The 113,172-nt window shown below is 52.6% G+C and overlaps 2 protein-coding genes and 1 long non-coding RNA gene across 5 annotated transcripts; all 3 read right to left on the reverse strand.

Moving 5' to 3' along the window:
• Positions 1-221: 221 nt before the first annotated feature.
• On the reverse strand, positions 222-70,972 carry LOC132245689 (NACHT, LRR and PYD domains-containing protein 12-like). 3 transcript variants are annotated; one of them, XM_059718362.1, is made up of 12 exons: positions 70,874-70,972; positions 70,279-70,479; positions 58,643-58,930; positions 51,412-51,450; positions 48,187-49,921; positions 41,481-41,558; positions 29,858-30,031; positions 28,129-28,302; positions 25,620-25,793; positions 17,761-17,934; positions 7,007-7,180; positions 222-5,935 (listed from the first exon to the last, which is right to left on the reverse strand). In XM_059718362.1, the coding sequence occupies exons 3-12, from the start codon at positions 58,908-58,910 to the stop codon at positions 5,836-5,838; spliced, it is 3,090 nt and encodes a 1,029-aa protein (XP_059574345.1). In that variant the 5' UTR covers positions 58,911-58,930; positions 70,279-70,479; positions 70,874-70,972; the 3' UTR covers positions 222-5,835. The 3 variants fall into 3 exon arrangements, with proteins under 3 accessions (XP_059574345.1, XP_059574344.1, XP_059574346.1); XM_059718361.1 differs by having other exon boundaries at positions 70,279-70,970; XM_059718363.1 differs by lacking the exons at positions 70,279-70,479; positions 70,874-70,972 and adding an exon at positions 69,694-69,784.
• A 661-nt stretch (positions 70,973-71,633) lies between these two features.
• LOC109283473 (uncharacterized) lies at positions 71,634-74,488 on the reverse strand. Its single transcript, XR_009457547.1, has 3 exons — positions 73,702-74,488; positions 72,255-72,346; positions 71,634-71,835 (listed from the first exon to the last, which is right to left on the reverse strand). It is a non-coding gene; the product is annotated as an uncharacterized LOC109283473 (long non-coding RNA).
• Positions 74,489-94,617: 20,129 nt separating this feature from the next.
• Positions 94,618-102,267, reverse strand: LOC102576790 (Fc receptor-like B). Its single transcript, XM_059719113.1, has 3 exons — positions 102,231-102,267; positions 100,887-101,297; positions 94,618-100,225 (listed from the first exon to the last, which is right to left on the reverse strand). The coding sequence occupies exons 1-3, from the start codon at positions 102,265-102,267 to the stop codon at positions 99,942-99,944; spliced, it is 732 nt and encodes a 243-aa protein (XP_059575096.1). The 3' UTR covers positions 94,618-99,941.
• Between the last annotated feature and the right edge of the window lie 10,905 nt (positions 102,268-113,172).

Raw genomic sequence — 113,172 nt, forward strand, 5'->3', positions numbered from 1 at the left:
ACTGGACTAGGAGCTGGAAGTACTAGGGGCGGGAGCCCTGCCAGCCCCCCCACACTCCCAGACCCCCCATCGATTCCCCTGCCTACCCCAGTTCCCAGCATTTAAAGAAAAAGCCCCAGTGCTCACTGGGGGCTGCCAGGTGGTGGGGGGGGTGATCCCCGGTGACCCCACTGCCCCAAGCTGGATGGTGGGGCTGATTTAAATATAAATATAATATATAATTAGATAATTATTAGTAAATGTTTAGGATTGTGAATCGAAGAAAGCTGACAAAGCCAGTATGGAAATACATAGCGCCCGAGCGAGGGACGGACAGTAGAAGGATGGGGGTGCGGAGGGGAACGCAGCTAGGTTACAGGCAATACAATGTGAGCCAACTAAGCCCGGGGGGAGGGGAAGGGGGGAAGGGGAAAGGGGAGGGGAGGGGAGGGTGTTCGTGACGCTGAGTGAGAAAGAAGATAGATACACACAAACCCGTTACAATGGTCCGCAATGGTGGAACAAGCGGTCCGAAGAAGAAGTGTCTCCATCCATACAGAGTCTCGTCGCGGGTGTCCTCTTCGGGTGGAGCGGGGTCGTCCATTGCTGAAGAACCCTCTCGAAGTGAAGGTCCATGTGGTGCGGAGGGGGCTCAGGCGGTCCCCTCTGGGTCCGGTCCGGCGGCGGTTCGTCTGGTGGGGTCGGTGTACTGGTTCCACGTAGATGTCACGGGACCAGCGGATGGTGTTCAACACCATGAGGCAGCGTATCAGCTTGGCGTGGCAGGAGGGAGACGCGGCAGGACGCAGGACGCTCCCGTTGCTGGGCTCCCAGGCTCCGAGCGTTCCCACAATGACTGCGTCGACCGTCACGTCATAGCCACGGCCCCTCAGGGTGTCGGCCTTGGGGCGTACTCCTCCCACTTGCGAGCCCAGGCGTCGGTGAAGGCTTGGCGCCGGTTCTCGAAGGGGATGGTAACGTCCACGACCATGACCTTCTTGGCCTCCTCGTTGGTGACGATGATATTGGGACACTGTGGCAGAAATGTCACCATCTGTGTCCCTCTCCAGAGACCTGTCTCTGCCTGCGTGCAAGGCTTGTGTTGAATCCCTCAGGGCAGGGATCTCCCTCCCTTGTCTACATGACAAAAGCCTGGGGCCTGGGAGGTGGATGCTCTGCTCACCTGGGGCCAGGGGAAGCCCCGCTCACAGGCCCAGGTAGCCAGTGATGCTTTTTTAGATTGGTCGGCTTGTGGCCAGCACTGGCAGCTTCGATTAGACCGGGCTGCTGAGGTCAGAGACGTTATTTAAAGGCCCGGGCCAGGAAGAAGGCAGCCATTAGCCATGCGGTCATCCAGGTGAATCTGAACCCGGCTCTCTCCTCATCACCGCATGCTCCAAGAGTGCCCTGCCTCCAGAGGAAACAACAACCACCTCTGGACGATGCATGTGAGTAAGCTATCTAGTATCAGGCTAGATATTTAGCTTCAGTAACTCAGATGCATGTTTAAAAGGCTACCATCAGCCACACGGGTTTGCTCTATGGGATTCCTCTGATATTCCTCTGATACTGCTCTACCTTTTACCCTGTTTCCGCCCTACCCCTGTAATCAATAACGTTCTCCTTTGTGATCGGTGTGGGAGACTCATTGAGGGTGGGTCTAAATTATGCCGAGGAGGCCCCTTAGGTCTGTGGACTAAGGGAGACTTTCCTATTAATCCCATGACTTGAGAAAGTGCCCCAAGTGCCTGTATTGGGTCTAGGACCCGTTGGATGATCAGGCCTGTGTTCTCCAAGGTGCGCAGAGCCAGGATTGAGTCCAGAGCCTTGGATGGTGGCAGCGGGAACCCCAGGCTAGCGGGTGTGCCCTAGGGAAGGGGTTGGCTGGACGGGAGGCACCCCTGGGAGGCACTCAGAGCCTGGAAGATGGTCGGGCGCAGGGAGGTGGGCGGCTCAAAGCAAGAGCGCCCCCTACTGGCCCACCACAGACGCATTTGGCTCTCGCAGCCCGGGACAGCACCTCTTGTCCCGGTGGCTGAAGCGGACGGCCCCGTTCAGAGGCGGGCGCGGTGGAGGAAGCGCCAGTCTGTGAATCACGTGAAGCTCCCGCTGGGCATGAAGTGGTTGCTGGAGTCCCACTTCAAGGCCACGTCGAAGACCTGGTCTAGTTTGGCTCCCAGGTCGCCGGCATACTTGTTGCAGACGGCGTGCTTCAGGAACCTCTCCAGGAAGGTCCTCGTGCGGGGGCGTCACTGTCCCAGGGTCGGCGTGCGGGGCTGGTTGCAAGGAGACTCCCAGCTCATGGCGCTTCTTGGTCCAGGTCCAAGCGCAGCTGATGCATTTCCCAAGGTGGCGCATGGCGTTGCGGGCTCGGCTCCACAGCGAGGCAAAGTCCCTGCTTTCTCTGCTGAGCTCGCCCTCCAGCGAGCTGCTGAGGAAGGTGGCCAAGTCACGTCCGGTTGGCTGCCTCCTGATCCTCTTGCGGGTGGTCTCCTTGAGGGTGCTGGCGACGATGGTATTTACTGTGGCATCTGGGCATGTCAGGAGGTGGAAGGCGTGGGTGACCACCGCGATGTCGCAGAGGTCTCCCCTGCGGGGTACGTTGGCACCACCCTGCCAGGAGGGGATGTGCAGCACCTCGTTGCTGGCCCTTAGCGGCAGGTGCAGCCGCTTCTTGAGTAGCCGCTGGTTCTCGGCGTCCGCCTTCTTGAGGCGGGTCTAGGGGACCGCCGAGCCGCTCAGAACAAACACGACGCGGGGGATGAGGAAGGTGTTCACCGCGGCTATCTTGTGCCAGGGGGCCAGCAGGGACGAGGTATAAATTTATACCTTAGCCAATGTTGTATTAAATTTCATATTAATCTGATTCATTTTTAAAAAGTAAAAGCTACTTATAAATAAATTTAAAAATCAGATGTAAATAAGAAAACCATTTTTTAATTAAAAAAAAATAATTCGCATTTTTCTATGCGCCCTGTCTTGTGCACAGGGGAGTGACTGCTCCTGACAGGAGGCGAGAGCTCCCACGGGTGATCAGTCTACTCCCAGAGCAGCACATGAAGCTCCTCTGAGGCCACACTGGGCACTGACTTGAGCCCAGCCTGTGCCCAGCCTTGTGGGTGTCACAGTGGGTGTCACAAGCGGGACCCGGGAGCCCTAAAGTGGGTTCTGGGGACGGTGCAGAACTGCTGCGCCCGGGGAGATAGGGCAGGGCAGAGAAGAGTGGACAGCACTGGAGACATGTCTCATCAGTTAGGATCCAGGTTTTCCATCTGCCATAGAAATGTGAAGTAAAACCTACATTTCCTAATTTTAAGGAGAATACTTCATATTTTCTCCTTTTAGGGAGAAAAACAGGAAAGACAGGATTCCTCTTGCAAGCTAGCAGAGTTCCAGCCTGCAAGTGGCTGTGGGGAGCAGGGATTAGGCAGGGGTGTCGTGCATGTGCGTGTGCACACGTGTACATGTCAGCCAGGCAGCATGAGAGCAGCCCCTGCAGGTAATCGTGGCCGGGGCCGGGGTCTGTGCCACTTGCAGGACAAAGGGGGACAATCTCCCAGCTCCTGGCCTGGTTTGGAGGGAGCCCCAGTGGGAGCAGGTGGGGGGCAGTGCCCAGCTGGAGCACCACGGGGCCCTTGCTGCAGAGCCACGGGGAGGAGGGGCTGGGAAAGGCAAGGAGGAAGGAGCTCACACCTGAGGCCATTGCTTGTTGGGGCCCTCTGTCCCATTATCGGTCTGTCTGGTCCTTGTTCCCCATCCCGTGCTGTAGCTGCTAGACCCCACTTCCCTCCCCGAGCGGGAGGCAGAGCCCAGCAGTGCTGGGGGTTGCCCCGTGTCTGTCCCAGGCAGTTGCCGTCTGTTGCTACAGGAGGGGGAAACACACTGATGTCCTGAAGGCCAGGGCAGGACGGGCCCGCTGTGACCACTCTGCTTTCCTAAATCCTGTTTGTTCCTCGCTGGTTTTTTTTCACTTTTTCTTCCTGGAGGAGAGAGCGGGGCAATTCTCTGTGGTGCAGGGACCCTAGGCCTGGGGTAGGGACTATTTCCCATGGTGGAAGGATTTGCACTCCCAGCCTGGCAGCACTGTGTGTGATGTCACAGCGGTGGCAGCCGTGTAAGTGTGACGTCAGGCAGGAGGCAGGGCAGGTGGCCCCTGGCGCCCAGCTGGATGAGCTGTAGGAGGCAACAACACGCTCTGCGGTGCCTGGTGCCTTTGGGACGGTGAGGGTCCAGGTGGGCGCACAGCCCTGGTGAGCTGCTGCGGGGCTGGGGACTTTGGGCTGTTCCTTTCCAGCCCCATGACCCCAGTTGGGCACAAGGCAACCCATGGGGTCTGAGTCTGTGGGGCAGCCTCTGGTCCCAGTTGCAGTCCATGGGCAGCTCCCTCTGTGCTGGGACAGCATCACGACACGCACGCGCCTTTCCCCTCCTGGCTGGCTCGGGGTGGGGACAGGGATGGGCGGAGAGGATTTTTCCTTCCTTCTGGTGGGGCAGCTCACGCCCTCTGTAGCTGTAAGGCCCCCTCTCCACGGCTCCTGCCTGAGCTGGGCTGAGGTTTCCTCCATGGCACTGAGCTGCTTGGGAGCAGCTGCGTTTCCATCGCGCTGAACCACCTGGAAGCAGCTGCTGCACGTGGGGGTGAGATGCAGGACCCCCCAGGCTCCAGGCCAGCACCGTCCCCTGAGGAGCCTGGGCACAATGTGGGTCTGGGCCCTGTTTGGGCAGTGGGGCTGACTGCCTGGGGTGGAGGAGCTGCCGTGGCAGGAGGGGACCCCAGCTTTGTCTGGACAGGCTGCAGCTCATGGTAGGATCTACCCCAACCTGCTCTGACACCGTCCCCGTGGGGCGGAGTGGGATGGTGCACCTGGTTGGCCATCCCATCTGTCCCCTCACGGCTCAGTGACCCTGGAGGCCTCGCTGCAATATTGATCAATGTATATGCTGCTCACACAAAGGCTTTGCTAAAGCACTGGACAGAGTCAGCCTGATCAGTCAAACTCCTGATGCATTAACTCTTGACAGAAGCAAACTTGGGATCAAGGTGTGGGGCAGCCCAGTACCAGGATGACAAGGCTGGAAAGGGAACGGCCAGATCAGGAGGTTAAAACAAGCCCTTGGACAGCTTCAGATGTTCACAGTACTGGATATGCTTTGACATCTTCCCATCGTAAGAATTACTAACAGGTGGCAGGCTGCTAGGGGGCCTTGCCACAGCCTGAGGCTAAGTTATACACAGCGTTGGATCCTCACGATGATTACAGATGGGCACTGCAGCAGAGGATGTGGGAGGAACCCAGCTCAGAGCACGGGGCCCCTTTTATCCCTCTCCTGCAGCAAAGGCGGACATCCGTACTGGATGCAAACTCTGACAAATACAGGAACTAGCAGATGCCACGATGTCATTCTCTGAGTCAAGATGGTCCAGTCCCATGGCTCACAACAGCCTCACTCCAGGGTGACCCTTCACTACAGCTATAGACACCAGCATGAACAGCACGTCGGAGCAGATTGTCACAGGACAGCGCCTGCCTCGGTCCGTGCTGCTCTGTCCAGGTCCTGGTGCGCTGGGTACTTGCAGGGCCCATCCCCACAGCTGCTCACAGCCTCCGCTGGGCCTGACCCCCAGCCCTGGAGCAGGCAGGAAGAGGAGAGGCTGAGGGTGAGAACAAACGAAACGATCCTGCCGGCTGAAGGGGAGTGGAGCGCACACCCATTGAGTTTGCAGCCTTGGTTTCACGTCTGCTCCACCCCACAGCATGGAGAAGCCGATTCCTGGTGTTACTGCAGGAGGCACCGCTGTGCTTTCACTGCCAGATATGACCAGACAGACCAAGGAGCTGAAGGAGCATCTTCCTCCTAGTCCACCTCCAATACCTCTATGACCAAACCAGGCTTCATTCCTTTCACGTCCTCCAGCTCTTGCTTTGTTTCTGCATTTCGTTTACAGAGGCTCAATCTTTGGGGGAAAATGAGCAAAAAAAGAAAGAAGAAAAGAAAAAGGCATTCATTCTCTCTGTGGGCATCTGTAGAAGCCATGGACCCCAGCGCACCGCACACCAGGGGGTCTTTGGTAGCACAGGCCTTGTCCCGCACCAGCTCCTCAGAGCCCGAGCATGGAGCAAGGCCCCCCGTCGCAGGCCCTGCACAGGGAGAACAAAAGTGTGGCCCTTGCTAATAAGAGCCCCAACCCCGGGGCCTCCTGAAGCCCGCAGCGTCTCTGTCATTCCCACCCCTGCTGCTGCTCCCACCACCACCAGCTGCTTTGCACTGAGAGGAACGGGGAGGACAAAGACTGGGTTTTGGTCTGGAGCCTTTTCCTTCTCCCCACCCCACTGCCATGGGCAGCTCTGTTCAGGGCACAGCACATGCAGGTGGGACTGGGCAGCCCTTCCCCGGGGCTCAGCCCTTCCCCACACAGGCTGTTCTGCTGCTTTCTCTGGGGCTGCTCCGTGTGCAGAGGGGGTGGGAGATGCGGTCTCACTAATCATCTCTGCCTGGAAGCAATATCACCTAAACTCTTCTTGCCGTGTCCTACAGCCCCTCCTCTCAGGCTGCAGTAGCACCTTCCCCTACAGCCTGGTTTGGCCGCTCTAAGGAGAGGGTCTCAGCAGCGTAACACACCCTCCAAGGGAGGCTTCCTTGTTCCCCACCACGCAGGAATGTTTCCGATTCATGGAAGTGCTGTATTTATTCCGGTCCAAGACAAGGTTGTTTTCCCCGTGCATCGTGGGAAAAAAAGTCCCTTGTCTTAGATTCAAGTAGTGGGAGTGGGGCAGGTTGGGGTGTAGGAAGGGGCTGCTGCAGCTCTGGCTTTGGACCCATGCTGGATGTCCTTAATTGCATCCAAAAATTTCACTAAAAACTGTGTGGTCACCACACCCAACAGAGACCCACAAGCACAGCCCCAGGTGTCTCCAATCAGCCACCCAATTCCACTGTCCAAACACAAGGACGAAGACACCTCGCCGTGTTGAGCGTTCCCAGAGAGACCCTAGCGAGTGCCCGCAGGAAGCGCCAGGCCCCTTACCGCAGTGTCTGCAACTTGCAGCTGGGATGTCTCAGTCCCTCGCACAGCAGCCGCACGCCGCCAGCCCCCAGACCAGAGTTATCACGCATGTCCAGCTCCTTCAGGCTTGGGCTGGTGCTGAGAGCAGCAGCGAGATCCCCACAGCAGGCAGCTGTGAGACGGCACCACCCCATCCTGGAGGAGAGAGAAGCACGGAGCAGAGTGAGCAGGGCACGAACGAGGCCATGGCAGAAGCTGTGACAGGCAGCCCCTGCCACTCGCTTCTCCTGAAGGTATTGAACATGAAGGACCAGACAGGAAGGTCCACGGTTCACCTTTGAAACTTGGACCTTTCAAAGCACGGTTTGTGTGTGTGTGTGTGTGTGTGTGTGTGTGTGTGTGGGTGACTGAGAGAGAGAGAGGGAGAGAGGAGGCACATGGTGTGTGTGTGTGCATGAGGCGGCACATGGATGTGTCTTGGTGAGCGAGCAGGCACTGGGAGTGTGTGCATGCATGCATGTATATGTGTGTGCATGAAGAGGCATAGAAATGCGTGTGTGTGTGAGGAGGCACATGGGGATGTGTGAGTGTTAGAGGGCGCAGGGGGAGTGTACATGCATGTGTGTGTGTATGAAGAGTGGTGTGTTTAGATGCGTGTGAGAGAGAGAGTAGGCAAACAGGTGAGTCATGCGTGTGTGTTTGGGAGTAGGCACCGGGCTTTTTCTTTGGTATGTGAGGAGGCACAGGGTAAGTGTGTGTTTATGTGAGAGGAGAAACATGAGGGGGGGTAAGGAGGGACACAGGTTTGTGTGTGTGAGTGTGAGGAGGCACAGGGGATGTGTGCATTCATGTATGAGTGTATATAAAGTAGCACAGAGGGGTGCATGTGTGTGTGTGTGAGGTGACACAGTTATGTGTGTGTGAGGAGGCACAATGGGTGTGTACGTGCATGCATGTGTGTGTATAAAGAGGGGTGTGTGTGGATGTGTATGTGTGAGAAAGAGATAGGTGGCACTGGGGGGTGTATAAGGAGGCACATGGGTATGTGTATGTGTGTACGTGGAGGCTCAGGGGGTGTGAGAGGAGGCACGGGTGTGTGCATGTGTGTGTGTTTGTGGGCAGAAGCACAGAGGGATGTGTGTACGCGAGATAAGGCATATGGTTATATGTGTGTGAGCAGGTACAGGGGTGTGAAGGCACAGGGATGTATACGTGCATGTATGTGTGTGTGTATGAAGAGGGGTGTGTCTGGATGTGTCTGTGTGTGAGACACAAGAGAGAGAGGAGGCACTGGCATGTGTAGTGTGTATGTGTGTATGTGAGGAGGCACAGGAGTGGGGTGTGTTTACGTGCATGTGTGGAGGCACACAGGTGTGTGTGTGTGTAAGTACGAGCAGGAACGGGGGGTGCATGCATGTATGTGTGTGTGTGTGTGTGAACAGGCACAGAAGTCTGTGCACTGCGTGAATGTGTGTGAGCATGAGATGCAGCACTGGGGTGTGACTGTGTGTGAAAGAGGAGGCACTGGGCTGTGTGCACGTGTATTTGTGGAGGTAATGAGTGTTTGTGGGATGGGATGTGTGAGGAGGCATAGGTGAGTGTGTGTGTGTATGTGAGGACACAAATAGTTGTGTGTGTAGTGAGTCACTCAGATGTGTGTGTGTGTGCAAGTGTGAGCAGACACAGGTGTGTGCCTTTATATATGTGTGTTTACCAAAAGGCAGATGTGTGTGTGCACACATATGGAGGCACCGGGCTGTGTGCGGGTGTGTGTGAGGAGGCACAGGGGATGAGTGTGTGTCTGTGTGTGAGTACATGCACGAGATAAGGTACTGGGGTGTGTCTGTGTGTGACAGAGGAGGCACCAGGCTGTGTGCATGTGTATGTGAGGAGGCAGAGAGTGTCTGTGTGTGTGTGTGCACGTGCGGAGGCACAGGAGTGTGTGCTTGTGTGAGGAGGTACAGGGTTGTATGTGTGTGAAGAGGCACAGGGGTGTGTGTGTGTGTGTGTGTTAGAAAAGAACAGGGTTGCATCCGTGTGTGTGTCAAGAGGCATACGGGGGTGGGGGGGCGGTGAGAGAGAGAGAGAGAGAGAAAGAGAGGCACGAGGATGTTTCGTGTGTGTTTGTCAGGAGGCAATGGGCTCTGTGTGTGTGTGAGATGAGCACTGATGTGTTTCTGTGTATGTGAGGAGGCACATGGTGTGTGTTTGTATGTAAGAGTGTGTTTGTGTGTGTGTGTGAGGAGGCAGAAGGGTAGATTTGCATGCATGTATGGGTGTGTGTGTGTAAAAAGGCAAAGAGGGGTGTGTGTGTGAGAAGGCATAGGGTGTGTGTGTTTTTCTGTATGTATTTGTGTGAGAGGAGGCACTCGGGTGTTTTTTGTGTGAAAAGGCACCTGGATTTGTGTGTTTGAGTGTGAGTAGGCAAAGGATGTGTGTGCATTCATGTATGTGTGTGTATGAAGAGGGGTGTATGTGGATGTGTGTGTGCCTGTCTGTCTGTGAGAGAGAGAGGGGGGAGGCACAGGGGTGTGTCATGTGTGTATGTAGGCAGCGGGCTCTGTGTGTGTGTGTGTGTGTGTGTGAGAGGAGACACAAGGTTGTGTGCATGTGTGTAGGCATATGGCGGGGTGTGTGAGAGTATGAGCAGGGACAGGGTGTGTGTGTGTGCATGTTTGTGCGTGTGCTTGAAAAAGCAGAGACGTGTCTGTGTGTGCGTGTGATCATAAAACACAGCACTGGGGTGTGTCTGTGTCTGTCACACAGGAAGCATTCACACACGTGGGCTATGTACACGTGTATTCAAGGAGGCACAGGGTGGGTGTTGTGGCGGGCCAGCAGGGGACGCTCCTGTGTTGAGCCGCCCACCTCCCTGCGCCCGACCACACGTGGTGGCAGTGGTGGGATGGCGAGGCAGGGATCAAGGAACTCCGCCTGCCGGACCATCTGCCCTCCCAGGACAAGGACCAGCTGCTCGCAGCGCTCAAGGACTTTGAGACTGTGTTCTCTAATAAACCAGGTAGAATGGACCTGGCGGTACACTTGATAGAGATGGGCAGCCATCGCCCTATATACTCCCGACATTACCCAGTCAATGAGAAGGTGAGGCAAGAAATAAAGAGGGAGATCGCAGAGATGGAGGAGTTGGGGGTAATCCGGCCTTCAATGAGTCCCTGGGCCAGTCCGGTGGTACTCGTCCGGGAGCAGGATGGGACCATCCGGTTCTGTGTGGACTACCAGAAGCTGAATGCCATTACCACCCCTGATGCGTACCCTATGCCCAGGATGGACACTTTGCTGGATCGCCTGGGCCCAGCCAAGGTCATCTCTACTCTCGATCTGTCTAAAGGATTTTGGCAGATGGCCCTGGACCCGGATGCCATAGCCAATGGGGCTATGGGGCTATACGAGTTCACAGTTTTACCTTTTGGTTTGCGCAACTCTCCTGCCTCTTTCCAGAGACTGATCAATAATCTGCTGCAAGGATGTGAGCAGTTTGCCATGGCTTACATCGATGACATCGCCATCTTCAGTCCGGATTTCGAATCGCACCTGACTCACCTGACCACCGTGCTAGGTAAGATCAAGCAAGCTGGTCTTACGGTGAAAGCCAAAAAGTGCCAGTGGGCACTATCGGAGGTAGTGTACTTGGGTCATCATGTGGGTGGAGGTCATATTGCTCCCTTGTGGGACAAGATCGAGGCCATTAAAGACTGGCCACCTCCACAGACCAAGAAGCAAGTTAGAGCCTTGTTTGGCCTGGCGGGTTACTACCGAAGATTTGTCCTGGGGTTTGGAGCAACCGCAGCCCCGCTGCACGAGCTGACCAAGAAGGGCAGCCCGGAGTCTGGAAGCAGGGGTGCCAGGAAGCATTTGACACCCTCAAGGCTGCCCTGGTCAAACAACCGATCCTGAAGGCACCGCTCCAGGATAAACCCTTCTACGTGGCAACGGATGCCTCCGACGTAGGACTGGGAGCTGTGCTCTTACAGGAGCACCAGGAGACACGGCACCCCATGGCGTACCTCAGCCGGAAGCTGATCCCTCAGGAGCGGAGCCTGTCCTCCATCGAGAAGGAGTGCTTGGCCATCGTCTGGGCCCTGAACAAGCTGAAGCCCTACTTGTGGGGACAGCAGTTCACCGTCCTGTCGGACCATGCCCCACTGCAGCGGTTGCAAACCATGCACAACACCAATGCCAAGCTGCAACGTTGGTCTTGGCAGCTGCAGGAATTTAATTTTACTATTGAACACATAAAAGGAAGCCAGAATGTGATAGCGGATGCTTTGTCACGAAAGGACTCTGGGTAGCGGGTCCTTGGGACTCAGGACTAGTGAGGAGATCACTAGTGTAAGACTGCCATAAAGTTCTATGGTTTCCGTGTGTTATTTTCTTAACTTGTTTCATGTTCCAGGTTTTTCCCTTTTCCTTCTTCTGGCATCCCGTGGGAACTCCCTGACCCGACACGCCCGGACCCACGGCCCTGAGAGGCCCCGTGTCCAAGCTTATAAAGGGAGGGGGGGAAGTGTGGCAGAAATGCCACCGTCGGTGCCCCTCTCCAGATATCTGTCCCGGCCAGCCTGAGAGGCTGGTGTTGATCCCTCAGGGCAGGGATCTCCCTCCTTGTCTGCATGACAAAAGCCTGGTGCCTGGGAGGCGAGGCTCTGGTCACATGGGCGGGGGGGCAGGGGGAAAGCCCAGCCCTGCCCACGGGCCCAGGTAGCCAGGGATGCTTGGCAGATTGACCGGTTTGTAGCCAGTATTGGCAGCTTCGATTGGACCGGGCTGCTAAGGTCAGAGAGGTTATTTAAGGGCCCGGTCCAGGAAGAAGGCAGCCATTAGCCATGCATTCATCCAGGTGAATCTGAACCTGGCTCTCTCCTCATCACCGCATGCCCCAAGAGTGCCCTGCCTCCAGAGGAAACAACAACCACCTCTGGACGATGCATGTGAGTAAGCTATCTAGTATCAGGCTAGATATTTAGCTTCAGTAACTCAGATGCATGTTTAAAAGGCTACCATCAGCCACACGGGTTTGCTCTATGGGATTCCTCTGATATTCCTCTGATACTGCTCTACCTTTTACCCTGTTTCCGCCCGACCCCCTGTAATCAATAAAGTTCTCCTTGTGACCGGTGTGGGAGACTTATTGAGGGGTGGGTCTAAATTATGCCGAGGAGGCCCCTTAGGTCGGTGGACTAAGGGAGACTTCCCTAATAAGCCCCTGACTTGGGGAAGTGCCCCAAGTGCCTGTATTGGGTCTAGCACCCATTGGACGATCAGGCCTGTGTTCTCCAAGGCCTGCAGAGCCAGGATTGAGTCCAGAGCCTTGGGTGGTGGCAGCGGGAACCCCAGGCTAGCGGGTGTGCTCCAGGGAAGGGGTCGGCCGGACGGGAGGCACCCCAGGGAGGCACTCGGAGCTGGAAGGTGGGCGGGCGCAGGGAGGTGGGCGGCTCAACACATGTGTGTAGTTGTGTTTGGCTGTGTGGGTGGGTACGTGTGGAGTTATGTGTGGGTGATTAGGCACATGGGGTGTGTGAGTGTTAGCAGGCACAGGGGGAGTGTACATGCATGCATGTGTGTGTGTATGAAGAGGGGTGTGTAGATGTGTGAGAGAGACGGGAGGCAACCAAGTGAGTCATGTGTGTGTGTTTGTGAGTAGGCACCGGGCTTTTTCATGTGTATGTGAGGAGGCACAAGGTAAGTGTGTGTGTATTTGTGTGAGAGGAGGGATACGGGGGGGTGAGAAGGCACATGGGTTTGTGTGTGTGAGTGTGAGAAGGCACAGGGGGTGTGTGCATGCATGTATTTGTGTGTGTATAAAGAGGCAAAGAGGGGGGTGTGTGTGTGTGTGTATGTGTCTGCGCAAGTTTGAGGAGGCACACGGGTGTGTATGTGAGTACGAACAGGCACGGGGGGGTGCATGCATATATGTGTGTGTATGAAGAGGCACAGTACTGTGAGTGTGTGTGTGTGCATGTGTGCGCAAGATGCAGGACTGGGGTGTGTCTGTGCGTGTGTGTGTGAGTGAGGAGGCACTGGGTTGTGTGCATGTATATTCAAGGAGGCACAGTGGGCGTGTGGGTGTGAGGAGGCACAGGTGAGTGCATGTGTATGTGTGTAAGGATGCACATGGGTTTGTGTGTATGAGTATAAGGAGGCACAGAGTGTGTGTATGTATGTGTGTGTGTGTGCAGACACAGGGTTGTGTGCGTGCATGAATGTTTGTATGAAGAGGCACGGGGGGGAGTATTTGTGTGTGTGAAGAAGACCATGGTGGGTGTGTGTGTGTGTGTGTGTGTGAGGAGGTGCAGGGTTGCATCCACGTGTGTGTCAAGAGTGTGTGTGTGAGAGAGAGAGAGAGAGGCACAAGGATGTGTTGTGTGTGTTTGTCAGGCGGCACTGGGCTGTGGGCATGTGTGTGTGTGAGAGACGAGCACTGGTGTTTCTCTGTATGTGAGGAGGCACAGAGGGGGTGTCTCTGAGTGTGTGTGTATATGTGTGTGCATGTGTGTGTGCAAGGAAGCACAGCGGTGTGTCTGCGTGCATCTACGTGTGTGTGTGTATAAACAGGCACACAGGTGTATGTGAGGAGGCACAGGGGTGTGTCCGTGTGTGTCTGTGAGGAGGCATAGGGGGTGCGTGTGTTTTTGTATGTTTGTGGTTGTGTGAGAGGAGGCACATGGGTGTGTTTCTGTGTGATGAGGCACATGGGTTAATGTGTGTGTGACTGTGAGGAGGCACAGGGTGTGTGTGCATTCATGTATGTGTGTGTATGAAGAGGGGTGTATGTGAATGTGTGTGTGTCTCTGTGTCTGAGAGAGAAAGAGGGAGAGTGGAGGCACTGGAGTGTTGTGTGTGTGAGTAGGCAGCGGGTTGTGTGTGTGTGTGAGAGGAAGCACATGGGTGTGTGCATGTGTGTAGATATGTGAGTGTGTGTGTGTATGAGCAGGGAGAAGGGATGTGTGCATTCATGTATGTGTGTGTTCTTGAAAAGGCACAGACGTGTGTCTCTGTGTGTGTGTGTGAGCATGAAACGCAGCACTGGGGTGTCTGTGTGCATGGCACAGGAGGCACTCACACACGTGGGCTGTGTGCACGTGTATTCAAGGAGGCACAGGGTATGTGTGTGTGTTTCCTGTGCGGGTGGGCACGTGAGGTAACACAGATAAGTGTGTGTGCCTGTGTGTGTGTGAGGATGCCCATGGTTGTGTATTTGTAAGGAGGCATACAGGTGTGTGTGTGTGCAAGGATGAGCAGGCACAGCGGTGTGTGCATGCATGTATGTGTGTGTGTATAAAGAGGCACAGAGGTAGCACTCGTGTGTGAGTGAAGAGGCATGGGGGGGTGTGCGCGTGTGTATGCATGCATGTGTGTGCACGTGCATAGTGCACCCCATCCTGGATTTCCTTAACTGCATCCTGGATTTCACTACTAATTGTATGCTCCCCACACCCAGCAGAGACCCACAAGCACAGCCCCAGGCGTCTCCAGCCAGCTGCCCTATTCCACTGTCCCAACACCAGGACGAAGACACCTCGCCGTGTTGAACGTTCCCAGAGAGACCCTAGCGAGTGCCCGCAGGAAGCGCCATGCTCCTTAAATTTCATAGATTTCATAGACATTAGGGCTGGAAGGGACCTCGGAAGATCATCGAGTCCAGCCCCCTGCCCAAAGGGCAGGAAGTCAGCTGGGGTCATAGGAATCCAGCAAGAGAAGCATCCAGTTTGCTCTTGAAGGTGTTCAATGTAGGCGCTTGAACCACCTCCGGTGGCAGGCTGTTCCAGACCTTGGGGGCTCGGACAGTAAAGAAATTCTTCCTTATGTCCAGCCTGAAATGGTCTTGTAGTAGTTTATGACCGTTCGACCGAGTTGTCATCCCTTGGGGCGCTCTGGTGAACAAACTTTGCCCCAGATCCTGGTGTTCACCGCTGATAAACTTATAGGTGGCCATCAAATCACCCCTGAGCCTGCGCTCTTCCAGGCTAAAGAGCCCCAGGGCTCTCAGCCTGTCATCGTAGGGTCTGCTTCCCTGACCTCTGATCATGCGCGTGGCTCTTCTCTGGACTCTCTCAAGCTTCTCCACATCCTTTTTGAATTGTGGAGCCCAAAACTGGACGCAGTACTCCAGCTGCGGCCTCACTAAGGCCGAGTACAGGGGGAGAATGACGTTCCGGGATTTGCTCGAGAAGCATCTATGGATGCAAGGCAGCGTTTTGGTCGCTTTACTAGCCGCAGCATCGCATTGCAGGCTCATGTTCATCTTGTGGTCAATGATGACCCCCAAGTCTCTTTCTTGCATAGTGCTAGCCAACATAGCACTGCCGAGCCTATAAGGATGCTGAGGGTTTTTCTTCCCAAGGTGGAGAACCTTGCATTTACCGGCGTTGAAAACCATCAGTTTCTCGTCCGCCCACTTACTGAGCCTGTCCAGGTCAGCCTGGATCACTCGCCTGTCTTCTGGTGTGCATGCTTTCCCCCAGAGTTTGGTGTCATCTGTGAACTTGGCCAGTCCGCTTCTGACTCCAGTGTCCACATCATTAATGAAGATGTTGAACAGTATGGGTCCAAGGACAGAGCCTTGGGGGACCCCACTGGTCACAGGACACCACAATGAGTGACTTCCATCAATTACTACCCTCTGGGTCTGACCACGGAGCCAATTTTCCAGCCAGTGGATCGTGGTGGACCCAAGGCAACAATTGGCCAGTTTCACCAAGACGTGATCATGGGATACCAGATCGAAGGCTTTTTTGAAGTCAAGATATATGACATCAATCTCTTCTCCCTTGTCCAGGTGATAGGTCACTTGGTCACAGAAGGAAATGAGATAGGTCAAGCAAGACCTACCCGCAACAAACCCATGCTGGCTATCCCTTAAGATGTTGGCGTCAGCCTGTCCATTAAGGATGGCCTCCTTAATAAACTTTTCTAAGATCTTCCCCGGGATAGAAGTCAGGCTGATGGGCCTAGAGTTAGCCGGATCCACTTTCCTCCCTTTCTTGAAGATAGGCACCACATTGGCCTTCTTCCAGTCTTCGGGCACTACACCAGAGCGCCAAGAGTTTTCAAAGATCCGCGCTAGAGGCTGGGCTATGATGCTCGCCAGCTCCTTGAGTACCCTGGGGTGAAGATTGTCAGGGCCGGCTGACTTGAAGGTATCCAGCTTCTCAAGATGTTCCTTCACGAGGTCAGCATTAATGGAGGGCAGGGGATCAACTTCAACCGGACCTCCCTGTCCCGTAGCGGGCATGGGCGTCCCATGGGACTGATGAAAGACCGACGGAAAGTACCCATTTAATAGGTTGGCTTTTTCCTGGGCGTCAGTTGTCAGTTGTCCCATCTGGTTCAGCAGGGGTCCAATGTTGCCCTTGCTTTTCCTCCAGCTCCCCACATATCTGAAAAAGGACTTTTTATTGTCCTTGATGCTCGAAGCTAGTTGGAGTTCAGTTGCAGACTTGGCTTTCCTGGTATGCTCCCTGCAAGACCGGACTAGTGCAGAATAATCCTCCTTGGAGGTGACTCCCATCCTCCATCCTTTGGAGGCCTTTCTTTTTAGCCTCAGGAGGTCTGCAAGGTCCCTGGAGAGCCAGGGGGGCTGCTGTGCCCTCTTGCTGCCTTTCCTCCGACATGGAATAGCCTTAGCTTGTGCATTGAGGATCGCTTCCATGAGGAGCAACCACTCTTCTTGAACTCCACTCTCCTTGGGGTTGTGGTCCCTTAGGGCCTCCCTGACAAGCCTCCTGAGTCTGTCAAAGTCAGCTTTCCTGAAGTCAAGGACTTCCGTGTTGCTGACTGACTTGCCAGCTTTTCGGCGGATGGTGAAGGTGATCAGCTCGTGGTCACTGTCACCCAGCTTCCCATCGATCACTAGGTCGCCGACTAGGTCATCCCCAGTAGCCAGTACCATGTCGAGCAGCGCTTTGCCTCTCGTTGGCCCATAGACTTCTTGAGTCAGGTAGAGGTCATCCACGCACGAGAGGAAGCTTTGCGACCGCTCAGATTTTGCTGAACGATCCTCCCACGAGATGTCCGGGTAACTGAAGTCACGCATGACAACCATGGTCCTGGAGCAAGCGGCCTCAGCCAGTTCCTGGGCAAACTCCTGGTCAAGCTCAGGACTTTGGGTGGGAGGTCTGTAGTGGACTCCCACCGTTGTGTCCCCTGTGCCGTGTTCCCCACGGATTTTAACCCAGAGGGTCTCCAGCCGTCCACCCTGGTCGCCAATATCGGCTTGCAGGGACGTATAGCTTTCCTTAACATAGAGAGCTACACCCCCGCCCCTTTTCTCTACACGATCACTCCTGTACAGGGTATAGCCATCTATCCCCGTGGTCCAGTCATGGGTGGAGTCCCACCAGGTCTCTGTTATCTCTATGACATCATAATTATTTGCATTGAGCAGGAGGATGAGCTCCTCCTGCTTATTGCCCAAGCTCCTGGCATTAGTGTACAGGCAGGCAAGTGCCCCCTGGGGGGCTGCTTCCTTGCCCACAGATTTTACCAGGGCTGGGGCAGGGGTGGGCTCCCTTAAGTGCCTTGACCCGCTGGCTTTGCAAGGGTTGCTCAGCGGGCCAGCAGTGGCGGTAGTCCCCCCGTCCCCCAACAGGCTTAGTTTAAAGCCCAGTGGAGCAGGTCAGCCAGTCTGGCTGAGAAGATCCTCCTCCCTAGGGGAGAGAGGTGGAGACCATCTCTTCCCAGCAGCTCGCTGCCTCTCTCGCCAAAGAGCAGGCTGTGGTCATGAAAGCCAAAGCCTTCCCGACGACACCACTTACCGCAGTGTCTGCAACTTGCAGCTGGGATGTCTCAGTCCCTTGCACAGCAACCGCACGCCGCCAGCCCCCAGATCACGGTTACCACCCAGGTGCAGCTCCGTCAGGCTGGGGCTGGTGCTGAGAGCAGCGGCGAGATCCCCACAGCAGGCGGGTGTGAGATTGCAACGCTGCAACCTGGAGGAGAGAGAAGCACGGAGCAGAGTGAGCAGGGCACGAACGAGGCCATGGCAGAAGCTGTGCCAGGCAGCCCCCGCACCTGCCTCTCCTGAAGGACATGAACATGAAGGACCAGGCAGAAAGGTCCACGATTCACCTTTGAAACTTGGACCTTTCAAAGGGCTCTGTGTGTGTGTGTGTGTGTGTGTGTGTGAGAGAGAGAAGGCACACGGGGTGTGTGTGTGTGTGTGTGTGTGCATGAGGCGGCACATGGATGTGTCTGTGTGAGTCTGAGCAAGCACAGGGAGTGTGTGCATGCATGCATGTGTCTGTGTATGAAGAGGGGTGTGTGTAGATGCGTGTGTGAGAGAGAGAGAGAGAGAGAGGAGGCAAACAGGTGTGTCGTGTGTGTGTGTTTGGGAGTAGGCACCGGGCTTTTTTGTGTGTATGTGAGGAGGCACAGGGTATGTGTGTGTTTTTGTGAGAGGAGGAACATGGGGGGGGGGGTGAGGAGGCACATGGGTTTGTGTGTGTGAGAAGGCACAGGGTGTGTGTGCAAGGATTTATTTGTGTGTGTATGAAGAGGCAAAGAAGTGTGTGTATCTGTGTGTCTGCGCAAGTTTGAGGAGGCACACGGGTGTGTATGTGAGTATGAGGAGGCACAGGGGGAGGGTTCATGCATAAATGTGTGTGTATGAAGAGGCACAGAAGTGTGCACATGTGTGTGCATGTGTGTGTGTGTTCACAAGATGCAGGACTGTGGTGTGTCTGTGCATGTGTGTGTGAGGGAGGGGCACTGGGCTGTGTGCACGTGTTTTCGAGGAGGCACACTGGGTGTGTGGGTTTGTGTGTGCGAGTGTAAGGAGACACAGGTGGTGTATGCATGCATGTATGTGAGTGTGAGGAGGCAGAGGGTGTGTGTGCATTCATTTATGTGTGTGTATGAAGAGGGGTATGTGTGGATGCGTGTTTGTGTGTCTGGGAGAGAGAGAGGGGAGGTACTGGGGTGTGTGGTGTGTCTGTCTAGGCACCGGGCTGTGTGCTCTGTGTGTGTGTGTTTCTGTGGAGGCACAAGGGTGTGTGCATGTGTGTGTGTGTGTGACAGAGGAGGCACTACAGTGTGTTGTGTGTGTATGTTTGTGTGTACGAGATGAGGCACTTGGGTGTGTCTGTGTGAGAGAGGAGGCACCAAGTGTGTGCATATGTGTGCGTGTCTGTGAGTGTATGTGAGGAGCACAGGGCTGTGTGTGTGTATGTGAGTATGAGCAGGCACAGCAGAGGTGTGTGCATGTATGTGTGTGTATGTGTGCACGTGTGTGTGCATGTGAGCATGAGTCACAGCACTGGAGCCTGATTGTGCGTGTATGTGTGTGTAATGGAGGAGGCATATGTATTCGAGGATGCACAGGGTATGTGTGGGTGTGAGGAGGCCCAGGTGAGTGTGTGTGTGTGTGTGTGTGTGTGTGTGTGTGTGAAGAGACACACAGGTGTGTGTGTCTGAGTGCGTGTAAGCAGTCACAGGGGGTGTGCATGCATGCATGCATATATGAAGAGGCAAAGAGGTGTGTGTTTGTGTGTGTGTGTGCAGGTGTGTGAGGAAGTTTGGGGAGAGGTGAGGAGGCACAGGTCTGCATCCATGTGTGTGTGTCAAGAGCCACACAAGGGTGGTGCTTCTGTGTGCGTGAGAGAGAGGAGGGAGAAGGGTGTGTTATGTGTGTGTGTTTGTGAGGAGGCAAGGGGCTGTGTGTGTTTTTGTGTGCGCGAGACCAGCACTGGCATGGTTCTGTGTGTGTGGGAAGGCACTGGGCTCTGTGTGTGTGTATGTGAGGAAGTATGGGGCGGGTGGAGGGTCTGCGAGTGTGTGTTTGTGGAGGCACAGGGGGTGTTTGTGTGTATGTTTGTGTGAGAGGAGGAACATGGGGTGTGTAAGGAGGCACATGGGTTTGCGTGTGAGTGTGAGGGCACAGGGAGTGTGTGCGTGCATGTATTTGTGTGTGTATGAGGAGGCACAGAAGTGTGTGTGTGCACGTGTGTGCAAGATGCAGGACTGGGATGTGTCTGTGCATGTGTGTGTGTTAGGGAGGAGGCACTGGGTTGTGTGCACATGTATACAAGGAGTCACAGTGGAGGTGAATGTGTGAGGAAGCAAAGGTGAGTGTGTGTGTATGTGTCTGAGGATGCACATGGTTGTGTATGTCTGTGATGACACACATGGGTTTGTGTGTGTGTGTGAGGAGGCACAGGGAATGTATGCATTCATGTATGAGTGTATATAAAGAGGCACAGAGGGGTGCATGTGTGTGTGAGGTGGCACATAGTTATGTGTGTGTGAGGAGACACAAGGGGTGTGTATGTGCATGCATGTGTGTGTATGAAGAGGGGGGTGTGTGTGGATGTGTGGGTGAGAGAGAGGAGGCACTGGGGGGTGTGTGTGTATAAGGAGGCACACAGGTACATGTGTGTGTGCGTGTGTGTGAGAGGACGCACGGGTGTGTGTGAAAGGAGGCACAGAGGTGCATGCATATGTGTGAGTGCTTGTGGGCAGAGGCACAGAGGGATGTGTGTACGCGAGATGAAGGAGGCATATGGCTATACGTGTGTGAGGAGGCACAGGGCTGTGTGAGTGTAAGCAGTCACCGTGCAGGTGTGATTGCATGTGTGTGTGTATGAAGAGGTACAGAGTTGTGTGTATCTGTGTGTGTGTGTAGGCACAAGGGTGCATGCATGTGTATGTGAGAAAGGAGGAACTATGGTGTGTTGTGTGTGTATACTTGTGTGTGCAAGATGAAGCACTGGGGTGTGTCTGTGTGAGAGAGGAGGCAGCAGGCTGTCTCTGCAAGTGTATGTGAGGAGACACATGGTGTATGTGTGTCTGTGTGTACATGAGGGGGCACAGGGTTGTATGCGTGCATGTATGTGTGTGTGTGTGTGTGAGGAGGGGTGTGTCTGGATGTGTGTGTGTGAGACAGAGAGAGAGAGAGGGAGAGAGAGAGAGAGGAGGCACTGTGGTGTGTAGTGTGTTTGTGTGTATGTGAGGAGGCACAGGAGCGGGTGTGTTTATGTGTGTGTGTGTGAGGGGGCACACAGGTGTGTGTGTATAAGTACGAGCAGGAACAGCGGGGGGTGCATGCATGTATGTGTGTGTGTATGAACAGGCACAGAAGTCTGTGCTTTGTGTGAATATGTGTGAGCACGAGATGCGGCACCGGGGTGTGACTGTGTGTGAGAGAGGAGGCATTGGGCTGTGTGCATGTGTATTCTTGGAGGTGATGGGTGTTTGTGGGATGGGGTAAGTGAGGAGGCACAGGTGAGTGTGTGTGTGTATGTGAGGACACAAATAGTTGTGTGTGTGTGGTGAGGCACACGGGGGGTGTGCAAGTGTAAGCAGACACAGATGTGTGCCTATATGTATGTGTGTATATATATGGATGAGTGTGTGACTGTGCGTGTGTACAAGCATGAGATGAGGTACTGGGGTGTGTCTGCATGTGTCTGTGTGTGTGAAAGAGGAGGCACCAGGCTGTGTGCGTGTGTATGTGAGGAGGCACAGGGTGTGTGTGTGTGAGGAGGCACAGGGATGTGTGTATGTATGTTAGGAGGCACAGGGATGTGTGTGTGTGTGTGTGTTAGGAGGCACAGGTTTACATCTGTGTGTGTGTCAAGAGGCACACGGGGTGGGGGGGTGAGAGAGAGAGCGAGAGAGAGAGGCACAAGGATGTTGCGTGTGTGTGTTTGTCAGGAGGCAACGGGCTGTGTGTGTGTGTGTAAGATGAGCACTGGTCTGTTTCTTTATATGTGAAGAGGCACATGGTGTGTGTTTGTAGGTAAGTGTGTGTGTGTGTGTGTGTGGAGGCACAGGGTGTGTGTGTGTGAGGAGGCACAGGGATGTGTGTATGTATGTTAGGAGGCACAGGGATGTGTGTGTGTGTGTGTTAGGAGGCACAGGTTTACATCTGTGTGTGTGTCAAGAGGCACACGGGGTGGGGGGGTGAGAGAGAGAGCGAGAGAGAGAGGCACAAGGATGTTGCATGTGTGTGTTTGTCAGGAGGCAACGGGCTGTGTGTGTGTGTGTAAGATGAGCACTGGTCTGTTTCTTTATATGTGAAGAGGCACATGGTGTGTGTGTGTGTGTGTGTGTGTGTGTGTGTGTGAGGAGGCACAAGGGTGTATCTGCATGCATGTATGTGTGCGTGTAAACAGGCAAAGAGGGGTGTGTGTGTGTGTGTGTGTGTGTGTGTGTGTGGAGGTATAGGGTGTGTGTGTTTTTCTGTATGTTTGTATTTGTGTGAGGAGACACAGGGGTGTTTTTGTGTGTGTTGAGGCACAGGGTGTCTGTGCATTCATGTATGTGTGTGTATGAAGAGGGGTGTGTGTGGATGTGTGTGTGTCTGTGAGAGAGAGAGAGGGGAGGCAGAGGGGTGTGTCGTGTGTGTGTGTAGGCAGCGGGCTGTATGTGTGTGTGTGTAGGCATATGGAGGTATGTGTGTGAGTATGAGCAGGGACAGGGTGTGTGTGTGTGCACGTGTATGTGTGTGCTAGAAGAGGCAGAGATGTGTGTCTCTGTGTATGCGTGTGAACGCAAAAAGCAGCATTAGGATGTATCTGTGTGTGTCACACAGGAGGCACTCCTACATGTGGCCTGTGTGCATGTGTATTCAAGGAGGCACAGGATGTGTTTGTGGGTGTGTTTGCTTGTGTGGGTGGGTAAGTGAGGAGTTATGTGTGGGTGAGGAGGCACATGGGTGTGTGTGAGTGTTAGAAGGCACAGGGGGAGTGTACATGCATGCATGTGTGTGTGTGTGGCAGAAATGCCAGCATCGGTGCCCCTCTCCAGAGACCTGTCTCTGCCAGCGTGAGAGGCTGGTGTTGAATCCCTCAGGGCGGGGATCTCAGCACTGGTCACCTGGGCAGGGGGGAAAAGCCCGGCCCTGCCCGGGCCCAGATAGCCAGGGATGCTTGGGAGATCGGTTGGCTTGTGGCCAGTATTGGCAGCTTCGATTGGACCGGGCTGCTGAGGTCAGAGAGGTTATTTAAGGGCCCAGGCCAGGAAGCAGTCATTAGCCATGTGGTCATCCAGGTGAATCTGAACCTGGCTCTCTCCTCATCACCGCATGCTCCAAGAGTGCCCTGCCTCCAGAGGGAACTCCAACCACCTCTGGACGATGCATGTGAGTAAGCTATCTAGTATCAGGCTAGATATTTAGCTTCAGTAACTCAGATGCATGTTTAAAAGGCTACCATCAGCCACACGGGTTTGCTCTATGGGATTCCTCTGATATTCCTCTGATACTGCTCTACCTTTTACCCTGTTTCCGCCCTACCCCTGTAATCAATAAAGTTCTCCTTGTGACCGGTGTGGGAGGCTTATTGAGGGGTGGGTCTAAATTATGCCAAGGAGGCCCCTTAGGTCTGTGGACTAAGGGAGACTTTTTCTAATCAGCCCCTGACTTGGGAAGTGCCCCAAGTGCCTGTATTGGGTCTAGGACCCATTGGACAATCAGGCCTGTGTTCTCCAAGGCGCGCAGAGCCAGGATTGAGTCCAGAGCCTTGGATGGCGGCAGCAGGAACCCCAGGCTAGCGGGTGTGCTCCAGGGAAGGGGTCGGCCGGACGGGAGGCACCCCAGGGAGGCACTCAGAGCCTGGAAGGTGGTCGGGGCAGGGAGGTGGGCGGCTTGACACAGGAGCACCCTCTACTGGCCCGCCACAGTGTGTATGAAGAGGGGTGTGTGTAGATATGTGTGAGAGAGAGAGGAGGCAAACAGGTGAGTCGTGTGTATGTGAGGAGGCACAGGGTAAGTGTGTGTGTGTATTTGTGTGAGAGGAGGAACATGGGGTGAGGAGGCACATGGGTTTGTATGTGTGAGTGTAAGAAGGCACAGGGTATGTGTGCATGCATTTATTTGTGTGTGTATGAAGAGGCAAAGAAGTGTGTGTGTGTGTGTGTGTGTCTGTGCAAGTTTGTGGAGGCACACGGGTGTGTATGTGAGTACAAGCAGGCAAAGGGGGAGGGTGCATGCATATATGTGTGTGTATGAAGAGGAAAGATGTGTGTGTGCATGTGTGTGTGCACAAGATGCAGGGCAGGTGTTTCTGTGCATGTGTGTATGAGGGAGGAGGCACTGGGCTGTTTGCACGTGTATAGAAGGAGGCTCAGTGAGTGTGGGTGTGAGGAGGCACAGGTGAGGCTGTGTGTATGTGTGTAAAGATGCACATGGTTGTGCATGTGTGTGTGAGGATGCACATGGGTTTGTGTGTGTGAGTGTAAGGAGGCACAAGGGGGTGCATGTATGTATGAGTGTGTGTGTGTGTGTGTGCAGGCACAGAGGTGTGTGCGTGCATGAATGTGTGTGTTTATAAAGAGGCATGAAGAGGTGTGTGTGTATGTGTATGTGTGAGGAAAACCAGGGTGTGTGAGGAGGCACAGGGTTGCATCCATGTGTTTGTGCCAAGATTCATGTGTGTGTGTGAGAGAGAGAGAAGCACAAGGATGTGTTGTGTGTGTATGTGTTGTCAGGAGTGTAAGCAGGTGTGCATAGCTGTGTGTCACAGATGAGCACTGGCATGTTTCTGTGTATGTGAGGAGGCACGGGGGGTCTGTGAGTGTGTGTGTGTGTGTGTGTGTGTGTGTGTGTGAGGAAGCACAAGGGTGTGTCTGTGTGCATGTATGTGTGTGTGTGCATATAAACAGGCACACAGGTGTGTGTGAGGTGGCACAGGGGTGTATCCGTGTGTGTCTGTGTGGAGGCAGAGGGTGTGCATGTGTTTCTGTAAGTTTGTGTTTGTATGAAAGGAGGCACACGGGTGTGTTTGTGTGTGAAGAGGCACATGGGTTTGTGTGTGTGAGTGTGAGGAGGCACGGGGTGTGTGTGCATTCATGAATGTGTGTGTATGAAGAGGGGTGTATGTGGATGTGTGTGTGTCTGTGTCTGAGAGAGAGAGAGAGAGAGCAGAGGCACTGGGGTGTGTTGTGTGTGTGTAGGCAGCAGGCGTGTGTGCATGTGAGAGAGGAGGCATATGGGTGTGTGCGTTTGTGTAGGCACATGGGGGTGTGTGTGTGTGAGTATAAGCAGGGAGAGGGGGTGTGTGCGTCCATTTATGTGTGTGTTCTTGAAAAGGCAGAGACGTGTGTCTGTGTGTGGGTGTGAGTACGAAACGCAGCAGTGGGGTGTGTCTATGTGTGTGAAACAGGAGGGACTGGGCTGTGTGCACTTGTATTCAAGGAGGAATGGTGGGGGCGGGGTGTTTGCCTTTGTGGGTGGATACGTGATGAACACGAATAAGGGTGTGTGCTTGTGTGTGTGTGAGGATGCCCATGGTTGTGTATGTGTGAGGAGGCATACAGGTGTGTGAGTGTGAGCAGACACAGGGGTGTGTGCATGCATGTATGTGTTTGCATATAAAGAGGCACAGAGGTAGCATTCACGTGTGTGTGTGAAAAGGCACAGGGCTGTGTGCGCGCACATGTGTGTGTGTGCATGCATGTGCATAGTGCACCCCATCCTGGATTTCCTCAACTGCGTCCTGGATTTCACTAAAACTTGTATGCTCCCCACACCCAGCAGAGACCCACAGGCACAGCCCCAGGCGTCTCCAGCCAGCAGCCCTATTCCACTGTCCCTACATCAGGACGAAGACACCTCACCGTGTTGAGCGTTCCCAGAGAGACCCTAGCGAGTGCCCGCAGGAAGCGCCATGCTCCTTACCACAGTGTCTGCACCTTGCAGCTGGGATGTCTCAGTCCCTCGCACAGCAGCCGCACGCCGCCAGCCCCCAGACCAGAGTTATCACGCATGTCCAGCTCCGTCAGGCTGGGGCTGGTGCTGAGAGCAGCGGCGAGATCCCCACAGCAGGCGGGTGTGAGATTGCAATGCTGAAACCTGGAGGAGAGAGAAGCACGGAGCAGAGTGAGCAGGGCATGAACAAGGCCATGGCAGAAGCTGTGCCAGGCAGCCCCCGCACCTGCCTCTCCTGAAGGACATGAACATGAAGGACCAGGCAGAGAGGTCCACAGTTCACCTTTGAAACCGTGTGTGTGTGTGTGTGTGTGTGTGTGTGTGTGTGTGTGAGAGAGAGAGAGAGAGGAGGCACACAGGATGTGTGAGCACAAGAGGCGGCATGTGATTGTGTCTGTATGAGTGAGCAGGGACAAAGTGTGTGCATGCATGTATATGTCTGTGTAAGAAGAGGCACAGAGGTGTGTGTGTCTGTTTGAGGTGGCACATAATTATGTGTGTGTGAGGAGGCACATGGGGTGTGTAAGTGTTAAAAGGCACAGGGGGAGTGTACTTGCATGCATGTGTGTGTGTATGAAGAGGGGTGTGTGCAGATGTGTGTGTGTGTGTGAGAGAGAGAGAGGAGGCAAACAGGTGTGTCATGTGTGTGTTTGGGAGTAGGCACCAAGCTTTTTCATGTGTATGTGAGGAGGCACAGGGTATATATGTATTTGTGTGTGTGTGTGTGTTTGTGTGAGAGGAGGAACATGGGGGGGTGAGGAGACACATGGATTTGTGTGTGTGAAAGTGAGAAGGCACAGGGTGTGTGTGCATGCATTTATTTGTGTGTGTATGAAGAGGCAAAGAAGTGTGTGTTTCTGTGTGTGTGTATGTGTGTCTGCGCAAGTTCCAGGAGGCACACTGGTGTGTGTATATGTGTACGAGTAGACACAGGGGAGTGTCCATACATATATATTTGTGTATGAAGAGGCACAGTACTGCAAGTATGTGAGTGTCTGTGCATGTGTGAACAAGATGCAGGACTGAGGTGTGTCTTTGCATGTGTGTGTGAGGGAGGAGGCACTGGGCTGTGTGCACAGGTACTCAAGGAGGCACAGTGGGTGTGTGGCTGTAAGGAGGCACAGTTGAGTGTGTGTGTAAGTGTGTGAGGATGCACATGGGTGTCCGTGTGTGTGAGGATGCACATGGTTGTGCCTGTATGAGTGTGAGCAGGGACAGGGAGTGTGTGCATGCATTATATGTCTGTGTAAGAAGAGGCACAGAGGTGTGTGTGTCTGTTTGAGGTGGCACATAGTTATGTGTGTGTGAGGAGGCACATGGGGTGTGTGAGTGTTAAAAGGCACAGGAGGAGTGTACTTGCATGCATGTGTGTTTGTACGAAGAGGGGTGTGTGCAGATGTGTGTGTGTGTGAGAGAGAGAGAGAGGAGGCAAACAGGTGTGTCGTGTGTGTGTTTGGGACTAGGCACCAGGCTTTCTCATGTGTATGTGAGGAGGAACAGGGTATATGTGTATATGTGTGTGTGTGTTTGTGTGAGAAGAGGAACATGGAGGGGTGAGGAGACACATGGGTTTGTGTGTGTGAGTGTGAGAAGGCACAGGGTGTGTGAACATGCATTTATTTGTGTGTGTATAAAGAGGCAAAGAAGTGTGTGTTTGTGTGTGTGTATGTGTGTCTGCGCAAGTTCCAGGAGGCACACTGGTGTGTGTATATGTGTATGAGTAGGCACAGGGGAGTGTCCATGTATATACGTTTGTGTATGAAGAGGCACAGTACTGCAAGTATGTGAGTGTGTGTGCATGTGTGCACAAGATGCAGGACTGGGGTGTGTCTTTGCATGTGTGTGTGAGGGAGGAGGCACTGGGCTGTGTGCACAGGTACTCAAGGAGGCACAGTGGGTGTTTGGCTGTGAGGAGGCACAGTTGTGACACAGGAGGCACTCACATGCATCAGCTGTGTGCATGTGTATTCAAGGAGGAACGGCGGGGGGGGTGTTGCCTGTGTGGGTAGGTACATGAGGAGGCACGGATAAGTGTGTGTGCTTGTGTGTGTGTGGGAATGCCCCTAGTTGCGTATGTGTGAGGAAACACACAGTTGTGTGTGTGTGAGAGTGAGCAGGCACAGGGATGTGTGCACACAAGTATGTGTGTGCGTATAAAGAGGCCCAGAGGTGTGTGTGTGTGCAGAGGACCAGGGTTGTGTGTGAGGAGACACAGGGTAGCATTCATGTGTGGGTGTGAAGAGGCACGGGGGTGTGTGTGCATAGTGCACCCCATGCTGGATTTCCTTAACTGCGTCCTGGATCTCACTACTAATTGTATGCTCCCCACACCCAGCAGAGACCCACAAGCACAGCCCCAGGCGTCTTCAGTCAGCCGCCCTATTCCACTGTCCAAACACCAGGACGAAGACACCTCGCCGTGTTGAACGTTCCCAGAGAGACCCTAGCGAGTGCCCGCAGGAAGCGCCATGCTCCTTACCGCAGTGTCTGCAACTTGCAGCTGGGATGTCTCAGTCCCTTGCACAGCAGCCGCACGCTGCCAGCCCCCAGCCCCTCATTACCACCCAGGTCCAGCTCAGTCAGGCTGGGACTGGTGCTGAGAGCAGCGGCGAGATCCCCACAGCAGGCGGGTGTGAGATGGCAACGCCACAACCTGGAGGAGAGAAAAGCACGGAGCAGAGTGAGCAGGGCATGAACGAGGCCATGGCAGAAGCTGTGCCAGGCAGCCCCCGCACCCGCCTCTCCTGAAGGACATGAACATGAAGGACCAGGCAGAAAGGTCCACGGTTCACCTTTGAAACCTGGACCTTTCGAAGGGGTGTGTGTGTGTGTGTGTGTGTGTGTGTGTGAGAGAGAGAGAGAGAAGGCATATGGGGGTGTGCATGAAGCGGCACACAGATGTGTTTGAGCGTGAGCAGGCACAGGGAGTGTGTGCATGCATAGATGTGTGTGTGTATAAAGAGGCACAGAGGGGGGTGTGTGTGCGTGTGTGTGTGAGGTGGCACATAGGGGTGTGTGAGTGTTAGAAGGCACGGGGGTATACAGCATGTGTGTATGTGTGTATGAAGAGGGGTTGTGTGTAGATGTGTGTGGGGGCAAACAGGTGTGTCGTCTGTGTGTTTGGGAGTAGGCACTGGGCTTTTTCTTTGGTATGTGAGGAGGCACAGGGTATGTGTGTGTTTGCGTGAGTGTGTTTGTGTGAGAGGAGGAACATGGTGGGGTGAGGAGGAACATGGGTTTGTGTGTGTGAGAAGGCACAGGATGTGTGTGCATGCATTTATTTTTGTGCATATGAAGAGGTAAAGAAGTGTGTGCATCTGTGTGTGTATGTGTGTGTGAGCCATGTTTGACGAAGCACACTGTTGTGTATGTGAGTACGAGCAGGCACAGGGGGAGGGTGCACGCATGCATGTATGTGTATGAAGAGGCACAGTAGTGTGAGTGTGTATGTGTGTGCAAGATGCAGGACTGGTTGTGTCTGTGTGTGTGTGAGGGAGGAGGCACTGTGGTGTGTGCACGCATATTCAAGGAGACACAGTGGGTGTGTGGGTGTGAGGAGGCACAGGTGAGTATGAATGTTTGTGAGGATGCACATAGGTTTGTGTGTGTGAGTGTAAGGATGCACATGGTGTGCGCACATTCATGTATGTGTGTGTATGAAGAGGGGTGTATGTGGATGTGTGTGTGAGAGAGGGAGGGCGGAGGCACTGGGGTGTGTCGTGTTTGTGTGTAGGCAGCAGGCTGTGTGTGTGTGTGTGTTTGTGTGTGTGAGAGGCACAAGGGTGTGTGCGTGTATGTAGGCACATGTGGGTATGTGTGTAAGTATGAGCAGGGACAGTGGGGTGTGTGCATGTATGTATGTGTGTGGGTATAAAGAGGCACAAGAGGTGGGTGTGTGTGCGGAGAACCAGAGGTGTGTGTGAGGAGACACAGGGTAGCATTCATGTGTGTGTGAAGAAGCACGGGGGGTGTGTGCGTGTGTGCATGTGCATAGTGCACCCCATCCTGGATTTCCTCAACTGCGTCCTGGATTTCACTACTAATTGTACGCTCCCCACACCCAGCAGAGACCCACAAGCACAGCCCCAGGCGTCTCCAGTCAGCCGCCCTATTCCACTGTCCCAACACCAGGACGAAGACACCTCGCCGTGTTGAACGTTCCCAGAGAGACCCTAGCGAGTGCCCGCAGGAAGCGCCAGGCTCCTTACCCCAGTGTCTGCAGCTTGCAGCTGGGATGTCTCAGTCCCTCGCACAGCAGCCGCACGCCGCCAGCCCCCAGATCCTCGTTACCACTCAAGTCCAGCTCCGTCAGGCTGGGGCTGGTGCGGAGAGCAGCGGCGAGATCCCCACAGCAAGTGGGTGTGAGACGGCAACGCCACAACCTGGAGGAGAGAGAAGCACGGAGCAGAGTGAGCAGGGCATGAACAAGGCCATGGCAGAAGCTGTGCCAGGCAGCCCCCGCACCCGCCTCTCCTGAAGGACATGATCATGAAGGACCAGGCAGGAAGGTCCATGGTTCACCCTTGAAACATGGACCTTTCAAAGGGTGCGTGTGTGAGTGTGTGAGAGAAGAGGCACATGGTGTGTGTGTGCATGAGGCAGCACATGGATGTGTCACCTTTGAAACTTGGACCTTTCAAAGGGGTGTGTGTGTGTGTGTGTGTGTGTGTGTGTGTGAGAGAGAGAGAGAGAGAGAGATAAGGCACATGGGGTGTGCATGAGGCGGCACATGGATGTGTCTGTATGAATGTAAGGAGGCACAGGGAGTGTGTGCATGCATGTATGTGTGTGTGTATGAAGAGGCACAGAGGTGTGTGTGTGTGAGGTGGCACATAGTTATGTGTGTGTGATGAGGCACATAGCTCTGTGTGTGTTAGAAGGCACAGTGGGCATGTACATGGATGTGTGTGTGTATGAAGAGGGGTGTGTGTAGATGTGTGTGTGTGAGAGAGAGAGAGAGAGAGAGAGTAGGCAAACAGATGTGTTATGTGCGTGTGTTTGGGAGTAGGCACCGGGCTTTTTTGTGTGTATGTGAGGAGTCACAGGGGGTGTGTGTGTGTGTGTGTGTGTGTGTGTGTGTGTGTGGTGTCTTTGCAAATTTTAGGATGCACACAGGGATGTGTATGTGAGTACTAGCAGGGACAGGGGGAGTGTGCTTGCATGTATGTGTGTGGAGGAGGAGGCACAGTAGTGTGTGTGTGTGCATGTGCATGTGTGTGTGCACATGTGTGCAAGATGCAGGACTCAGGTGTATCTATGTGTGTGTGTAAGGGAGGAGTCACTGGGCTGTGCGCACTTGTATTCAAGGAGGCACAGTGGGCATGAGAGAGAAGGCACACGCACGTGTGTGTCTGAGTGAGAGGCGGCACAGTGGGGGTGTGTGCAGGGGAGGAACAGGTGTGTGTGTGTGAGGTGGGACATGGTTATGTGTGTGAGGCGGCACATAGATTGTGTGTGTGTGTGTGTGTGTGTCAGTAGGTACAGGGGTGTGTACGTGCATGTATGTGTGTGTGTATAAAGAGGCATCATCTGTGAGTGTGTGAGAAGAGGTAGAGGATTGTGTTTGCATGTGAGGAGGCACATGGGGGCTTGAGAGAAGAGGCACATGCATGTATGCACGTGTATTCAAAGAGGAACAGTGGGTGTGAGGAGGCACATGTGAGTGTGTGTATATGTGTGTGAGGATGCACATAGTTGTGCATGTGTGTGTGAGAATGCACATGGGTTTGTGTGTGTGAGTGTGAGGAGGCACAGGGGATGTGTGCGTGTATGCATGTGTGTGTGTGAGGAGGCAACACAGGTGTGTGTGAGTGTGAGCAGGTACAGGGGTGTATGCATGCATGTGTGTGTGTATAAAGAGGCATGATCTGTGAGTGTGTATGTGTGTGTTAGGAGCCACAGGATTGTGTGTGTGTGTGAGGAGGCACATTGGGGTGTGAGAGAGGAGGCACATGCATGTGTGTGTATGAGTGAGAGGCGGCACAGTGGATGCATGTGTGCAGGGGAGGAACAGTGTGTGTGTGTGTGTGTGTGTGAGGTGGCACATGGTTGTGTGTGTGAGGAGGAACGGGGGTGCGTTTGAGTGTAAGAAGTCACAGGGTGTGTCACTGCGCCATGCCCAAAACCACGCTCTGGGAGTTGCCCTTGGGGAGCCCGTGTCCAGCTGCCCCGCTTCCTGGAGACCTCCCACCAGCCTGGGGTAATGCTGCCACCACCCAGGCACTGGTCTCTGTTGGGGCTCTGTGCAGCCGGGGTACACACACACACCCAGCCAGCCTTGCGGGTGTTTTGCCCACTAGTAGTAGCTCTGGTCACTCCTTATAGCCTGGAGGTCCCTAAATAAACCTCAGCTAGGACTGAATTAGTCAACAATCATCCGAGCGCTGCTAGGAGCAAAGCACATCTCTGACCCCTCTGCCCTCAGGCACTCACAGCTGGGCGCGCTGAGCCAGACAGCCTTTTATTGATCAGAAAGAGAGAGAAGCAGGGGTGGGCAGAGGGATTTCATAGAAATCACCTTGAACAGTACAGAATATTTTGAGCCTTTCATCATATATTGAGTTCAGTGATGCTTTGGATATACGTCTAAATTATTTTGATCTAACTTTCTAGCTTGTCTTCAGGCATACTCCCTGATTCATGCAAACGGCAGCCTAAGTTCCTGCCTGAGCCTCTTCCAAGACGCTTGTTGGAGGAAGAGAGACTCCCCAGACCAGATGGCCTGACCCTTAAATAACACTGTTGACCTGATCATTTGGTTCCAGCCACAAACTGGCATTATTTGAACCCTGCGGATGCAGACCAAGCATTTCAACAGTGGTCAGCAACCCCGACGAAGTGGCCAGAGTCCCCAGACTGGTTCCACAGGCTCCTGGGAGGGAAACTTAAAACCAAGGGTGTGGACACAATAAGGGGGGTGGGAGGTGGTCCTCTCCAGTCCCAGAAGAAGCAAAATATAGAGCACAGACAAGATACAAGCAACATAAATCCAGAAACACTTGACCAGGCACAACCCCAAGTGTGTGTGCGTGGTACATTTCCCCCCACCCCGAAATGTCCCAATCCAGGGACAGACACAGGGAGATTTCTTCACACGCTCTGTGCCATCTTCCACGTCGTTGATGACAACACTGAACAAAGCTGGCTGCAGGACCGACCCCTGGGGCACTTCACTTGCTACTGGCTGCCAACTAGACACTGAGCCATCGATTACTCCCCTCTGAGCCTGATGGTCCAGCCAGTTTTCTATCCACCTTACAGTCCATTCATCCAGCCCGGACTTCCTTGCCTTGCTGGAATCAAGGCACACCACATCCACTAGTCTCCCCGCATCCACAGAGCCAGTCACCTCGTCACAGAAGGCAATCAGGTTGGTCAGGCATGACTTGCCCCGCGTGAACCCACACCGACTGTTCCTAATCACCTTTTTCTGCTCCAAGTGCTTAGCAATGGATTCCTTGGGGATGTGCTCCATGATTTCTCCAGGGACTGAGGTGAGGCTGTAGTTCCCTGGATCCTCCTTTTCCCCTTTCTTAAATATGGCCCTATGTTTCCCATTTTCCAAACATCCGGGACCTCTCCTGATCACCGCGAGTTTTCAAGGATGCAGGCCAGTGGCTCTGCAATCACATCAGCCAATTCTCTCTGCATCCTTGGGTGTATCCTGTCCGGCCCGATGGACTCGTACATGTCCAGCTTTTCTAAGTATTCCCTAACCTGTTTTCTCACCGCTGTGGGCTGCTCATCTTCTCTCCAACTGTGCTGCCCAGTGCAGTAGCCTGGGAGCTGACCTGGCCTGTGAAGACTGAGGCAAAAAAGGTATTGAGCATTTCAGCCTTTTCTGCATCCTCTGTCACAAGGCTGCCTCCTCCATTCAGTAAGGGACCTACACTTTCCCTGATCCTCAACTTCCTACCAACATGCTTGTAGAAACCGTGCCCTGGGCAGGAGGAATGCAGGGGTCAAACGACCCTGGCTAGGTGATCATCTAGCCTCCTTTTGAAGACCCCCAGGGTAGGAGTGAGCACCATTTCCCATGGAAGTTGGTTCCAGATCCTGGCTGCCCTGACTGAGAAGTAGTGCCTCCTGATGTCTAGCCTGAACCTACTCTCAGTCAGCTTGTGGCCATTATTCCTAGTTACGCCTGGCAGTGCTCGGGGGAACAGGGACCCTCCCATTCCCCGCTGGTCTCCCTTAGCTAGTTTTTAGACAGCCACCAGATCCCCTCTCAGCCTTGTCTTGTGGAGGCTGAACAGGTCCAGGTCCTGTAGCCTCTCCTCGTAGGGCCTGCCCTGCTGCCCCCTGATCATGCGGGTGGCCCTCCTCCGGACCCTCTCCATGCTGTCCACATCCCTCCTGAAGTGTGGTGCCCAGAACAGGACACAGTACCCCAACTGCAGCCTGACCAGTGTCATATAGGGGGGGAGGATCAGCTCCTTGGACCTGCTCGAGGTGCATCTGTGGATGCATGACAAGGTGCGGTTAGCCTTGCTGACCACGTCCCCGCACTGTCGGCCCATGTTCACCTTGGAATCAATAATGACTCCAAGATCCTTTTCTGCCTCTGCACTGATGAGAAGGGCGTTCCCCAGCCTGTAGGTATGCTGCTGGTTTTTTCTCCCTAGGTGTAGTACCTTGCACTTGTCAGTATTTAATCCCATCCTATTCTTGTCCACCCACCCCTGTAACCTGTCCAGATCTAGTTGTTGCCTGTCCCTCCCTTCTAGTGTGCCCACCTCTCCCCACATCTTAGTGTCATCTGTGAACATGAACAAGGTGCTTTTCACCCACTCGTCCAAGTCACTGATGAAGGTGTTAAACAGTGCGAGGCCGAGGACCGAGCCCTGGGGGACCCCACTGCCCACATCCCTCCAGGTTGAAAAAGACCCGTCCACCACCACTCTGTGGGTGCAGTCCCCCAGCGAATTTGCAACCCATTTTGTTACTCTTCACACCCCTTGCTAGCTGCAACTTCAGTTGGCCTTCTTGATTTTATCCCTGCATGTCCGAGCAATGCTCTTATATTCTCTCAGCCACACATGCAGAGCCTGGAGCCATGGTCCTTGAGCCCTACCCAAGTCTGAATGTCTCCCCAAGCACTACACATGTCCTGAAGCAGGGTCCTGCCCTCGTATGGAGCTCTCTGGAGTGCAAGGGTGAGGCTGCCCCACTAGAGAAACCACCTGCCGGACACACCTCTTCCATGACCTCCCCATATATGTTCTGCATGCCCTTCTCAACTGCTCATTGTATTTTAAATGTACCCTAAAATGAACATCGCTTTACAAGAAACAAAGAGAAGCAAGCAAAGGCCAGAGGTTCGCTTGTGAGGGGGAGTGAGAAGTCCCAGGCAATACAGAAGGTGTGGAGCCCCCAGTGTTGGTGTGAGTTAGGCAGAGCAGAGCTCCAAAGGGGAAAAAGTCTAAGGTTACCAGGATAGGAAGGCTCCCAGGATGTGTTTGCGGTGGGATTGGGGGAACATGACACCCGAAGGGAATGCAGGAGAGAAGCCTGAGGGCTTTTTGAGATCATCGTAGTCAGTGGTATAAGGACAGACCACTCTGCAAGGTGACAATCTGAAAAGAATATGTTTTTCCCCTCAGCACTGCTTTGATGTCTGACATGAGGGCAATGTGGAGGGACAAGGTCCCATATTGGTTTGGAGAAAGACAAAGCCTCAGGGGAGAGGAGAGAAAGTGGGGAGAAGAGAAGATCCAGGGAGTGGGAAGCTGATGGGGAGAGAATCAGTGGGGAAGGGGCAGCAGGGAAGGAGAAGCAGGAAGATAAACCACAAGATTTCAGATAGGCATCACAGTATCAAAAAAAGATCTGAAACTGCCTGTGGCCTTTCTGGGCTGTTTGCAAGAGAATTAGTATACAGTTCTTTCTGTAGTACAAAACCATAAATGAAAGCTAAAAGCTGGCATTTTCTGAGGGTGTCCTGAATCTCATTGTGGGGGGCTTGCGTCTAAGAAGACTGAGAACCACTGACCTACTGATGGGTGTACAACAAGCCACAAAGAGCAAGGTGCCAATAGGAAAAATAGAAACATTCAGTTAGGGAAGGGGCCATGTATTTTTAAAGCAGGAATTGGTTAATTAATTCTTGGTCCACCTGTTGTAGAAGTCTCACTAATCAAGAGGAAGAACAGAACGTGCCGGCAGAGGGGAAATTCTGACAGGACGGGCATTACTAGCAAGATCCCAAGTTCCTCTGGTTGGACAGCTGAAGATACCGGTGACAGCTTATTTAGGAAGCACTGAGGGCCTAAAAGTGGAATTGAACATTAAATATCATGAAGCAGAAGATAAGAGAGAGGCTCAATACAAAACATTTTACCTGGAGGAAGAAGACACTGGGGGCATGTCTACACATGCATTTGATCCAAAATCAGTTTACTTTTGAATAAACTACTCATGAATAAGTGCTCCCAGCACTGATGGTGCAGGGACAGTCCCCAAGCCCTGGCCCTCCATACCTGCCCCACAGATTTCTAGGCATGCAGCTGCTGGGGCTGCTCCCACCACCCTGCCTGGCTGCATAGCCAGCCATGTGTGTGCATGCACATGCGCATTGTTACATCTCAGCTCTGTGTTCTTGGGCAACCCTGGCACAGGATGCAGTCTGTCTGACTCACAAAGGACTCACCTTCCCCTCCCTCCCCTCCTCTACCTAAACAAAACTGATTAAGATGCAGTGAGAGACGCACCTAAGACTCTCTAGATAAGGGTGATAAGAGTGAAACTACTGCCCTAGGTCTCATTTGCATCCGAGATGGAACCAGATGACCATTCATTTACATGAGAGATGGAAAACAGAAAGCCTGAAGCAGAGACTGCAGTGAATTCTGGGACCAGAGAAGCAGGAGAGCGCTGCATGATGGGGAATCTGTGCTTCCAATGTTAATCAACCCATGTTCACACACACCCAGCTCAGTATTTATCAGACCAGTTCTAATCTGGATTTGCTAAGGACTTTTCTCCCCCCAGACACACACACACAGCTCTAAGTTTAATAGGCATCTCGGGCCATACATTCCCCGGTCCCACTATGGGAGGCCTATTTAAACTTGATTGACTAAAACTCGGTTGCCGGGTTAGGGAATGCTGAGGCAAGAGACCGAGTCAGAGCGGGTATGGGCAACATTGGAACAATGGTTAAGGGTTCATCGCAGCATCCAGCCTGCTGGAGCCCTAATCCCAGGTGTTGTTATATCTTTCCCGAGACGACTTGTGGGAGTCCTTTCCACAAAAGGTTATGAGCACCCCAATAATTGCTTTAAGTCTGTTAAAAGACTATAGTAAGATCTGGAAAAGTCATGCTAAGCTGAGGCTTGTGCACAACAAGTAAAAATCCAAAACCCTGATGCTGCAAGCTATCTATTGTTCCTGAAGAAACCATGAGCTATCCCATCAGTATATCTGCCATCCATAGGAATCTCAAGCTGGCTCCCAAGTATTTGGGTTACTCCCTAATCTTAAGTGTTTCCTGATTATCAATCAGTTTCCTGAGATGGTCCAAACCAGATAACCCCTTGTCAATAGAAAAGACAATGATTTACACTACTGAGGGTGCTTCGAAGCAGTTGAACTGAGGGTATAAAAATCTGTAAGTGTGTGTGCTTAAAAGAAAGAAAGAAGAAGAAGAAGCAGGAGGAAAGGAGAAGAGGAAAAGAAAAGAAGAAGAAAACTCCTGTGCTGACACCATCCCCTGTCGTTCTTGGGACGCTGGAAGAACAGATCGTCTCTCTCTTCAAGGATTGTGCTACGGACTGTGCCTGTCAGCTTTGCAGCCTGAGTACCTTGGACTGATGAGATCCCATCGCTCTCTGTCTTTTCTCTATAGGCATAAACTTCTGAACCTGAACTGTATCAGTTAAGCTTGAGCTAAGTGTCCCCAAATACTTAGTGAAACCAGGGTAGTATCGTCATTGTTTGTGTTTGTTTTTCTTTTGCATGTCTATTACTACTAGTACTATTATACATTTCATATGCTTAGCAATAAATAACTTTTATAGGCAAACTGGTAGTAATTGGGTATATTTTTCCTTCTCTGCTTCTCTTTCCTCCTGTGCTCTGCAGCAACGCTTCTTTTACCTATGCTAAAGATCCCTGTGAAGCCCAAATTATTGTGGGGTCTGCTCATCAAGAGGCCAAAGATTGGGACGTGCTGACTTTGAAACACATAAGGAGATCAGCTTGTACAGGCTGATTGACCCAGTTTGACTCAGACGTGCCCTTATGAACTGAATGCTGGCCCATGAGGGTGTCAGCTGGACACCCAGCCGGATTCAGAGGGATTTTGTTTACCTGTGTGCTTGTGTCTGACTGCATTTTATTGTTGCTCTTATGAACTGATTCTTGGCATATGAGGGTGTCAGCCTGTCCATGCTGATCAGCCCGGCCAGGTCAGGCGTGTCACGTTAATTTGTGTGTGTTTGTGTGTATGACTGATTTGGTGACTGGAGGAACCCAGTCCCATTGAGATTGAGTCCTGCAAGATAGCTCCACTGGGGGTGAGGGCTTGCAGAAGGGAGAAATACAGCTCCGTATAGTAACACAAGCAGCACATTGACAGAATCACCAAGACCCTAGAAACTATCCCTAATAAATGAGCACACCCCAAGGTAATGGGCAAATTTGGTAACAGCATGGCACCCCCTGCCCCACAGCCCTGGACTTTTTTTCCACTGTAGATGCTGAGGAGAGGATGAACTCTCCTCTTCTCATTATCACTGCAAAGATCAGACACAAGGCACCAGCCTCTCTCTCTCTCCCCAACCATATCTGTCATGGTGTCCAAGAGACCTCCTGGTACAACACATCAGCTAACCCAGTGTAACCAGCCAGTGTGCTCAGGAAGCGAGGTGCTAGTTTCCTGCACAGGTCAGTGAGTTCTGACGCAGTTAGAAAAAGTTTCTATCAAGAAGTTTAATGTGCAGGCACAAGTATTAAAAGCCACGGTTTATTTGGACATCACTATGAACTGTGTGGGTGCCCAACCTGTCTCATTGCCTATTTACCCTGTGTGGATTTTTTTGCAGTGTGAACTAAAGTCTGAATCATTTCAGAGCTACTCCCATGTCAAATGCTGGAGCAAGACACAAACACTTGCACATTAGCAGGGCCGACACCTCGGCTTGTGGTGCAAGCAGAAAACATACAGTAACTGGGTGAGTCTCTCAGCCTGACACAGCTCTTACACTCTGCTCTGCTAGCACAACACAGGGGAAATCCTATTTTTCCAGGAAAATAAAGAATTCCTTCTCTGTGGAGGAAGCCCTGCATGTCATAAATTGGCCTTAATACAGCTGCCCTAAAAGGCTCTGGGCATTGCGGTCTCTCAGGCACTGCATGGCCTCAGCAGCTCCCAGCTGTGGTAACATCCCTTGCGGGTGCAACCAGCTGCCTTAAGGGAGAACAGCCTGGCACGTGGGAACAGATGTGATGATGAAGACAAGCCTCTGCCTCCATGCTCAGGCATCCATTCATAATTTCTTGTACTGCTACGGCACTTTTCCTGCACAACTCACAAGATGCAAGGAAAGGGAAGAAACCAGCATTGCACCCATTTTGCAGATGAGGAGTAATCATAAAGACACAGGTCACCTAGTCCGGCCTCCAGAGTTCACCTAGTCCGGCCCCCTGCCAGAGGTAGGATCATCCCTATCCAAACCATCCCATACAACCATAACTCCACAGAAAACTACCCTCAGCCCTGACACAACACAAACCCCCACTCCCCTATCTTTGAAATGGGGTGGGCTTGTTTTGGGCTTGGTTTTAAAGGCAATGTCACTTTTTTTCTTGTGAGACTTGGCAACACTACCTTCACGGATGTGAGTGTGTCTGCAGGTACGGGGGGACAGAGCCAGGTCAGGCCACCAGGAGGCCCCTTGGCTCATTAAGTGTGAGCCACCCACGTCCACAACCCCTGCCACGTCCTTTTCATTCCTTCCAGATGGGCAGAGCACCTGGAAGCAAGCCAACAGCAATGGCCCTTCTCACTGAAAACGATGTGTTGTGAGGGTGCACATGCATCCGGCTATGTATGTACACCTGTCCATGTACAATTGAAAGTGTGCTCACGTGTGTGGGTGTCTGTGGGCTGGGGGTGTGTGGGATGCGCGTTGTAGCAGTGCTAATTACCCTTTAATTTGCATGTTATATTTTTTTTCAGAAGAATCCCAAGATTCCACATAAACAACAGTGTTTTAGAGGGCGTTATACAATTGTATGTCTAGTTCTAGTTTATGAGGCCTGCTGTGCTTGGGGCAGGCAGAGAAGAGACACCACAGACACCAGCCGTGGCTCCCCACTGCCCTCCGGATCTGGCCTGGAGCAGGTGTGTGGGGGCAGAGCTGCTGGAAATGGGAACCGTGCTCTGTGGAAAATGCTGTCTGCCATCGTGTACTTTTTTCATTAAAGTTCAGACGTTTTCTGACGAGCTGCAGAAAGGAGCTGGACTCAGCAGGTGCTGGAGCCAGTCGTCTGAGGTGTCAAATCTGCCATGGGCTTTGGGGAAGGGGCTCTGTGGAGCTGCCAGTGCTGGGCAGTGCAAAGGGACTTGCTGGTGGTCACATCCGGTTGCCCTGGCTCTGTGAAAGGCTGAATACCAAAGAAGATGTGACCCTTGTGCACTGCTGCTAACACACCCGGGTGTAACTGTGAGTTGTCACACCTGTGTCTGGCAGTTGCAGTATTGCTGGCAAGGCCAATGCTCTCTAGCGTAGGCCGTCTTACAGAAAATTATCCATCCTGAGTCCTGCCAAGCAGCTGCTCACCCCAATCCAAGAAGAGGAATGTGGTTGCAAATCTCTGTAGAGCGGAGCAACACATGCTCCACAGCAATGATCCAGTTGCGTCAAGGGGACCGGACTGAGCCCTGGCCTGGTCCTGTCAGGTCCAAACACCAAATCACCCTTCTGCTACAGGCCTTCTCAGTAACAACAGCTGGGGCAGCAAGAAGGGTGGAGAGCTAAGAGCGAAAGGAAAAGAAAGCAAGAAAAAAAAAGAAGTTGGGGAGAGTGGGTGGTACAAAAAGAAGGTGCAGAAAAATAACCCCTTCTCACCTATTGCCTCACCACTAAGTGAGCAAGAAAGAGATGAAATGTGGAGAAGTGAACATGAATTATGGAGATGTACACAGGATTCACACACTGTGGTGACAGGTACTTAAAACTGCCTAAGAGCTGAATACCAAAGGGCACTTTTGCATGTGCTCCTTGGAGGGTGGGGACCGGTCCTTTCATTAGAGCGGCTCGTCTCTCAGCATCCCCACACCTAGAAACGGTGGCGGGGGCACTTGAACCAAAGCGCAGGAACGCTGATACACAAGACACCGGAGGCTGCTGGAGCGCAGAAATTGCCATGCTCCAGGAGACTGAATTAATCGAGTCTGCTCCGATGGGCAGGAATTGCAGTGCATCGGAGATCTGGTGAATTGTACTCTTGTGTGTAGGCACCCTAAGTGGTCTTGCTAGCCTTCTGCAGGCATATGCATCTCCTTTCTCACTCCCGGTCATCTCAGTTAACTGAGTTAGATGTCATGGACAGGCCAGGCAGACATAAACTGACCACACACACATATCAGCAGATTCTCAGCAAGTGTAAATTGTTACAGGGCCACCGAAGTGAGGGAGCTAGGAGACACCTTACTGCAGCTGAGAATCTGCCCCAGTGACTGAGCATACAAACACAGTCCTAAGAGATGAGACAATTGTCTGCCCTTGTTACACCAGCCCCGGGACAGGTTCATTCCTGCTCCGCTGCAGGACTCCTGCGGTAACATCAGGGAACATTTGGGACTTCTAAAAGAAAGAAGTTTCTTACCGTAGCTTTTTCACGTTACAGCGTGGGTCTTTCAGCGCTCGACACAGCAGGTAAATAGACGAGTGAGTCTCCTCGTCCCTACAAAGAGAGAACACAGCTGTTTGGACTCTCTACCGACAGACTTCACTTCATTTCTTCAGCTTTTCAAAACCATCTTGGAAGGTGTGATCATATCTTACATGTAAGCTATTCTACAGTTTGAATAGAGTGCACGTCATCTAAAGCGGACTGACTGTAGTGCCACAAGATGCACTTACCGTCAAGTGGAGCAGGCTCTACTAAGTGTGATCTACCTGTTCATGGTTTGAACATGAGCGTGTGGCAGTGTTCAAGTGCAGTCTCAACACTCGCACAAACATCTCCAATGCTTTTTTCTTTTTGTGTTGACCATCTGTTTGATCATTTCTGGAGATACAATAGAAATTATCGCTTTAACTGAACCATGAGGGTTAATTTTAATTTAGGCAGGAAAAGCAGAGGTTTGGGGTTAGCTGTTCTACTTAGATTTCAAAACAATCAATATTGTGTAGCTATGATACACTGAATATCCATCTCAAGTTTCGCTGCACACACCTGCAGGAACACAGCAAGGCCTAGCAGAGTCCTCACCACCCAATTAGTCCTTTGGAGTGGACTTGGGAGCTCTCACTTGTTTTAGTTTTCTGGTCCACCTAAGAAGGATTCGGTTTCTTTTCAAGGAGATAAAAGGTCTGGGAACTGGCATTTTGTGTATGTCATTGCTGCTCCTGTCAGGAAGCTTAAGGTGTCCTAAGTCAGCTCCAAGCTGGTGGCAGATCACGCAGGGAAGCCTAAAAGGCCTGGGGTAAAGGATATCAAGAGGTAGAGAGGCCCTTGATCTAGGAAAAAGCTCAGGAAACCAAAGACCGAGGTGTTGCCTCTCCTGTGGTTGGACCTGGGTGGGAATCAGGAGTGAAGGCAGCTCCTCCCAGTAGTGGACCATGAGAAGGAGCAAGGCCCCGGGAGGCAGCCCTGTGTCTTGGTGTTTCTGAAGAGGACCTAACAATGGACGGGGAGTCCAGCTGGGACTCAGTGCTTCATCCCACACTGAATGACATTTTGGGAAGTCCCTTGAGTGCTGCTGGAGAACGCCAGAGAGCAAACCTGAGTCTTGCTGCCTAGACTGAAGAGTGAGATAGGACGGGTGTCTCGAAGGGAAGGAGGAAGTGGAGCACATGGCAGTAGTCCTGGGGACATCACCTGATTTCTTTGGGACTCCCTGGTCATTGTCCCCTCGGAAGGAGCGGGGCTGCGAGGGCGAAGTGTAAGAAGCCGAGCCCTGAGGCAGAGGGAGCAGCTCCAGGCAGGGAAGACCGAGGCTCAGAGCCTGCGGTGCCATGTCCAGCCACGTGGGCTGGGCTGAGTGATGAACCACACTTTGTCACACAGTGGGGAACATAGCTAGCAGGGTAAGCAGGAAAGGACAGATGGGTATTTGGACGAGGGAAGTGGATAGAAGTGAAGCACAGAAGGACTCCTTTGAGGTTCACCTTCATTTTCAGGAGGCAATGAGGTAGCTAAAGCAGACCCAGATCATCTTCCTGCACCTCCTGGACTGCCCACACATCCAGGGGAAGGCATGGCTGGAGATAAACGGGCTGATTCTCCAGAGCAGAGGAGCAGCCACCAAACCTGGTAGGGATCCTGTGCAAGGAAATGGTCTGGCACCATGTGTATCAAGTAGGAAAAGATCTGGGGTCAGGAAACCAGAGACTCGGCTGTGGGTGTCTAGGTCTGTGCAGGGACAGGACACTATGAAAGGTCTTGCCCTCATCTGCACTGTGACTATAGAAAGCTTGTGTGTCAGTGGAAGGCAGGAGCAGCTGCAGATGTTTCAGCCAGCATCAGAGCAGGGATGTGGAGCGCGTGTTTATGGCAAAGGGAAGACAGACAGCAGGGGCCAGGCCCTGTTTCAGTTCTTAATGTAAGAGGACTTAGGTGGTTAAGTGTGATCCTATTCCACACTGCTTGAATCCCTGAAAAATTGGTCAGACAAATTTTTGGCAAGTCCTGCTTTTCCTCATGGCTTATTCATGATTGAATCTTAAAACCAAGAAAACAGCATGCTGGACAAGTAGATCAGAGAAAACTGGAATTTCATGAATTTTCAGGGAAATAAGCAGAGTGGACTAGGATCAGAGTTGAGGGTCCAAGTCCATGGAGATGCTTAATAGGCAGAAGAGGACCTAGTGCTAAGTGTCCATCCTCCACTCCCCTCAAAATGCAATGATGCTGCGCCTGGCCACCCTCCAGAAATGAACCCGACAAGCCTTGCACTTGAAGGAAGCACAGGGCAGAAGCTGGCAGTCACATACTCAAAAGGCACTTTCCCTATTTCCACACGGCTGCTCCTGAAAGCCTCTGGGGATCTGTGGCTGAGAGTTATTCCAGGATCCCTGCGCACCAGCCCCTGCACGGTGGAGTGGTGAAGCAGCCCCTCAGCTGGGAGGGGGCTTTATATCGACATGCTGCTGAAGGGGTGCACAATGCAAGTGCGACAAATAAAGGCAGAATTTACATGTCTGTCCGTACCCTCAGTATCTTGGGGCATTTATACACATGATCTGGGATTTGGGGTGGGGAGGGGAAGTTGCTTTAATTCGAGTGGCTCTGAGAGCCGTTCTAATTAAAGTGCCTGGAGTGTCTTGTGTAGCAGCGTGCCTGTGCTGAAAAATGGTGGTGGGGGCGCTTTCAAGAAATCTTATTGAATGAGCTTTGGTTAATGCACCCCCACCACCATCTGTCAGCTCTGGGATGCTGATACCCGAGACACTGAAGTCTGCGGGAGAGCAGTAGTTACCATGCGATTAATCGAGTCTGCTTCAACGCGCTGGAATCCCAGCACATCGGAGCAGCCTCGTTGCACATGTATACATGGGCGATGTGTAGGGGGTACATGCGGATGCACGTGCACCCCCTGAGATTGGCCGTGATCCCCACCCCCATCGGCGATCTGGTGCCCCCCAGACTCAGGAGACTGCAGTCTCTCCTGCATGTATAGGCACTCATAGCACTCATTCCTGGGGTGGCAGCCCACACCCATGGCAATAGGCATCAATTCAAATATTTGGCACTTACATTCAAGAGCTTGAGCTGAAACATTTCCAATTCTTTGTCACCAGAGCAAGAGTAGATGCAATAATAACTGTGATAAGAATTACCTTACCTCTAAAATATATTTTACATTTGCTGGAGAACCATGAGAATATAACAGCTACTTCCAGAGATTCACATGCTCCCCATCCCACAGCAAACAAACTACTTTGGCAAAAGCTAAGGCGGAGCAGTTTGGCAAGTAGTGCCTGTCACAGGAACGGCTGTTTCATCCCCACCTGGTGGGAGAGGCAAGCCCACCAGATAGCCTTCTTATAGAGCCCAGGGAGAGGACTCAGAGGATGTTTCATGGCTTAACAGACAGCTGACGTAGGCAGGGACCAGCATCCTCAGAAAAATGTGGGGGTATAAGATAAGCTACAGTGTTTTGAGCATTTTGCCTTTTGAACTGAGAGCAAGAACAGAAGAGACGCCACACTGGTTCAGAGCCCGCGTACATCTAGCTCCGTGTCCTGCATTCACAGGAAAGGGGAAAGAGTATTTCTGCAGGGCCTGTCTGGGCTGATTCAGCCCCTGCCCCTCTCCCATTGCAGCTTCCAGCATTCAGAGGCATAGGAACAACTAATGTGGAGTTTGCACCCCTGCCTGCAATGCATAACACCCACTGGCGGACATGTCCTGTACAAATGTGTCTAATCCTCCTCTATGCATGAAATGCATGAGGAAATATTTTAAATGCTAAAACCCTTTCAAACAATGGGATGTGTCAGTTCTAAACGGGGAAACATTTCCTCCAAACAGGTGATGCACTCAAAGGGAGAGTAGCTTACTAAACCTACTGTGCAGAAAAACAGCATGGTCATTAGGAAAATAACAAATAACTAAACAAAGCACGTAGTAGCACACGGCCAGTCCAGCCCCTCAAGTATCTTAAAAAAAAGGCATCGGCGTATGACTTGTCTGCCTCCCAATTGCCTGCAATGCTGTTTTAACACACCATGGTCTTGTGTGAGACAGCAAGTTTGATATTGCCCTAGTATCTGCAGGGCTAGACATTAAAAAAACTGACAATTTTTCTTGAGTATTACTGACAATTTGGAGAAGAATCTTTTTTATTCCTCAGATTACTTCTGCCGAAAACCCTGGAAACAGCAGAGCATCCTTTTGAAGCCTTAATCCATGGTCATTTTTTACAATGGAGCATTTTAAAGCGAATGACATCTGGGAGTGGGGCTGGAGCAGACAATGTTTCAGAGATTAAATTAAGTTTTCTGTAGCAACATTAAAATTGCACTTTCCTGAAGAGACAGGAAGGGCTGCCCCACCGAGGGACAGTGTAGGGAGAGAGAGCTTGTCCCCGTAGGACACCGTTTGCCCTGCGGGCGAGTGAAGCTGCTTTGGAGGCAGCCCTCTTGGAAGTGGGAGGAGTGATGTAACCCCAGCAGGGGGTTGAATGACAGCAACGTTACCAAAAGCCCAGGAAAAGTCCTGGCCTGTGATTGGCTGAGAGGCATGTTTAAAAACGGGGAGCAGTTTTTCCCAGGGAGGAGAACAAAGGGGAGAGAGGGGCTGAGAGACAGGCTGGAGGCCAGGAAAAGGACCTCCCCACGGCCGTCCCTCACACAGCCCCTGTCGGAGCCGCGCAGAGGCAGCGGGGACAGGCTGCACTGGAGAGAGCAACAGTGCAGCGCGTCCTTCCTCTCAGCCCCTGGGAGCCCTGCCGGGGCAGGCGCCAGACAGGACCTGCCTGTGAGGGGACTGCGAGCCTGAGAAACCAAGCCGAAGGGCAGTGTACACAGGGTCAGAGATTCACAGACATTAGGGACCTCACACGATCATCGAGCCCAGGCCCCCGCCATAGGCAGGAAGCCTGCTGGGGTCCAATGAGCCCCACAAGATAAGCTCTAGACCTTGGACACGCAGACCATAAAGAAATTATCTTATGTCCAGTCTAAATCGTCCTTCCAGAAGTTTGTGGCAATTACACCTAGTTATCCCTTGGGAAGCCCTGGTGAGCAACTGCTCTCCCCGTTCCTGGTGCCCCCGCGTATGTACTTATAGGCTGCCACCAAGTCCCCCCTGAGCCGTCTCTCCTCCAGGCTCAAGAGTCCCATGTCCCTCAGCCTCTCCTCGTAAGGCTTGCTCCCTTGGCCTTTGATCATGCAGGTGGCTCTCCTCCGGACTCTCTCAAGCTTATCCACGTCCCTCCTGAAGTGGGGGGCCCAAAACTGGATGCAGGACTCCAGGTGCGGCCTCACTAAGGCCAGGCAGAGCGGGAGGATGACGTCCCTGGCTTTGCTTGTGATGCATCGATGGATGCATGCCAGAGTTTGGTTTGCTTTGCTGACCACGACATTGCATTGGTGGTTCGTTTTGATCTTTAGGTCTGTCAAGACCCCCAGGTCTCTTTCAGTCGTGGTGCTAGCGAGTGTAGTACTGCTGAGCCTATAGCTATGATACTGGTTTTTCCACCCAAGGTGGAGCACCCTGCACTTCTCTGCATTCAGTGCCATCAGGTTTTGGTCTACCCACTGTAGTGAGCAAAGACACTTTTACCCTGAAACAAGCTAGTTTGTATATTTAGAAAATGTACCAGACAAGAGGCCATTGTTCAGAAACCAGAGGTCATGCACTCAGGAAATGTCTGTTACTGTGCTGCTTTTCTACTGCAACATGTTAACGGCTGCTTAGCTTTCGCAAAAAAGCTTTAAAATTAGCGAGACCAAAAATGCAACTAAAAGTTTTGGGAAACATAACTAGACGACCCGAAAATAGCTTGTTGCTGGGGAATTTTGTTAACACAGCATTATAATTCTGTTGCTTATGGAAAGGTACCAGACTAAGTAAAAGCATGCATGAGTCAAGTTTTTCCCGCCTTTTTACCCTTATATGCAAGTGCTATGTATCACTATTGCCTTATCTTTTAAAAAAGTATAAAAAGGTCCTGTAGTTTTTGTTTGGGGCCATTTTTGCCTCTTTCCGGCTATGGTCATTTGCTCGAGCAAATAAACTGCAGTAAACGCCTTTTACCCATGTTGCCTGGTTCCTATGTGGCTAGACAACGGACTCCAGGGAGTTTTCTCCCACAACACCACCTTGCGAGCCTCTGCGGGTTGGCTTGTATCCCCGACCTGTTCTCCAGTGGGACCGCCTTCCCCCATCGTTTAGTGTCGTCCCCATGCCTACCCTGGCACATACAAATTATAGACTAAGTGTGTAAATAAGTTCTTGATGGTTTATTAGTTGATGTATCAATTTATTTATTTATTGGCTCCTTATGTAGCATGGGTAAGTTGTATGCCTTCCCCCGATGTAATGTGTATCTGAGAAGTATTAACCCTTAAGCCACCATTGCTGGGTTATGTTGGGTAACATTATCTGTTTTCTTGTATTAGTTATATGTTTTCTTGTAAAAAATTAAATTATGAAAATAGATTTATAAAGGTCTGCAAAGTTGTTTCAATTGTCAGGGGAAGCTCTGAGCTTGGGGACCCTGCAGCAGCTACTCAGGGAGCTGAGCAGGGCCACCGGCTACCCCAGAAATCCACTTTTCAGGACAGGAAGTGGGTAGCATCACGCCCAGTGTTGCATTAAAAAAATATGTAAGTGTTTTTGAAGCGCAGGTAATACTTACAGAGGTGGCTGCTTTTGGGATCTTGAAACATCTTCATTCAGGCCTTCACATCTGAACTGACAAGCCTCTAGAAGAAGCGATTCTAATTGGTGCCAGTTTCTTACACAGAACGCAAGCGCCTCTTGATCCATTTGGGTAAATGTATGAAAACTTAACTTCACAGACGTTATATGACTCAATGCACTTTGCACAAATTTTTCTTCTTGAATTTCATACACACAGTGAAATTCCTCAAGCTGATCAAGCTCTTCAGCTGGAGATGAAAAACCTGACCTCTGCCCATGTAAGTCCCAAGGTCTTTGGGGTTTTGTTTTAATCCATTTCAGTAATTCTGGTTTAATTTTCAATGACATTTTGCAGCTCAGTTTTTTCTCAATGTCCTTCATTCTCTCTTCATTTAAGAGACCAAACAGAAATCTCACTGTTAACATTAAATGATTTCTAGGTTTCCCATAGTGGGCTAACAAAGCTGCCAAAGCTTTTATGTCATTTCCTGAGCCTTTGTCTACTGCTGCCGCTTCCTCTTCCAGAGCATAAAACAAAGCTGCAAAAAACTCTTGAAAAGACAAGTGGATGAAGCTGTAGAGACATTCACAGTCAGTGCTTTTGTGAAAGAGGTTCTCGTTCAGAAAGAGGGAGTCAGATGTGTCTAAGCCGTGCTTCTTCAGCTCCTCTGCTTCGAACAGGATTTTCTGCCTGCAGACCCCATCTGCAGCCAAGGAGCAAAGTCCTTTCAAGTTAGTTTGTAGGAGTTGCTTTGACTTGCTTCTTGGATCCCTCAGTAAATTGTAAAGGTAGAGCAGGTACACTCCTGTGACTGTTGTCGAAGTCTGTGCAAGTTCTTCACCCTCATCCATCTGCTGCTTGATGACACTGCAGACGATCCAACAGACAATGGGGACAAAGCACATGGTGAAGAGCATTTCATTTGCTTTTACAAAATTCAAGGCTTTTCTTGCTTTCCCTTTATCCCCAAAATATTTGTCAAAGTATTCTCTCCTCTCAGTTTCTGAAAACCCCAGGATTTCAGCATAGCGCTCATTGTTCAAGCACTGCCCGAGCTCCTCCACAGCAGCTGGTCTTGTAGTAATGAGTAAGGAGCATTTCTCAAGGACTTTTTTCCGGACTAAACTGCTCAGCACGATTTCCATTGGTTTCTTCTCCTGGGGATCAGAGCACAGACTCTCTTCCGGCTGATCCAAGGACAATCTCAGTTCATCAAAACCATCGATTATGAACAGGAGTGTCTCGGGATTCCCCAACATTGCTTCAATCAGTGCATGTCGATCAGGACAATTCCTTAGCATCAAATCTGCAACACTTCCCTGCTCCGTGTCAAAGTTAACTTCTCTGCAGTTTATGTAGAAAACATAATCAAACTTCTCGTTGTAAAGCTTTCCAGCCGCCCAGTCAAACATGATCTTTTTTGCTGTCAGTGTTTTCCCAATCCCTGCAGCTCCCAGCAACACAGCAATTCGCGGAGTTTTCCCCTTCTCATCAGCTGCAAATAAGTCACCAATGGTGATGGATCTCTTTTGCTCAGACATGATTTCTGCATGTCTCTGTCCGGAGGCCATTATTTCATGTTGTCTTTCCTTTCTGGCACGTGTTTCCTTTACAATAATCAGCTTGGTGTATCTGCTGTCTAGAATTACGTTCTCACCAAGAAGAGAGTTCCTGTCTTTTATTACTCCATACTTGTCCTGTACGTGTACCGTGTACTTCTCCCTGTAACCTGGGCGAGAGACATGAAGCATTAGATATCCTGGTAGAAGTTCAGGGTAATAAAACTGTCTTTATTAATGCTGCAATAAAGGTACTTTAACAAGAATAAATGGTGTCTTTAGCTAATTGTATTGCACATTTCCTCATATAGTATCCCTCAATCAACTAGCTGGAGGTCCTGTTGTGCTTCTTTATATCCCACTGGAATTAGGATGCAGGCAAAAATGCTTACTTTTAAGTCTCTGGGATTGGGAACATCCCGACGAGAGAGTATGAGGGGGTTCCCCAGGGACAGCTAGCAGCAGCACATATTTCTGCCAGTACTAGTTGTCCGCGGGGAATGCCCCTGCACATGTGCTCTGGAGGGAGGCAAAGTGCTGCAGGTGGGGTAGGGGTCCTGGGGGCCTCCTGGGGCTACGGCGGTGCTGATCTGGGCACGCAGGGCCTGGCTGGCAGCTGGAGCATGCTTTTTTTTATACTGGGATTTCCTGGTATCTGTATTTGGCTCCGAGCTGCAAATATGGAACACAGAAAACCAACAAATGTGCACAGGGTGTGTTTTGCAGTGCCTCAAAATGCACATTTGCGTTTGTGTGGACACGGCCTGTGTGTGTATATTCAACAGTCGCTTTACTCACTGGTGAAATGAAGCACCCTCTACAGTGAAAGCCAGTAATGCAGGGCACAGCAGCAATACAAACCACTTCAGATCAGGGGCCAGCAACTGTTAAAAACCATGGGCCAGAACAACCTGGCCTCAATCTGGGTAACTTCAGGGGTACATCTGCAGTGTGGGCAGGGGTGAGAGGCAGGGAGTTGCCTATGTCTGCACTGGGGCACGGTGCTGCTGGCACTTCTCCCCATCCCTCAGCTCCCTGGTTGCCATGTGGGCACAGCTTCCAAGTAAGCCAGGGACTGAGCCAGGGCTGGGCAGCTGTGTCTGCATTGCTGCTGCTTCTCACCACCCACCAGCTGCAAAGCAAGCACAGCTGGAAGTTGCCCAGCCCCAGTTCAGTCCCTCACTGCCTGGAAACTGAGCCTGTGCTGCAGCCAGGAGGATGGGCATGAGGAGTCGTGGTGCTGCTGTAGGTGCAGCTTCCAGCTGCCCAACTCTACCACAACTCCTCGCCGCTCTGCCCCAGCATGGGCATGGGCAAAGCCCTCCAGCTCCAAGGGGCACATCCAGTGGCTCTACGGGCCATATCTATCTCATGGAACATATGTTGCTGACCCCTATTTAGGATACAAAGCAAGAAGGAACATAACAGGAAATTGTGATATTGGGGGGAATCAACTGAAAATGGCGGAGCCCTGATTCATGTTTTCACCTGACTCGTGATGCTGGAACGGCTCCGTCTGGATGTAGAAAACCCGTTCTGGGATCTGGAAGGACTATGGTCTCAGGTGTGCTATTCACTACTCCTATTAGCTAGTTAAACCCTTGGCAGCTCTAGAGGACCTGCCAGTCGGTGATAACAGGCCTGTTGCAATGTCACATACCTGCTGCTCTTCTTCCATGGGTTTGGTCAGGGCCCAAAGCTGGAAAAGAAATGGCATGGGAGTATTAGTTACAGAGCTGAAGAGAGTGTTGCCCATGGAGGGAAGTGAGAGAAGAGTTTCATTTAAGGTTCTCTACAGTAGGAGGAAGGCTAAAGCTCAGGGAGACAGCGAGTTCTTGAAGGCAGGAGGAGTACAAGGCAATCTGCTGTCAGGGACTGCCCCAGAAATACCTGTGGTTTTACCATGATGGGCCCTGCCACCGAAAGCAGCTCTGTTCCTCCAGGTGGGGCCAGATTCCCACAAGAGTTCAGCACAGGAAGTGCTGCTGAAATCCAGCCCTTGTTAAGGCAGTTTGATTGGAGCTAAGTAGCTTTGAAAACCTGGCCTCCTATGCCTGTCTCACTGCCTAGTCTCCCTCCTGTATTGTGTGCACAAGGTTCACATGGGAGCCCCCAGATAAACTGAGCATCAGTGACACTGGCCAGCTCTTTGAGGTTGGGTTTGCTGCTGTTTGAGACCTGAACAAAACTCTCAGCTACTGCCGCACACCACTGCCAAGCTCAGGCACTTTCTCCTTGACCAGCGCTTCCTGCCCTCACTCCCCTGCAGTAACTGGCAAAGTCCCCCCAGACTCTTAGCCCACCTGAGGCAGCAGCACCCCTTCCCCTCCACCCAGCTCCCCAGCAGAAGCCCCTGGCCCAGTGACCGTGCCCCACAATGCACCCGAACACAACTTTCCTCCAACTGCTTCTGCCCTCTCTTCCTTGCTGGTGCTGCTGCTGCCAGGTGCACACCCTCACTGCCCCCCCCCCACCACCACCTCCCCCCGCACGCACACATCCCCTCCCCACTCTCGCTTTTAGACCAGTTGCCATTTCCAAGTGCCCAGGATCTCCTTCTGCTGCCATGAGATCCCTTTCCAACTCGAAAATGTGAATAAAGCCCTGCTCTTTCTTAGGAAGGTCTTGTCATGTGGCTTGTATCTCCTACATACAGGGGATGGGAAGTACCAGGTAAGGAGGAAAAAATGGAGAAAACTCACTAGCAAATTTTGCTCTTGGCTATAACTATTACAGATGAAGTCATCCTGTCCACATCAGCCACTTTACATCACTATATGTAAGGGGGCTGGGCGACCCCTTGACTTAATAGGGAACTCATGGACCTCCTGCACCTGAAAAAAAGAAGCTGGTAAGGGATGGAAGATAAGAAACACCACTAAAGAGGAGTATTCAGCATTGGCCCACATCTGTAGAGAGTGCACTAGAAAAGCCAAGGCTGAAACTGAGCTCAAACTGGCCACACAAATCAAGGACAATAAAAAGTCCTTCTTCAGATATGTGGGATGTCAGAAAAAAAAACAAGGGTAACACTGGAGCCTTACTAAACCAAGTGGGGCAGCTGATAACCAACACTCAGGAGAAAGTCAGTCTCCTTAATGACTATTTTGCCTCGGTCTTCCATCAGTGCAAGGGTATCACCCTGCCTGACAGGATGCAGGTTCACCAGGGGAAGGGCAAACATGCGCCCATCATTGGTGTTGATCTTGTGAGAGTACTCACTGAGAGGCTGGATGCGCCCACAAATCAGTGGCCCTGGATGGAACGCGCCCAAGAGTGCTAAAATAGCTGGCTGAAAGACCAATGGCAAGGATATTTGAGAACTTGTGGCACGTGGAAGAGGGTCCTGATGACTGGAAGTGGGCCAATGTGGTACCTATCTTCAAGAAAGGAAAGAAGGAAGATCCAGGGAGCTACAGGCCAATCAGTTTGAACTCAATCCCTGGAAAGATTTTGGAGAAAATCAAGGAAACCATTAAAACAGGCCAATAGAAGGTAATATTCTGAGAGAAAGCCAACACAGTTTTGTCGTGGGTAGGTCACAGATTCATAGATGTAGGGCCGGAAGGGACCTGAGCAGATCACCAAGTCCGACCCCCTGCCCTAGGCAGGAATGAATACTGGGCTTATATGACCCCCACTAAATTAAGCTCATATGACCCCAGCTAGGTAGTAGTCAAGCCTCCTATTAGAGACCCCTAAGGTAGGAGCCAGCACCACTTCCCCTGGAAGCTGGTTCCAGATCCTAACCCCCCTGACACTGAAGTAGTGCCTCCTGATGTCTAGCCTGAACCTACACTCAGTCAGCTTGTGGCCAATATTCCTTGTTACTCTGGGAGGCGCTCGGGGGAACAGGGTCTCATCCATTCCCCTCTGGTCCCCCTGGTAAGTTTATAGATGGCCACCAGATCCCCTCTCAGCCTTCTCTTGTGGAGGCTGAACAGGTTCAAGTCCCGTAGCCTCTCCTCGTAGTGCCTGTCCTGCTGCCCCGATCATGCGGGTGGCCCTCCTCTGGACCCTCTCCACGCTATCCACATCCCTCCTGAAGTGCAGCGCCCAGAACTGGACGCAATACTCCAGCTGCGGCCTGACCAATGTCGCATAGAGGGAGAGGATCACTTCCTTGGACCTGCTCATGGTGCATCTATGGATACATGACAAGGTGTGGTTAGCCTTGCTGACCGCATCCTCACACTGTCGGCCCATGTTCATTTTGGAATCAATAATGACTCCAAGATCTCTTTCTGCCACTGTACTTCCAAGAAGGCAGTTCCCCAGCCTCTAGGTATGCTGCTGGTTCTTCCTGCCAAAGTGCAGTACCCTGCACTTGTCAGTACTGAATCCCATCCTATTCACATTCGCCCACCCCTGTAACCTGCCCAGGTCCAGTTGTATCCTGTCCCGCACTTCTAGCATGCCCACCTTGCCCCAAATCTTGTTGTCATCAGCAAATTTGAACAGCATGCTTTTCACCTCCTCGTACAAGTCACTGATAAATAAATTGAACAATATGGGCCCAAGGAACTTGCCTGACCATTCTCATTTTGTTTTATGACCAGGTGACGCATCACCTGGACAAAGGAGAAGAAGTGGATATCATATTTTTGGACTTCAAGAAAGCCTTTGGCCTGGTGTCCCATGACATCCTCATGGAAAAATCAGGGAATTGTGGCCTTGACAATTTCACAGTCCAATGACTGGGGAACTGGTTCTGTGGATGGACCCAGACAGTGACAGCTGATGGAACCAAGGCAACATGGCTCATGGTGACCAGTGGCGTCCCCCAGGGCTCCACTCTTGGACCTGCAGTCTTCAATGTATTTATAAACGATCTGGACTCTGATGTCAGAAGTGGACTGGCTAAGTTCACTGACAACACCAAGCTATGGGGAAGTACGGTCACCCTAGAGGATAGGCTGGCAATCCAAGCCAACCTCAACAGGCTTACAAGGTGGGCAAATCAAAACCTGATGGCATTCAACACTGAGAAATGCAAAGTGCTCCACCTTGGGAGGAAAAACCCATACCATACTTATAGTCTCGGCAGCACTAACACCATGACCAAAAGACACTTGGGGGTCATGACTGAGCACAAGAAGAACATGAGCCATCAATGTGATACTGCAGCCGTCAAAGCAAACACAACTCTGGCTTGCATCTACCCATGCGTCTCAAGCAAGACCCCGGAAGTCATCCTCCCACTTTACCCGGCCTTGGTGAGTCCACGGCTGCAATACCGTGTCCAGTTCTGAGCTCCGGAATTCAGAAAGGACGTGGAGAAGCTTGAGAGAGTGCAGAGGAGAGCCACACGCATGACAAGAGAGCAGGCCTTGTGAGGACAGGCTGAGAGACATGGGACTCTTCAGCCTGGAAAAGCATAGGCTCAAGGGGGACTTGGTGGCAGCCTATAAGTACATAAGGAGTGTGCATCAGAAACTGGGAGAACATCTGTTCATCAGGGCACCCCATGGGAAGACAAGGTCCAATGGTTACAAACTCCCAGAAAACCGTTTTAGGCTGGACATAAGGAAAAACTTCTTTACTGTCCAAGTCCCCAGGGCCTGCAATACATTCCCCCAGAGATGGTGCAAGCACCTACTCAGGATACTTTCAAAAAAGACTTGAATGCCTATCTTACTGGGATCGTTTGACCCCTGCTGACCTCTTGCCCCTTGGGCAAGGGGCTGGACCCGATGATCTTGTGAGGTCCCTTCCAGCCCCAAAGTCTATGAAATCTATGATATACAGTTACATTTCAGCTGGCAAAATTTGAAGGTGTCAAAAAGCAGCCTGAGGACATGAACTTTTAGAAAGGGGAAATTAAGAAAAGAAATATTTAAAAAGAAACAGAGAATTTATTTAGAAAAGCCCAAAGACTTTTGCAATTTTGTTGTTGCTGATGAGATCATTTGGCCGGATTCTTGTTGCTTTACCCAGTGCTCAGTGGTAGGTTTCTATCTGGAGCCAGCGTCCCACAAGAAATAGTCTGCTTGATAGTTCAGGCAGTAGCAGACTGCTAGTTCTTGCACGCATCTTTTGTTTTTATCACCACTTTCCTGCTACCAGAAGACTGAAAGGAGCATGAGCCTGCAGACATAAAATAGGAGACAGGAGAGCAAGAAACAAGCCAACTGTGCTAAATGACAAGATCCAAGAAATTATTGGAGTGCACTTTCTTCTCAAAATGGAAACCCAGATCCCCTCGACCACAGGAACATAGGAATGGCCTTAGTGTATCAAGGTTTTCCATCATCCTGTCTCTGACAGGGCCCAACACTAACATTTTCAGAGCAAAGAACAGGAAGCCCCACAGATGGCAACAATGGGTTACTCTGCCATCCTGAAAATCCTCTCTTAATCCCAAGGAGGAATGGATACAAAGCAGGAAGCATGAGGCTTAGATCTTTCCCCAAACACTTTTTGTAGCATTATTCGAGCGCCAAACCTTCTTGTTTCTTGTATACACACCCGATCCTTCTGCGAACATTGCAGTGGCATTACCCGGCAAAGAGTTCAGTGTGTTATTACATTACACATTGGTTGAAAAAGTTCTTCCTTTTATTTGTTACCATCTTTCAATTTCATTAAGCAACTGACAGAAGCTTCCAAATTGCACTAAACTGGGTGAATCTATATGTGCAAATGCTTTGGTGTGGGCTTACTCTAGAGTAATTTACTCTGGAGAAAACCCACCCCAGGCAAGGGTCTACACATGCAGGGATGTGGGAACAGATTTGCTCCTCAAGGCAGCAGTCTGCTCCCACCCACCCCTAGCCTTGCACCAGCCTGCTGCAGGAGCCAGGGGAGCTCTAGGTTCCCCATGGTGCTAGCCCAGGAACTGGCAGAGGAGACACGTGTGTCCTGGCAGGGGCTGGGACACTGCAGAGCTCCATGGTCTTGGGGCCTAGCCTGGGAGATGCTTCTCTCCCAGCCCTGACCTCATGACCACGGAGCTAGGGCTGGGAGATAAAAATCTCCCAGCCCCGACTCCCTGATCATGAAGTTGGGGCTAGGAGCTCCCTGATGCCAAGACAGGGGGAGATTGTCCCTGCCCAGGCTCTGGTGGCAGAGCCTGCCCCAGCAACAGGCAGCTTAATCTCCTGTGCCCTGCTACAATTTTACGGGTAACAAATTTACTCACGATTAGAGCAAATTACAGTGCAGTAAGCAGCTGTACACGTAGGTGGGGATGTTTAGTGAGCAGTGATTTGCTCTAATCTTAAGTAAAGCAGCTCATGTAGTGTAACAGGGTGCTGAGTCTGGTCCCTGTTATACACATGTCCCATGAGGAATCCAGCCATGGAGTGCCAAGGGCACTCCTCATAAGTGACCTTATGATTAACCAGTGTATGGCTTTATGTCATGGGATCATGTTATGAATTTTAAGAAATGAAACATGCAAAATACCCAATTTGTGTAAGAAATTTTGGAAGTGATGTGTCCCTTAACATGGAATTCAGGGATATTTTGGGGGCGGGGGGGGTGTGTGGAAATCATTACTTGTAGTTTTTGGATTCAGACATATGGTGAAGAGTTGAGAAGCTAGGTGAGCAGGTGACATGATGGCAAATGAGGTTTCCTGTTGATAAATGCTAAGGAATGCAAATGGAAAGGAATACTTGGAACTACCCGTGCATCTCACTGGAGTCTGATTCGATGTACTGCATCAGCTAAAGAAAAAGACCTGGGCTTCACTTGGCATGTTTCAGTGAGGACTTCTCCAGAGAAAAATAAACACAAGATAATTAAGAAATTGCAGAAGTTGTCATATGAGCAGGCTGAAAGGGGTGAGGCTTATTAGCTGAGAGAGGAGACAGGTAAGAAGGGGAGTGAGAAGAGCACAAAAATGCAAATGAAGCAAGAAAGGCAGCCTGGGAAGAAAAGCATGTATTGTCTATGCCAGTGCTGCTCAGGCTTGTGGCCTGGCAAGCCAGATGAGTGGCCCAGACCAAGTCCCCAGAATCCTCCCCACCCCTGCTCCCCTCCTGCATGCCAGGATTAGGCCCTGGGGCCAAGTGCCACCCCCATGCACCAGGATTAGGCCTTGGGGACCTAATGCCACTCCCTCCCAGGCCCTGACACTGGGAACTGGGTCCCAGCAGCCTGATGCTGCCCCCTCCCTGTCATCCATACTGAGACTTGGCCCTGGGACCTGGTGTGACATTCACCCCGTCCTGTGTGCTGGGATCACACACCCAATTCAGTGCACAGGGCCTGGGGCTCGCTACAGGACTGGATAACACTGCACCTAGAGCTGGATTTGTCCCGCAGGCCAGGAGCTGAGGACCCAAAGTCCATGCAACTGAAAGGTGGCAGACTTAAAACCATTAAATAAAAGTCTATTGCACACAAAGCAGGAATGTTCTCTGGAGCTCACTGTCACCACATGCCCAGGTCAAACCCTTAACAAGATTAGCAAAGGATTAGAGATTTCTAGGGGCCACCAGGGCCACACAGCTGAAACAGGAAACATTAAACAGCAAGCAAGATTTTTGAGAGTTATAAACACACTTGTTCTGAAATACAAGCTAGCATCAGAGTTATTAAGAACTCACCTCTCTGGGCAAATTACTCTGTAACTGCATACACTGCGGGGTTTCTGAGGACTTTATCTGAACTGCTGGCCACTGCCAGGGCCAGGACACTCTACAACATGGACCAGGGCCCCAGGCATCTTGGTCCTTCCCGTGTTCCTGACAATGCAGCTGCAAACCAGGCGGCCAGGCCTCACCCCCACTTGCCAGTGACTCACTCTGGTCTCTCTCTGAGTTTTGGCCTCTCTAATTGCTGCCAGTTTGCTGTTGCTCCTACTACAGCTGTTGTGGATGGGGTTATTTAATCGAGCAATGACTCATGGGAGGTGGAGACTGCATTAGCTTTGGACTCCTTACCGCCGTCCTTTTCCGCTTGGAGTTTCCCAGCCAAGTCCCTCCGATTGATCATATTGAAGGTTTCGATAGCCGCATCCACTGCTCTCTCCTCACCATAGTGCTCTCTCAGGAGAGCTGCAACATCTACACAGCCAGCCTTGTCCAGCTTGCTACGGCAAACTGGGGATTTGTCATCAAATGCCAAGCTGCATAACCGGTATCTGAATTCTTTAAAATTCTCCTCTGTGAGCTCCTGCAGATGTGAAAGGATGTCAGGTTTTCTGGCCATGGTGAGATATTAGGAAAAGTCTGAAAGTGAAAAAATAATGGGTTAGAGGAGTCACCTATGGATATGATGAAGTTGCAATTGCGTGATGAAGCGCACACAGTTACTGCACAGAAAGCAACCCCTTCCCATCTGCTCTCACATTCACCACATTATGCTTTTCTGCATGCCAGATTGTATCCAAGATGCTTAATGGCCTCATTTGAAAATACCAGGCTTCAACCTGTGGCAACAGCCGCTGTCCTAAGAACTTGGTGCTGTGCCTGGGGGAAGAGTCGCAGGGTGAGGATGGCAATTCCTCAGGGGCTGCTGAAATGAGGACTTGCCAACCTCTGGCTGCTGCTGCTGCAGGTACCTGGGCCCTGGGCAGCTACTGGTGAAGCGGGGACAACAGCTGCTTGGACAGATCCTGGTGAGCTGGAGTGGTGCAGGCTTGTGGAAGCAGGTCCACCCTGGTTCTTTTATGAATTTCTTTCTTTCCAACCCACTACTCACTTCAAGCCCCCTCCCTTCCTCAGCTTCCCTTCAGAAAAGCCTCCCCATCCCCCATGTTGAGGAATCTTCCCCACTCTATAGTCTTCCTCATCCAGATCGGGAAGTACTCTTCTTTCTTCTGCTTTTTCTTAGCTAGAACTATACGTTTCCATTATATCGCTTCAAGAGTTTCACAACATGTCCTCTCAGCCTTCTCCAGTGCACACCAGGCAACTGAAGGTTTATTGTCAAATGAGAACTCAGATAATATAAATTTAAAGCATTTATAATCTTCCTCTGAGGGGTTTTCCACAAGTCCCAAGAGGACTTCCATCAGTGTCTTAGGTCCAGCCATCATGAACTATTTGGAACTACCCAAAACTTAAAAAAAACCCCATACTAAATACTAACTGTGAGCCATGTATGAACATCATGAAATTGCAGTGACTGCGAAAAAGGAAAACCTTCTCCATGTGCCCTCAGACAGTTTGTGCGTTTCTGTGCGTCACGTACCAAGTTAATGATCTAATTTGGATATTTGTAGACTGCAATACAACACACTGGATATTGTCATTAATGTGACCTGTTGCAAGGAATGGCTGTAATATTTGGCAAACAGCAGTACTGAGCTTGGCTGCTGTGCCTGGCAGATGTTGCGGTGAATGAAGGCTGGAGTAGCAGGAGATTGTGGGATGTGGAGAGTTGCTGTGGAGGGGATGGGGGGTTGTTCCTGGACTGTCTCTGCTGTTTTCTGCCTGCCCAGAGGGCACTCGGCTGGGAGCCCAGACTGCTGCCCGGTGTGTGGCGGTGTCCAGTGCTGCGGTGTGTCTGTGTGCATGGTTGGCTAGTGCAAGGAGGTCGCTTGTGCCAGCCTGGGGGACCTGGTGCACCTGCTTAACCTTGTTTCAAGCCCTACCTTTTTCCTGCACCCCACAACACTTCATACCCAATGCTAACCCACGGACTTCATTAGGAACTATCCAACATGGTACCTTTCTGATTGGCCTTCCTCCAGTAACACTGCACCTCTCCTACACGCTCATTTTTTCCCTTCAACTGCAGTTAAGGGTGGGCAAGTTTCTATACAGTACTTGACTTACTGCCCACTGCGGTTGCATTTATGCTTCCCCTCCTCTCACATCTTCACCTTGACCTTTTTCTCCTCTGTATGTTCTTTGCTGACCTTCCATTAACGCCTCAGTGTTTCCAGCCCTTCTCTCCCTGCACTGACACTTCCACCTTGCTATGCATTTTCGTGCATCGTTCTAGTTCCTTTAAGAACAGCAAATCATGGTACTTTCCTACTTTCACCTCTCCTGATAGAGATTTCTTGTCACTACTCTCAGCTTTTGAAATTGTTCTCTGTGCTTGTCCCTCTTTTCTCAGCCCTGCATTCTCAAAAGGAAAGGCCAGAGCAAGGGAACTCCATTACAGTCAGCAAATCCTATGGTCAAGTGAGGTATCCTCTTAAATACAATCTTGAGCACTCTTGTTTCCACAGTCAGAAATACAGAGATTGTACCTGAGGTTCAAACACTGCCAAAGTAGGAAGCAGTGTCATCAGACCCAATATAAAAACGTACAGGGCAAAAAAAAGAGTAATTGCATTTACTTTTGAAGCACAATTAACCAAATGTAACCTTATCAGTAGAGACCTGCTTGCCCAAGTCCAATGAGAGAAGGCATCAGTATTGATGGGGTACAAGAAATTCACATGGATTTGATGTATTTAGGCCATGATATACTTTAAGGAAGACATCACACAGAAGGCACAACAGTGTAGGCAGTGGAAGTGCATGGCTGGTGGCCACAAAAGTCCAAAGATGTGGAATACAAGTGGCATGGTTTTCATTTGTGCACAGAACATTCGAACAAGCACAAAGCGCACCGCTCTTCTCAGGGCTCAGCACAGTGCTCAGCAGAGCTGAACCAGGATTATAATGTTATAAAAGCCTTCGTCTGTCTGTCTGTCTGTAACGCTTTATTCGCACTCTGGTTGTCTGAAACAACCAATCAGAGTGCTCAAAGAGTGTTCCAGATAGGAGGCAGTGGTGACAGAGTGGACAGGTGAGACCAGCACCGCTGGCCTTGACCCACCCCCCACCCCCGCTCCCTGGAGCCAGGAAGAGCCGGGGCAGCACCAGGTGGGCAGTGGCGGTGCTGGACTGAGGCTACAGTGAAATTTGGGGTGGCTGCAGCCTCCTCCATAGCCCCTCTCCCAGCATCACTCACCCTAAGCTCAACCCCCGCAGAGAAGTGCCTGGTGCAGCCCCAGCTCCACTCCCTACCTGCAACCCCCCCGCCCTGTGCAGATCTGTGGGCACATGCCCCCCACTCTGTGCCCTCCCCAGGTGTGCTCAGTGGTGGGAACCACCCTCCCACTGAGCTGTGGCTCCGGCCTACACCCCTGCCCCCTCCCAAACTGCTGGGGGCATTGATCTGTCCCACCACGTGCCTTCCCTCCTCCTTCCCTTTCCATCACAACAGACTTACCAGCTGCATGCAGCTCTTCACGCTGCCAGGCTATGCTCCTCGCTGCCTGAGTGCTTCACTGCAGCTGTGCACACACACAGGCATTTGTCAGCCAAATTATCTGCTGCATTGGGCCATTTTCCAATACAGCCAATTTTCTTTATATTGGTACTGATCCAATACCAGACCAATGTATTGGTGCAGCTCTAGTTGCATCCTAATCCAGGTATATGCTACTGGGTTACCTGCTCACCTCCGTGGACATGTCCTTTATGGTACTGGACCCTGACATTGCAGTATTTTAATCACCTGCTGCCAATTCAATAGCTTTATTAGAGGTGTGCAAGGAGCACTTGAACCTACAACAGATACTGGTGTTTCTCAGCCAGACAAAAATGAAGACCATCACAGACAGCCTGGTGCTATGTAGAGGAGAACTGGTACATCTGCAAATGTGATGCCTTTGACATCATAACTCGTGTCTGCAGTCATGATGGCTAAATGCAGCCATACCAGACAGATGAGCTAGTGGTCGCCAGAGTAGACACATGTGTGTGGCAGCTCACGTGAGCCCTCAGCTTTCCACCGACCCAACCAAGCGGAGCGGCAGGACCAGCGAGAGACAAGCCACTGTGGAAAGGTAAGTGGGCAAGGGCGGGGAAGGGCAAGGAGGAGCCAGACCAGCTGTAGGGAATTGGGAAGGGTTTTTTTTCCCCTCCAGTCCCAACTTAGTGGCGCTGGCTGGGAGCTGTGCTCCCAAGCCGGGTGAACAGGCCGGGGAAGCAGGCATGCTCTTCAGGAGCGTGCAGGAGCTTGCGAGGGAGTTTGTGCATGGGGGGGGGAGGGGCTGAAACTCCATGCGTCAGGAGCCCCTGCCACAGAGGAGGACTCCAGACAGAGACTTCAGGTAAGCTAATGAGGAGGGGGACAGCGATGTGGGTGGTAACATGAAGCGCAGCCAGGGACCTAGCCTTGGTGTCACCTCCGGCTCGGAGCTGCTTTGGGGCTAGCACCCAGATGGGGCGTTTGGAGGGGTTGGCAACACCCCAGTCCCCTGTCTGTGGCAGCTGCCTGGCGGGGGCTCTGGGGCCTGGGCAAACCAGGAGTCCCCTTACCTGTCCCATGCGTGCCCAAGTTGAGGCCCTGGAGGGGCAGGTGAGGGAACTCAGGCGGAGGTCAGCAGGCAGCGGGGGATCAGGGCAGGTGAGGAAGAGACTGACGGGTACTTCCATTCTCTGCAGGACCACACACCCAGAGGGAAGGCGCCACAGATGGTGGACAATGCAGAAGCATGGAAGACAAGTCACCTCCAGATCCAGACGTTGCAGACCTAGACGTTGCACTACTGGTACATCTCCCCCAGTGCTTTTGGGAAACAGGTATGATGCCCTAGCATCACTGGGAGAGAGTACAGCAATGGAGGCCACATCCACAGCTACCAGCAGACAGGCTGAGAGGCAACCGGGCAGCCACCGGAGAAGATGTCGAGTCATCGTGATGGGCAACTCTCTCCTGAGAGGAATGGAGGGAGCCATCTGCCGCCCGGATCCTACAGTACGGGAGGTCTGCTGCCTGCCGGAGCTAGGACTTGGGACATTGCAGCGAGGCTTCCAGGCTCACTGACTACTACCCCATGGTCCTCATCCATGCTGGAATGAATGATGCTGCCTGGAGTAGTCTGGGACGGGTCATGGCTGACTACATGGCTCTGCAAGACAGGCTTAGAGGCTCAAGGGCACAAGTAGTTTTCTCATCCGTCCTCCCGGTCAGCAGCCGTGGCCAGCACCACAGGAACTGAATTGAGGAGGTCAACTCATGGCTTCAGAGCTGGTGCCACAGTGCGGGGTTCGGCTTTCTAGACCATGATCCTTACTTCCAGGATAAGACCTTGCTGGAATGGCACAGCCTACATCTCTCTCCAAAAGGTAAGAGTCTGTTCTCTTACAGGTTGGAAGACCTCCTACACAGAGCTTTAAACTAGCTTCATCGGGGGACGGGGATGCCGAGGTCAGGATGAGATTGGGTAGGACAAGCTATGAACCTCACACTGGAAATAACCTTGTAAGTACTTAGTGGCCCACTAAAAATCAGGATAGGGGAATACTAAGGGCACCTATCGGGGGGCTTAGGGGTCTGTATACTAATGCTAGAAGTATGGGAAACAAGCAGGAGGAACTTGCACTCCTGCTTGCAAACAAAGACCTCGACCTGGTTGGTCTAACAGAAACCTGGTGGGACCCTATCCCTGACTGGGCAGTAGGCTACAGGCTATACAGGCAGGATAGATTGGGGAAAAAGCAGGGTGGGGCGTTGCTCTATATGTTAGGGAACAATATACATCCTTTCTAATAAAGATGGGGCCAGAGGACAGCCAAATAGAAGTCAAACCTATAGACTGATATATAAACCATTCAGAACACCACAACACTGGAAAGAGATCTCAGAGTCTTGGTTGACACAAAAATTAATATGAGTTGCCAGTGTGACGTGGTAATAAGGAAGGCTAACCGCACTCTTTCTTGCATCAGCAGGTGCATCACGAGCAGGCCTAGGGAAGTGGTAATTCCCCTCTTTGCGGCACTGGTGAGGCCGCAGATGGAGTACTGCATCCAGTTTTGGACACTGCACTTCAAGAGGTATGTGGATAACCTTGAGAGGGTTCAGAGAAGGGCTACTCACATGGTTGACGGCCTGCAGGGGTAACCCGGGTGTACCCAAGGATGTGCCCTATTCTCAATAGGATGGGATGGGTAGGCAGGAGGGGGTGCTGTGAGAGGGATGCCAGAATTTTAAGCAGATCCCTCTTTCCTCTATAGAGTTAGCCCAAGCCCCAAACTTCTTAACTATATACAATTTCTTGAGTTATAATATACATAAACATAAAACTAAACATCATATACGTATGTTTACACAGTGAACATTGACCAATAACCAAGGTCAAACCCCAAATAACACTCTTAACCCATCACAATATAAAATTAGTAGAGACATGACCAACAGATTGAGGGAGGTGCTGCTCCCTCTCTATGCGGCACTGGTCAGGCCGCAGTTGGAGTACCGTGTCCAGTTTTGAGAGCCGCACTTCAAGAGAGACACAGAGGATCTGGGGAGGGTTCAGAGGAGGGCCACTTGCATGATTAGTGGCCTTCATGAAAGACCCTACGAGGAGAGGTTGAGAGATCTGGATCTCTTCAGCCTTTACAAAAGACGGCTGAGGGGTGACCTTGTAGCTGCCTATAAGTTTATGAGGGGAGGACAGCAGGGAATTGGGGATGCGCTGTTTACCAGAGTGCCCCAGGCAGTAACTAGGAATAATGGGTGCAAACTAGCGGAGAGTAGATTTAGGTTAGACATTAGGAAGACATTTTTTACAGTAAGGGTGGCAGAGTCTGGAATGGGCTGCCAAGAGCAGTGGTGCTGTCACCTAACTTGGAGGTCTTCAAGAGGAGGCTTGACAATCACCTGGCTGGGGTCGTCTGACCTTGGTCCTCTTTCCTGCCAGGGACAGGGGGCGGACACAGTGATCCAGTGGTTCCCTTCCGACTCTATAATCTATGAAACTATAATCTATGAAACTGGCTGGAAAATTGGCTCCGTGGTCGGACCCAGAGGGTGGTAATTGATGGAAGTCACTCATCACGGTGCCCTGTGACCAGAGGGGTCCCCCAAGGCTCTGTCCTTGGACCCATACTGTTCAACATCTTCATTAATGATGTGGACACTGGAGTCAGAAGTGGACTGGCCAAGTTTGCCAATGACACCAAACTTTGGGGCAAGGCATCCACACCAGAAGACAGGCAGGTGATCCAGACTGACCTGGACAGGCTCAGCAAGTGGGCAGATGAGAAACTGATGGTGTTCAACGCCAATAAATGCAAGGTTCTCCACCTTGGGAAGAAAAACCCGCAGCATCCTTATAGGCTCGGCAGTGCTACGCTGGCTAGCACTATGGAAGAAAGAGACTTGGGGGTCATCATTGACCACAAGATGAACATGAGCCTGCAGTGCGATGCTGCAGCTAGTAAAGCAACCAAAACACTGGCTTGCATCCATAGATGCTTCTCAAGCAAATCCCGGGACGTCATTCTCCCCTTGTACTCGGCCTTAGTGAGGCCGCAGCTGGAGTACTGCGTCCAGTTTTGGGCTCCACAATTCAAAAAGGATGTGGAGAAGCTTGAGAGAGTCCAGAGAAGAGCCACGCGCATGATCAGAGGTCAGGGAAGCAGACCCTACGATGACAGGCTGAGAGCCCTGGGGCTCTTTAGCCTGGAAAAGCGCAGGCTCAGGTGTGATCTGATGGCCACCTATAAGTTTATCAGGGGTGACCATCAGTATCTGGGGGAATGTTTGTTCACCAGAGCGCCCCAAGGGATGACAAGGTCGAATGGTCACAAACTACTACAAGACCGTTTCAGGCTGGTCATAAGGAAGAATTTCTTTACTGTCCGAGCCCCCAAGGTCTGGAACAGCCTGCCACCGGAGGTGGTTCAAGCACCTTCGTTGAACACCTTCAAGACGAAACTGGATGCTTCTCTTGCTGGGATCCTATGACCCCAGCTGACTTCCTGCCCTTTGGGCAGGGGGCTGGACTCGATGATCTTCCAAGGTCCCTTCCAGCCCTAATGTCTATGAAATCTATGAAATCTATGAAACATTTCAATTACAAAATGAGGCACAAACTTGAACAATCTTAGTAACTTCCATTCCTTATTATAGTCCCTGACCCATGGCAAGAGACAGTCCTTCTTCCAATGGGGTCCCTTGGAGGGGGGAGGGGGTGTCCAGGAAGCACCAGGTACCCCTCTCCTTAGGCCTTGATGAGGCAGGGGGCTGCTCATGAAGCCCCTTCTCTGGGTCTGCCCGCCCAAACACCTTTCCTCTGTGGGACCCAAGAACCCAATGACTCGCGCTCCCTCAGGTGGCGGAGGTCAGGGTACAGCTCAATGGGGTCTCCTCTGCTGGAGCGCCTCTCCAGGCCTCTTCTGCACCGCGAGGCTCCACCCCACCCTGTGCCCCGCTCTGGGCACTGAGGGCTCAGCTCCTCTCAAGCTGCTGCACCATGGCTGCTGGCTCCTGGGTGCTGGGCCTCGCGCTGCAGCACTGCTATTTCCCTGTGCCATGACTTCGGCACCGAGGGCTCTTTTAGCACAGGCTGGTCCTTCAGGCTCCAGCTGTCCATCCTCACACTGGGTGGTTAGCCCAAGCAGCCTCCGTTGCTCCCTGGCTCCCAAGGCTTGGCCCATGCACCACCCTGTGCACTGTGGGACCTGGCTGCTTGCTGGGAGATGGGACCTGAGCTGCCTCACTGCAGCCCCCAAGGCCCTGCCAGGGTTGCAGGCTCGAGCTGCTGCTTGCGGCTCCCAAAGCCTGGGCTCCCTGCACTGAACCGTGCACCGTGATGGGCCCGAGCAGCCTCGCACCGCTCCCAGGGCCAGGTCTCAGTGCACCGTCCCTGTGCGCCATCAACGGACAAGCAGTCTCGCACCGCTGCCAAGGCTGCTCCTCCAGCAGCAGCTTCTGGAGCCTTGGGCCTATTGCCCGCTGGGGGAGAGCTCCCCAGCTTTTCTTGGCCCCGCTTTTCTCCAGTCCCCCGCCACATCTGCCCTGGTGCTGGGCGCGCAGCTCCTTTTATACGCGCCAGGGCTCCGCCTCCAAGTCTTAGTTTAGTCTGCAATCAGGTCCGGGGGAGCTCTTCTCCCCCTCCCCTCAGAAAAGGGGCGGGACTTTATTTCTCCTGCTGCCTCCTGATTGGAGACTCAACCCGAACTCTGAAAGGTGAGCCTGCTGCAGGGGGAAGACCCGATGAAGACAGACTGAGGGATCTGAATCTCTGCAGCCTCTGCAAGGGGAGGCTGAGAGGCGATCCTGTGGGTGCCTCCAAACTCAGCGGGAACGGGGGGGGGGAGGGGGGGGGCAGCAGGGAATAGGGGACATGCTGTCTACCAGGGCACCCCTTGGGGTTACCAGAAATAATGGCCACAAACAGAAGGAGAATAGGTTTAGACTGGACATAAGGAAGAAATTCTTTACGGTAAGGGTTGCCAAACGATGGCATGGGCTTGCAAGGGAGGTGGTGCTTTCCCCTACCCTGGAGGTGGTCACGAGGAGATTAGACAGGCATCTGGCTGGGCTTACTTAACCCCAGCGCTCCTTCCTGCCTGGAGCAGGGGTCGGACCCGATGATCTACCAGGTCCCTTCCGACTCTAGAAATCTATGAATCTACCGGTGTCTGCTGCACTTTAAAGCTCACCAAATGGTGACTCCCAGGCAGAATGGTGATCTACATTATGAACAGGCAATATCACAGAGCAACCAATTAAAGGATTCTCAATGGGAAGCTCACTATAATTTCTCACTGTCGTTATTTCAGGCTGGGTACAGAAGAGACACTTATCGCACAATAAGCACACGAAAAGGGCTCTACATCTGTAACTGAGCAGATGTCCATGGCACATAGAGATCTTAAAAAATGCTGGATCCTTCTTCTAAGTTAACCCCAGATGAATGTGGTATCAGGCTAAAGTGCTTTAAGTTAGAGCACTTCATTGAACATTTCTACCACATCCCACCACATCCCCTCTGCCATACGGACTCCCCCCGGCTTATAGATTTCATATACGTTAGGACTGGTAGGGACCTCGCAAAGCCTTCTTCCAGGAATCTCAGCCCAGTGCTGATAACTGCTTGCCAGAAAACAGTGTGGTCTCAAGAGCTGACTTGCCTGACCTGTGTCTTGGGCTCTGAGCATTTGTGCTGCTCGCAGCACTCCCTGACTGAAACCTGCCTTTACACAAACCCTTGCAGAAGCAAAGTAAATCCTGGTGCATGAACCTCCCAGAGAAAACACTCACTCACACAGAAGGGAGGGCAACCAGGGAGACTTTACAAGCAGGTGTACTTGGCAAGACTGTCGTAACATCACCAACACAGTTTCTATCTCCCAGAGTCCGCCTGGGACTTCAGACAAAAAGCATGTACCGTACAAAGTCATGTGGTTTTTGCCTTCCCACAACAGGGATCTCCAGGGAATGTTTTTAATCCTGCCTTAGGTTGTCTGCACACACAGTCTTTGTGAAATGTAACTGAGCAAACCCAGGCAAAGCTGCACACGGCGGCAGCATCGTTTTTCATTCAGTTATTGCTGCTAATAGCCCACAGTACCGAAGGTGGGTCATGACTCTCACATGAGACTTGTGCTTTACAATTCATGGAATCATTCGTGTCGTGTTGGGGGTTTCTCTGCACCCAGCCTCAGTCTCCAGCAAGGGACAGTTTTGTGCAGATGTCAGATGGAAAAAGGGAAGCACCTGATTAGCAACATGACCAGCATGCAATAGTGCTCCATTACTTCCCTGTTTGTGTGTCTCCCCCTCTCTCCTCCCCAGGCATCCTCCCTGCTCAGTGGTGTTAGCAATGGCCTTCTCTGCACCCATTTCCCAGCCTGCCTCCTTCCCTGTGCTTCATGCCCTGCCACGGTCATGCTGGAGACCAGGGCAGGGCAGCAGGCAGATGGACCAGGGCCCTCCCTCTCTCTGCCCCCCTGTACCTTGCTGAAAAACACCTGCCAGCTCCCTGGGGTGCTGCAGGGACCAGCACAGCCCAGACACTCCTCTGCATCTAGTGGAAACACCAGCTTGTGCAATCACAGGTTGCCAAACAAGGGGATCCCAGCTCTGTGCAAGCTCCTTCCTGGGGAAGGCAATACTCATCGCCCCACACGCTCTCCTGCCACCGCACCCTTCCCTTCTAGCAGGAAACCTGCCTGTCCTGGAGAAACATAAAAACAGACCCATCCAAACTGGTGCGAGACAAGCAAAGTGCTGCGCATGCTGAACTCACCCTGCAGAGCCAAAGTGAGCAGGTTCAGCATGAGAAATCTATTTTTCTTCCTCTCAAGACGGCCGAGGCCCTTGCTGGGCTGGCAGGATTCAAAGAGTTTCACTTTCACATTGCAGTCCCACCCATCCTGCTCCCTTCACTCGCAGTCAAGCACTCACCTTCCCTCTCCAGCCCTGTCACAGTGCGCCCTCCTGGAAATGCACAGTACAGGTTGACCCGCTAGACTAAGGGAATCAGAGATGCACAATCCCAGACAGCTTCCCTCAAGCATCAGCCTACCTAACTCCTATTTGCACCTAGCTCCTATTTGCACTGAGGCATGCTGGCACCAGGCTTCGCAACAAACCCACATGAAAGCCTTGCTCCCTCATCAACCCAGAACACATCAGTGGCCCACATAACATGGATTATAACTTCAGACACTCATGTCTCTACTCATCTACCGTGCCATACAAGCTACCTCCTGCTTACAGTGCCCCTCTCCTGTCTACATTGGATAGACGGGGCACTCCTTGCGGGAAACAGGGGGACGACAAGCTGACCTCAAGTCCACAACCACACAACAGCCTGTGGCACAGCACTAACCTTCAGGTAGAGAGACTGAGGCAGGACTCTGGCATCATGCAGGAGGGCTCGGTGGATCATCCCGATGAAGGAGGACACGTGATGGCCTCTGACTCCCGCAGACACCAGGTCCCAACACCTGTGATGCCTCTGCATCCAGTAACAGAGACTGCACATCCCTTGCAGGGCCAGCTGTGCTTGTCATTGGATAGGAGACCATTTCTGGGGAAATTTGGAGGAAAAGGCGGCATGATGTATTTCAGCCTTTTTTTCATTTGTCTCAGGATAGACCCCAGCAAACTCCCTTGCTCTTTGCCATCGCTTCCCCAAAGAACCAGCCCCTCTCCATTAGCCACCTCGCAGCTGCCGCTCGGGTTTGCCTGAAGCAAAGAGACGAGCAGCAACTCCCGTGTTGCAAAGAGCTGGGGAAGACCAGGCGCCGCAGGCAGCGCAGCGCAGCGCAGCGCTGGCTTTAGCGCTACGGGTTCAGCCTGAGCAGCTCGGCCTGGGCAACGCACACGTTTCTGGCCTCGGTCTCGTTGAGACAAAACTTCGTGTTCGTGTTTTGAAAAGAAATGCTTAAAAAGGTCATCCCGTTCAGAGTGCAATGTCGCACCTATGGTTTGCCCTCAAGGTCCCCGCTACCAGCAAAGCCCCGTGTTGGAGACTGCGACGTAACCGTGCTGAGGGGCAGGGCCTCGGCCAGTGCCGATGCAGCCCCGCCCCGCCCCGCCCCACCTGGCATCACACACAGCCAATCAGCAGCGCCTCTCCTCCCGCCCCGCCCCGCCCTCCCCCTGCCCAGCTGCGCGCTCCCGCCCCCGCCCCGCAGTGACCCCGCTCGCTCGACGCCAACTACCAGCCCCGCCCGGCTCTGCGACGCCCCCGCGCCTGGCATCACACACAGCCAATCAGCCGACTCCGGCGCAGCGGCGCTCCTCCAATGCAGAAGGCGTGCTCGCTGCTTCCCTGGCCCCCGCCCCGCCGAGCCGGGGGCGTAGCTTGTGACAGTGGCTTGTGGCGGGCTGTGGGCTCATGACAAGCCTTGGTGTTGGGGTGGGGGTTTTTTGCGGGGGGGAAAAATCCTATTTTTACAATAAATTAATCCACAGCTGCTTTTTGGGAGGGGGGGGAAGCCCCAAGTCGGGGCCCCCGCTCCTCCCCCCTGCCACCCGGGCGCCGCCGCAGGATGGGTCTTCACGTGTGTTTAACTCCGGCTACAACCAGGGCGTCGCGGCACCAAACCTGTCTCAAAAATAAAGGCAACACCTGGGCAGATAATGATTCCCTCCAGCCGGATCTGGGATAAAACCCTTCTTTTTGTCCTCGTGTCAACATCAACTAATATAAAATACAAAAAGTTCATGACTATGCAGTATAATTTGAAATAAAACTCTATAATATCACTTAACCTAACCTAACACAATATATAGGGGGAGAGGAGAGGCGGGGGGGCTGGGGAGGGCTGGAGAGGAAGGGGGCAGAGCAGGGGGAGTAGCTTTCAGGTGTACATTTTCTGCCCTACACCCTGCAGCCCCACATCCAGTTCTCCGGGCTCAACGTCCTGCAGACAAGGTCCTGAAACAAAAAAGAAATAGAGAAACTCTTAGCAACTTCCCAGGTGGCAGAGGAAGGAGAAAAAGCAAAGGGTGATGACTAGGGCTGAGCAGAGACCACCATGCAGACGCGTGATGCACCAGTCACCCATGCTGACGAACATCAGCAGAGTCACAAGGTGACAGGGTGGGCCCCACAGGCTGGTGCTGTCCCCACAGCACGGACAGCTGCCGCCTGCCTTGTTCATGTTTCAGAAATCCAGGCTCAAGCAGCAGGAACTGTCCCCAGAGCCAGGGGCAGGCAATGCCCACACAATGCCGCCATGCAATGAGGAGATTTCCCAAGATGCCAAGAAGAGGCAGGCACCGAAACCCGGGCCTGCTCCCCGCTGAGCTCTGCCACCAAGCAGCCACTGGGGTGCTACTCTTCTGGCGGCTTACCGGGAGGGAGCTGGGGGCCGCGGGTCACAGTCCGTGCTCCCGGCGGGACGCGGGAACTGCCGGAGTACAGCCTCGAGAAGCATCTTCAGTGGCTGCAGTGAAAGGCATCGTGACACGGCATCAGTGAGAGAGAAGAAAACTCACTGGATTAAAAGCAATACAAAATCATGGCCACAGCCCGATCCCCACTCAGCGGCTCCCCTGGCAATGCCCATGGCTGTGCCTGGGTGAGGGCACTGCTGACAGCTCTCGGGTGGCCAGTGACAGCTGCTGACTGTAGGTAACCAGCACTTGCATCCAGCTATTCAGTTCCTGGGCCCTGCTCCAGGATCAGGCCTCATAAACTTCTCGCCACGGCTATCACTTCCTGCCCACGGCCTCTTCCTATAAGATGTGTCTGAGACCAAGTCCCAGCCGTGGGGCTCCTGGGTGTCAAGAGACATCCCTGGTGAGCAACACAAGCCAAGTCTGAGAGTAGCGGTGATGCAGATGCCTTCAAAATCTCAGCCAGCTGGTGTGAGCGCGACCACTTCTGCTTTACACAAAGCGGATGGGTAAGACCCTCTAACCAGGAACCTCTGGTATGGCCCTAGCAGGAGCACTGGCAGAGCATAGTCAAGGTCACCAGGCATAACACCCTCAAGACACATGTCCCAAGACATTACACCCTCACTTGCCCGTCTCCCCTGACTTTGTGAAGAGAAAGAATAATCTGAGTGGCATCAAGCTAATTCAAGTCCCTTGCAATACATTTGAAGCTGTCCCAGGCCAGCACATGAAAGGGCAATTTCAAGTATGTTCTTATGACATGGGCCATTGCTGGAGCGCAGAGTTGGAAAAGCTGTTAGCACAAAGAGATGTGATATCTTTTTCAGTGGCTCCAGGAGATACTGGAACGCCTCCTTCACATTGGGTCCAGGGTGACAAGGACCCTACGTTCTTCCTGCCTGAAAAGTTTAACATGATGTTGCTCACAGGACTGTGAAGTCCAAGAGGTGCCTTGGAGCCCCGCTGTGTTAGGAGTGGGGTAACAGAAGACTGCACCAACCCAGCACTTCCAGTGTCAAGGGATGCAGTTGGAAAGGTGGAAAGATACAGGAGCTCCTGCATAAAGAACATTTCCACAGGAGCTTTAGGATTTCTGTTCCCACTGTATGATAAACAGCTGCCAAAAGCCTCCTAGTTCTTTGGGAGTTTCACCCACCCGTTAAAGCACAGGGGAGGGTTCACACACACACGGTTTCCAGGGGATAACTGGCTGCTCAGGCAGCAGCTCTCCCGGCAGCAGAACAAGGGCATCTCCCTGCAAAGGGCTCGTTTGCTGGAAGCAGTGCGGTTTCTAGGTGCCAAGAGATGTGTCTGGAGAGGAACACGGGCCTAGTCTGAGGGCAGACGCAAGGACACGCACCAGCCCTTTCAGCTGGGGGTGGGGAAGACAAGAACTTACCAGTGTTGGTGTCTCCCGCTGCCTCGGCTGCTCCTGTCTGAAGGGTGCCGGAGCCCCTGCTCCACCCTGCCAGACTCCCCTGCAGTGGGCTGGCCCTGCTGGACAATGCCAGAAACAAGTTGAACATTTTATTACAAGCTGGACCTTGAGACATTTCAATCCCCAAGTAGCGAGAGGGAAAGGAGTCCAATGCCAAAAGGAGGCAGACACCAAGCCCTGAGGTCCTCTCCCACCAGAGCTCTGCCACCGAGCAGCTGTTGAGGTTCTGCTGTTATCGTGTCTTCCTGGGACGGTATTGGAAGGTCTTTGGCCCCAAACCCTCCTTCTTGTGGGCACTGGTACTGCCACCGTGCAGCCCCAAGTAGCATCTTAAGTGTCTGCAGTGAAAGACATGGTGCCACGATCACAGTGAGGGAGAAGATGAAACACTTGATTTAAACCAATGCAATGCCCAAGCCACAGCCCTGCTCCCACTGACAGGCACTCCTGGCAATGCCCCTGGGTGTGCCTGGGTGAGCACGGAGGCAGCTCTCAAGTAGGACGCAGTCAAAGCTGCTGACTGTTGCTAATCAGCATTTCCATCCAGCCGCTCAATTCCTGGTCCTCTCAAAGCTCGTAGACCTGCTATCGGTTCCTCCCCAGGGCCCTTCCTGGAAGATGAGCCCAGCACTTCCCATGAGTCCCAGCTGTGGGGCTCCTAAGCACCAAGACATGTGGCTGGCGAGTAGTACCAGCCTAGTTTGAGGGTAGAGGTCACAGAGCCACTGCTGAAACTCATTCAGGGCCAAGTGACCTCCCAGATTTGCCCTGGGCTTCACCTGAGCCTGGCACAGGTCCCTGCCAGTACAGGCCAGACCCGACACGCAGTCTTCACGCAGGAGAGGGGCTCGCCCATGTGGTGTCGGGGGGAAGCTCGGTGATCACACTGCCCCTTCCCCTGCAGCAGGACAAGAGCATCTCCCTGCAAAGCACTCCTGCAGTCAAGAGGATGAATAAAAATTTTTCTCTGGACCAGGAAACCTGAGTTTCTGACTCACCAACTCCACCAATGAGCGAGGCAATTCCTCCATCCCCCAGCTGGTGCCCATCTCTGAGATCCCTGGGCTGGGATCTGCAGTGCCGCAGGCCTGGAAAGGATAATACAGTTAGCTCTTGGACTGTGACAGCACATCACATCTGGAGGGTGCCTGGGGTCTGGATTGGGGCAGTGGCAGTACGACCCCCACCACCGCAGGATTACTGATGCTCCTGATCCAGGCCACAGCCACCCCAGGCAGAAGAGTCCTGTGCCCTTTCACTGGGAATAGCTCTGAGGAGATCTTCCAGGTTGATCCAGCAGAGCACTTGGACATGGACAACTCCTAGCTCCAAAGTGTTCTCCTACCCACTGCCTCAATGCCATGGGATGTATTTGTGGCCCTTTTCCAGCCAGAAGTGCAGATTCATAGACTGCAGGGTGCTCATTTCCTACATTTTTTAAGTTCACAAACAAATCATTTCTGTCCTGACCATGCAGCTCTGGCCACGGGGCTGTGTCCCACTCGCTGGAGGAAAAACCATGGTGCATGGTGTTTAAGGAGTAGGGCAGGGGCCATTTCAAACCGGCTATGCCTGGACTGGATTGATAGTATTGCAGGAGGCTGCCCCTGTGTCCAGGAGTGAGCCTCAATCCCTCAGCTGTCTTGTGCTCCATGCACCCAAATGGTACCAGTCCTGTCCTCAGAAACTGTATCACCTTAATGGCATAATCTTGCCTCCATCCTCCACTGTAGCCATGCCCACGCCTTGCAGGTAGTACTTCACATCACTTCAGGGGGTGCCCGGCTGCATCGCAATACTCGGACCGCATTGTGGGTGTCCCTCAGGCCCCCTTCAGCCTTGCTGGCTTCGTCCCCTTTTCTCTGGCTGTGCTCCCTCAGATAAGCTCCATGGCCTTGGACTTCAGGTTCTGGACTTCAGTCCCATCCTGCCCTTCTTGGGCTGCTTGGGCCCTGGCCCTGCCCTCACCCATCTCAAGCTGATTGGGCCCCTGGCACTAGCCCTGGTAAAGCTGGTGCCTTGTGTCTGAGACCCCAGGGTCCCTGACCCCAGCTGGGCTGCTGTCATGCTGCTCAGGCCCTTTACGGTCTCTCACCTTTGCAGGGGTATTGTGGGTGCCGCTCAGGTACCCCTGTGGCATCCATACCACCCCTATACCCACAACCCAGTCCTCCAGTCTTAGACTTCAATGTAATGCAAATATAAGCAAACAGCTTCCCAAGACAAACTTTACCCTCACCCTGGGTCGATGCCTCACCACAAACCATACCTCCCCTTTAGAGAGGCTGACCATAGCCAGATCCTGGACATCCGGGACACTGCCCCCAACCTCTCTTCCCCGTGCTTTCACAAGCTGGCAGGAGGCCAGGTCACCATGCCATGCTGGTAAACTCATGGAGCAGCCTATGTGAGAGGCATCGATCCAGTGACAAACCTCCACTTTTCATGCAACCTGTCTGGGTGCAAGAGTTCCCACAGTCTGTACCAAGGTGTTTGTGGAGAGACATTCTCCCCTGACAGTGATGGGCCCATCCTGCTCCATGACAAACCCCTCCCATACCCCTTCCTTCCCACCTCAAGAGAAGAGCGCTGTCTTTTCGCTGGATTTTCTGATCGATCATGTTCATGGCCCCAACGTCCAAGAAGTGTTCTTCTCTTAGACATCTGCAAGAAAACACGTGAAGAGAGCGTGAGTGAGTGGATTCAAGAGTGAGTCGACTAAACTAATCATTTGTGCTGGTCACACCTAGCTTCCCAGTGACAATCTTTGCAGCTCAAGGTGCATGACCACGGGGAAGTAGACAGTGGCCCCTCGGTGGGAGCTGAGCTGACTTGGTCTCAAGTCCACTGAAACCCTTTTCAGGGTGAAAATCGGAGTTGGACAGGAGATGAAGGAGTCAAGTCAGTGTGAGGGGCACCATGACCGTGGGAACAGCAAACATCTCTCCGGAGGTGGGAATGGACGTTCAAGAGAGATGTCTGTGCGGACGTGATGGGCCCTCCCGATGCCTGGACACGAGGAGTTCCCGCAGGCGGGAAGAGACTCTATCTGCCGAGCCACAGCAGTTTTGCTGTCACCTGAAAGGGAAGCCAAGGTACCTGGGAAGGGGCTGGTTGAGCTGCCCAGCCATCGAGAGAAGCAGACTTGGGTTTCCCCAGAGTCTGGAACAGAAAAAAAAGCAGTGAGACAGTCTTCCAAGGGCCCTGTGCCCCAAGCCAATTCAAAACATCAATTAACAGATAAAACATTAAAGCAAAGTCTGAAACCTCAAGGCCATCTATTCACTGGCTTCTCCAGGGTTTCACCCTATCCTTACACAAGGCAAATGGGGGCGACACAAGACATGGGATCCCTTTACCTTTGGCTACATCCAACCGGAGGGTCAGAGTCGTTCCAGACCAAGAATCTGTCTCAAAATCTTCAGGAGTCCGAAGGAGACAACTATCAGGTGTTTTTAAGAAAAATCTTCCCTGGAGAAATGTTGACTGAAAAGGTGACATTGCTGCTAAGAGGAGTTCAGACCTTTTTCCACATGGCTCGAGCATGCTTGGCTTTGCAACTTGGGTTTTTCAGTGCTAGTGCTAGGCTGGAGCCAGGCTTGGCCTCCCTGCTTGCCTGGAAAGTGAATATTGGTGTTACCGGTGAGACTTTGCAACCCAGAAAGCTGCCCCAGCAGCCCAATTACTTTGCAAAGGAGAAGCAGCAGAATATCCTCCAGCCTTGCCTGTGGCAAATCATGTGCTGCAGTAGTGGAGAGATGTAACACCCACACACTTGGGGCTGTGTGTGGTCAAGTGTGTCTGGTTTTATTGTGCGGTGTATCTTGTTTGTGCTGTATATTTTGTTTCCTCTGGACTGGAGAGACCCACCTCCCATCCCCCCGGATTGTGTCCAGACCCTTTGTCTTAAGACTCCTCAACAGAGCCTGTAAAACCAGTTGAGTGACTGGCCAAATCCTGGCATGCCGACCCCCTTGGCATGGACTGCTCTGCATGTACAGTGTCGGGTGAGGCTGCTTTGGGCTGGGGCCCTGGATGAGGTCAGAAAAGTGATATCAGGTCAAGGCCACCTGGTCTAGTCTCTCTTCTACCTTCTGGGTTGGCTGAATCCTGACCACTGATTTGGAGCCAGGAAAGCCTGCTTCCCATGGGGAGAGGGGCTCAACCGCTGCTCTTCACTGAAGAACCAAACTGAAGCTATGTGAAGGGAAAGGCTCAGGGGCAGAGAGAGAAAGTCTGTCTCAGGGCCTGAGACCTCTGTTCTCTCTCCTTTCTCCTTCTGTTTTCTGGGCTTTTGAGTGGGATGATGCTAGGTGAGGGGCATCAGTCCCTGCAGCAAACTGGCCAAGGTTGAAGCCTGGCAGTTTTGCTTGCATGCTCTGGGCCAGGGCTGAGAGCCTGGCATCTTTTAGTTGCTGTTCCAACTTCTTTTGGGTTCAGCATAGCGGTGCCCTGAACCAAAGCTATGTGTCTTGCTGTGTGCCATGCCGGCCTTGAGTAGGATGAAGCCAGGACTGTATCCTCCTAGTGCAGGCTCCCCAGGAGCAGGGTCCCGGCAGCTACTGGCCATGCTGGATGATGCCAGGAGAGTGCCATTCCCTGATGGAGATTGACTGGGAATCAGGGTCCTGGCAGTCATAGTGTTGGGGACTGTAGTATCTCAGCATAGTGGTGGTATAGGTGAGACTATATGTCGAGGCTGCAGTTATAAGGCTGGGACCTGTTTGGTGTTTTACAGCTGCTGTGTTTCACCCCAGCGGTGTGGGGCTGAATCTCAGCCATATGTTTGGGTGGCAGATTTGGGCTAGGATGAAGCTCTGGCACTTCTTGTTGCTTATCCAAGCCTCAGTGGTGTATAGGCCTGGTTTGCTTTCTGGTGCCCAATCCAGGCCCAGTGAAATAGGCCTGGGCTTTCTTTTGTCCCTTTTGCTGTTGAGACATTGGAGGACAACCAGAAGAGAGCAACATGAATGAGAAGAGGCTTGGAAAACATGATTGACATGGAAAGACTGAGGGAACTGAGTCTGTTTCTTCCTCTGAGCAGATCAGGGTGAAGGGAGAGATAGATTACTGGACTTTAAAGGTGTGAAGAAGGGATTACTAAAGATCACTGGGACTGTTTGTTCCCTTGGAGGAGCATGAGGACAAACCACCTTACAGGACGTTGGAAATTGGGAAGAGCTGTCTAGCCGTAAGGATAATTGGGCTGGGAGAGGGAGGATTGTTGAATCACCTTCACTGCAGGGTTTTCAGGCCAGGGGAGATGCCCCTCTGTCTGTGCTGGGCCAGGTGTCACTGATCCTCCTCCAAGCAGGGGATGGACTGGGTGATGCCTCGAGGGCCGTGCTGGGCCTGAAACTTCCCCACAGGTAGCCCCAGCTCTGGCCCCCCATTGCCACCGTCCTCTGTCCTGAGGCCCCCTTTTCCTTTCCCACCTGTCCTTCCTCCCCACCCTGCCCCCATCGAGCTCTTCTGCCATCTTTCCCTTCTCAATGGGCACAGCCCTTCCGCCGCCATCTCCACTCTCCCTCCTCTCCCCACAAGCTGTTATGTATCCTATCTACCCCCATTTCTTGTCACCAATTCCTATCTCACCCTCCTGACACCATCTCCTCTGATCTTCTTCAGTACACGGAAAAGATTTCCTTTCGATGCCATCGTTTAGCAGCTGGAGCGGGGAGGGGAAGGGGTAACCCCTGCTGCCGAGCCCAGAAGGTCCCCTCTGTTTGCACCCTGTGACTGGGCTCCTGCAGCTCCCAGAGGCACAGCAGGGATCCCGATGCTGCGGAGAAACCGCCGTGCCCTCCACAGCACCGAGCACAGATGCAGCCTCCGCCTCCGACCACCGCTGCATCCGCACTGAGCCCTGCGCCCACCGGCCTGTGCGCCTCCGTCTCCACGGACACCCGTGACATCACAATGGGGCTGCGGTCGGTGACAGTGTGGGGGGGGGGCAGGAGGGATGGACATAGAGAGGGTGAAGAGAGGGGCTTCTCCCACTCAGTCCCGGGGGTTGTGAGCATAGAGCGTGGATCCAGGGGGTCTGGAGAAGACACTTGGACATTGGCTTCACCCCTGGGGGGCAAGGCAGGAGGGCTCTGTGGCAGAAGGCCACTTCTGTCTCCCCCAAAAAATTCTGCTGTGTGACAATTTGGTTAACATGGGCCCTGCAGAGGGCAGACATCCCATCTCTACATGTGACCCTGAGCTGGAGACATTCCTGATGGAGGGGGCAAACCTGTTCCCTTTACCTACGTGACTGGCATCACACACCTGGGTGGGGGCTTACGCTCCCGATTGCTCTAAGCAATGCCAACATGATTGGGAAGGGGCTAGAGAGCCTGCTAGTCTACCCGGCAACCAGTGATGCATTTCAAATTGGTTGGCTGGTAGTCAACAGGTGCTAGCCTCCATTGGACCAGGTAAATGAGGTCATACAATCTATATAAGTTAAGAACTGCCCAGGAGGACGGCAATAACCATGATGAAAACTCAGAGAGAAGAGATGGGCCATGTGAAACTTGCTCTGTCTCTTGAGATTCATGATCAATGAACTGCCTGTGGCTGAAATGCCACCGTCGGTGCCCCTCTGCAGAGATCTGTCTCTGCCAGCGTGAGAGGCTGGTGTTGAATCCCTCAGGGTGGGGATCTGCCTCTCTGTCTATGTGAGAAAAGCCTGGAGCCTGGGAGGCAGATGCTCTGGTCACCTGGGAAGGGGGAAAAAGCCCGGCCCTGCGCACGGACCCAGGTAGCCAGGGATGCTTGGTAGATTGGTCGGCTTGTGGCCAGCACTGGCAGCTTCGATTGTACCGGGCTGCTGAGGTCAGAGAGGGGATAAAAAGGCCCGGGCCAGGAAGAAGGCAGCCATTAGCCATGCGGTCATCCAGGGGAATCTGAACCTGGCTCTCTCCTCATCACCACATGCTCCAAGAGTGCCCTGCCTCCAGAGGAAACTCCAACCACCTCTGGACGATGCGAGTGAGTAAGCTACTCGAGATCCGATTAGATATTTAGCTTCAGTAACTCAGATGCGTGTTTAAACGGCTACCTCAGCCATGCTGGTTTGCTCTATGGGATTCCTCTGATATTCCTCTGATATTGCTCTACCTTTTACCCTGTTTCCGCCCGACCCCCTGAATCAACAAAGTTCTCCTTTGTGACCGGTGTGGGAGACTCATTGAGGGGTGGGTCTAAACTATGCCGAGGAGGCCCCTTAGGTCTGTGGACTAAGGGAGGCTTCCTGAATAAGCCCCTGACTTGGGGAAGTGCCCCAAGTGCCTGTATTGGGTCTAGGACCCATTGGACGATCAGGCCTGTGTTCTCCAAGGTGCGCAGAGCCAGAAGTGAGTCCAGAGCCTTGGATGGTGGCAGCAGGAACCCCAGGCTAGCGGGTGTGCTCCAGGGAAGGGGTCGGCCGGACGGGAGGCACCCCAGGGAGGCACTCGGAGCTGGAAGGTGGTCGGGCGCAGGGAGGTGGGCGGCTCAGCGCAGGAGCGCCCCCTACTGGCCCGCCACACCGCCTGCCTCCAGAGGAAATCTCCACCTGCCTCTGGATGATACTTGTGGGTAAGCGACCTGAGATCTAACTAGATATGTAGCTTGCAGTAACTCAGATGCGTGATCGAAGGCTACCCAGCCGTGCCAGTTTGCTCTATGGGATTTCTCTGATATTGCTCTACGCTGCACCCTATTCCAACCCTACTCCTTGTAACCAATAAAGTTCTCATTTGTGCCTAGTGTGGGAGACTTATTGGGAGTGGGTTTAGATTGTGCCTTGGGGTCCCCTTGGTTTGGAAGACTAAGGAGACCACTACTTGTGCTGCTGACTGAGGGAAGCACCGCAGGTTCTTGGAGAGGGTCGAGTACCCTGCAGGACTACTAGGCCTGTGTTTCCCAAGGGGCATAGTGCCAGGATCAGGCCAGACGCTGGGCTGTGGCAATGTTACCCCCAGGCTAGCGGGTCTGCTCCAGGAAGGGGTCAGCCAGACATATGACACCCCAGGGAGGCACCTGGAGCCTGAAATGTGGTCAGGCGCAGTGAGGTGGGTGGTTCAGTGCAGAAGCGCCCCCTACTGGCCTGCCACAGGCTCTTCTCCTCCACGGTCACCAGTGCTGTGCACACAGCCACATGCTGCAATCCCGGTGTGAGCAGGTCCAGGGAAAACACGGTGAATCCAACAGCTCTTTCCCACTGCCCCTAGTCGATGGGGAAGTGCCTGGATTAGACACCACACCAGAGAGATAGTCTCCTACGGTGGGGGCCCCAGCACCCTGCTGGCCCTGGACCATCCTGCACGTTGGAGTCAGCAGAGGTACCATGCAGTGCGGTCCTTGGATTTCCCTGGGACGTCTCCATCTACATCGTGTGCAAGCACAGCCCTGCAGAGAGAAAAGGGATTGAGTTTAGTCTTTGGAAGGGACCAGTTACACAAAAGAAGGGACTGCATTGCAAAGAAAAAGGGAAGCTTACAAGAAATAATGGCCACAAGCTAGCAGAGAGCAGGTTTATACTGGACATTAGGAAGAACTTCTTCACAGTTCGAGTGGCCAGGGTCTGGAACGGGCTCCCAAGGGAGGTGGTGCTCTCCCCTACCCTGGGGGTCTTCAAGAGGAGGTTAGATAGGCATCTAGCTGGGGTCATCTAGACCCAGCACTCTTTCCTGCCTATGCAGGGGGTTGGACTCAATGATCCATTGGGGTCCCTTCTGACTCTAGCATCTATGAATCTATGGAACAACCGCCTGGACTGCACCGGCACAGTTAGTGATGTGTGTCTGCGTGCAGGCATTGCTCCCGTGCCGAGCTGTACACGTGAGTGCTGTACTACCCCAGGACATCTCCCCTCTGCGGTAACACTATCCGGCCCCAGCACTCCTAGCATAGCGAGGTGGGAGGGGGCACTGCGCCGGTGGCTGCCAACTGCACCACTGACAGCCTCACACTAGGAGGTCCCAGAGTCACTCTCGGATGTCAGGGTGAGGGTGAGGGACCCTGGCTGCCAGCACTAACTGTCCTTGTCCCCAGCAGGGCTCCCTCATGATGAACTGATAGACAACAGAAGCTGAGCCCTGCTGCAACTCACACAGGATCTCCACTGCATCCCCGATGGTGGCCCAGGAGCCGTCTGCACTAACGGTCAGGACAGGCAGGGTCACTGGGGCTGACAGACAGACCAGTTCACGTCACAGCTCCGTCTGCCCCAGGGAGCTTGGAGGAGGACGAGGGAGGGGGCATTTGCTCACTACAGCTGTCAGCTCTTGGGAGCAGGGCTGGCCCTTGGGTCCATGTTTGTGCAGAGCCAACACGTGGGGGCTCCTGGGAACTTCCAAAGCCCAAACCCCAGTCCTGATGCTCCCCTGGGAAAGGGGACGGGTTTGTTTGGAGGCCTGAGAACTACAGCCCTTGGCTCCAGGACGCCCTGGGCCCGGCTAGGAGCAGCCGTGTCAGCTGGCAAAAATCCCATGGACACTTGTGGAGCCCACGCCTGCTATGGGGTGTTCTGGCCTCTCACGTGGGGCTGGGGCCACACACCCAGGGCAGTGTGTAGGCTGCTACATCAATGAGACACTTACGTGCCTGTACACCAATGCCAGGAGCTTGGGGAACAAACAGAAGGAACCTCTCCTCCTGCTAAACAAAAAGGATCACGAGCTCATAGGGATAACGGAGACCTGGTGGGACTCTACCTATGACTGGACCACAGGTATAGGTGGCTACGTCTTGTGCAGGAGAGATCATGTGGAAAAAAGGGGTGCAGGGGTAGCTCTCTATGTCAGGGAAAGCTACGCATCCCTGCAAGCTGACATTGGCACCCAAGGTGGATGATTAGAGACTCTCTGGGTCAAAACCCATGGTGAACACGGCACAGGTGACACAATGGTGGGAGTCTACTACAGACCTCCTAACCAGGATCAAGAACTTGATCAGGAATTCTGGCTGAAGGCAACTTCTTGAGGAGCAGCCAGCACAGGTGTGTTGTGGGTAGGTCTTGCCTGACCAATCTCATCTCCTTCTATGACCAGGTGACATATCACCTGGACAAGGGAGAAGAGATTGACGTCATATATCTTGACTTAAAAAAGGTTTCATTTTGGTATCTTATGATCATCTAATAGAAAAAATGGCCAACTGCGGCCTCAGCTACATCACAGTCCATTGACTGGGGAATTGGCTCCAAGGTCGGAGAGCTCCAGAGAGTTATAGCTGACAGAAGTGAATCATGAACAGGCATCCCCCAGATCCTGATGTACACCCCTTATATACTTTATAGGCAGCCACCAGGTTCCCCCCGAGCCTGCGCTTCTCCAGGCTGAAGTGTCCCATGGCTCTCAGCCTCTCATCATAAGGTCTGTTTTCCTGACCTCTGATCATGCGCGTGGCTGTCCTCTAGACTCTCTCAAGCTTCTCCACATCCTTTTTCATTTGTGGAGCCCAGAACTGGATGCAGTACTCCAGCTGCAGCCTCAACAAGGCTGAGTACAGCGGGAGGGTGGTATCCTGCGATTTGCTAGAGAAGCATCTATGGATGCAAACCAGAGTTTTGCTCTCTTTGCCAGCTGCAACATCACACTGGTGGCTTGTATTCATCTTGTGGTCAATCATGATACCCAAGTCCCTCTTGGCTGTGGTGCTAGCAAGCGTAGCACTGCCAAGCCTATAAGCATGCTGCAGGTATTTCTTCTCAAGGTGGAGAACCTTGCATTTTTTCGTGTTGAAGGCCTGATGGTTTTCGTCTGCCCATTTTCCGAGCCTGTCAAGGTCGGCTTGGATCGCCATCCTGTCCTTAGGTGTGGATGCTTTACCCCAAAGTTTGGTGTCATCAGCGAACTTGGCCAGTCCACTTCTGATACCAATGTCCACATCATTAATGAACATGTTGAAAAGGATAGGCCCAAGGACAGAGCCTTGGGGACCCCACTGGTCATGGTGCACCACAAGATAACAAAGTCAAATGGTCACAAACTTCTCCAAGACCATTTCAGGCTGGACATAAGAACGAACTTCTTTACTGTCCAAGCCCCAAAGGCCTGAAACAAACTGCCACCAGAGGTGGCAAGCGCCTACTCTGGACTCCTTTAAGAGTCATTAGCACATTTATCTTGCTGGGATCCTGTGACCCCAGCTGACTTCCTGCCCCTGGGGCTGGGGGCTGGACTCAATGATCTTCCGAGGTCCCTTCCAGCCCTAACGTCTACGAGTCTATGAAATCTATGAAATCTCTTCCACCTTTTGTTTAGCTGAGGCAGCTTGTATTGCTTTTTGAGAACTCAGGAAGGGCATTTTGTGCCCCAAAGCTTCTCTAACATCCCTCCCAACTGAGAAGTTGGCCTAAGAAAAGAGACTGGCAAATACATCTTGCTTCTTGCTCACCTGGATAATCATGCCCACATCAACACTCCAGCATGGCTCCTCACACCTTCTTATTGTGCTTTCTTACTTGTCCAGGGCGAGCAAGAGGAGGGGACAAGTGAGAGGTGAGGGGCAAAAAAAGCCCAACATGGGATTTCTCTAGATTGTGTGGGGCTGCCTGCACAGAGCATCCTCCGACCTCCCCTCCCAGCAGGCCTGGGCCAGCCAGCACGGTTATCCCACCAGCACCCGCCCCACAGGGCCTGGGGCTCCTCACGCACCACCCCCCCAAGGCAGGGAGACGGCCCCAGCCCCATCAGCTGGGACTCACTCACCCCACACTATGACCGTCACCCGTGGGCTCAGGACTGGGTCATTGCCGTTGGAGGCAGCACAATGATACTCCCCTGCATCGCTCTCCATGGCAGCAGGGATCTCGTAGGCCATCCTCCGTGAGCGCAGAGAGACTGCTCTCAGAGCCAGGCCAGAGCCCCCCCGGTGCCAGGAGAAGGCGACAGGCCCCGTGCGGGGCAAGGGGCTGCAGGAAACAGGTCCACAGGGACCCAAGGTTGCCCAAGAGAGCTAATGAGGATGTCTGATTTATGGTGTGGCAGTGACCACGGTGATTGCAGTCCTGCCTGTGCGCTGCAGGGCGAGGGGCTGCAGGAAACAGGCCCGCAGGGACCCAGTGATCAGGCTGTACAAATCCCCTCCTGGTTCAACAAAGGGACCTCAGAGACAGTTTCTGCAGCAAATTCAGACTTCCTTGAAGATCCCACATTCACAACAGCCAGGCCAGCACACTCTGGGGTGGGATCCTGAGAGTCACGGCCCCACCCCAAGGATTACAGCAGATCAGGGCTGCTGTCTGGCCCCGCTCCCCCAGGCCAGGACCCCTCACTCAGCCGGCTGCCTCTCTCAGTGACTCAGCCGCAGCCATTGGGTCCTTCCTTGTTCCTGGCGCCGGCAGCAGCTGCCCAATGCAGAGCTGCAGCCTCCAGTCACTACCGCGTCCCTTCATGGCTCAGAAGCACAGGGCTGGGCAGCGGCTCCCATGGTCCCAGCCTCATGCCCTGCACGCTCTGCTACAGGCCAAGTGGGGAGCAGAGTTGCTGGTCAGCCCAGGTGCTCCAGGCACCGAGGGGCCGTGCTGGGGTCCATGCAGGTTACAGGTGGGGCACGTTCTCATAAATGCCATTTGTGGGCTGGCCTTCCCTTGCAGAGGCCCCTGTTTCAGCTGACAAATCCGGGGAGAGCTTGGGGCTGTGGAGCACAGCATAGGTGACAAGGTTTCCCTGCTGGAGAGCGCACGGGGCAGTGAGCGAGGTGCATGGAGATGGACAGAGGCCTCATGAGAGCGGCAGGCTGGGGGGGTCACACTTATGTTCTCCCTCAGGGGGGTTCCCATGCACCTGTCTGTAAAAGAGGCACAAAAGGATGAGGTTTGGGCACTAACCTGCACACTTTGGGTCCCTGGAACCGGCCACCAGCACCTCCCCAACCAGCTCCAGCTTCCCAACATGCCTGAGACCCAACACTGAGGGTCTGGGAGCCCCAGCCTTTCTTCTGCCCTGTGTGCCAGCCCTGTCTGCACCCAGGACCCGTATCCTGCCAAGCTGAGCACCAACAGGGGTTCGGTCACCATGTGCCAGAGCCTCCCTATTAGCCTGCTGCCCATTCCTGGAATCGAATCCTAATCAAGGCTTTGGAGGCGCTGAAAGCTGGTCATTTCCCAGTCTTTCCATGCCTGCATGTGCCTCTGCACTTCTGACCTGGGGAATCAAGGCCCAGAGTTAAAATACCCAAGCAAACACTGTCCCCACAATGCTCCAGACTGAGCCAGGTGCCAGGAGAGCCAGAAGCCTCACGGGCAATTTCCAGCCACAGTTTGTAGCCCCAAGAGACTCAGAAAAGCATCCAAAACCCAAGCCTTGGGGCTTCCCCCAGCTCAGCCTTTCCTGCTGTCGGGTAGGGCACCTCTGACTTGTGTATGACACATCTCAGCTACTGGAACTACAAGTCATGACCGACACAGCAAGAGCTGCGAGATGTTAGTGAAAAAAAGCATTTTAGCTTTTCCCTGCCGGTCTTCCTCTAATGTCTGTTCAACAGAGAAGTTAACTGCCTTCCACTGCCCCAGCCGAAGGCTTGATGGCTAGAGCCCAGGTTCAGATCTCACTGGCAATCTGTGTTCGAGTTTGCTGGAGCAGCGCTTTGCACAGTCAGCTTCACTGTTTGCACCAGGGGTCAGTCAGCAAAGGAGGCAATCACTAACTAAGGAGACCCACATTCACTGCCACAGAGGAGCAGAAAAAATCGACTTTAAATCAGAACATCCTTTTTACATGGAGTTTGATCAGCGCAATGGAGATGGTTTTAATTAGTCAATAAAAAGAATCGGGGTGGCCACATATGTCCCCTTAGGTGATCTGCCCATGGGGTATCCCCACATCCTGTCTGTCCAGCGGGGCAGGTCTGCAGCGCAGTTCACACAGCCGCCCACCCAGCAGTGGCTGCATCTGGGTGCTGGGAGGGAAGTGAGCATGGGGGCGAGACGCGCCCTGCCTCTCCTGGTGGAGTTCACGTGGACCCGGGGCTGTGTGCCGAGGGAGCTCGCCCCAAAGGAGCGCGTGTCCCCAGCAGCCTGCTGCCTCCCTGCTACCTCTGGAGCTGCCAGCAGCTTCTGGCACTTTTGGCCGAGAAAGTCACAGACCAGGGGAGCCAAACCCCTCCCCTGAAAACCCAGCTGTGCCTGTGCGTCCCCTCACCCACTGTGTTAAACCCCTCCTGCCTCTCCAGCAGGACACAGCTCTGTGCCACTCACCCCCGCCTCCTTCCTCAATGCTGATAACAGAATAGACCACGTCTCCACTGCCCTGCTCCTGTGGGGACACTGTAAGGAAAAACCATGTCTCATTTAATCTTTGCTGATCCCAGAGACAGTGTCTGTGCTGAGCACCCATTGCTCCCTAGCGCTGCAGTGCCACCCGGGCGGCTCCAGCACAGGGCCCCAGGCAGCAGCAGGCTGGCCAAGGCCATCTGGGGTCAACTGAGCTTCAGCAGGGCTGAGCTCTGAGCAGCTGGGATCATTCTGTCTGTGCTGGCTCCAGGCTCAGGTGCAAGCCAACAGGTGCTCTACCATGGCACTGCCAGCCTTTGGGCATCTCCCAGAATGCCCTGCTTCCAGGAGCCAAGCTGGCAATCACAGGGGAAGTGCTTGGTGGGCATCATCATGGAGGCAGTCCAGGACAGGCCTGCGTGGAGGTGCCAGGTCCACAAGTTGACTCTTCCCAGTTGGTGTGGATGTACCTACCTGTGCTGAAGCAGGGTGAGGGCAGGTGGCTCGGTACCCAGTGACCCAGTGACGCTGACCTGGTGCGTGGTTCTTGGCCTGGGGACCATGGCACCCTGCCCCTAAACTAGCTGAATGACTGATTCTTGGCTGATCCCAGCTGGACGGGAAAGGGGCCTGGGGTGAAGACGGAGCCAGGATGGAGGATGTAGAGAGCCCAGCTCTGGTCCAGAGGAGGCTGGGAAGGCCCCAGCTCCCAGCAAGTGCCAAAGCCCATCTGTCCCATGACCAGAGCAGGACAACATCCCTATAACAGCCTGGCCTCAGACAGCTCCCACCACCCTGGTCACCAGCACCCAGCGCCGACTTTCTTTTTGCTGGTGGGTGCTTATATATATATAAAAAAAAATAACAAAAAACCACGGCATTTTATTTTTAACTTGGTTCCCATGCCAAGCCCCGTGCATGACCGGAGGAGGCAGTGTGTTACTTCAACCCAGTTCTGCAGCATCTGTAAAGATCAGGCAATTTAGTGGGCCTTTTTTGGCACTCTTATCTAATAGGTGATTGAGTCAGCTTTAACTAAAAGTGGCAAAATGTCCTGCTGAAGCGCCTGATCTTTACAGATGCTGCAAAGCTGGGTTGAAGTCATACACTATTGCTTCCCTTAAAGCACTTTTTTTTTTTAATGTCTGCAAGTGTTTCTGCAGATGCTGAGCACCTGATCATTTTTTCAGTGGGTGCTTGAGCCCTGAAGTACCCACGGAGATGGCGCCTATGCCTGGCACTGGCAGCTTGGCTCAGCCTCCCCATGCACAAGGGCCTTACTATTTTTGTATGGTGGCTCTGGTGCATCGGGCTCTGTAGCAGCCAGGGAAGGCAGACTTTGGGTGAGGGGGTCCTGCTGTGCTGGCTCTGGACTGCTCCTGTGGAGAAGAGAGAGCGAGTGCAGGGGAATGGCACAGACACACGCCACAGCAGGGCACCGGAGAGACAGACAGATGAGCAGACAGACAGGCTGGAGCTAGATTCTCATTCACACTTCTGCTGCTTCCGCAGCCCAAGTTGGGGCCTGTGAACCAGCCTCAATACTAGTGAAAAATCGAGCCCTGGCAGTTCTCATGGAGGGAAGAAGCAGGGTCTGTGGGTCTGGGTCTCAGCCCTGCCCCTACTCTAGTAATGTGACTCTTCTCTGCACCTAGGCTCAGGTACGCCCCTGAAAGAACAACCTGCAGCTGCCGCTGCCAGTGACCAGACAGGGAAATGCCGGGATGCCCCTGCATTATGGCACCTCTGCCCAGCAGCATCCTCAGTAGAGTCCTGCTGCAGTCTTTATCGCCAGCACTGGCTGGGATCCCTGCTTAGCCTCTCCTTGGGGACAGGGCTCCCTGGGCTTCAGCAACTGCTGGCATAGACCAACACTGTTAGGGTGTGTACAGAAGTACTCCATGCATGTTCTACTGCACTGGCATTTAGAGCACTTTTTAGAGCACTATAAAGTTACAGCACTCTTAAACATGACAGAAGTGCCATGTTTTGCATGGGGCGGGCTCTGAGCCTCCCTGCACTTTCCAGGCTAGGAGGCAGGGGTTGCTCCACAGTTTCCTGGGGCTTCTCCACTGGTCAGAAATGTTAGATTCACACCTTGTCACTGTCCCTCAGCCAAAGGAACAGGTCACAGAGGCAGCAGCATGGGGGGTGCTGTCAGCAGCCACACACACACCCAATGTTCAGGCCCCCAACATAACCTCCCTGCCCACATGGTGCCCCCACTCCCCTCTCACCGGCCAAGGATGCTGCAGAGGATGGTGGTGTGGCAGAAATGCCACCGTTGGTGCCCCTCTGCAGAGATCTGTCTCCACCAGCCTGAGAGGCTGCTGTTGAATCCCTCAGGGCGGGGATCCCCCACCTTGTCTACGTGACAAAAGCCTGGGGCCTGGGAGGCGAGGCTCTGGTCACCTGGGCAGGGGGGAAAAGCCCGGCCCTGCGCGGGCCCAGGTAGCCAGGGATGCTTAGGAGATTGGTCGGTTTGTAGCCAGTATTGGCAGCTTCGATTGGACCAGGCTGCTAAGGTCAGAGAGGTTATTTAAGGGCTCGGGCCAGGAAGAAGGGAGCCATTAGCCATGCGGTCATCCAGGGGAATCTGAACCCGGCTCTCTCCTCATCACCGCATGCTCCAAGAGTGCCCTGCCTCCAGAGGAAACTCCACCCACCTCTGGACGATGCGAGTGAGTAACCTACTCGAGATCCGATTAGATATTTAGCTTCAGTAACTCAGATGCGTTTAAACGGCTACCTCAGCCACCCTGGTTTGCTCAATGGGATTCCTTTGATATTCCTGTAAGATTTCTATGATATTGCTCTACCTTTTACCCTGTTTCCGCCCTACCCCTGTAATCAATAAAGTTCTCCTTTGTGACCGGTGTGGGAGACTTATTGAGGGGTGGGTCTAAATTATGCCAAGGAGGCCCCTTAGGTCTGTGGACTAAGGGAGGCTTCCTAATAAGCCCCTGACTTGGGGAAGTGCCCCAAGTGCTGGTATTGGGTCTAGCACCCATTGGACGATCAGGCCTGCATTCTCCAAGGTGCGCAGAGCCAGAAGTGAGTCCAGAGCCTTGGATGGTGGCAGCGGGAACCCCAGGCTAGCGGGTGTGCTCCAGGGAAGGGGTCGGCCGGACGGGAGGCACCCCAGGGAGGCACTCGGAGCCTGGAAGGTGGTCGGGCACAGGGAGGTGGGCGGCTCAATGCAGGAGCGCCCCCTACTGGCCCGCCACAGGTGGCAGCTGCCTGTAGTGTGCAGGGCTGTCCTAGCACCTGTGGGCAGAGCTCAGCCTGCAGAGCCTTTCCCAGGGCCTGCCCTCCCCTGCCCTGCCACCAGTGTTGGGTGGAGGATCATCATGGCTCAGCATCCCTGAGGAAGGACAAGGAGCCAGGATCTGGCTGGGCCCTGCTGACTCCTTGTGTCCCTTCTTGCACCAATGCTGAGGGGCTCTGCTCTGACTGGGGGGTCTTGCCCCTACAGTGCACAAGGTGCAAGGTGTAGGGGAGTTGAGCCCAGAGCCTTAGGCAGTTGTACCAGCAAGGCCTGGCTCCAATCCATCACAACACAATAACAGGAGAGCCGAGAGCCCTGGCAACCCAAGCACTCACCTGGGCACTGAGCACACAGTAACCCATCTCCTTTATACCAGAAAATCTTGAACTCGCCCCTCATTCCTCCCACCCCCAACAGCTTGCCTGCTCCCTGGCCTGCACTCACCTCATCCTGACCATGAAAAATCTCTGATCTGCAAAGCAAATGAGAAAAGGGGCATTAGACTTGATCTCAACAGGGTGTGAGCATGAAGGACAGGGGCTGGGGGAACCAGCTAGGGTGAGAGAGTGTAGTGCACAGGTTTGTTATTACCCTGAAATAGAATAATTTTCTGATAGCATACTGTTAGGTTTACAATAATTTGGATTATTAAGAAGTATTAGCTTTACAGCTGAATACGAGGCATGACCTGTGGCCTAGCAATACAGCTGACCTCAAGGCAGAATGATAGCTAAGCCTTTGCTTGTGTCAAGTAATCATTTTAACTGCACCAAGCATTTTCTGAGTTAAAAAGTGGATCTGTGTCTGTGTGCTGAAAAATCAGCTACAGCAAAAAGCAAGATAAGACAGGGAAGCCATTGTTCTGGGTGCAGTGGTTGTGTCCTTGAGAAATATCTACTACTTGTGTAAGGTTTTGCTAACATATTATAATGTTACTGTTACTTAACTTTTAGCTTTTAAAAAGTGCTAGTTCAGCTTAATAGAAATATGCTGTTACAAAGATCTGTAAAGCACCGCCCAAGTATTGCTTTTGTTAACCCTGTAAGTCTTGCCTTGTTGTAATAAGTATAAAAGATCGCCTCACCCTTGAGGGGGGGCCATTTTGCCTTTTGCTGGCTTTATGGTCTTTGCTCAAGCAAATAAACAGCTGTCTTTCTTTACCCGCATTGTCTGTCAGTCAAACTACAGCTAGACAATGAACCTTAGGGAGTTTCTCCCACCACAAGAGGAAGAGGTGCTCCCAGTCCTGCCAGGCCTGAACCTAGCATCAGGCTCCAAACCACCAATCTCAACTGCTTATCTCCAGTGCCAGCCCCCAGAGCAGCTCATAGACAAAGAGCAGGGGGACTCTAGGGCCCACGAGATCCTTGCACCTGGGTGTTCCCACAGGGCTGGTAGGAGACAAACTGAGGCTGCGGCAGAGCAGAGGGAACAAGCGTCTGAACTGGCCATCAGCACTTGGGGGAGTTTGAATCACCCCTGTCTGTAGCTGTTTCATGCTCGCTTGGCTCGTAAGTGCTCACACGGGTTTGATCCTCAAACATGAGCAGCCAGGCCCAGGAATTTCAGAGCTCCTTGCACTGCATGATCTGCACAGAGGGAGCGGGGTCAAGGGAGACTCTCACCTGCTTTCTGCCGGTGCCTGACATACAACACGGCAGCTGCAGCAGCACCGACCAGGCACAGGACACCGAGAGTCACACCCAAACCCACCTGGGCTGTCCTGTTCCCTGGGGACACAAAGGAAACACACTCAGGAGCTCCTGGCGCTCACAGCACCCAGCAGCTGGCAGGAGCCTGCTGAGCCACTGAGTTCAGCCCCCGTTGTTTTCAACTCTGAGTCTCACTTTGCTTTTGTGCTTCTGCAACGGGCAAAATAGAGAAGTGAGAGAAGGACCAAGCCCAGCACAAACTGGGATTTTTCCCAAAGGCATTTCTCAATTTGTTTTAATTAAAAATGTCCCCAGAAAGATGAAAGTTTTCAACGAGGTGAGAATGTGGCCACACAACTAGCTGCCAGCAGCCCCCGTGGTACCAGAGCAGTGACTAGTGGGTGCTGCCCCTCTGCACCCTGCAGGGATGCCCCACTGCCCCCGGCCTCCTGCTGCCGCAGCTGCCTCCCTCGTGGCGCTGCCTGCGCGGAGCAGCCTCCCGCCTCCCTTCTCAGCAGCCTGGGCCCCAGCCCGTTATCCACCCGCACCCGCCCCACGGGGCCCGGGGCTGCTGGGAGCTCCTCATGTCCCCTCCAGGGAAGCAACATGGCCCCGGCCCCCCCATCAGCTGGGATACACTCACCTCTCATTGTGACCATCACCTGTGGGCTCAGGACCGGGACGTGGCCATTGGAGGCAGCGCAGTAATACTCCCCAGTGTCGCTCTCCGTGGCAGCAGGGATCTCGTAGTCCATTCTCTGTGAGCGCAGTCTCTGTCCTCAGAGCCAGGCCAGAGCCCTCCCGGTGCCAGGAGAAGGCAAGAGGCCCCGTGCCCGCAGCCACGGAGCAGCTCAGCATCAGCCGCTCCCCTGCCACCACCTGCCCATGGGGGGGCTGCACCCTCAGGGTGACTCCGGAGATGGGGACTCCTGTGGGGAGACCAAGAGGGGAGTGGGACCCGCTGCACTGACCCAGCCCCGGGATGCAGGGACGACCAGGGGGCTCAGCCTGTCTGCCCCAGTCAGGGCTACATGTCCCATGTGCAGGTCAGAGGGACACAGCAGAATGCAGGGCCTGACCCACAGCACCATGGGGCCTTGGGTGGAGGTCAGTTATGGGAGGTGGGGGGGGTCTCCTGGAGACACCCCTGAATGATGGCCCTGTGCCCCCAGCAGCACGGGGCAGAGCCCAGGTGAACCAGCACAGCAGGCAGTGGGGCCGGGGGCAGGGGGCACAACAGCAGAAAGGCCTGTGCTCCAGGGCATGGGACCAGCCTTGACCCTGCACCCCACATAGGAGGCAGAGCCCCACTGTGAGCACCCTCCTCATGGAAAGGGCCACTCTGCACCTGCTGGGCAGGCAGGGCTCACATGGCTCAGCAGCTTGGCAGTCATGTCCTGCCGCCTTGCTGCCTTCCTCTCAGACATGGGCTTCCCCTGGCTGGGATCTCGGCTGGGTGGGCGCTACACCAAGGTTTTGCTAAACCATCCAACCTGTGAGCACCTCTAAAGTTTCATGGCACTGGAGTGACCACTCCTGAACCCTGCTGCTTTCTGCAACACCAGCTCTGCCCGGATGCTGGCCACGATATTGATACTTATTGTGTTCATAGAAACATTAGAAGGAAACAGATATTTTGTATTTTGTTTCAGATTTTTTGTGACAATTCTCAAGCAAAAACATTTGTGATGAAATTTTAAAACAAAGTCCAATAGAGGCAAGAATGGGCCATGTCCCTGCCCATCCTGCTCTGCCTTCTCCCTCCCCCTCCAACACCAAGTTCATGAAACATGATCCTTTGACCTGTCCCCTTGCTCTGGCACCTCCAAGCCTTGGCTGGACACATGTTCCTTGCCAGGGTTTCACCATAACAAGAATGGACCAGATTCACAAACATGCTCAACCTATGGTCACCACAATTACACCAGCTCAGCAGGGTCTCATGAGCTCAGAGCTCAGCTCAGATTGTTGAACAGTTACAAATGTCCAACTCGGGATCCTTAAAATTCTAGTTTATTAGGCGGATTGAAACACTGTAATCATAAACCTTGGGGCTGGTCCACACACACACATGCACACAGAAGCAGGCTAGAGTCAGGTATACCTATCCTGCAAGCACTGGAGTCTGTCGTTGAGGCTTCTTTCAGCGTGGTATTATCTTCCAGAAGGGGGTCGCCGGCTGGTCCTTCTGGCTGGACAGGTCTGGTCGAGTTGGAGATCAAGAGGGCACCACTGAGGGTCACTTTTCACTGCCTTTTATCTGTCCTTGGCAGACTTTGGTGACTCCCCAGTTTTCTGGTTTGCCCAATCCAGGGGTCATTGACCCTCGTGGGACTTCCCCCCCCTCGGTGGCTACTGGACTGCATCTGTCAGCCCCAGGGGTCGTCTGCATGTACGTGCAGGTTTGGGAGTCCATTGATGAATTTAGAATAGGGCTCTGGGAGTGGTCGATCTGGAGACATTCAGCCCAAAAGTTGGTCTCTGGTGTTGATTAAGTCAGGCCAGGGCTTCTAGCCCTTGATCAGTGAGGTATAGAGATTTCCCAGTTGTTACACTGTCTTCTATTGAGTTCAGCTTCCAGGTGATAATTGCTGCCTGCTTCCATGTTACACATTCAATCACTGATTCACTCACTCTTTCAGAGGCCAGCCTGATACAGGAAGGGCAGTTTGATTCCTGCCCTTGTTAACAATGTTACAATGTATAATTTACTAAAACACATTTAGTTGAAAGTTGAAAGGTGAGGAGTATAAAATATAAGCTACAAATGCCATGGCACACAAATAGATAAAAAATACCAAAATACAAGGGGAGATACAAAATGCACACATACAAATTTTAAAACACAATTCCTTATCTTAAAGTGAAAGAGAGAGGAAGGAAGAAAAGGTAGAAAAAGAGAAACATATCCAAAGAGGGGAGAGCAAATGCAGGCAAGAGGAAAAGGGGGCTTTCTGCTACATTAGAGGAAAAGGGGGCTTTCTGCTACAAGTTCCCTTGGGCCTTTCTTCCCAGGTCAGGTATTGGGGAAATCCTCAGACCCTGCCCCACAATCCCCGTCAGACACTCACGTTTAACCTCGACGCCTAGCTTCGGGCTCCATTTCTCATCACCTGAGGTCACTGCCTGCACCACACAGGAGTCGGGTCCCGAGTCTGCCAGCCCCGCGTCTGGGATTGGGTACTTAGGGGAGCTCGTTGGCTCTCTCAGGTTTGTGCTGTTCTTGTAGAAGGAGTACTGAAGCTGTAGGCCTGATTTCAGGGGGCTGGGCTGCGTGACACACTGCAGGGTCAGTGGGTTTCCTTCTATGGCTTCAGCTGAGCCAGCCACCCTCAGCTCCAGTGTTGAAAACAGCTCTAGAAAGACACCAGACTGGGTCACCCCCCAGCGTTCAGTCTCAGAGTCCATGGGCAGGCTCAGGAGAGTCCCAGGAGTCAAGGGAGTCTGTCCCTTCATTGCAAACCTCAGCTCCACAAGCCCCCGAACAGCACAGCGAGCCTCTGTACTCAAAGTGAAATGTGTTGCTCTTGTGGATGTCCAACTAAGCCGGGGCAAGGGGAGGCAGGGCTCTGGCTGCTGGAAGGGCAGAGCATCCCAGAGCCGCCAGGCAGCTCTGCCCCCTGGTCGGCTCCATGTGACGTGTGGGGCTGGGGCTGGGTGTGGGGCTGGGCTGCTGTTGTGAGGAGAGGGCAATGTTCCAGGACTGGCTCCAATACTTACCTGTCGGCCCACGTCCCCGCATAAGGAACCTCACAGGCATTTTACTGTGCACTCTTCTGCAGGAGGCCCTTGTGATGGGAAGGTGGGAGGGTGGGAGGGTCACTCCTTCTGTTGTTATCATGCTATTGTCCACCCCATTTTCTTTGCCTGCCTCTGCCTCCAGGCCTGTGAGGTTCCTGCTCCAGCAACTGGACATAAGGGGCCTGACTCTGATTTCACCTTTCCATCGTAGGGCAAAACCTGAGTAGGTGAAACCGGGTGATTGATGATTAAGGCTAAGCTGATGTTTTTAACCCTATTGCCAGGTGGAAATAGATGCAACATTTGTTCTATGAGTGTGAGTGAAGCATAAGTGGGAGTGAGTGAAAGTAAGGGTTTAAACCACTAGAAATTATATTAAAGAACATTTATGCCTCAACTAATAAGAGGTAAGGGTGAAGAGAGCATGGTTGGATCCCTTCAAGACCATCATAATGACATGCTGTCCCATGGGGTGCCTGTACATGAGCATGAAGGGTGCTCCGGCTGCTCAATTAATCAAATCTGCTGGAGCGTAATGATTACCGCGCCCCAGCAGCCTCCCACATCTTGTGTATCAGCATCCCCACACTTCAAAATGGTGGCAGGAGCGCTTGAATTAAAGCTTCCCTGGGAAGCCAGACAGAGGGGGAGAGGAGTGCAGGAGAGCTGGCTGTACTTCAGTGACAGCTTACTGGGGGCACAGGAACAAACCATCTCAAACTTGCCAAAATAACTAGGGAAGACCATAAGCATTGCTCGGGCATGCAGGGATGAAGTCAGGAAGGCCAAAGCGCTACTGGAGTTGCAGCGAGCAAGGGATGTGAAGGGCAACAAGAAGGATTTCTACAAGTATGTCAGCAAGGGGAGGATCAGGGAAAGTGTGCGTCCCCTACTGAATGGAGGAGGCAGCCTTGTGACAGAGGATGTGGAAAAGGCTGAAGTGTTCAATGCCTTTTTTGCCTCCATCTTCACAGGCAAGGGCAGCTCCCAGGCTACTGCACCGGGCAGCACAGTTTGGGGAGGAGGCGAGCAGCCCCCAGTGGTGAAGGAACAGGTTAGGGACTATTTAGAAAAGCTGGATGTGTACCAGTCCATGGGGCCGGATGGGATGCTCCCGAGGGTGCTGAGGGAGTTAGCTGATGCAACTGCAGAGCCATTGGCCGTCATTTTTGAAAAATTAGGGTGATCAGGAGAGGTCCCAGATGATTAGGAAAGGGCTGATATAGTGCCCGTATTTAAGAAAGGGAAAAAGGAGGATCCAGGGAACTACAGACCAGTCAGCCTCACCTCAGTCCCTGGAGAAATCATGGAGCAGATCCTCAAAGAATACATTTCCAAGCACTTGGAAGAGAAAAAGGTGATCAGGAACCTAGATCACCAGGTCAGCATGGATTCACCAGGGGCAAGTCATGCCTGACCAACCTGATTGCCTTTTATGATGAGGTGACTGGCTCTGTGGATGCAGGGAGACCAGTGGATGCGGTGTACCTTGATTTAAGAAAGGCTTTTGATACGGTCTCCCACAACATTCTCCCAGGCAAGCGAAGGAAGTCTGGGCTAGATGAATGGACTATAAGCTGGATAGAAAATTGGCTGGAGCATTGGACTCAGAGAGTAGTAATCAATGGCTTGATGTCTAGTTGGTAGCTGGTACCAAGTGGAGTGCCCCGGGGTCAGTCCTGGGACCAGTTTTGTTCAATATCTTCATCAATGACCTGGAAGATGGCACAAAGCGCACCCTCAGCAAATTTGCAGATGACACCAAGCTGGGGGGAGGAGTAGATATGCTGGAGGGGAGGGCCAGGATTCAGAGTGACCTAGACAAATTGGAGAATTGGGCCAAAAGAAGTCTCATGAGGTTCAACAAGGATAAGTGCAAAGTCCTGCACTTAGGACAGAACAATCCCCTGCACCGGTGCAGGCTGGGGGCTGATGGGCTGGGCAGCAGCTCTGCAGAAAAGGACCTGGGGATCAGAATGGACAATAAGATGAAGATGAGCCAGCAGTGTGACCTTGTTGCCAAGAAGGATAACGGCATCCTGGGCTGCATTGGTAGGAGTGTTGCCAGCAGGTCCAGGGAAGTGATTCTTCCCCTCTATGTGAGGCCACTCCTGGAGTCTTGTGCTCAGTTTTGGGTGACCCACTACAAAAAGGATAAGGACAAATTGGAGAGAGTTCAGTGGAGGGTAACAAAAATGGTGAGGGTCCTGGGGAACATGACTTGTGAGGAAAGACTGGGGGATCTGCGCATATTTAGTCCAGAGAAGAGGAGACTGAGAGGAGACTTAATACTAGCCTTCAGCTACCTGAAGGGGGTTTCGAAAGAGGATGGAGCTGGGCTGGCCTGTGCTCAGCGGGGGCAGACGACAGAACAAAGAGCAATGGGCTCAAGTTGCAGCAAGGGAAGTTTAAGTTTGATGTTAGGAAAAATTTTCTCACTAGGAGGGCAGGAAAACACTGGAACAGGTTACCCAGAGAGGGGGTTTTAAAAACCCCCATCCTTGGGGGTTTTCAAAACCTGGCTAGACAAAACTTTGGCTGCAATGATCTAGTTGGGGCTAGCCTGCTTTGAGCAGGGGTTTGAACTAGATGATCTCCTGAGGTCCCTTTCAACCCCAACTTTCTATGATTCATTGAACACCATTTTGAAGTGTGGAGATGCTGATACACAAGATGTTGAAGTGCTTTAATTAGAGCAACCCTTGGAGCTGCTCTAATTAAAGTCCCCCCCCCCCGGAGCACGTGTAAATTTGAATGTGGCGCCTAAGGGCCATCTGATGAACATGCTTAGAATAAGACATCTGCTAGTTCAGGTAACTAACCCACTGCTTGTTAATGCAGTGTTACTCTGAATAAACATGCTTTATATAGAGGGGAATTCTTGTCTCTCCTTCTATGGCTCAGCCCTGACCATGTCTTAAATACAGCTGTTCGGGCAATGGCAATGGGAACAGGAATTGCTGCAGGGATGATGTGGAGGGTGACATCAGGAAACTTTCAAGACACTTCATGTGCTTGGGGAACTACACAACAGCTCTGAGCACACACTGCACCTCCTGGCTTCAAGCAGCAGCAGCGAACACACGGCCCTTAAATAAAGATCTGAGTTGCTGCAGTCTAAATGGAGTCCCTTTATTACCACACCAAGCTCTGTGCATCCAACACTGACATCAGCTCTAGCTCTGGTTGCACCCCCATGAGACCAGCAGCAGGATGGAATTAAACAAAAGGCACTTAGGTGAATTATGGCACCCCTGATGCCATCCAGACTAAAGCAAACGTTTCTCTTGCAGGGAGTCAGTGGCCTCCTGAACTGAGCTGCGAACAACCCATCTCTGTCCCAACATGTCCCTCACAACAGTCCCTTACCTTGGACAAAAATGGGCACCTCAGAAGACGTGATTTCAGAAGGAAAGTCAGCACTGTCCATTTTTCCTTTGCATTGATATGTGACACTGTCACTTGTACTCGCTTCTGGAATAGACAGCTCTGAATTTACGCTGCGCAATGTAATGCCTGCTCCATCTTTATAATACCTGAGCTTAGACATGCTTCTGTCTTTCCACCCACGGCATTTGAGAACCAGCAGGTCCCTTTCGAATACTGCGTAAGGAGGGGCCTGAAGAATCAGCTGGTCTGAAAGAGATGCCAAGAGAGCAGGAATGGCAGGGATCACTGCACAAAATACGAAGCACACTCTGCCCAGGCAGGATGGGGATGGCGCAAAGAAAGAGGTCCTAGGTCCCAGCTGAATATAAGCCAGGGGCTCCTTTTGTGCTCCTTTTGTGCCAGAGGAAAACCAAAAAAAATTGCCCTTATGTGGGCAACAGAGAGGAGGGCAAAGCCAAAGTGAGCGAAGGGGGCAGGAGGGAGACGAGTGACACACTCCTGAGACAAAGCATCGTAGCAGTGGCACAACGGGGCATGGCTGCCTGCCTGAGGAGCGGACATTTGGACACCCGATGGGGGCAGAGCCAGCTGCCCACACTGCTGCCCTAGGAGCTTCTGGAGCCCCTCCTGCCTGCCATGCACACAACACACACTGTAGGGCCTGCCCCAGTGCTCCTCCAACTCCAGCAAGCTGGGCAGGCACCCCAGGCCTCTCTGCTGGACCTGAAGAGGTCCTTCTTGGCCCGTGCCTGAAGAGCCCAGAGGGAGCTGTGGGAGGGAAACCACAGAACTGTCCTCTGCTTGCCCGCAGGGAGCTGCATTTACCCCAATGTCCTGCCTCAGAGCCCATAGGACTCGGAGTCTGGAGCAGAGCAGAAAGGAGGGAACGCAGTGGTCCTGGACTCACCCTTGGAAACAGTCAGCTGGACCGGGTTGCTGCGTGGGGAGCCCTGGATCTGGCACTCATATTTGCCTGTCTGTGTTTCTTCTGCATCTTTAATTAGGAGGGTCTTTTTGTAGGTAGATTTCCAGAGTTTGTCCTTGAAATGCCAAAGTGTGAGGTTTGATCCAGGAAAGCGGGGCCCCCTGCATGTCAGAGTGACGCTGTCCCCCTCAAACATGGTGCTCCAGGGAGGGTTCAGGGTCAGCACGGCCTTCTGTGCAGCTGCTGGGGCCAGGCAGACAGGCAGAGAGGGAGCAGGAAAAGGAGAATTCAGTGCACAGGTGGGTGGAAGATGAGCCCAAACCAGGGGCGGGCAATTATTTTGGGTGGAGAGCCACTTACTGAGTCTTGGCAAGCCATCAAGGGCCGCATGACAGGCAGCCCAGGGCAGATAAATATTAATTTTCTAAAATTTTTAGGGGCCCTGTGGGCTAGATAGAATAGCTTGGGGTGCTGCATCTGGCCCGCGGGCCACATTTTGCCCACCCCTAGCCCAAACCCTGCACACAGGAGTCAGAGCAGCATCCACTCGTGTTGTCTATGATTCGGTGCTTTGGGTTAGGATGCCCTCTGGTACTCAGGGATTGTCAAGCTCCAGGGGTTTGGGACCTTGACATTTATGTAAGGAAAATCGGAAGACTTACCAGCTAGGCCAAGGGCATGAGCGGCAAGGAGAAGATGGAACATGGGTATGCAAAGCCTATTTCTCCCAACCAGTGATGCCATCAGAAACCCTGAAGCTGTCCAAGAAAGCCTGGAGTCTTATGCCCTCCAGGAAACCAGCTGCCCACCATGGCCCCTTCTGGACTTATGCCCCAAGACCTGCCAAGAGAGGGCCAGAGCTGTCACCCCCAGTGCACACAAGGGGCTGAGACCACATGGGGAGGGACTTTCCAGAGCCCCTGCTGGGCTGGGGAGAAAACTCCTGACTACGAGAGCTGCCTGCTCCACTGCACACATCCTGGCTACGCAGGGGGAGGAGAGAGATCAGATTAGCCCAGAGAGTGCTCAGGGATACCCGGTGGTGTAGGACCAGCTTCATGTTGGACACCAGCCCACAGCACCTCCCCACTGTCCCAGCGTCCCCACCAGACCTGTCCCTGCTGCCCTCTCACCCCCAGGGCATTCCCAGGGGCCAGACGGGCACCCCAGAGCTTGCGATGCCTGTGCCGGTTCTCTCACAGTTTGGGGCTGCCGCAGGCCTGGAGGTGGAAATCATCGATCACCCCAGTAGGAGAGCTGTGAGGTTTGTCTCTCTGGTTCTGCCTATTTCCACATCCAAGCCCTCATCCCTGTTGCCCATCCTACCTTTGCCTCCAGAGTCAGCACCATCACCACTGAGCATGGAGGCAAACTGCTCACTTAGCTCTTGGGTCTCCCCTCCATCACCTTTCACCTCTACCCTGTCCTCACTGCATTGAGGTCTCACTTCTCCTGCTGTTTGTGTGGCTGAAGCCCCTTTTGCTCTTTGCAGTCCTTTCCTTTGCATGGGCTGTCTCAGCCTGATTTGTGTCGGCCCTGTACCGCTGCATCTCCAGGACACACCTTTCTTTGCTGATGAGCCCTTGTGGCCTTTCCCTGCTTCCCCCTAGCACCCTCTAGCAGGGCTATTTGCCCCCTGACGTCTGGAGCTCTTTGCTGCAGTGACAAATCTGTTCAATCTGCACCTGCTAAGAGTTCCCATTAAAGCAAAACTTTGCAACTTCAGCATTAAACCAGTATTGCTCAAGGCCACTAGTATTATTAATCTGGGCCAAATGCTGATCAGTGCTTTTGGGAAGCACCAGATGTAGTTAGAAGTAAGAGCATCTGGGTGTTTTGTCTTTTGATTGAAAAAAACGTAACCATGTGCAGTCAGCTGCCATTCCACTGGGTAAGCACAACACACTGGTTAATACACATGCAGGGAAGAAAAGAGATAAGGGAAGGTACTGGTGGTTCTGAGAAACATCAGAACCAAGGGGCTAAAGGATTCAAGGACAACTGGCTGGTACCCTCATGGGACCTCCCAGCTGATGGTGAAGTTGGTCACTTCTCTCACTGCCCTTTGTACCCTGATAATTTACTGTGTATCTGCTTGAATTGATCATTGTGCTTTCTAATAACTAATTAAGTCCACCTGATGCTCCAACCTTCCTCTCCTCAATTTCCCAACCATTGGGAGAGGTGGTAAGGGCCGTTTCAATGGGGTGCCCCATATGAAGGCTGAGGATACTTGCCATTTTGGGTTACATGATGCCCAGAGTCCAGGCTGGGGTCTTACACTCAAGGAGAGGAAAAGCATTTCTTTTTCCCCTGTGAGGAAGGATGCTGGTGGGATCAGCCCCCTACAGACTTCCGGAGGGGAGATGAGAATGAACGTGAGATGACATCTCCCCTCCCAGAGGATCTTATCAGTCCTAGCGCACATATAATCCATCCCTTGGGACACATTTTATGACCAGTGGGGAAAGCGGTGGACACCAAATAGGGGAGGCTGCCTTTGAAAGGTCATCGCTCCACGGCTGCTGGGAAGTGACGGGCTCCAAGAAGTCATGGCAGCTGAAGGGCAAATACTGGGTCAGCAGCAACCCGGAGGAGTGATGGGACGGGACCCGCTGACAGCACACGCTGCCCACTTCCCTCGTTGAGGTGCTAGAATGGTGTCCACCACAGAGGAAGTGCTCCCTGCACCCTGTCACCACAGGGAAAACCCTGGGCACAGAAAGAGGAACTAGAGGGTCCCTGAGCTGCCCCTTCCAGCAAAGGCCGGCCTCGCACGGCTGCTGCAAATCACTTCTGTGGCCAGGGAGATTCTTTCCACCCTACTCAGTGATGATGAAGGGGCTCTGTGCCCCTTAGTGTGATCCTGGGGATGGCCCCTGGCAGGATGCCCCCGAGGGGGATGACAGCCAGCCGGCACTCTTGGCCCTCAGAAAAGAAAGCGTGGTGTCCTGCACGAGCTGGGGCTGGGAACAAGGAAACAGCTGCACCTGTAGAATCAGCCAGCAGCAAAACCACACGGCCTGCCCCAGGGCAAGTCAGAGCAATAGCTCAGGCACTGGGTCCTCTGGCTTTCGCAGAGCCCTTGCTGAGGAGGGGCCGCCTCTAGCCAGAAACAGGAAGAGAGTGCATCAGCCCACTTGCTGGCCCACGGTCTAAACCTGGAAAGAAAGAGGTTGGTTAGTAAGTTTCCGGCCCTTATGCAAAGCCTCAGAGTCTGCTTTCCCCTGCGGTGACACAGAAAACCCCGGCTCTCCTACCTCCTGGGCGTGAAATGGTGGAGGAGGAGGGCCTTCCCCTGTTTTATCTCACTAGCCTACTGGTTAGGGCACTTGCCCAGGACATCCAGCTCATACAAAGCATTGGGAAAGGCTTTCCCCTTCTGGGAATAAGGGCCTCAGCTGGAGCCCACGGCCCCTTCTCTGCCAGGGCAGCATCTGTCTCGCTTGTTCCCTTGAGCTTATTCTTTCCCTTTTGACCCCACATGGCTCCACTCTTGGCTGCTCTTTTGGGATTTGGGAAGGGTTTGTTTGGTACTCTTTTTGCAAAAAGGATGAACAATAAAGATATCTTTGCTTGACGTATGTGCGTCTATATATCAGTTGAAGCTCTGTCTGTCTGTCTGTCTGTCTGTCTATCTATCTATCTATCTATGTGGTTCCTTTTAGCATCATGAATGAACTATAGAAAAGTAGGTCTGGAAGGTATCTCAGAAAATCATGTAATCTACACAAGGCAGGATCATCCCTGTCTAAGCCATCCTCAACAAATTTCTACCCAGCCTGCTCTTACAAGTTTCCAGATGGAGAGTCCACAACTTCTGGGTATCTGTTGCAGGGCTGAATCCCCCATGTAGTGAGAAAGTTCCTCCTAATCTGCAACCGAAATGTCCCTATTGCAGTTTGAGTCCATTGCTCTTTGTCCTGTCTCCTGAGGCCGCAGAGAATAGTCAATCTCTGTCCTCTTTATACCAACCTCCAGGTTGTTGAAGACTGTTATCAAATCCCCTTCTCAGGCTTCTCTTTTCCAGACTATCTCAGTCCTTTCATCCTTTCCTCATAAATCAAGGTCTCCAGACCTTTAATCATTTTTCTGCTCTTCACTGAACTTTTTCTAATCTGGCTACGTCTTTCTTGAAGTGCAGGTTCCAAAAATGGACACGATACTCCAGGCAAGGCCTTATCAGTGTTGAACAGAGCAGCACGTGTGTTATTTATATATGTTGTGTTGTCTAACGTGTTTGCAAGTTGTGTTTGATGTGTTGTATGAACATGCTGAGTGTTCAGTTTTGCGTGTCATGAATTATCGTCATGTGACCTGATGAAGAATATTTTGCATTCAAAATCTTATCTAACTCTCCCAACTATGCAGTTGGTCCAATAAGAGATATCACCCTAAGAAATCCTGGCCCTTTGCATAATTTCAGGACCATCATGGCTGCAACATGACTCTTACGCTATTGTGTAATTCAGTGGTTTCCAACTTGTGGTCCGCAGAGCCCTGGGGGTCTAAAAGGCCCACGAAAGATGACTGTGATCAATCAAAAGTACACGAATGCCTACACTTACAATTCAGAGGGGTCCGCACCTCCATTCGAAATTTTTCAGGGGTTCGCAAATGAAAAAAAGCTGAAAACCACTGATCTAACTTTTTAAAACGTGATACAACAAACATTAATATGGCATGTGAAAATATGCTACTTTTTACAAATTAACAGCAGTGTCAGTGGCATATCATTGAAATATCCCATTGCTATAACAGTAGGGTGTCGTTATGGTTCATTCAAATGTTCACAAGTTACAAAGAAAAAAGCCTGTGGGAACAGCAAATGCATGTAGTAGGCACAGCTTGGCATCCGCTCGGCCCCCTGTATCACTGGAGAGGGGCTCGTGGGAATAGCAAGGGCGGCAGAAGCTCTTGGCAATTAGAAGCCACCTGCAACAAGCCTCAGAGCACTCACACACCTGTCGCCGTGATCAGGGGTTTTCAGGAGCGTGAAGCGCCAGTTCAAGCTGCACCTGCTGAGAGCTCCCCTGAAAGCACAACTTTGCAACTTCAGCCTTACACAGTGTTGTTCAGAGCCACTGGTGTTAATCTGACCCAAGTGCTGCTCAGTGCTTTTGGGAAGCACCAGGCATAGTTAGAGGCTACAGCTGCAGTAACTGGGTGCCTTGCCTTTCCACAGGAAAAAAAAAAGAAGTGAAAGTAGAAAATGTTAATTAAGTTCACCTGCTGCTCAGAATTGGCTTTCCCAACCTTCAGGAGATGGGGAGGGGCTGTGACACCATAAACCCCTTGTTTGGGATACAGGTTCCAGATCATTTTAGCACGTTTGCCAGAAACATATTGCAGGCAACCTCCACACTCAGGTCCCAGAGAGGCTCGTCCAGTCGACCTCCCTCTCCGATTCACAACCTTTCCAGAGGTTTGTCCTTTCACAATAGAGAACTGCTTCTGTGTAAACCCTTTAGTTTCAACCAAATCAACCCACCATCTCTCTGCCCTAAGCTCTTTTATAACAGTACCACCACTTCCATATGAACTCCCGCGCCACCAGGACCAAGCCCCGAACAGCATCGCCTCTTGTTGGTTCAGTGACTGTTTGGAGAAGGAATCTGTCGACTCTCACATCTGGGGATGATCCCTCTGTCCTACCAGGATTAGCAGCATTTACTCCCCACTCACATCTGGGAGGTCAAAGTCCCCCTTGACAACACAGTTCCCGGCAACTTTTCTCTCTAACAATATTGCAGTCTTCGTCTGGATCCTACCTCAGCGTCTGCCTCTGACTGCAGCCCTGCCCCAGGGAGCTTCATTTTCTGCCCTTCCCCAAAGTGACCCTGACACAAACACACCTGGGCTCTCCCTTCTCACTCCCTAATATCCATCATGGCATTAGCATGCAGGGCCACCCACCGTCCCTGAACAGCCCCTGCCCATCAGCGCTGTGCTCCAGGCAGGGTGGCTGTTTCACCAGGTACTTACCCAGCACGAGCAGCACTGCGCTCCCCGGTGTCCTGGGCCCTGAGCTGTCAGCTGCCGACTGACTGCGGCAGAGCTCAGTCCCCTTTGCATAGCTGCTGCCCTGGGCAAGAGGAAGGAAATATTTTTCATTTTCATGCTGGGGTCTCCTCCCACTAGCCCAGTGCACGTGGCGGAGTCTTTCCCCTGACTCCAGGTGACGAGACAGGGGACAGCAGTGCCTCCTAGCTGAGCTACTCCTGATTTACACGGGTGGCAACAAATGGGCACCTGGCTTCATCAGTGTGACAAAAGGCTGGTTAAAAACAGGCCCTGAATCACTGAACCACAGGGTTGGAAGGGACCTCCAGGGTCCTCTGGCTGCAGTCCCTGCATAGATACATGACCCTCTGCTGTTTTCCTTCCCAGGCAGACATGTATCCAGCCTTTTCTAGACAACCTCCAGCGAAGGAGATACTACAATTACCCTGAGCCCTGCCCAATGTCCAATTGTCCTTAACAGTCATACGATTTATCCTGAGATATGATGGAAACTTGCTTTGCTGCAGCTTAAACCCATTGCTTCTGGTCTTGCCTTCTGTGGTAAGAGAGAACAACGTTTTCCATGTCTATGGCGAGGAAGAGGACCACGCTCGCCACCACATAGGAAGGCGACACCCGCCAATCTGTACCAATCTGTCTGGCCTGTAAAACTCCTTCCTGACCTTAAATACAGCATCGGTCTGACCCGGAGCAGAGAGGCAAGACCCTCTAGCCAGGAACCTCCAGCTTGGGTCCCAGCAGGAGCATTGGCAGAGCCCACAGTCCCCAGCTGAGCTGTAGCCAACACCCAATGCCACTGAAGGAGGCTTAAAAAAAATGAACAAAAAAAAATCGTGACTCGTGTAGCAACAGGAGGGGATGAAATTCCCTCCTTGCTGCCTGCAGCAATCACCAAAGCCCAGAATCAAGGGAAATCCCTGGAGTAGAGCATAGGCACCGACCACTACACCCAGATTCTCCTCATATCCAACCTCTCCTTGAGCACCTCCAGTGATGGAGAGCCCACCCCTTCCCTACGCATCTATTCACTGCCTCCCTGCTCTAACAGGGAAGAAGTTTTCCCCAAGGTCCAATCGAGATTCACTTTGCTGCAACTTCAAACCATTGGTCCACGTTCTACTTTCTGCAGCAAGAGAGAAAAGGCATTTTTCCTCTTCTTTACAGCGGCTCTCTTTTTGTCTCCTCTTAGGCACATTCAGCTTGCTGAAAAAGCACTTATTGCCTTCAGCCTGTCCTCATATGACTTGCCTTCTATTCCAAGCCCTTTATCATTTTGGTCACCCGCCTCCGGGTTCTCTCTAAATTCTCCATATCCTTTTGAAAATGTGGACCCCAAAACTGCACACAGTATGCAGATAAGGCCTGACCAGCGCTAAAAAGGCACTGTCACTTCCTGTGTCTTATATATGACGTTGCTGTTAACACAGCCTGAACCCATAATCATCTTTTGTGCAGCCGCACCACGCTGCAGACTCACATGGAGTCTGTGATCTACCAAGCCTCTCAGATCCTTCTCCACAACACTGCCATCCAGCCAGGAGTCACCCATTTGGTATCTGTATTTTCATTATTCCCCTTGCAGTGCAGCACCTTGCACTTATCTGGGCTGAACTTTATGCTTTTAGATCCAACTCAGTGTTCAATCTGTTCGGATCCTTCTGAATTGCTCTCCTGTCCTCCAACATGCTCACAGTCCTTCCCAGTTTCATGTCATCTGCAGACTTGAACTCAAGAAGCTCTCTGTGCCAGCATCCAAATCATTAATAAGCAAGTTGAACAGCACTGGGCCCAGGACAGACCTCTGTGGGACTCCACTTGAAACTTCCTGACATGCATCTGTTAATAATAAACCTTTGCTGCAGCTATTGAGCCAGCTGTCTAATCAGCTTGTAGTAGTTTTGTCCAGACCACATTTCTCTAATTTGTTTAGGAGAAAGTCATGAAGGACTTTGTCAAAAGCCTTGCTGCAGTCCAGATACATGCTATCCACAGCATTCCCTTCATCTACTTAACTAGTTATCTTGGTGAAGAAGGAAATCAAGTTTGCTTAGCATGCTGATGGCTTGTGATCAGCCTTTCCTCCTCCAGATGCTTGCAAATGGCCTTCCTTAGGGATACACTCCAGTCACTTCCCAGAGGGGCAGAGCGTGCTGCGCCGTGGGGAGAGCACAGGCAGACGTGGTGCAGAAGGGCGGGTGACACCGTGTGCAGGCCAGGCCAGGCTTGACCTAGAGGCAAGTGCTCGCCTGGCCCTTGCGTTGTGCATTGGGTCAGGACGACACGCTCCTGGCACTTCATGGATGCAGAGTGGGGATCCCCCTAAGCCTTATCGTGGCCAGGCTGTCCCAGCTGCGAGGGGGGAGGGAGAGGTCCCTGTGGCATGGCTCACGGGAAGGTAGCTGGCGTTGGTCTCTGCATGAAAAGGGGTCCCAGATAACGTGGCCCCTGCTGGGATGGGTGGGATGGAGCTGTGCACACACTGTAGCAAAACCCCTAGCTTTTGCTTTTGCTTTTTTACTTAAAATACATTCCCTCCCTTCCCCAACTGTTTCTGACTTTCTCTCTGCCCTCTCTATCCCTTATAAGTAGTTGTGAGTAGTTATGATAAGTCATAGTTAAGTTAAAAGATAGGATAAGTTTTTGTATGCCACTACTGTAACAAGCCCCTTTTATATTGTCCGTATATCATTGTAAATAATGCTGTTATTTTTGATTGACTTTTACTGTTTTATATTGTATTCCTATTATGTTTCTATTGATTTTTACTGTTTTATATTGATATTGTACGATTTAGGCCTGTTTCTGTAAGTTGGCCAAACTAATGCCAAGTCTCCATCTTGTCTTGTCAAGTCTCCATTTTGTATCCCCTGCCAGGGCAGACCCTATTATAATTGTGTTGTAACTGTGACTCATACCTACCCCTCCCCTGTAAATTGGTTCCTGGATGAATGAGAGTGAATGAGAGTGCTTGAGACATAATGGTAGCAGACCTAAAAATAGCTCCTGCTGAATGACTGGACTGTCAGCTTAATGACTGGACCATCAAATTAATGACGCTACCATCGTCTTGCATTGACTCTCCCTGAAACCACAGACCTACTCCAAGGAACAGGGAGAAAACCCAATATTTGGAAGATAAAGATCCTCCAAGAAACCAGCAACATGGAAGCAAAGATCAAAATAGAAAACAGCAACTCCACCATTGTATCCCACCGGACAATGAGAACACCAGAAACTGCACATCTTCATCTGAGTAGGATTGGCCCTTGCCTGGGCATGTCCTCCCCATTGCAGTCACAGGTAGCCCACCCCTATAAAGCAGGTGGTAGAGTGTGAGCTCCTTGGGATGCCCTCTCCATCTGGACCAGCACTACACCATGCCACCTATCCATCCAGAGGTCCTGCGGGTGACCCCCCCTTGCTGGAGAAGACCCCGACTGGCCATTGAGGATCAACTCACAGCCCGGAGAGGTAGCTATCACCCACCTTCTTCCCCCAAGCAAGGGACCTGAGCTCTGTCTCTGCACACCTTGACCTCAATCCCCTTACTACGTCTTTTCCCTCCTCCCATTGTGTGAGTGAGTGTGGGAGTTTGTGTGTGCATGCGCGGGAACCAATAACTTTGTGGTCTGTATATTGTGTTGCCTCCCTAATAAAATTGTTATTTTGCAACCCCAACGTGGGTTTTGTCTTACAGACCTCCTGGCCCTGCTCCGATCTCTGCTCTCCACTGCTCTGACCTGCATCGCGTCCCTCTCTACTCTATCTCTGTCATCTCGGCTCCCTCTCTGCTGCCTCCGACCCCAGCTGCTCTGCCCTCACCTCCCCGCTCCCTTCTAACCCCCAACCTGCCTCCAGGCTCCTCTCCTACCTCTGGCTCACCTCCTCTCAGCCTCCCGGCTTCTGCCCCACCTTGCCTGTCCGCCCCTATAGCCCCGACTTTCTCCGCTGCCTCCCGGCTTCCCGGCCCGGCTGCCCGGCTTACCTCTCCATCTCCGCCCCGACTTTCTCCAGCTTCCCCGCTGGTTCTCTCACTCTCCGTCTCTCCCTGGCTTCTCTCCTGGTCCCATATCCACCGCCTGCTCTGCCCAGGGCCCCAAGTGCCCCTAGTCACCAAGCACCCCAATTACCCCCAAGTGCCCCCTAGTGTTAACACACACAGCCACTGAAGTGTTTGCGTGTGTGTATATGTGTGTGTGGACCTGTAGTGTTGTATGTGTAGTGTGTGTGTGTATAATTTGTGTCACACCCTCCCACCTAACAGTGCAATATTGAGATCCCGAGCATTATTCTGGCACGTGTCAAGTCAACAACACCGTGGGGCTGCACACGGGATGAGCGTTGTCCTCTGCTCTGCCAGTCCCGGGGTGGGGGGTGAGAGTGGCGAGGCCTCTTGCCTCCCTCTGTGTTTCTTGGGGGTGGGGGGCTATCACCAGCCCCTCTCTCTGCTTCCCCTCAGGCCTCTGCTGCAGCTTGGCCCCTGCGATCCATGAGGCAGGAGGTGGAGGGAGGCTGCCACTACTCGCCAGCTCTCTCCTTCCCCTTCAGCCTGCCAAGCCCTCCCCTGCCCCAAACCATCCAGGTTTTGCCAGGTCTCAGGCCCCCACTTTTATGCTCCCACCATCCTCATGCATGCCTGGCTCTTTTTGACCTCCCAACCCACCTCAGCAGCACTGGCCACCTTCCCCAGCTCTCCTGTTTCCAGGGTGCAGGCCACTGGCCTTTCTACCTACTCTACTCTGCTGTTGGGGACTGAAGCAGGACAGGACCATGGTGCCCTTCCCTCCCTGTGGGGTGCTGCTGGCAGACAGAGGGAAGACATGTGCTAAGACTGTAGCAGCTTGTACACAGATGTGCGGGAGGCTGGGAAGCTCACCCTGTGCAGAGCTCAGCGGGAATGTCCTGGGACTGATAGTCTATCCAGAGAGAAGGGGCCCACCGGGAGTGTGATTTACTGAGGTTGCAGATCTCCATCCCAGAGCAGACAGGCTCCAGAGAGGGTTGAGACACAGACAGAAGTGGTGACTTTCCCAGATGTTAACAAGCATTTCCTCACATGTATGCCAGGCTACAAGGAGAAAGCATACAAGTGCCCGCAGAAGATGGCACAGGCAAGATGTGAACCTATATTTGATTATTTACTACGGCCTCTGCTCTTGGGCTCACTTTGCCTATGCCATAGGGGAAGAGCTTAGCACCCGCGAACGTGAACCCTCTAGCCAAGCTCTTTCAAAACCTTGCTTGAAAAGACTGACAGGCAAAGGTGCTGAGTGCTACTGGGAATGCCATCAGCAAGCTGCTTCCAGACAGCTCCCTCAGCACCACCTCCATCAGTGCAGGACTGGGCTCCCATAGTGTTGACCCCTAGAGTAGATCCGAGGGTCTGAAGGTTTCTTTCCACAGCCCCTGTTCTCATGCAAAATGAGTCCTTCAGTGGGATGAATGTTGAAGCAACCTTCCTTAGCTTTTCCCCCCGATGCATACCTAAATGTATGTTAATGACCCAACCAGAAAGATGCCAACAACTTAGAATCTTTACATCCTAAAATCTTAAGACTTGCTAACAGGTGGCTGGCCTGTTCAGGAGATCTCACCCAAATTCAGAGACCTTTCTACGAGGCATTGGATCTTCATTGCATCTGCAGGCAGGAACCTCAGGAAAGGATGCCAGAGGAATACATCTCAGAGCACCGAGCCCCTTCATATCCCCTTCCTCAAATGAAGGCTTATATCATTACTTGATAGAAAGTTCAACAAATATTATAAAAAGATACCACAACATCATTCTACTTGACAAGCTGGTATAAACCAGGGGCGGGCAATTATTTCAGGTGGAGAGCCACTTAACAAGTTTTGGTGAGCTGTCGGGGGCTGCATAAGTAGCCTCGCCCCTTCACAGATGCCCCACCCCCTGGTCACCACATTGGGACCAGAATTCCTGCCCCCTGAACCCTGACCTTTGCCACTGAAAGTCCCTCCCCTTGCTGCCCCCCCCCCCCCGCCCCACCACCACCAAATACTCCTTTTGGCAGGGGGAAGTTGCCATCTTAGAACCCGAAAAAACCCAAATCATACACTAGAAGTCAAATGCCTACTATAATATATTCTAATTTTATTACAAAAAATACGTCATGACTTGTGATTGTGTTGTATATAGACGGGATTGCATAATAACTCAAAAATAAAATGCTACTCCTTTATATTGTGTGTGTGTATGGTGGGGTGTGGCTGGGGGTGGGGGGGT

Source organism: Alligator mississippiensis, chromosome 15, assembly GCF_030867095.1.
Source record: "Alligator mississippiensis isolate rAllMis1 chromosome 15, rAllMis1, whole genome shotgun sequence".
Taxonomy (NCBI): Eukaryota; Metazoa; Chordata; order Crocodylia; family Alligatoridae; genus Alligator; species Alligator mississippiensis.

What these genes read in the sequence shown, in the direction of transcription:
- LOC102576790 (XM_059719113.1), bottom strand. Translation starts at nt 102,267, where the DNA reads ATGCTCAGTGGTGATGGTGCTGACTCTGGAGGCAAAG. An exon ending in TGCTGACTCTGGAGGCAAAG is followed by an intron (nt 101,298 to 102,230) that starts GTAGGATGGGCA and finishes CCTGGGCTGCCT; the next exon opens with GTCATGCGGCCCTTGATGGC. An exon ending in CCAGCTGACTGTTTCCAAGG is followed by an intron (nt 100,226 to 100,886) that starts GTGAGTCCAGGA and finishes CATCTCTTTCAG; the next exon opens with ACCAGCTGATTCTTCAGGCC.
- LOC132245689 (XM_059718362.1), bottom strand. Translation starts at nt 58,910, where the DNA reads ATGGCCAGAAAACCTGACATCCTTTCACATCTGCAGGAGCTCACAGAG. An exon ending in TGCAAGTTGCAGACACTGCG is followed by an intron (nt 25,794 to 28,128) that starts GTAAGGAGCATG and finishes TCTCTCCTCCAG; the next exon opens with GTTTCAGCATTGCAATCTCA. An exon ending in TGCAAGGTGCAGACACTGTG is followed by an intron (nt 17,935 to 25,619) that starts GTAAGGAGCATG and finishes TCTCTCCTCCAG; the next exon opens with GTTGCAGCGTTGCAATCTCA.